Source organism: Lampetra planeri, chromosome 10 (genome assembly GCF_965212315.1).
Source record: "Lampetra planeri chromosome 10, kcLamPlan1.2.h2, whole genome shotgun sequence".
NCBI lineage: Eukaryota > Metazoa > Chordata > Hyperoartia > Petromyzontiformes > Petromyzontidae > Lampetra > Lampetra planeri.
The window spans coordinates 5,784,719-5,928,897 of NC_136116.1; the positions used below are offsets into that span (position 1 = coordinate 5,784,719).

Sequence of the window (144,179 nt, forward strand, 5' to 3'; positions counted from 1 at the left end):
AGCCGACATATAACTATTACACCATGCAAACCGAGGTTTGGCGATTATGCCACATGTCTCACACCGCCACTTCGAGAGCCCTTGAGGGCACTATTTCCTTGACGCAGGGCCTGTACAATATTGGTGCGAGTTTCTCATAATTGTTTTATCCATTCGATTGAAAACGATTTTTGATCGTTTGGTAAAACAGAACAGGGGTTTCATCGAAATTGACAGGCGTGTTTGTAATGCCATTTTGCATAAACTGCCTCCGTGAGCGATGGTGTCAGCGGTTTTCCGCTCGATGTGCGTACGCCCTTCAAGGCAGCTGGGAGCCGTTGTAATTACAGCCGGGCGGACGATAACGGCTCCCCCGTGGTCCACTTAAACAAGAGTCCACCCACGTAAGGCAGAAAGCTTTGCTTGCGTTAATGACCAGCCGTCGACATAGCCTGTGGTGATCCTGGTCTGCTGTCCTGCTGAGTGATTCTCGAGACTTGATGGCACAAGGGAGCGAGCAAGACAACATGCAGCCAGGCAAGGATTTTCGTGCTGTGTGCTCAACTTTTGTATTGTTGTTGATTTTTTTCCCCCGCACCCTTCGTTCCGCAGCACGCTCATTCAAAGACAAAGATCCCCCGTGTAGCCTTGACAGACTGTTGGGGCGAGTGCTGTTAGCGAGCACCTATGAAGGCTGAAACGGCACGTGAGTGGGTGGGCGGCCAACACAACGCCCGGCCGCATTTGTCTCCCGAGTGGCGATGTCATTTGAGGTTGAGTCGACCTAGGGGAGGCGCAGGACCCATTCAGATAATCATCACTGGTGTTGGCCGTGAGCGGGAATCGAACTCGGGTCGCCGGATTTGTAGCGCAGCGCACAAACCATTGCACAGCCGTTCCCCACTACACACATACACACACACACACGTATGCATTGTGACAGTATTTTAAAATAATGCCTGGCTACAGATCGAGGAAAAGAAGGTGCTTTTAATAATTTAAGCGGTCGGCGAGATAGCCGCGTGGTTTTATCAAAAACCGCACCGGGCGGTGAAAAGCCATCAATTGGGGACGTCTCTCTCTCTCTCTTTCTCTTCACAAGTCTCCCAGCCGCATGCCCGCTGCGCGCAACGCGCTACGCCGAGCCACATAACGAACTCCTCCTTCGAGTTGATTTCGTCGCACCGCCCTTTTCGACGCCCTCTTCCATTCCCGCAGAATGTCACGCATTCTTACGCTGTCTAGCTATTGATTTCGTGACAAGGCTTTGACTAAACAATGTTTTAAACACACTCACACACACGTTAGTTATTGCCAACTTCAGATGTCTCCCTGTCATTTGCAGTCAAACGTCCAGGTGAACTATTGTGCAGTGCTCTCCGTGATTATCTGAAGGCATTCATGAGCTTCGTTCCAAAGTAACCAGAGGGCTGATTCTCTTCTAAAACATATATCCATCCTCTGTGAAATCTTCAATTCCACCAGTATCTCATGTTTTGACAATCTGACAAAAACATGCCGGGCCTGTATAAGCAATGAGGCAAATATGCAGAGTATATTTACTGTTTACGTAATTTATTAAAAACTTCTTGCAGTAAAGGAGCGGGTTCATTGAAGCAATGAAGCATTATTTTTCCCTTGTAAGCATTTTTATCTATTTTGGGTACGCGTTAAAAAGATAACATCTCCATTACAAAATAACGGCACTCAATAACAGCCTCACAAAATGAGAATTTCTGTTCTGCCAAAGGTTATGTCCCTTTCGAGTCATCAACCGGATCCCAAGGTGATTATCTCCTCCCTTGTGACACAACATAACTCCGAGGCCAACGTTTATTTCAGAAATGCATCATGCTCCTGTGCTTACCACTCAGCACTTATATGAAAACAAGTTGCAGCGCCACTTTATCATCCTAATTACGACTCTCGAAACACCCCCACCCCCCCATATCGGTAGCCGTGGTACAAAAATCTCGTGCTCATCAGTTTTAGCTGTACCGTCTTGAGGATCCTGTGCGCACACGTTTCTCCTTGGCAAAGTGTGCAAGGCTGTTCTTGGCATGGAAAGATTACGGCTGGCCCTCACCGGCGTGCCTTTAAGTGGCCCACCGAGAGAGGGCTTGACCGCTGTGGGTCCTCTGCGGTCAGCATCAGCACTTTGTCGGAGCAATATTTATCCAGGTTCTCGTTAAACACCGGTCCCCGCTCTACGGGACCACTGTCGTCGGCGCTGTTGCGTCACGTGCATACAAACCACCCCTTTCACCTATAAGGGCGGCTTTGGTCAAACGCACTGATCACTTTATTGTGTGATTATGAGCCGCGCGGCTGCAGGCTGCCTTCTAAATCTCTGAACTAACATTAATTGGCTCACTGAGAATCAATCACGATTAAGATTGTTTTTGTTGAGCGGTTGTTAAAAGAGTTTTTGAAAAGTTTAGGACCCACGAAATGTTATTTATTTTCCCTCTGCTGAAGTCTTGACAATTCTTTTTTTGGAACATTACAAGTTGCGATAAACTCACAGAAATGCTGCATTTTTGGGCACGAGAACAACTGAACTGTAGCCGCCACAACACTGCCATTGCCGTAAAATACCAATGACGACAAAAGCACGTTTTCTGCCAACAACAAATTGCGCAAACCTTTTCTTAAAAAAAAATGCCAATCAGCATAATCTGCAGCATGCCTCTGCCGTTCGAAGAGAGGGCAGCCGAGTCACCCGCAAAGGGACGCGACCTGGAGAGGGAGCGGCGGCGGCAGCGGCAGCAGCAGCAGCGTGGGGGCGATGGAAGATTCGAACGGGAGGTGGACTCCCCGCCGGCACCTTCAGCGCCCCCGGCCGCGACAAGCGGCGGCGGCCGCTCGTTGTCAGACTTTGCCGGCGGTAGCACGCTGCACGGCGTGTCGCACGTGTTCGCGCCGGGCGAGCGGAGCGGGCTGACCGCACGGCGCACCCTCTGGGCCCTCGCCGTGATCGCCTCCATCGCCCTGCTGCTGCTGCAGTGCGTCGACCGCGTCGCTTACTACCTGCGGTACCCGCGCATCACCTCGCTGGACGAGACCTCCAACCCCAACGTGATCTTCCCGGCGGTCACCATTTGCAATTTCAACACCCTCCGCCGCTCGGCGCTCACGTACAACGACCTGTTTTGGACCGCCGAGCTCCTGGGTCTGCCCGAGGGCGTCATTGAAGCCGAAGTGGCCGGGGCCGATCTGGATGGCGAGCGTCCGAGCCTGGGCGCGTCGCTTGGGCTGCCCGGGGTGTCCACGGCGGACGCGCGGAGGCCGGGCCCCGGGAGGACGTTCAACATGTTGGAGCTGTATGCGAGGGCTGGCCACCGCATGGAGGACATGCTGCTGCAGTGCCGATATCGAGCCGTCGAATGCAAGCATGTCGACTTTGTCACAGTGAGTGCCGGTTCTGAGCCAAACCATTCGGGGACCATGGGGTTACTCGCAGGTGGATTGGCGTCTCGGCCGCACGTCCCGTTAGGCTGTCAGTTGTCGAGGTTTTGTTGTGGTTTTTGGGTTTTTTTAAATTGTTAAATATATTAATTGTGCTCCTTTCCAATGAAAGCAGAATAATACGAATTTTGGGGTTTTTTGATCTTCTAACCAGTCGTGAGTGCATCGTGGTGGGTTGGGGGTATGGTTTGAAATGACAGTTTTTGATTATTCTATAAACTTAAAGGTTTAAACTCTATTTTATATTGGTCCTTGGCGTGCAAATTAGCTCCAAAATGGCCTTTAAATAGTTTAATGTTTTTTTTCTGACAAGTCTAACCTCATTCAATCAGTAGATGCATAAGAGAACAAATGGATTTCCTTAATAAAATAAGCCAATCCCATTGTATTGAAGAATTTCATTGCACATTAAGTTGAAACATTGAGCTATTTTACTGCCTTTCGTGGCCCACAATTTTACTGCTTTGTTCAGTTAAACCATGGATGCTTAATGCCACGTTTTAATTGAGTTTGGTTACATTAAAACAAGTGAACCGTAACAGAGGTAACAACATAAATTTTGTAGAAAGCTAACAATAACAAATATCTACGAAAAATAAATGCATATTTGATCGAGCACAAATGACCTTGCGATGTGGCAGTAGCCTCCCCCATTGTGCACGTGGCCTGTTCGGAGAACGTATTGCTTCACAAAAGTGCATTGACAATTACCAGGGTAAATTTCGATTTAAAGATTTCGTGACTGCAGGGATTCATCTTCTTGGTTCTTTCGGTAAAGTCACGTAGAATGGAAATAATAAAATAATAAAAATAAAACATAATAAAATAATTCTCACGACGTTTCGGCCACAACGCAAGCAGCCGGCTTCAGATGGAGAACAGGTCTGTCGAGAAGACTCTGTCTTCTGTCTGCGTTGTGGCCGAAACGTCGTGAGAATTATTTTATTATTTTTATTTTTATTATTTCCATTCTACGTGACTTTACCGAAAGAACCAAGAAGATTAATTAGCAGGGTCTCTTTCATGAAGATATGCCGTGCATTTTACGACGTAATTTTTTGGGTTGTCCCGCGCGTAGCTATTAATAACAGCAGCAATGTGTTTGTAGCAACAATAAATGTGAAATCCCAGTACAAAATGAGAGTGAAACGTACCATTTTAATTGACTTGGCGGTGTGTCAATACAACGTGGATGCTTTTATTTGCTGTGCGCGTAAGTAAATTGAGGAATGCGCCACCACTTGCCATTATTTTTTTGCTCCTGAGCGACTCATTAGCGGCATTTCATTTGTCTACCGGGAACTGCAGGAAGGGCTGACTTGAGTCAGTCAGCTGTGAGCGCGCGAGTGCATTATTACCACAATTGTGCCAGTGGAGTGGGGAGAGATGTACTGACTATTGAAATTAAAGCGCTAGCTCTCGGCAGCTGTAATTATTGTGAAGCCGTTTAGGGGGGGGGGGGAGCTTCATGTTTCTGAAGCTGCAGTTGCAAAAGTATATTTATTTTCTCTTCCTTAATCAAGGCCGTGTCAACGTTTTCACACCCAACAATAATTTGGAGAGCTCGGTACCATTCTGTTCGTGTTTTTTTTACGCCTCGATCTTTCCCTGAAGCCTCTGATGAAATACTAGCGTGGATGGTGGGTTGGAGGAGGAGGTGTTGAAGGGTAGGCAATATTTGTTTACATTAAAAGTGAGCAGGGGCTAGTTTAGTTTGTCAAGTTTGCCTTACAATGACTTGCTCACAACACTGACGGTGAAAGGGCTTCCATTCAAGGGAGCTTTAACAAAAACCCATGTAACCTATATTATGAATAGTGGTTATTTTTCGATTTAAAGCTTTCGTGACTGCAGGGATTCATCTTCTTGGTTCTTTCGGTAAAGTCACGTAGAATGGAAATAATAAAATAATAAAACGAAACATTATAAAATAAATATTTTATCATAAAATAAATATGTTTTTATGTGTTATTTATTTTATTTTATTATTTCCATTCTACGTGACTTTACCGAAAGAATCAAGAAGATGAGTGGTTATTTTGTTCTATTTTTCCATGATGGCCAGACTTCTTGGAAGAGGTGTGAACACCCACACTTTACCCCACTAAACTTGTCGCACCCATCCACTGACTGTAATATGCCTGCTTATACGTGGGTGGGCAGAGAAGGGGCGATTTAAAATACTTGCCACATTTTTTCAACTGTGGTGCCAGGAAAATGAATTGAACCGTCGACCTCTGGATTGGTTAAGTTGGTCCCACCAAATATTAAGACACATGAATCCCTGACACTGTCCTATATCTTTATCATCAGCAGCAGCCATCATCAATCCACTGCTGGATGAAGAACGTCCCCAAGCCTCCACCATCTGTCATGGTCCTACAATGTTGCAATCAATCTTGCACTTTTGGGGCACATTTCATTCGTCTTTATAAATGGCCATCGCCACTTCTAGCGGCGTGTCCTGCCGAAGCCCACACACGTTTCAACATCTCCCTATTGTTTAATCCCATCACTATTTCTGCCATACAAAACAACAACCTGTTTTCTTGCTTTGATACTTCGCGTTTCAATCACAATGCAACAATAAGTTGATTTCCTTGCCAAGGTTACAGAAAGCTGTGTAGTTGCACACGAACTTAATGGCTCTTGAATGCAATTCGATGGATTTTTTACGTTGCTTTTTTATGTTAGTTGATACTATTTAAATGATTAAAGAGTCACTGCAACGTATTGGTGATTACCGTATAGCAAATTTGGCGTGTGTCACGGTTGATGGTTTATGATGTTTCGAGTGAAATTCGGAATATCTCATGGTTTACATAATTTATATTAAGTCACAAAATAATTTACTCGGGATAATTATGGACAATTAAGGGTTGCAATGCTGACTTTGGGAACATAAATCTGCAAGTGCAATTCCAAGTAATTACATTTTCTCTAAATCACTGATTTAGATTTGCTGATTATCTATTCATGATGCATTTTCTGCTCTAAATCTCCAAAATATTTTGCACTGTAAGTATGCATTTTAAAATGTAAACCTAGATAATTGTATTACAAAAATTAAACACATCTGTCCCACTTATATAATTTGTAGACTTCAACTGGCACAAGATATGCGAAGACATGCTGATTTTGATATGTTTATTCTGCAGCCAAGTGTGCTGTATCTGAATTGAAAGGCTGCTCTTTAGAAAGCACAAGTTTAATTTCTCAAAATGTATTTAATTTGCATACATTAATTAGAGATAATTGTATCCAGCCATTGTTTACATAGCAACCAAAGCCATGGCCTTGTATATGATTAAATAGCAGTATCAGTTAATACATTTTTTCCCCACAAATCTTAATATGCATATGCGTTAATAATTGTGTTGCCACGCTACTGATGCACGAAAACATATGTGTGTGTTTTCCACGTGCATATGTGTGCATGTGCCTTTTGTACCACGTGTATTTGTGTGTGTACGATGTGCACGTGTGTTGGAGGCTGTGTGGTGGGGAGCGGTAGTCTAGCGGTTAGCGCACTGCGCTACCAACCCGGCGTCCCGAGTTTGATTCACGCTCACGGCCAACACCAGCGACGATTATCTAAACCGGTCCTAGGTCTCCCCCTAGGTCGACTCGGCCTCAAATTAATACCTGGTGCGGTGTGTAAACATCGCTGCTGGGGAGACAAAGGCGGCCGGGCCTGGTGCTGGCTACCCACCCCCTAGTGTGCAGTGACTGCCTTAATATGTGCTCGCTAACAGCACTTGCCTCAACACTCTGTTAAGGCTATACGGGGGATCTTTGCATTTGTTGGAGGCAGTGGTCATTAGCAATCGGGAATGATGATCGCATAGACTATGGGTACAAATCCTTTAAAGCGTCTATCACCCTCAATCAGTGTTTGTTAATGGCCTCACTCTCAAACAACCGAAAACAAATAGCTTGTAAAGTGTGTTCTTGCAGACTCGAGAAACTGAGAATTAATGATGTGATCACTCCTTGTCTGACATGATGCCACACATCTACTGTATATATATTAAAACATGTTTGTGGGATATTATATCCATTTTTACATTAACCGAGTTGAATCTTCTCTACTTATAAAAAAAATTTACATACCTAAATTTGTCCGATTTTAGTCCAGTAAATCGATTTTCCATACGTCTAATTTATGACTGCATACAACATAATTACCTCTGTGTGGAGAGCTCCTTATTTCTTTGTGTTATTCAACAAGGTAGGCAATGCAATTACAGGACCAAAGAATGGCTTTTCCCGAGCACTTAAACTTCCCTTCTTTAGTACAAATTGTAAATGTACACAGTATGAAGCAGGAAAAAAAATCGACAAACATTATTCCAAGATAATGCATTGTTCGTAATTTTTTTTTTAAAATGAGTAACAGTTGCTAGAACACAAATTATGTATTAAAATTAATATTTTTATGTTGTCCATTTGCATAAACCTGCTAAACAATGTCCATGTAAATCTAGAAATTAAAATTGTATAACACATTGTGATGTCCAGTTCAGAGTTCATCCATCACAGCTCAGCTGCCCCTTACCGCAGAAGGCTACTCGAAGTTTATAGGTTCAGATGAGACAGTCACCATGGGCGGAGCAGTGTTGCGGTTCACGTTGTACACTCACATGCACCTCCCTCTTGATAATCAACTACTGGACAAGGGCCTTCCCAATGCCATGCACATCGTGGAGGTTATATGACCACACTTCACCACGTTGGACCGTGCAGGTTGATAAAGACGGGGAGCGATATGGACGTGGATGCGTTAAAGTAAAGTATTGTGTAGCATTCTCTTTGGTTCTTTCGGTAAAGTCACGTAGGTGAAAAAATAAAATAAAAAATATACTCACGACGTTTCAGGCGCAACACAAGCGCCCGTCATCAATGCATTTTGCTACACTGCCATCTGCTGCCCGCCACGACGGGACTGCAGCCCCTAACAATGATAAACCTCTTCTTGGTTCTTTCGGTAAAGTCACGTAGAAGGAAAATAATAAAATAATACAAATAAAACATTATTTTCCTTCTACGTGACTTTACCGAAAGAACCAAGAAGATGAATCCCTGCAGTCACGAAAGCTTTAAATCGAAAAATGATAAACCTCGTCAAGCCCGGCAGTGGCCCATGCAAGCATTAGCCAGTCTTAACCCGGCTTAGCTTCCGAGGTGTGACGAGGTGTGACGAGGTCGTGCGGATTCTGGGTGATTTGGTCAGAAACAGTTCACGTTGAGACGGAGGGGCACTTCAGCCGAATAGCGAAATTCACACTTCCCTCTTCCCCACCACAAGAGGGAGCCACGCTTCTTTGTTGTTGGAGCCGACAAGGGGCCGTGATGTCGTTCCCAGGAATGAACGCTGAGGGACGCTGTCCACTGCACGGGCAAGCAACGAGCCACCACCGTCAATTTAATCAGAGTTGTTCTATTTAGGTGAGTAGTCTTAAGTTTGCAGTCTGTGGATGGCATTTAGTCATTCTCTTAGTTAAGTCGACTAAAGTTGTAAAATGTATACTCTTAGTTCTTTCGGTAAAGTCACCATGTAGGTAAAAAATGAAATTAAAATTAATAAAAATAAAACAATAAAATCACGACGTTTCGGAGGCAACACAAGTCTCCGTCATCAGGTGGGACCTACGTGACTTTACCGAAAGAACTAAGAGTATGAATCCTTGCAGTCACGAAAGCTTCAAATCTAGAATTGGTAAAATGTAGTCCATTATTATTGTTGTCAGGCCAGTCTCTCAGTTGAACTAGGTAAAGTATAGCAAGCAATTGGCATTTTAGTCAATCTTCAGTGCACCGCTGTCTCTAATAATGCTACTAAATTTTATGTGTCTGTGTCTTCATTCAGACAAGTTAATTTTTATGTCATCATAGTCACGAGTCATGCGCTGGTCACGTCTGATAATTAATGTTTGTCAACCCGTCGTCATTGTTGATTAAATAAAATAAAACACATTTCTTTGCGAACATATTCGTCCCGAATTGAATGAAGGGAATGAACACTGCACACCTCACAAATGCAATTATGGTAAATTCTCACTGCACTTTGCTTATAATCCAGCTCAGTATAACGAATCGAACCAGGGTCCACATATTGGAGGGGCCTAGTGCTATGAAGAGGGGGGAGTGGAATTGGATAAAACACTCCATTTTTACTCCTTCCACGAGGGCGCAGGCCACGCTGTGCTGCTGATCCATTACTCTGTTGTCACAAAATTGCAGTTTAGTTTTTCTTTTATGATTTCGATGATTAACTTTCTCTTTTTGAAGATACCAAATGTTATCAAGGCATTGATAAGTCTGTTTCAGGCGCGTCGTGCGATTACGTTTCTTTTCCAATTTCACCAATCTGTTTTTTTTTTACCCCCGGTGCGTTTGACGGAATAGATGACGTCGTGTGTCAGCAACTAACAGAAATGTTCATTTGGCCACTGACAAATAGACAATCTTGCACTGACTGCGATGGCCCTTACACTGCACGTACAACGATTCTCGTCACGATACATTGCTCTTCACAAAGATTAATTGTAAAAAAAAAACTGCCCAATCGATACAAGCGCTCTTGTGAAGGCCATTCAGTACACGCTTCACAATCCAGCCAGAGCCTCACCAGCGTGTGGAGACAAAATACCTGCGACACTGCACGCGTTTTCCTTGTGAAATCCGCTCGTACACAGCCGTCGCCTTTAGGTGGGCACAGCTGGTCTCCCGCTTGCTCCATCAAACTGTCGGATGCAATTTGTCGCTTTGTGTTCGAGAAAATGTTTTCCTTCAAACCTCTCTTCAATCCCTTCTCTTAGCGGCCCTTGGTGCCAGAATATGGCGACTAATCACCTCCCTTTATGGTTCTCAGTTGTGCCCAGAAGTACCTTGCATTCAACATTGCAGAAACCACAACATGGGTTTTCTATTACATCCGCCTGCTGACCAAGCCTTCTTTCCAGAAATTCTGTATATCTCCAAGGGCTTTGTGGCATTTTTTTAGTATTCAAAAGAGCATTCACCTCCACAACTGTGAAATGCCAATCTTCATGAAAGAAACCCCATTTCAATAAACCCTTCTCGATGGTTTGAGCAAAATGTTAAATACGTGACTGTACTTTTTACAGGGAAACCTTTTACTACTGTAAATCAAATCTAATCGATTTTTACACAGACAATATGTGTTAGATGGATAAGAACATTAAAAGTCATTAACTTGAATCGAACTTCATGAGAGCAGGTTAGGTAGAAATAAACCCATGGAAATAAATCCATGGAATATTTGAAAGTTGGCCTCATACAATAGCAGATATGCATTTGAAATTATTGTCACAGAAGGAGTTAGAAATGCGGAATCGTAGTGTACGTTTGAAAAGTTGTTTGTTTTATAAAGGTTGGTATAAAAGATTATTTGGTTGCGTACAGACCACCTCCATGGACTATTATGAATAAAAGATCCCGTGGGAAGCCGGACTATGGGTGATGGATCCCCAGGGAGATGCATGTCTCGCGACACCTCCTCAGCATTGGAATTACCATCACAACAGCCGCACATTGTCCACCGAAGGACACATTCGCACAAACTGTGTTCATTACATAGGCTCCTTTATTTATTATTTTGGTACCACACTGTTAAAGTGCATGCTTTTTGCCCTTGGTTTAATTCTAAATTACAATCCATGACATAAATGCTGTGTATTGTATATATATTTTTTTACAATATGTAGATTCGTAGCATTTTTCAATTATAGAAGGAAAGTTTAATAATGCAATGTAGGAAAAAGCAACGTAATAAAATATATTCACGACTTAACAGCAGCTTGCTTAATGTGTTCAGGGCGATGCCGTGCCTACTGCTTATCTGTTAATCTGATTATGAGTAATAGCGTCCCCATTATTAATGCTCAAGCAGAAATTGCTTTCTGATTTAGGGTTCACGCGCTGATGGCGTTGGTTGGAGCATCGATTTTTTAATTATTATTTTTGAATTCATGCCGCTTTTCAGCTGCACTTGGTCACGTGACGTATTCCCAATTAAGACTAATAACATTCCTGCAGCTGGGAAATTAGTAAGGCAAGCGCCAAAGTGAAACAATTATGAACAAAATCTGCGGTAGATTGTCGTGATGTATTACATAAGGAGTTGATAAATGAAAAAAAACTAATCCACTGCATTGCTATCAGCGGGGAGAGAGAGTGTGACCTTCATTGTGTATTCCAGTAATATTTGCTGGCAATGCTAATTCAACATTACGAGGAACTTAATTTGCAACTCAGATTCACATGGAGCAATTCATCATTGATTAGCAAAATAAAAAAATGTTGGTCTGGGGGACTTATATATATAAAGGAATAATTTACCAGCGTTATTACAGTTGTAAAGAAAATCTGCAGGAATATCTAAATTCAATCAATCCAAAGGCAGTTAGGTCCAAATGAGGCTACGTGGCATTCGCGAGTGATTGATTTCCGTTAAATTAAATGTGCTCGCTTAGGTCCATGCAGAGTCAAGCTAACGTGCAATTAATAAACCCTTTTTGTACCAGCTGCACATTTCAAATTCTGGAATGCATTTTTCATGCAACGCGAGCCGCTCCAACTCACCTCCACAGCCCTACCCCCAACCATCCACATCCCCTGTCCCAACCGGCTTCCACTCCTTGCTTTCTATTCCCTGACCACACCCACCTGCACGAAGGCTGCAGACTGAATATTGCACGCTGCACCCGGAACCAAACCTACCCAGTCAGGACAATTCAGGGGACACAAATGTGTAGGGGACTTTAAGGAGGAGAAAAATGAGGGGCTCGGGTAGGGCACACATCTCCTGGCTGCTGTGGACATGACAGAAATGTCGGAATGATTACTCAGTCGCATGCGTGCATTAAAACAAAACAAAAATCCGAGTCAGAGTTGCAGCAACTGCACTGCTGGTGCTGTCAAAAGTTCCATGTGCTTGCATATTTGTTCAGTATTTTCCAAGAGTTCTGAGATGCCTCTGTTCGTGTTTGCTTGGACTCCTGCAGATACTGCCTTGAGGAGCCCCAGGGGCCCAGGGCATTCTGCATGGTTGCAGTGAACTCCCTCTGAATTTCACAACCGCTTGCCAAGCAACACCATGGCGGCCAGGCAGCCTCCCTGAGAATGGGCCACGTTCTCTGCTCTGCTTAGCATTCCGCACACATGTGAGCTCACCCAGTGGAATAGGCAGACTCACAAACAGCAGTGCTCATTTCCACGCTTGTGTATGGAAGGATTTTTCTACTCCATTAACCCTTTCAGCCACGACGTTGTGTTTATGTCCAGCCTGTTAAATTGAAATTCGCAAATGTGTTGGCGTGTGATTGGGTAGCTCCTGAGGTTTTGTTTCGCGGCCTGCGTGTTTGCGCTCAAAGTTTCACCGCGTTAGACGGCACGCTGTCGCACACCCCACAGGCCACTCATTTGTGGAAATATATCTATTTTTTTTTAAACTGAATTTTTTTTTTTGCATTACACCTGCAAATTGCCCGAGTGAGGGTTAACTCCATTAATGTGTTGGGTGATGCCTGGCGATCTGCCCTCGTGCAGCCAATGGATTCCTTGCTTTACATTCAAGTTTGGCTCAACTCATCCTGGAGGCAAAGCTGAATGCCAACACGTGACCTCTAGAGCTCAGGATGTGGAGGCTCCTACCAAAGTACTCTTTTTAACCGGTTATTTTTTTCTATGCCATATTGCTTATTTTGTTTTAATTCACATTGTCTACTCTTTAATCATTCAGTTCCCTTCAAGCTACTGTCTTGTCTTCTATTCATGAAGCATGTGCTGCTTGGTAGCACGAATAAATATTTACAGTACGGGTGCATTGCTGCAATTTCTTGCTTACGACACTGCCGACGGAAGGACCTTCGATAGACGGGCGCTATAAATGGAATTTGGCCTACTCTTCCATACTGGCTAGACTTTTTGGAAGAGATGGAAATACCACACTTTACCCCCACCACACGTGTCCTGCCGATTTACTGACTCCATTCACACTGCTGGGTAGACAGAGGCAGCAGGGGTTGGAGGGGGGGGCGATTTCAGAAATGCGCAGCATCATTGTTTCAACTTCCGTCCCGGGAGATCGAACCGACGACCTCCGGATTGCAAGTCCAGTGCGACAACCATAACACCGCGGCAGCATCCTGCCTGGTAGCATATTATTTTAATTACTGTCATCATTATATTCCTTTCCGTGATTTATAGCTACCTTTGTTCTGCTGAGGTGAAAAATATTCCTTAATTGCGAATCCCACCCCCCTCTACTATCATGAAATTAGGGTGCATCTTGAAATGATGGTGGCACGAGAGATGTTGAGTTGTATGGTTTGTGCTTGTAGCTGCGCACTTATAAATACCATTAAAGCCTAATCAATATCACAACTGTTATGAATAAATATTTGTTGCACCTCCAGGCCACACTGCTCAATAACGCAGACAAGCCGTCGCACTAATCCATATTTATTTAATTTCTATAGCCCCAAAATCACTGAGACAGGCATTGCAGTCCAGCCCGCCGAGGAGCTGTCTGCTGTCATACATAATGTTTGTAATAATCGTGTTCCTTTTTTCTCTCTCTCCTGTGTTCACGCACACACGCTTACGTAATTGTGTCTGTCGCCTTGGGATTCATCCTGTATTAAACATAAGGAATGCTGACAAGCAGACAACGGCCTGCGCTCGCTGTGTGCTTGTGTGGCAGACGTATTTTTGGTTAATTTTTTTATTTTAAGATAGTAATTTTCTGAAACTTAAATTGCCATATTTTCATCCACCCCCCCCCCCATCCCATCTCAACTCAACCCTTTGTATCATAGCCAAAAAGTAATTGGATTTATGTTTTTATTCTGTAGCCATGCTGTGTTTTACAATTCTCGCATTGCTCTCACTGTTGGGGTTTCAGGTGGTACAAATCGTATTTCAGATAACTACACGAGTGGAACACACGAACACGTGCTTACACACAGTGACATAGGCTCATACAAGACAAAGATGCCTTGTGTAGTCTTATGGACTGCGCTGTTAGCGGCACCTGTTAAGTCCGGGACGATGCACAAGGGCACAAGGGAGTGGTGTGGCCAGCATGGCCGCATTTGTCTCCAAAGAACTGATGTTTGCACACCACACCAGGTACTCATTTAAGGCTAAGTCGACCTAGGGGAGGCCCATAACAAGTTCTGATACCAGTTTCCATTAACGGATTGATGATGAATTTAAGTCCAGTTGTTGCCATGTTCATTGCGGAGTGTGCTAACTGCTGCAAAGTAGCTCCCCACAGGGTCATATACTCACTTACACAGTCACACGCACAAACGCGTACACATACAGATAAATAGGGACGCACACACAACGATTCGGTCGCTAAACGTCAAAAACAAAGCAGAGAAGTCATTAAAGTTTAACGGCTCCTTTACGTCAGCGGTGTAATAATGTCAGGAAAGAGAAAGGGCTTATCTCTAAAATTTATATCTGCATGGTTTATTTTTTGCGCGTCAATTTTTTTTCCCAAAAAAGACCTACGGGTGTGTGTGTGTGTCTTAATCAACACCAACTCAAGGCTCCCCGTAATGCTATAGCGGTGTTCACCGAAAGGGTTTTTCAAATGGCGAACGCAAGAAGGGAAAACACAGATTCGATCTCCTCACCTGCAATTCATCATTCTCTTTTTTTTTGGCAATGATCACGAATGTAGAGACTAATATGACTTGATGCTTGCGAGTTAAATTGAAAGCATCCGCCTTAACCAGCGCGCGGGGGGGGGCAACCCTCAAGGATGGATGAAGAGCTGCCATAAGAATTAATTTAATTCCATTGAAATATGACTCTTCGTATTTGTTACCGTGCACTACAATGTATTGCTTCATGTAAATACATTTGAGAGGCAGCGAACAGTGACTTCATTGTGTGTTTTACTTATATCCGATATGGGATGGGGGCTGCATTCTGTGTTTTCACAGAGTGGAGCACGTGACTGGGGTTCGTGTTTAATAGGACATCATGTGCTGTTTGCTCGTTTTGTCTAAATACTATGAAATATTCCATCCTCGATGCGGGCTGTCACAACTAAGCACAATAAGCGTTAGCGCAGGTGTGCCATTTTGTCTGACTCCCCCTTTAAAAGAAATTAGTTTTTTATTTGTATATATTTTTAGTGATTTGCTTACCTTTCCTATACTTTGCACTGCTATCGTGTTTTTGAATTGTTGTGGTAACGTTCTGACCCGCCCCTACTGGACATCTGGGGGGAAATTGATTTATAGCTCATCTAGAATTGAAGCTTTCGTGACTGCAGAAATTATACTCATTGTTTTTTTCGGTAAAGTCACGTATGTAGAAATTAAATACAATTTAAATAAATTAAATTAAATCACCACATTTCGAACGCAACACAAGCGCTCATCATCAGGTGAGTAGATTAATAGCTCGTCGGATTCCTCCAGTATAATTTTATATTCTGATTCATTAATGTGTGATGGTACTCTCTTCAAGTACGTTCGATTTTGTAAATGCTTTTCATCGTTTATAAATAGTGTATTTATTGATTTAAGCCTTGATTTCTGAGAGCGTGCATACATTTCGTGACGGATGGTGGCAGCTTGCAGAGGTCTTCATCCAGCAGCATTGACCATGGATGATGATGATGATGATAATAAACTGCTTGATGCAAGGATTATACTTATACGAATTGACTCAAGACACATGGAGTGGATTGCTTTGCTCCTGTGTTGCTGTGTAAAGTGTGGAGCATGTTTATATTTCAATCGATTGAGAGGATTCCCTAACTTTATTTGAAGACTAGAGAGATTTCAAAGATATAAAAAAAAAACAATATAAAGAAAATTAAAGAGCACTGCTATTATTATTACTCTGATCCTAAGACACAGTCTTTATACTTTACATTACAGTGATAGATGTATGTTGCAAGCGTCAAAAAAAGATACGTCTACACTTTTCCACCCAGCAAATAACGGGCCCATGTTTGCGTCGCATTAAATCAGAGCTAATTACGATTAAATGTCTTTTAAATGCCCTGAAGTGACTTAGCATGCTTCTATGCTTTGAGCAGCTGTGTTAGTGGGAAGTCACACTTGATTGTGTAGCACTGCAGCCAGGACACAAACAGGGGCACGAATTAGAAAATTAAGCTGTCGATCAGGCAGAATCCCAGCTGAATAAGCACGTTGTCACACTCTCTGCCAGTGAGTGTGTATTATATATGAAACATAAGGGGATATGAAGGGTTGTTTTTTCATCTCACTGCGTACTACGCTCAAGTGAAATCAAACGCCTCCTATGAGGGCGATGATGCTAATGCAGTCATATATTTCTTTAGTTGACAAGTTGCATTTTCAAGTGAGCTTGCGCATGAAATAGCAGGTTAGTTACAAAAATTGCTAGACCCACAATATGATATGTCCACACAATGAGAAAACGCTGTGCACTTCAGTTCGGCATAGGCAACCCAAGTATAATTTGTTTGCGATGTATTATCGATCCTGTTACAGTGTAGGTTTTCTGGAGATGGTTGAATCTTTGGGATGCCTTTATACTGCAGTGGATGGACCATGGCTGATGATGATTTTCTTACTGACTTCTACCATATACCTTCACATAGCAAGACTATTTAAGTATCTCTCTTGTGGAGTAAGATAAAAAATAAAGGTAAATGTATCTTCTTGGTTATTTCGGTAAAGTCACGTAGAATGGAAAGAATAAATAAATAATAATAAAAATTCTTTCCATTCTACGTGACTTTACCGAAAGAACCAAGAAGATGAATCCCTGCAGTCACGAAAGCTTTAAATCGAAATTTAAGGTAAATGTACTACTGATGGAGGGTATTCCACTAGAGGGAGCTCTAGAAATCCACTTTCGAGGCTATGTTGATCTACTCCCGTGTTCTTCATCGCAAGGCCCGCGGGTCACTAGCGGCCCCTGGTGGCCTTTAATGCGGCCCCTGACGTGCGGCCCCCAGACAATCCACAACACGTGACAACGCCCCTTGCAGGCGGTGTGGCAGCCCTCACACTGACGATGTCTTATCGGCGAAAGTGGGCCCCCTCTGAAAACGAATGAAGGACACTGGTCTTCTCTTTCATGCTTGCCGACGGCTTGTCAGAGGCGGGAGTACACCCACACGTTGCCCCATCACACGTGACCTGCCTTCAGCTAACTGTGGCGAACCCATTTATACTGCCGGGCTGACGAAGGCGCGCGGATTTAAGAAGCTTGCATCATAGCTTCAACTGCTGTTAACGTTGGGCGCAACACGCTTAAATACCCATCAACCACTGACACTTTCCTACATCATAATCCACTGTGATTAATCCACTGCTGGGTGCTAATCATTCTATCACAGCAGCGTCCCCTGATGTTCAAATTAATATAATTCTTATTTCTTAAGTAACTGGATATTCTAGGTCATTTTACTGTTGCAAACTTACTCTTATGGAATTATTGTCGTCTGCTGGTGAGTGCGGCGCGAGTTTCCTCTTTTCCAGTCCCTTTTGCAATTATCGCTGTCTCTTAGTGGCAGAGCGATAACTGGAAAATCACTTCAACTTAATTTGACTAAAGCTAATCTATTTTTATTTGAACACAGGAGCTAGATGCTGTGGCAGATGTAATTTGAGTTAATATATGCGGTTTAATATCATCCGTATAATTTTTCGCGATTGATTTCCAAATTGCTTAAATGTTGTTATTGTTTTAGTCTTTTATTTCATAAATGAAGCCGGTAGCTTGATGCATTCAAATTCAACCCTCTGATACGTGATGACTGATTAAAGCCAGTGTTCTGGCCGGTGCAGTCATTAACGCAGTAAATTGGCTGTTGGGCCAAGCAGCTACAATTTCATTGGCACAATCTACTCAAACCTTCGACTCGTGAAAGTCACATTGCGGCCCGATTGCCAGACATATGACTCCAGTGATGATCTTTCTCTTTTAAATTTGGCACAATCACGAATAAATATCAATACTAAAGGCTTCTATTTTTTTCTGCATTTTAAAATTCCCCCACCCCCATTTTATCTAAACATGATCGCAATGGCCCACACATTGTCAGAGAGGTAACACAAAATTACCATAATAAATAGTTTTCCTAGCAGAACAGTGTCAATGAAAATTCATGCAAGACTAAAAATGATGGGCATGAATTTAATTATTATCAAAGTATCATAATTAGTCTGTCACATGGACTGTACTGCACTTGTAGGTAACCAATATTCATTCATTTATTTGAGAGTCTACCTTGTAAATTCCTCCTCAAATGTAATCCATATTGGGGAGGAATTTTTTAAAAAATTGTGCACCGTTTCTCGAGTTTTTGGTTATTTTAAGTTAAGTAGTGCGATTGAATCCGCCCGTGTCAAAACGAAGGCTTCTCGTAATTTCCAAACGCCGTTTGTCATCTGCTCAATGCCCACGATGCTCTCATGCTGCACGATATCGCATGTTATACCGTTCGCTACGTGGCCCCATGTAACACGATCAGGTTCCAATCATGGAAGGCTGCAATCGAATTTTCATCTGTCTCACCGTCCACCTGGAGCCAAATTCCCGTTCCTCATTTTTCTCCAGTTGGCCTGTCATGTCGCGTTGCCTGTCCCTGTGGCTTTTTTGCCAGGTGAGAAGATGTACAATAAAGCATTTCCTCCAGCGCGAGAATCAATACCAAACTCAGGCCATCTCGATAGCATCTTGGATGGGAAACAAGTGGCGTGTCGTGTCAAAGACACACTCTGTGCACGTGACATTTTAAATCCCACATCAGCTCTGACACCATTGTGCCACCTCTGCAGTGCTCATAACCAGCCCTGCTAATTCCATAATGTTACAGAACTTTACGGACGATTTATTTATATATGTATTGGTCTTAAAATATCCTGAAAATAATCCATTTCCCAATTGCGTCATCAAGCATGGCTTTGCCTTGACAGCCTGAAATTGTTGTATTGCATATGAAATCATATCTTCAAAAGTATTCTGTTTTTGTTGACGCTTTCATGCAAAGCGTCTTTAAATGAATAGTGATTCGCATTCTATGCCCAATGGAGTGCAGGCTGGTAACATCACAGGCACTTAGAACAAATGTCTGGTCTGGGTTGAATATCATGGTAAACTACTTAAATAAATAAGCGACTAACTAAATAAATCACATCCCCATCACAAGGCTGCCCGAACATCTACATACACGTACTCACACTGATGGGATGCACGCCAATACCCTTTGATCCCTCGGATGTCGAAAACCTCATTGCATTCCGATTCATTGAAGTAAGAATGTAAGTAACCATTTCTGGTAACAAGTTATTTCGTGATTATTTTATAGAGTAAATATGAAGATGAGAGTACTCTGGGCACCTGCTAGTAATGCGATGATAAAATGCTTGTCAGAAAGTATCAAGATATTTAAACCCACGTGTTGTATCTATGCATTGTGAAGAAGAGCAGATGACTGAACAGGTCCTGACCACCTATTTCATAGAATTGCTTTTAAATAATACAAAATATATTTCTATTCGTGGTCAGAGTATCCCACCAAGGAAAGCAGATGTTGAAATAAACATACGTTTTATGAAAATGACATATTAGCCCTACGATATGATTTTGAGTTGTACCACGCATTGTACGAAGCTCCCGGCAAGTGGAGCGAAACGTCGAACCTCATGCTGATCAACACATGATGCGACCCCAAAAACACATCATCGCGAAAACCTATGCGGAATAAAGTGCTCGTGATTTAGCATGACAGTGTTTAACTCTACACATCCACACTTTATCGACAAAACTCAAACAGCATTGTGCAACATTAACTGTAAGTCTGTTTCGCTTGAGGGTAAATCGAGGTGCTCCTTAAAGGGCACGTGCGGGGCATTCTCCCTCAGTGGCAGATCCAGGCAAGGGCGGGGGTTGATTGACACAAACCCAATACCAGAGATGGCGTGTTGCAATGTTCTATTATCTCACGTCACGTGCTGCCAAAACGCTGTGATGTTGCACGCTGGGTATGGGGCGCTAGTGGATGTGTAACATTTCCTGGAGGAGTTGCCTCCATCCATCTCTCGCTGTGCTGTCGGCTTGAGTCCGCCGCGAACGGCTTGGAGGATGAAGTTTCCTTGAAAAATTGTGCTTTGATGGAAAACCCCGGCGGCATATCATCGGTGTGGATTCTGCGATTTGAATATGTGTCGCGCTGTGTTAAAATTTAGTGGAATAAAAAGTTTCTGACGAATGTATGTCAACAAAATATTACATTTTTATTTTATTTTAGTCAATACTGACGATGAATTGACAAAAATCACACATGACGATGACTACCACGAGAACTACCCACCAAAGACCAATGATTGACTGGCTATGATGAAACAAAATTTTACTTGTCTGAATGGAGACGCATTGGCTAATCTGATAATATTGGGGGGGGGGGATAGAATTGAAAGACTGTTTCTGCTATGTTCGACGGGTTTAAGAAAACAGCTAAATGAACTTCACAGACTAAGCCTCGACTACAATCTCAGAGGTTGTCATCAATTGGACTAAAACTAAATTTTAATGCTGAACAAATTACCACTGTGATGAGAGACAGAATGGGGCCCACACAAAGCACAGCTCATACATTCTTCTCACGGCGATGCAATGGAATAGCATTGCGTCGAGCTCTCCGATGTGTGTTTTCGGGTTGTACCATGCATGTTGTTTGGCACGATGTCCGACCATCATAGAGAAGTTCCCAGCGTATGGACGGAAACAATGGACATCATGCCAAACAACATGTGGTTGTGGTTGGTTCTATCTGAAAGACAAAAAAACGGAGAGCCGTACAGGGCAGTGGTGAAAACCCTTGCAAGTGCCAATGCGTCTCACCTGCGTAAAAAAACAATAACATTTCCTTCACAGTGACCGTTTAATGGGCAATTTTGATTCTTGATTTTTCGTCGCTATAAATGTAAGTGCTTTGGAACTATACCCTATAGAGCATAGATAAAATGTATCTTCCTGGATATGTAATTATATTTTAATAATCTGCACTGCTTTCTTATTTTATGGTTACAATCAAATGTTAATCATGTTTCATGACCAAGCAGCCTCTGGAAGACATTTAGCTGCTAAGTTCCCAGAAGGCAGCTTTGTACCCCTTTCAGAGCTCTGTTGGACAATCAGCAGCCATATCACCGCCTTTATCACATGCAGCATGCAGACTTTATCTGAATAACCAAGGCTTGTTAAATTGGAGACCAAATTGATGGGCATTAACTTGTATATACCGTCGTTGTTATCAGTGATACTTCTGAAGAGTGGCAACCTTTATTATCATAAAGGGAGAGTTTTCCATAACTTATGAAGGCGTGGGATTTTTAGCCACTCCAAAAACCATATCAAGTAATTGTGTTTATATTTTTAATTTTTTTTATGCGTGTGCTCCACGTATGTCCAAGTTCAATATAATATAACATACGATACAATTTGGATGTATCTACTGTCTGAATTCAACCACATCTCAAGACGCTGGTCTCAGTGGAGTCTCACCTTGGAATCAAAACAATCTTGAATCCTCAAATAATCGGTTTCTTGATGCAGACATGGAATGGATGTTTTGTTGAGCAGCCTTAATTGGCTATTCGATTCTTGCATCACGGGGGTGGTCAGTGTTAATGCACAAGACTTTACTCATTATCGTATAGCCTGTGTTCCTTGGCAGAGATAGCACACTTGGAATAATGGCGAAAGCTTCTTCAGAACAGCCTCACATGGTGCCTTGTGGTGTCTCATTCCACTTACGTTTGTGCTTTTGATTATTTCCCATGGTATGTTTATCCATTTGCTCAACACTCTAAGTCACAATCTATTACCTTTAGATATATGCACTGTTTATCTTTCTGTAAACTTTACCGCTGTTTATTATTGTTGTGTGTTTTTTATGCACCTAGATTTGTTTTGCAACGATTGGTCCTGGCTTTTAAACCTTTATTCTTTTGGACCAAATGCAAGTTTTCAGAAAGCAAATTGATTTGGTGTTTCGTTCATTTGTACATTTGTTTGCTCATAGGAGTAACAATACATTATACACCTGCACACGAGCTGATTGCATCACTACATGTGTAGAGTAGGGATGTACGCAGTGCACGCAGTCGAGAGGGTGCAATTGGGGACGAGCAGGTGTGCGCGTTGGGGCACGGGGTTGGCGCCGCAGAGGCGGGAGATGGGGGCGATCATTTGGGATTAGCGAGTGCGAGAGGCGCCGAGGAGACGACAGCTTAAGTGGGGGCACGTGAGGACTCGGAATGAGGAGAGGTATATAAGCAGGAGTGTGCATGAGTAAAGGAGAGAGTTGTTCGGGGACCAAGAGAGAAGACATCCCGCTGCTGCTGCTCAGGCCGTCAACGGGACCTCGCCTCTCACGCCGTTGCCCGGCAGGTGTTGGCGTGGGTACGAGGCAGCATGGGGAAGAGCAAGGGGGCAGCGGAGAGATAGGAGAGAGTCGGTGAGGTGCGTGGGTAGATGATAGCGGGTAGTAGGAGGACACAGAATGTGTGGTTACAATGAGAGGCAGTCATAGGTGTGCCTACAACTGATGCGAGAGTAGGATTAATAAAGAGTAAGCAGGTGACCTGTTACTCCATGTCAGTGTGAGTAAATGCAATACACTACATTTGGTGTCGGAATTGCTGAAGATCCTTCGCCGTCATGTCCAAGGCAGCGGTAAAGCGCAGAAATCCACCTGTTGTGCCGTCCGATGATGACGCCGAGCAAGACGTCGTTTCTCCGACAGCTCCGGATGCCGGGGCCCCGATCACCCGTTCCGACGACGCGCTGCCGTCTGCCCAAGAGTGCATGGTGACACTAGCCCAGCCGCCTCCTTTGCAAAGCTGGCTGGACATCGCCAGTCACCTTGGAAGATTGCTGTCATCTCTTTGAGCGAATGACAGCTGCAACTTCCACGGGATGCCAGGATGTGATTCCCGCTGATGATGCGGCCGAGGTGAGACGGGCGCTGGACCTTCCTGCCATTTCTGTGGCAGCAGCCGTGCTCTGCTCGTCCACCATTTCGAGTGATCTGCCCTTGCCGCAGCAGCCAGCCGCCATCTCCTCCCTGCAGCAGCAGCCGCCAATAGCTAAGGTTGAAGCCACCTCATCGCCCTTGCTGGGCGCTTCCAAGTCTCGGCGGCTGCCACCGGTTTGCCAGTTCACCGCTGCAGGAGGAGCTTGGATGGCTTTTCATCGTCGATTCGAGGCCCCCTACACCTCGGTGGGATGGACATCCCATGAGGTGCTCCAAGCTCTTCCCCCGGCCCTCGACGACGACTCGTAGGCCGCTTTTTTTGTCATTCCCAAGTCGGATAGAGCGACCCTCGAGCGCGCCTGCGCCGAGATGGCCGCTGTTTTTTTATCCACCGTTTAATGTTCAAAGAAGATTTATGCTGAGGTGATGGGGAGAGAATGAGACGCCGCTGGCTTATTGCAGTACACTCCTTGCCTTGGGGCACGCGGTCTACCCTCGCATGGACAGAGTCACACTGGATTCCCTCGCCATGGAGCGGCTTCTCTCCTTGGCTCGTGAGTTGAGGGTCGCCCTCTTTATGGCGGAAGTGGACGACCTAACCTCTCTGAGGGTGGCTTGCGGCATCCAAGCACACCTCAACCTCAAGGATTGGCCGTCCGGGGGCTGGAGGGAAGGAGCGCTGGGCTACGTCCACCATCACTGGAGTGGCACTCCAAGCTGGGCAAGCTGCCGTGGCGTTCTTCCCGGACCTGCTATAGGTGCAGCCGCCCGGGCCACATCGCTGTCAACTGCCGCTATGGGACTGGCAGTTTCTCATGGTCACCATCATCCTCCGGCTTCAACACCTCCTGTCCCCGCAGTATACAGGACCGGAGCGACTAACGTCCAACGACGGGGCAGCAGGGACTCCCGAGGTGGACCACCCCGGGGGTGGGCGTCCTGTTTCCCCAGCAGCGTGGAAGAGGCCTCGCTCTGCCGCACCGTCGGACCATCCTCAAACCCGGGCGACACCGGCTCTGCCTGCGGTGATGGACCTGCCGCACCCACTTGCTCTCGACGCATCACCTTTTGTTAACCCGAATGACTGTTCCCGCCATCACAGTACTGTCGTTACTGTATATTGTTGTTCTGATTGCCCCCCCCCCCTTCCGCGGTAACCGCTTATGATTACTTTACTAGTTTGTGGTGCGGTCACACACATGCACACACGCTCACATCAATTTGACGGCCGGGACGGCTGTGTTTTATTCGCGGTGCAATTGGGGAAGAGCAGGTGTGCGCGTTGGGGCATGGGGTTAGCGCCGCAGAGGTGGGAGATGGGGGCGATGATTAGGGATTAACGAGTGAGAGAGACGCCGTGGAGACGACAGCTTAAGTGGGGGCACGTGAGGACTCGGAATGAGGAGGGGTATATAAGCAGGAGTGTGCATGAGTAAAGGGGAGAGTTGTTCGGGGACCAAGAGAAAAGACGTCTCGTTGCTGTCGCTCGGGCTTTCAATGGGACCTCGCCTCTCACGCCGTTGCCGGGCGGGTGTTGGCTGAACCCCCCGCCCGGGACAGAGGGGTGAGTGGGTACGAGGGAGCATGGGTACGAGGCAGCGTGGGGAAAAGCAGGGGGCAGTGGCGAGATAGGAGAGAGTCGGTGAGGTGCGGGGTAGATGAGAGCGGATAGTAGGAGGAAGCAGTGTGTGTGGTGACAGTAAGAGGCAGACATCGGTGTGCCTACAACTGGTGCGAGAGTAGGATTAATAAAGTGTAAGCAGGTGGGTGACCTGTTACTCCGTGTCAGTGTGAGTAAATTCAATACACTGCACATGTATTTGTTTAAATTAACATATTTAAAATATCACTTTAAAATATTTAAATGAATTGATATGAAATTATTTATATCTATTACTACTGAAATGAAATTTACATTAAAAGCTGGTCCCTAGAGTAATAACTCACGATTTTGTCAGTTGCTGTGTTTCATCAAATCTTAGGGACTAAAAGGCATGTCCAAAGAAATAAATCATTGTGATCTGTTTCATTACATTTATCTGACTGTGGACTGGAATTCCAGCAATTCAAAGAAGTAGTGCATTATCTATTTGGACAAAAACGATCAACTCAAATTTTTGACGGGTGGAATGATCTTTCGTTGGTTTGCGGTGGTGCGCTATTAACCAGGCCATGGCTAACTTTGGTGGCGAGCGACATCCCAACTGGTCCTGGGCCCTCTGGTTTACCGACCTGCATTGACCAACATGGCTAAGTACAGTCAAATATCTCTCATGACCGAGACACGGCATGGGGAGGCCTTCAATGAATTGACTTACTAGATGAATATATATTTGGAATGCTCTACCTGAAGAAATGTGCTTGATTACTGATATTCTCCCATGGAGATATAAACTAAAAACATACTTATTTCCTATGACATGTTGGATAATCTCGAGATGTTATTTTTTTTCGAATACATTTTACTGAAGCCATTTGTTGGGTCTGCTCTACCTGATAACATTTTAAATAAAAACAACATTTCGAACATTAGTAACCTTCTACAAGGGCTGTATATTATTATAAAGTTCAGAATATGGTTGACAGAAGTGAATGAACACATTTTTTATAAATATATATACTGCCAAAAACATCAACGTGTAAAATATTTTCTGTGAATTTGGGATTTTTAAAAAACTACGGTTGTAGATGAAACTATAATCCCAGAACGCTACGCACAGCAAACTGCTTCACTTAGATGATCTCTGTTTTGAATTATGCTCTGTAGCAATACCCTCCTAGAGGGGCTCTCTAGAGCTTTCTTTAGCAGAGGCCCTTCTGCCAGCAGTGGCGTCAGCTAGAAATTTCAGGGCTGCAACCTTGCCTTTACCAAATGCGTTGTGCTATAAAGTGATGGAATAGAACATTGCAATTCTGACCATAGGTACGCACAATAAACGTCCAGGTGTATTGCATATCAATTGCACAACAAAGTACATTTTGTATGCTCCATTGCGTTATATTTTTCGACTGCAATGCAGCCTGTATTATTATGAGGGTGCCTGGAACATTTGTAATAAATACAGTGAGCTGACTTTGGTATTAAAAAAAAGATTGATTTATTTGACCAGCCAAATATTTGTATTCACAAAACGTTTTGTAGAAGGTTACTAATGTTAGAAAGAACCAAGAAGATGAATCCCTGCAGTCACGAAAGCTTTAAATCGAAAAATACATAGGGGTTGTTTCTTATTTGAGTGTCATTGTAACCTGGGCTATAACACTTGCTCTTGATGATTATGTGTCTAATGTGTCACACAATAGCAGGTGGCATACTTGGTTTGTACCCTTTTCCGATCATCAGATGGCTGCCTGAAATCAAGGATGAATTCCATGCAAACTGGATGAGTGGTGATTGTGCTGAGCACTAGGTTACTCTATAATAGAGGTTTCGTTCCTTATGTATAAGGAACGAAACAGACTTCTCCACAAATTTGGCTATCTGATGAAGCTAGTCGTAATTACTGGCGAAACGTCGTACTCGGATTGTAAATGTTGTGGCTTGGCTCTCCAACACACCGGCGTGCTGTACTAGTGACGAATTGGCACGTTCTGTTAACGTGACAACCCTTACTAGTTGGCTGTATCAGATGGTGGCGAGTTTTAACGACACATTTTTATATTTACGCGATCTACCCAGAAAAAAAACTTCTTATGGATGATATTGGTCACGAAAGCCTACGTGTTAAACTAGGTTACTCTGCTCAATCTTAGAATGGCAGGAAACTGGCCACATTACTGTTCAGATTCTAAGTTGGCGTTTGTCACTATTTTTCCAGTACTGTATGTAAGCAGTTCTAGTGTATAGTTATTTTTATATATAGTATATGTTAACATGCTCTCTTTCTCACACATACACACACATAGCAAAGACATACACAGCGAACACAACCGCATACATACAGAGCTCAAGAAGGTATCGGAGATTGTAAAAAAATATGAAAATGGTAGGTATTTACCTTGGCGCTTGGAAAGTCATTCCAAGCCGATAGCTGTCCGGGGCTTGGACAAACATCATAGAAGTGGAATTTACAAAGGTGAGAGCCAGCGTTAAGAGGACAATCAAAAGCAATGATAAGTGTGCGTGGCAATATATATTTGAAAAGATGACGACCATGGAGGGGACTATGCAAAGTAAGAATTTTATTTCCATTATGTATGCAGCCGTCTCGTCCATGATCTCACCGGTGCCACTTGAAAACGAGACGCTGTATGGATGCGATCGCACGCGGGATTGCCTCCTGCAATGCTCTGGCCAGGGCAACTGCTGTCGAAGCTCTCCATCTTGCTTACGCCTGCCTCACTGCTCACGGCCTGAGCCACGCCAACAGTTGAGACGACCGCAATAAGCTGGCTGCCAGGAAAATGCAGCGTCTACAAAATGCAGTGCAATGTTGAGGGCTCTGCTAGAGCCCAACAGTGGCGCGCATCAACACCGCAGCTCTTAAAACAATTTGTATTCATCGTTTGTGTATGGACGAACGCATGTATGAATGCGTGCAATCTCCTTTTTACTCTGTGAGCTCGTGTCGGCATATGTATATATGTTAAAATGTTTTGCTGAGTCTGGGATTTAAGTTAAATGAAAAAAATCAGGTACGTAAATATATTTTAATCTTCTTCTTGGTTCTTTCGGTAAAGTCACGTAGAAGGAAAGTAATAAAATAATAAAAATAAAACATAATAAAATAATTATCACGACGTTTCGGCTGCTTGCGTTGTAGCCGAAACGTCGTGAGAATTATTTTATTATGTTTTATTTTTATTATTGTATTACTTCCCTTCTACGTGACTTTACCGAAAGAACCAAGAAGATGAATCCCTGCAGTCACGAAAGCTTTAAATCGAAATATTTGAATCTATCAACCTGTAGGTCTTCTAGACAAAGGTTTTCCACTGTCATTACCAAATGTGAATTCACATTTTATATATCCGTATATATTTAAAATCCAGCAATTATGATTGTCAACCCCCTGTTAATCCATTACTGGATGAAGGCCTTCCCATGTCCTGTCAGTGATGGGGGTTGTTTGAACATATTTTTCATGCTGTTCAATGTGCATTGCTGAGGTTAGGATCCCAGGACCAGTTCAGATATCGCTCATCCAGTGATGTTAGCCACGACCAGAAATCAAGCTCCGATCCCTAGATTCTTACTGAGCAGAATGCGCTAACCGGTGCATCACCGCATCCACCGCGTTGTATAGCGCATAAAGGGATGCATGTATTGTCAAAGGCACATTTTCATGACTGCACATTAAAAAGCCCTTTCCACAGAACAAAGTATTGACGATAAATATATTAAAGGATTTTCCATCCCATTAAGGATGGTCATGTGAGAAGGAGAAGAAAGAGTGTCATGGCCTTTTGTTTTGTGGATAGATTGATCAAGATGCCTCTATGTAGCACAATTCTCATGCTATAAGTTTCATAATGGCATATGGTATATACGGTATGTGGGAAACATGATCTATAAGAGTGGAAAAAATTGTTACATTAAAATTATTTGTTCCTTTTGATCAAATGGATTAGATGTTCATAAGTGAAATGATTGAAAGCTGTTTGTTGAAGAAAAGGTCCTTTGAAAGGCACATGTAATGCTTATCCTAAATTCTCAGACCATTAATTTATTTTTGTGATTTTATAAACCGTTGGAAGAAGACAGAATTGTTAAATAATGGGCCATAAATTTTAACAATTTGCTTTTTTGTGCGGTGGATTACATCTTTATCTGGAATCTGTAATGAGCTTTGGAAAACAATTATATATTTTTCTCAAGCTAAATTGTTTTAGGCATCAATGCCTGGGTCTGTTTTCACTGTTTTATCGTTACATGTTCTGAAAAGCTTTTTTATTCACGATTGAAAATTACGAAAATGTCTCTTGCTTGTTCAGGCTTGTCAGCGGAATAAAAAAAGAGGTGGACTTAATTAGCAGTTTATTCAATCCTGACGTGTGCAAAGAAGAATGAAATTAACAGACTGTGCATGTGCTGCCTGCTGGTTCCTTTGTTCATCATTAAAATTGGCGGTTCGTGCAAACGGCCATGCCCAACTTACTATCCGTGTTCTATTTAGGAGGCAAATGCATTAAGGAATCCGAAGCCTATGATTAAGGCTACGATTAAGTGAAACCTAAGAGGTTAAATGTCACCAATGACATAGTTTGCGTGACGCTACTAGCTCTGTTTTGTCAAGTCGTGGATGAGATTGGCGTGTGCTGTAAACTACTATCAATGCAAACTTTTATTTCACTGTCATCACTCAATGCTGTCGAGCAGCCTTTAATTTCCAGATGGTCGAGTACGTCTATAAATGTTTAACTAAGTGAGAGACAAACGAGGCCTGTGAGGGAGTGCTGCGCTCTGGAGTAATGAGTGTGATGTGGAGTACAAAGTTTGACCTGGGTCATTAGGAATGGCTTCATATATAGATTATTTTGAGCATTCATGCCTTTTGTTCTCAATTGGAGTCGAGTCACGCATCGCTCACACATACATAATTATTAGATTTTTTTGTCGTTGTGGAAAAATTTGCACCCTTGAAAAATATTGCTCCTTTTCGGGAATTTGTGATTGAGATGAATTGTTAAATCATGCATTCATGCTTTTACCAGCGACAGAAACGGCACACGGCATTTCAAATAGTCTCAGCGGTTTTGGGAACGCTTTTATCCTAAAGACATATTCTCTTTCTGTTTTAGTGGATAAAATACAATTATATAAATCCGCATTTTCTCTGTTTGAACAGACGTGTGTCTGATACAAGAAGTCAGCCTCTGATATTCTGATATTCCCACAAAAAAAACATGCGAGGTCATACATTTCACCCTGGAAGAAACTTTGAGATGTCTCCAAGAGCTCTTTAAACAATCAGACCTTTCCCAGAAAATGCAACAGCAAGCACAATCTCTCCGTGCACTGGTGCTGAAGACAAATGGGACACTTTTTAAAGCCATTATTTTGCCCAAGAGTCAATATAGTTTTCATTTAGTTTTTTTTTGTTTTGTTTAACAGAGACAAATCATAACGTTTATGAAGCAATGTGTACATTCACGTAGCTGTGTGAGTTAATTAAAATTGGCAATGGTGATGTCTCATCTTATACATCATAATTCAATAGCTGTATGCCATAAACTGTTTTAGGTATATCAATATTTGACTTAAAATGTTTAAGAGCACTCAGAAATGTCTAGCAAGGCAGTAAAATAACCTGCGATTGGAATATTATATTCACCAGTGGAGTGTAAACATTGTGGGTGGCCTTTCATCCCATTTTGTCAGTAAAGCCCTTGAAGTGTTGATTAAAACATCAGATAGACGAGGTACCCAGGAAGCTCTAACGTGACACAATGTGTGTTCTACCCACAACAGAAGTAAGGATTGTTCAAGAAAGGGGAAAGTTTATCTCTATAAAACCCCTCCACCTCTGTCCACCCAGCATTGTCAATGGGTTTACCACAGTTAGTTGATCGGCAGGTCGTATGTTGTGGGTTAAAGTGTGGCTACTCCTACCTCTTTGAAAATGTCTCACCTGCATGGGAGGGTAGGCCAAAATGCCCTCTAGATTTGGTTCTCTGTAGCTCCGTCGAGTAGAGGCCCTTCCTCCAGCAGTGGAGTGAGCAAGCAAATTCAGGGTTGCACCTTAGAATTTTCCTTTTTAAAAATACAAATAAAAATTGGTTTGGATATTGTTTCATTTTTGCATACTGTATTCATGTTATTTTGGTGCACGATGTCACATCACAGAATCTGAAGGAGATATAATCAAACAATGGAATTATTCCGTTAACACAATTCTATGATGTATAACAACTAGTTTGTTGTATATTCTATATATATATTATTTTATACCTACGTGACTTTACCGAAAGAACCAAAGAGTATGGATTCCTGCAGTCACGAAAGCCTCAAATCACGAAATAAACAATTTACTAATAATAGGGTTTTTTCCCTTTTTTCTGGCAAACAAAACTGAAACCTTTTTACACGGATTCATGTCTGCATTAACCACAATACTTGCAGTCAAAATGCAAACAAAAAACACACTATGCCAAAAGGCGTCCTCTGGTCGAGTACCAATTGGGTCGAGGCTCAAAAGAAAGCCGTCCCTTGGTGTGGACGAATCAGTTTCAAAGACAATGCATATATTATCATTGTTTGCATTTTGACTGCAAGTATTGTGGTTAATGCAGACATGAATCCTCGCAAAAAGGTTTCAGTTTTGTTGCCAGAAAAAAGGGGAAAAGCTATATTATTATATTTGGGTACTGGCAAAGGAGGTCTAATGATGTAAACAATTTACTCTTACACGTATTTAAAAATGTTGTTGATTTATTACAATGTTGCTCCAGGTTGCAAGCAAATCTGGTGAGCCCTTTTAGAGACGACTTGAGGTCATGTTTTTTACTCGAAAATCCAATTTAAACTTGCTGTACCCGCCCTTACTGGACATGTGTGAAAAATAACTTCATAGCTCATCGGCTTCCTGCAGTCTAAATAAAGATTTTTATTCTGAAATAATTTTAAAGGGGCACTTTCTAGGCCAACGAAGTAGAAGAAAACCCGTTAGTATTCACGCCTGCGAACATGCAAACAGATGCCGATGTTTCATCATGAAATTAGAAAAAAAATCGAGCTGCCCGTTTTTTTAAATTTCTTTCATCTTTAATGGGCAGATTAAAGTTCATCATGGCGCACCGTTTGAATTCTCTTTTTTTTCTCAGCGTGGGTGGGTGTATCTGCGCGTGTCCCTGTGCACGTCCGCGATGTTAACTTGAGGGATCGTGATGAGCAGTGTTCCTTGGGTCGTGTGGAAAAGACGCTTCGTAGAGAGAACGTTGTCTGCATCCTCGCGCTGTCTGGAATAAGTAGCGGGAGGTCCACCAAACATTTGGCACCTGCTGTGGGAGAACAAATGACAAATTGTGGTTCCACACAAGACAGAGTGATTATCTCCACAGTCAGTCCCCTTAAAACCCCCAAAAGTCCTCATCAATTGTTTGCATTATGTATTTCCTTTTGTCACATTGTAAGCTGTATATTTGTGGCACTTAAAAAAATCTATTTCAACAGTATAGAAGCGTATTTTTATTTCCACTGCAAATTAATGCTTGATTTGGCTGCTAGTTAATGCACTTGTTCATAATGTCCTTGATTTAAGGATTTTAAATCATTATAATTGTAATAAATTATAAAACTAACCAATATTTGTTTTTCTCTCCTCCAAATGTCCAGTATGCTATGCGTGCCTTTTTTCTTTCTGATAACAGATGGCATGTTAAGCATTTAGTATTTATTTAAATTACGTACAAGACGAAATATGAAACGCGTGGAATGTCCCCGGTTTAATTTGCGCGCTTCATCTTCATTTCAAATTCAACAATCGTCCATGTGTATAATGGATGGGGGGAACCTTTCCAGGTCAGCTTATTGATTCTAGGTTTGGAGGAAACAGGCCAGCAGGGAGCCAAGAAAAGCAGATGGATAGAAGGGAGGCCTTTATAATAGTATTATACAAATATGTAAGCTTTGTGTATTATATACAGTAAATTCAGGCGCTAACTCAAAACAGATGTGTTTGGCAGGAATTCAATGAGGATGACAAAACTTACATGCCGTTTCTATTGAGCACACAGCACAGTTATAATGATGGCCCTTCACAGAGCCGTTGGAGTCACGTTGCAGGACCTTGTGTAAATAGTGTGCGGTCCTCTTTGTATTACCCGTAAGCGTGCGAAGACTGCCACACCATGAGGCAAAGTGACCGCAGTCTGCATCACAACGGCATTGCCTGTGATGCTTTTGAAGTATTGCTGTAAAGGGGCTAATACATGCACTGTGCTACGTTCTCGAGAAAAATGAGAAATCTCGTTCCAAACTCGTCGTCTGAAATGCACTGACGTCCATACAAGAACATGTGTTCATTTGCTGTCGGCTTTTTTTTTCAGAAATATAAGTAAATGACAGGGATACTTCGGTGGTGTGATGGTTAGCACACACTGAGCTCGATGCGGTGTCCTCGGCAAGATTCTCACTTCCCTCCCACCTCTGTCCATGCAGCAGTGCGTACATCGGGAACACCCTGGGTACACCGCAGTTTCGTCGAATGGCAGGTGCCGTTTGGTGGGGTAAAGTGTTGGCACTCCCACCTCTTCCGTGACATTCAAAGGCGTCTGCGTAGCTTTGAAGCAAAGTAAACACATTATTGAGCCGAAAGTATTTTCAAGGGCTGTGCAAAAAGTATAAAACAGCGTCAGTGGCGATCGGACGCATCGTTTGCATCGTGTACACGCACCGGCATTGATTCTGCTTAAAAGTGGCTCGTGGAGTCTTAGTTTTAAGCTGCTGGTTCTCTGGAAACAAAAACAATCATTTTAACAAGGCCACCTCTGCATTGGGACACTTCTGCAAGCTGCGTTGTGTCCACTCGGCTGCAAAATTGTGGGGGGAACTATTTATTCTCGTTATTTCTTAGCCTCTGGGATTTGCGAGTTGTCCGCTACGTATTGACCGCCGTGTGCATTCGCGTGGCTTATGAGCAGCAATTGAAGCGTGCTACATCCTGGGATTGACAAAAGGGTCGTGTGGGTGGGAGGTGCAGGAGACTGCACGGCTGCACATCTTTAAAGGTAGGCTGGGGGAGGAGGGATGGGGGCGTTTATAAAGCCAAGCGTTAACGCAGATGCCGGTGGAAGCATGGAAGGACGGTCCCACTATAAAGAAATGCACTGTGGGTTGTCAATAGATAGCAGCCATTAGTGCCCTTTGAGTGTCAAATTTCCGACAGGGGTCAGTGGACATGCTTAGAAGCACTCACCGTCATTAGCAAAGTTAATATTTGTTTTCGAATGTCATTGCAAAAGGACGGGCGAAACCATTTGTAAAAGCTGTTTAAATGTTCTGTGAAATTAACCGTGCCATAAGAGCACTGGTAGTAAATTACTAAAAATGTAGTTAACGCTAGCTTGACTCGATAAAGCCAGATGCTATTGCTGTCCAGATTTAGGGTAAACATTGATTCCAAATGCATTAGCTGCGAAGTGCTGAACAAACAGACTGAATGGTCGGGTGTGTGCCCCGGGTGAACTGCTCTCCACCCTCCTTGTGGCGTGTGTTCCACAGAGCCACTGAGTCACCCACGGTCCCGATGCTTTTAGCTGCAGTCGAGTGCGGTATTTAATTTATTTACATACTCATCTTCTTGGTTCTTTCGGTAAAGTCACGTAGAAGGGAAATAACAAAATTATAATAAAATAATTCTCACGACGTTTCGGCCACAACGCAAGCACCCGAGGACGGCTGCTTGCGTTGTGGCCGAAACGTCGTGAGAATTATTTTATTATGTTTTATTTTTTTAATTTTATTATTTCCCTTCTACGTGACTTTACCGAAAGAACCAAAAAGATGAATCCCTGCAGTCACGAAAGCTTTAAATCGAAATTATTTACAACTCTTTGTCAAGCCACTATTGTACTGTACGTAGGCATCCCCCACACCGTGGGGGTCATGGGGCGGCGCGTGGCGATGGGGGGGGGGGGTTGTCTGTCCATACTTCACCATTCCGGTCGGTGTGGTGGGTTGAAAGGGGTGCAGCTTACATGGTCGGTATTCTTCAGTCTTTTTCGATACGATACAATGCAACGTAGCTTGGTATTACATAGAGCGACTAAATGTGACCGCATATTTATTTTATAGAGGGAAAGAGGCAGTAGTCATGGGAAGAGTCAAAACGAAGGTGCTGAGCCTGTATCTAGGTCATAAAAAAAACCCCGCTGAGACTTTGGGCACATTCCAAACGTGAGATACAGTATGTGGAAAACTAGAATTTGAAGAAAGCAGAGTGGCGACAGACATTCCACACCAGTTGCGGAGAAGACTCTCATTCACGTAGACAGGTCAGAAAGGAGATTTTTTTTTGTATCTTTCTACAAGCTCTACACTGCCCCGTGGGTGAGTGTCTCACACGTTGCTTGTGAGAACCAGCGAATTATTTGCATTTGAACAATGTTGATACTCCTACTGATGCTCCTGCTGTTGTGGAGTGACTCATGCAGCCAGCTATGGCTACAGGGATTGGTGGTACATGTTGTTTATGTCGTTTATTGTGAAATTCCGGTCACAGTTCCTATGATCACTGTTACATTGCTTATGGCTTTATTTTGGTGATTTCGAAAAGTATTTTGGTTTGGCCATGTTTGTTTGTTGTGGTATGGAGTTAGAATGATGGCTTTAATCTAAGTTGTCTTGTGGTTGTTGTTGTTGTTGTTTGACTTGCATCCCACTGGGATTTTTGCACAGCGTTGATGTGCGGTGCTTTTTTTCTGGAAGACTTTGCAGTTTTTTCCTGGATTTTTCTGTTTGCGCATAGTCACTTTAAGATGTTTTCTTGTTCATGTTTTTTGTTTGTTGCAGTTGCACCCGATTCAAGAGCCGAATGGCTCACAGGGCTATACCAAATAAATGAAACTGAATTTCACATCTCTGCCAGAGCCACCAACCCCAAAACATTCGAATGCTCCTTTTTTAAATCCTCGTGGTCTCCGTGACCGTTGGGACACATCTGTTCCTTCTCAAAGTATTGCTGCCTCCAGGTTGTTCTATTTTGCACCTCTTCCCTGATCCGTAACCTTGAGAGATTACAATCGCATATAGCCCCCAGACTCAATCAGCTCTGTATCATTATGTTTATTCTTCAGTAGGGTGTATACAGAGGAAATAAATACACCCGATGGTGGTCTCCAAGATTTGAAAGACTTAGGGACAGGTCAAGGTTAGGTGTTGTGTTTGCTGACGTGTTGAACGTCGGGGCACGTGGCAGGGCAGGGTAATGAAGGGGGAGCCAGGTGGGAATTTAAAAGGTGAAGGCGCACTTTGATTGGTGGATTATCTGCAGTAACGGTGAACAAATATGCACACATGATGTGTGCCACCTTTACGCGATCTGGTTTTTTTTTGCCTATCTTTTTGTCACTCGTACGAACTGACAGCATCAAAGTGTTTATATTTTGAAGACAAAAACACGTATAAAATCTCAAGCGGATGTATTGTGTTGGCTACTGCATTTAAATCTGGAACCTCCATGGATATCTTTTCTCCCCTGAATTTGAGTTTTCCGTGCAAGGTTTGAAAATGTGGAGGAACGGTGGCAGCACTTTGAGCTCTCATTCATCCGTAACACAAAATCAATTTCAGCCCAATCCGTCCCATTTTGTTCTCTTTCTCTCCTCTTTCCAGTATCTGGACACGTGGTAAATCATCACCACAGGAAGCACTCTGGGGGGGACGGCGGGGGGGTTACCCGACTACTTTTAAACAAGGGGTGGAGCGGTGGTGCAGTGGTTGGCGCACAGCATTAAGAACCTGGCGACCCAGCTATGGCTAATATCAGTGGAGAGGTGATATCTGAACCTTTATTGGGTCCCTCCATTCGTAAAGCCGCACTGGCCAACGCGGTGAAGTATGGTCAAACCACACCCATGACTGACATGGCATGGTGAGGCCTTCACCTGGCAGTGGGCTTATAACGCTTTTAAAGAAACGTAAACAAAACCTAAATCTTTTTTTATAGTCCCTTTTTGTGTTCACACTTTTCCCGACATCGCATGTGTTGTTCACTGCTGCACACGATGCAGTGCTCTTTTGGAGAGAAAAAAAAATCAATTATCGTGGCATGTGGTTAGGCCACAGTGTATGACAAATATGAAGGCACATGTCTGCATAATACGACCTCACGTGGCTGTAATGACATGTCACGTGTGCTTTATTACATTTGAGCACCAACTTTATTATCCAGGAGGACTATTAATAAAATCGACAAAGTGACGCATTATATAAAAACTCAATCAAAGCGAAACATGGAAAAAAATGTCCACATTGATTTTAGTGTAACCATTACACTGGTAATTTTAAGCTCGCCTTAATAGCTTCGGATGATTTTCACGATTTAAACTGAGCTGTATATATGAATGCACATAGGCCGGCATTGAGCGAGAATAATCATTACAGCGCGATAGAGATCTCCAGCGTTCATTTTAATGTGACATTTAACATGTTTTAAAGATAAGAATAAATGTGCAGCCCACTCCTGGTGGAAGAGCCCCAGCTAGAGGGAGCACTATAATGTTACTCTAGAGAACAATTGGCCTACTTTTACACCTCACACGACCTCCCAATCCATAGTGTGTTATTTACCTATTTATGCTGCTGGGTGGACAGAAGCACGGGGGTTCAAAAACTTGCCCCATTGTTCAACTGCCGCACTGGGAGATCGAATAGAACCGACGACCTCTGAATTAATTAATTCAGTGTGCCAAGAATGACACCATGGCAGCGTCTGAGTTTAATCAATGAGACATTAAAGGCTCGTTTTTTGTAATCGACACAAGTTTCCTTAACCTCCCACCAGTGTTCGCTTGCACCATTTAAGGCAACACATTTTTGTTTAATTTGCTAGACTAAAAGCAAGTACAATTGGTTTTCTGTGGACAGAACATCTCGATTATTAGGATAAATTCTAGATTGCCTTGAGTTAATATGGTTAGTTCTTTGTCTGTTTTTCCAGAAATGCTTTATGTGTTTTGGATTTGGTTCCACCTCAATGAAGCAGATTTCGAAAGCAGCCTCTTTCATTGGCCAGGGATACATTACGTGCAAGTGTTTTACAGCTTTGTAAGCCAGCTGCATGCATGTGAATAGCCCTGTTATCATCAGACGCAAAAAAAAACTTAAGACGTCACGCAACGTTTTCAAAAGATGAAATGTTCGAGCTCAGTAAAATATAATAATATTTTTTCTATTCATAAAGTGCCTTTCATAAATGATTTCAAAGCACCGTACAAAACACAGCAGACACTAAGCATAAAAAATATAAAAATAACGAATTAATCTAAAAACTAAGAAACAACTAAATAATAAACTATATACTTAAATTCTAGATTTGAAGCTTTCGTGACTGCAAGGATTCATATTCTTAGGTTTTTTCGGTAAAGTCACGTAGGTAAAAAACATTAAAAAGTTAAATAAAATGATATAAAAATCACGACGTTTCGGAGGCAACACAAGCTTCCGTCTTCAGGTGGTACTTAAAGCCAAATGTCGTTTGCTATCGCTAGGTTAATGGTTATCAACGCATATCTCTGAAAAATGTAAAAATGAGCTTCACAGCCGACATTTGATGGTTCATTAGGCAAGAGGCAACTGCACCGCAGCTCGGATTTTTGGTCATGCATTATTTATAAAAAAAATAAAACATTTATTAATTATTTAAGCCATGCAAATCGCGACCCTTACTATGCGAACGTGACATCCTCAAGCGCACCTTGGTCATATTTATCCATAAAATAAGCGTATTATTAAATATTCATTATATGTGGCTCCCAATTTGAGAACAAATGTTACACAGTTGCAATGAAAAACAACACATTTCCTCATTAGACCGATGTGAGAAATATAATTTCTAAATTTCCAATCTTTAAGGCATTCTTGGTAGAAATCACATATTATTCATGTATGGATGTTGTAATAGGATGCTGTCTAATTTTTTTTGTTTAAATCGCAGCTGATCTGAGCCGCAAAGGGTTACAGAGAAACGACCTTTCAGATGATTGGCTAAGGCTCCCCCATGCCAGACTTTACCCGCGTGGAGATCCGTGCGAACGCCGGTACGCGCGCACACGCGATGTCACACGCGTGTGCCACACACGAAGCCACTCCGCTGGAGGCCGAGAGTGGGAGACGTGTCGAAAGCGGGGAGAGCGCACGAGAGCAAGATAAACAAAAAAAACACAGCGATGGGGCAGAGAACGTGTGGGATTGTGCCTCCTCGCTGTGCCTCTTCGTCGTCTGACTGTGGAGCAGCCTGCGTCTTCAACTGCGTCGCCGTTCGCCAAATATTTTGGCAGCTCTAAGTGTGTTTTTTTAGTGGCTGCTGAAAAGTCCTACGAATTCTAGAACGTCCCTTGCGTTCGGCCGACTGAATACATTTTTTTTCCCCAGAAGCAGTTTATATGAGTTCGGGCTAAAGCCTTTGAGTCGAGCGTGAACGAGAATTTTTTTATATTTTGCAGGCACCTCCCGTGGACTTTTGGAATATTATTCGCAACATTGTGTGGATGCCGGGCGCTGTGCATTCGCCCTACTCTTGAGGCTGAGTACTGTACTGCGATGTTTTTGTGAGACTTTTCCGATGTCATCCCAGATCGTAACTAGTCATTGCATGGTGACTAACCTGCGTGTATCGTCAATGTGAAGTGCATGTGTTATTTATTCAAGGATATATTAAACGTCGTCTGTTATGTTTTGCATCCAAATAGATTGTAAAGTCAATGTGGTTGTTAGGAATTGCTTCTCGTTGTAACGATATTTTTTTAACATATCTATTATTCATTATTTTAGTTTAGTCCAGCTATATTGAAGACAACATATTCTGCCTTTTAATAGTTGCTGCAGTCTTGTTTGGTTATGTAATGTAATAATTGTCTCATGAGAGGAAAAATCGGACACTGTTCAGAGAACAAGAGGCATGCATGCAAATTAAATCGGTGTTATTCAAACCTGTGAACGAGAGCATTCCGGCACTCTAAATCAGGCAGTTTTTATTTCGGACAAATACTCTACACCATATTTATATTTCAGTCAATGCGGTGTGCAGTAAATATAGCACGTAGGTTGGCAGTAAGTAGGGTGAGCGATTACATCATTTCTGTTTTTGCACGTCGTTGTGTCTCTGTGTTCATGCGCTCTTCTGCCTCTTGGGGAGCGGGAGATTGGATTGATGCAGCCCCGTGTGTGCCTCGTCCTTTCCCAGCAAAGACGGAGGTGGTGGTGGGAGGGGGTGGGTGGGTTGTTGCGTTAGTCTCTGAGCTCTCTTCTCTGCCTGTGGAGATGGAGGTGAATTCAATTCCTGCTCATGGGAAGAGTCTGAAAAAATGATCGACTGCGGTTGTTACACAGAAGCGCCGCATTGGCGCGCATGACCCGTTTTCACGAGAGCAACGTAATTTTCCACATTTGAAGCCAGAGTTTAATGAAAGAGGGGATGGAAAGATAGGGAAGGTGATAACGCTCTTAGGAAAGTCACTGCTAACAGTCACCGTTAAAGGCATAATGTGCCCTCAGCTATAACGTCTAAGGCAGTCACTTTGGATATGGATGGCTATCAATCCAATGGATGTCTTCACTTTGAGAAAACTGAATCGTGTGGTGATTTTTCTCTTCAGGGTTTCCATTTATCCTATTGCCTCTCGAGCGCGGCGGCCGTGTATTTCTCCAGGGCTCTTTGCATGTGTCGGTCTGGTGATGCACAGTTTGGGTGCGCCTCAGTCCTATTGATGTAGAGCTCCATAGACGTGGCAGAGCAGCCTTTTGGTGGTGTGTTTCAAATAATTTATACAAATCATGGCCTACTGCCATTATCATTTGTGTTCTTAAAAAGCCACTTCTCGTGTGTAAATGCTTTCCGGCAGTAGAAATGCGATTAAACGGAAGCTGGAGAAGTGACACTGCAGATAGAGGGTGCGAGTAGGCGATTGCAAAAGATATGATCTTTCTGGACAGATTCAGCGAGGGGGAAGCGGTCTTCGTTTGCTGCGGCCAGAGTTTTTTTGAAGCTGTCGTGCAGCTCTGAGTATGGCCTCTAGCCCCGCTGATAAACAGCCTCCGGACACCGAAGAGCTCCCCATAGTTCCCCCCACAAATCCCCCTGCCGAGTCCCCGGCCGACCCCGCTGATCCGGCCGATCCAGCCGATTCCAATAATGAAGCAAATGAGCAGAACAACCTGGTCGAAATTAGCCGAGAGCAGGATGGCAACAACACAGAAGCTGGTGAGACGGCGACGACGAAGACGACGACAAAAGCTGAATGCCCCGCCAGCGAATGGCTCCTCCGTCCGCCGCGTGGCCCAAAGGCTGCCCACGCCGCATTTGTCGGCCGCGCCAAGATCCACGGCGTTCGCCACTTCCTGTGGCCCCGGGACGCTGTCACCCGTCGGATCCTCTGGCTCCTGGCCTTCATGGCTGCCCTGGGCCTTCTCTTCGCCTGGTCGGCTGACCGCATCCAGCACCTACTGTCGAGGCCCGCGCACACCAGGGTGAGCACGTCTTGGGTGCGTGGCCTTCCCTTCCCGGCCGTCACCTTCTGCAACAACAACCCCGTTCGCTTTCCTCGGCTCACCAAATCGGACCTTTATGTGGCCGGCATGTGGCTGGGCCTGCTCACTCACGCCGAGTCTCAACAGCCGCAAGCAACCTTTGCGGCGACAGCCGCGAACCTCACGGCGAACCCGCACATGATGGCCGGTCTCTCAGAGCCGAGGCGGCAGTGGTTTCAGCGGATGTCTGACTTCTCGCGGTTTCTACCGCCCCGCGAGGCCCCGGGCATAAGCCAAGGCCTTCTGGACCGCCTGGGACATCCGCTCGATGAGATGGTGCTGTCGTGTCGCTTCTGCGGCCAGGATTGCAAACCGCAAGATTTCATCACCGTGAGTTCTGTTTGTTGGATTTTTTTCAAATGTCTCATGTGTCCTGACGTTAAGGTGGAACGAACTTGACTGCATTTTACAATTTGGGCATTTTGGTTTATTGCCCTGAATTAGATGATCAAATGTCAGCTGAAAATCAATTTTGGCAATTAGTCTTGATAGCTCTAGCTGAATAAATATATATTTGAAAATAATGTGCTGCTTTGTGCGCCCAATCAATCTGTTTTGCTAGTGAAAAACTGGCCAGCTATAATAAATTATTGATCATTTAATGGAAATTAATTAAGAGCCAGCACCCTCTCGATTATTCATTATCATTCACTTAAAGAGCTGTTGCATCATGCAACAAAAATTCAAAAGGAAAAATCATTTGACAGTAATTGCGTTATAATTGCTATTGATGAGAAATTGGTAAACAGTGATTTTAAGATATAATTTTGAATAAATGTTTGTCCAAATTTACCTGCTAACACTTAATTGTTAATCCCAAAAAAACATTTTTGGGGTCTATTAGTAAAGTCACGTAGATAGTTTTATTTGAACCTATCTACGTGACTTTACCGAAGGACCCAAAGTATATTAATTCCTGCAGTCACGAAAGCTTTAAGTCATATAAATAATTGCGTATAATTTTATCTGGATATGTCAATTAATATAAGCTCTACCCATATAGCTGGTAACAAATAGCACCTTTTTTCAGTGTGCATGTTCAACGTCTCTACGATTATCGCATTGCGCGAGTAATTATACAAATGAAGACATGCACAAGAAAGTATGCATAGGTTGAGGTAAAACAAAAATATCTCTACCAGACGAATAACACTGGTCAACACACTTTTTCTGGCATAAGGTATTCCAACGGTTTTGGTGTAATTTTGGGGTGCTGATTCCAAATCTGACATCAGTTTTTGTCTATCAAATCAGGTTTTTGAGATATCAAATATTGCATTTTCAATAAAAACTGCGGAAGAAAAATATTAAATAAATGTGGATATCTACATAAAATGTTATTATAAACACACTATCCTAAAAATACAGCACCATATTTTAACACTAAAGCAGTCACTGACTCGCAACAACTTGCAGTCATAAGTGACAGAGTTAATTTCGGGTAAAGTCAATGAAAATGGGGTATGCCGATAGCATAAAATGAGATGTGATAGAGCAAATCTGAGATCAGATTTGGAATCAGCACCCTCAAATTAGTATAAAACAGCTGCAAAAGACCAGGCCAGAATTTTTTTTTTGTTGTTGACCAGTGTAATCACTGCAATTTTGCTGCTATTTATTTGTTTGCACTGCTTCCCATTAGTGTGCTTTTCCAAGGAAACATGACATTTAAAGGGAAGTAGGAGTTCACTGCACAATTAGTTCGTTGGCTGATCTTCCTTATAATTGCAGAATATGGTGTCTTAAAATTATTTCTAAAATCTCTCTCCGGCTGGCATTTGCACAATGCTGTAATTTCAGCAGGGTTAACTCTTATTTAAGCATTTGGTATATATATATCTCTCTTGGAGGTCTTGATAATCCATTTTAAGCAGAATAGGTGAATTGGTAATAAGTCTTTGTAAAAAAAGAACGCCACCTGCATTACATGTTGCTGTGGCTGGCATCACTTGGCACCATGATCACCATCTGTGCACAATTACAGGGGGAGAGAGCACCAGATAATTTGAAGCCATGAGCTAAAATTCATCGTTAGCATTCGACCTTTTACGTTATATTGCTATTTCATTCATTGTGTCTAGGTGTTAAATATTTAGAGTCTCAATATTCAAGTAAAGCACTATCGTGCATTCAATACATCATTGTCATGAAAACGAGATCATGACTGATGACGACCACTGGCAGCTTGTGTCGTGGACATGAGATTGTTTTACCGACGTAAGTTGTGAAAATCATTAATTTCAAAAGAGTAAAGTGAGAAGCCTCGAAATTTGGCAGCTCTAAGCGTTATTTTAGAGCCGCGAAAATAACTGACCCAGTATAGAGAGGTCTTCATTCAGCAGTAGATTGACAATTAGCTGTTAAATGTTACGTTCAGTTATTATTAAACATATTATTGTACGTGTGTAAGAATAATTTAACAGCTAACTCATAACACAAGTTTCAAGTTTTTCAAGTTCATTTATTAGTTATAGCCCTGTGAGCCATTCGGCTCTTGAATCGGGTGCAACCGCAACAAACTAAAAACTAAAACATGAACAAAAAACATTATTATTTGTATTCTATTATTTAATTTAATTTATTATTTTATCTTTAGACGTGACTTAACCGAAAGAAACAAATAATAATTCCTGCAGTCACGAAAGTTCTAAAATTAAGAAAGAACAAAAAACATCTTAAAGTGAATATGTGACTATATATGACACCTGGAACATGCCCCATGACCTACGTCCTCCTCCCAGTGAGCCTTTGACACTTCACGTGGCCTCAAAGTGCATTTAGAAATATGCAAGTGCCCTGATGATGTCACCATCACTTTGTGTTGAATGGCAATCGCTGTAGTTGTTGATCGGAAACATTTAAGTGTGTTTTTGTGCATTTTCGCAAATGGTGGTAAATTTGTAAGTTTGTGTGTGTGTGTGCGCGTGTGCTTTACCCCTGAAATGCATTGCGTGTGAGATGTGCAGACCAATCACACCCATGGGGACAGATGAAGCTGTCAATGCTCGCCACGTGCCCCCTTTGCAGATCAATTGGCCATGTCTCCGGTCAGGACAACTACCCTTGGGCTTCTCGGCAGCACTCAATACTTTCATTTAAAACCTGCCTATGTTGGATCCAACTCATAAATAGCTTGTCAATGCGCAATAGGCGTTTCAGTATTGCACTTTGCACCTGCGTGTGCAAGTCGTGTTTGTGTATGCCTCTTGGGTAGTCGTGCAGTGTTGTGGTTACCGCACTGCGCGCTGCGATCCTGGCGACCTGGGTTACATATCCGGCAATGGCTAACATCATTGGTGATTATCTGAACAGGTCCTTGGAGGCCTCCCTGCTTCAGTCGACTGAGTCTTAAATGAGTACCTGGTGTAGTGTGTAAACATCAACGCTGACAAGATAAAGGCGGTCGGGCGTGGTGCTGGCCACACCACCCCAAAGTTGCTGTGTCGTCTTTCATAGGTGCTCGATAACAATATTTGCCCCAACATCCTCTGTGTGTCTCTACGAGGAATATCTGTCTTCATACGTATAGTTCAGCCTCTTGACAAGGAAGAGAGACTGTTTTTCTGCTTTGGTCTGGACACCGTTTTGCAGGGATAACTTTTACCTCGAATTAAGCATACTGTAACTTACCTAGTGAAATTATGAAAGCCATTTTTATTACATGAATACCTTTTCAAGACGTAACAATTATAATCTTGCTTTACAAACCACTGTGAATTCACTGCTGAATTGAAGGTCTTCCATGCCATCCCAGTCATGGAGGTCATTTGACCATACTTCACCACACTGCTCAGTGTGGGTTGGTGAAGGATGGAGTCCAAGGAAGATTTAACTTGTGGCCTAGATTAGCTGTGACTGGAATCTGAGTCGACCCTTCCCCCCTTATCTTCTGATATCCTTCATATTAGTCATCAACGGGTGATCTATTAAGGTGAGAGTTAGGATGTAATGACCAACGTTAGAAATAATACAATAATTTATCATCTAAATTATGTAGATTACTATATATGTGGTAGATCACCAATGACAAGAATACCTACATTGTGTGCCACCCTAGTACAGTGGCTAAGGCATCACCGGCAGGCTGCATGTGAGTGTGATCCCCTGAAGATGTGCACAAATACAATGCGTGAGTTTGTGAAAATACCTTTTGGTGGCTGCTTTACACGGACTGTCCCCCAACCTGTCATTAATCTCGCTCAGTAGACCGAGACCCATTCCTCTGGCCACCTCGCTCCATTTTACACGTACAAATATAATGCATGAATCTGTGGTGTCCTGGCTTTGCCTACTCCACACGCTGGTTGTCCCCAAGGCGTTATTAATCTCACGGCCAGCGCGCTGAGACTCAACAGCTTGACAGTCCGTCCTGTCGGCCACCTCTTTCCTGTCACCACTCCTATCACCCCCTGCGTGCGCTCGAATTCCAAGAGCCTGTGTCATCAGCACCCCCTTACCGTCCACCTCGTGACTCCACTGCCAACGGTGGCCGCAATCCATGTGGGGACGAAAATGTAAAACGCGCCCAATAGAATTGGCTTAGATCCATGGCCAATGATTAAATCGGGAGCTGCCTTCCCCGCCGCCCCTCCCCCAAGAGGGAGTCAAAATAGATAAGTATATGTTAGTAAAAAATATATAAACTACATTCTGTGTATGATGATAGTGGAAAACCAAGACAAATGTTTCTAGTGCATTAATTTATACTCCGTACTGCGTATATATTTGCGGTTGTGCTGGAGAGCTTCGTGATTCGTTATCACGAAGTTCGACGTTTCGCTGCACGAGCTGAGAGAAAAACATTGGACATGATACAGATCAGCACGCGGTGCAACCTGCAAACACACCGGAGAGCTGTCATTTGTGAAGATTATGGAAATGGATTTTAATTGCACTTAAGCTGCTTGCAAGTCCCGTTTTAAATATGAAATTTTCGTAACAATTTAATTGAGCATGATATTTCATGGGTATTTCTCTTGTTTTTCTTCATTTGAAAGTAAATTTCGACCTCTTTCTGCTGCCATCCACGTGAGCTGGCCGCTTGTGAGCGGATATAGGTTGTATAAGGCCCCAGAAATGTGCAGCAGATTTATGAGAACAGAATAAAGATTGAATGCAGCACGAGTGCCTTTTATACTCCTATACTCCCACATCCATTTAATTCTGCAGACCTCCCCTGCCATTATGGTAGAGAAAAATGCATGGCAGTGTGCGTGACGCATCACTGTTTATTTATTTGTTTAAAATCTTTGGATTGCCCAGAACAACATGGGCTCAATGAGCATGCCCTGGCACCGTCGTGACACTGCATGCACGGCGCTCGATGTTGAGAAACATCGCAACAAAATGAATGGAATGGGACTTGGTGGAATAGGGTGAGATGGTAAGGTTGATGAGTGTGTAGCTGACTGACTGACTGGCTGGGTGCTTGGGGGGGGTGGGTGGGTGCTTGGCTGGCTGGGTGGGTGGCTGGGTGACTGGGTGGGTTTACACTTGACATTTGCCCATCAAGACACCTGGCATTTATGCGACGTTGTTTGGCATGTGCTCTAGTTCATGGCTAACTTGCTCACCGGGCAAGTAATTGAACTTGCGTCCATCAGCAACTTGCTCAGCATTAAGCTGTGTGTACCCTTGAGCATTGCTCAAATTCGGCATCTCGGTATACATTGCATGGTTCTCCACGTTTCAGCAAAGCTGGGCTCTCTTACAGCAGCTTCTGCAGCTGCTGCCGCCTTTGCAATGCGCATGTTGATGAATATATTTATCTCACACTTGGCTGTGGCTGAATTCTCCACCTACATATATAATTGCGTTATTGCATTAACATGCATTGGCAGGTATTCTGTCCGTGGATGGCAGTGCTGCTTTGTCCCAGGTGACAGAGCTAGGTAGAACTCCGAGGGCTGATAAAGGCATCGCAGGACTCCTTTGCCGATACCCAATCGATGCTCTCTCTTGATTACATCCACTCTTCATAGTGTGGCCTTTTTGTTGGATCAACAAGCAATTTCCACCCATCCCTTCCAACTCTGGTACAAAGAATATACAGTATATTTTGGCTATTCTTTTTTCTTCCATGCAACCGTCAAAGGTTTTTGCAAGAGACCGTTAAGCAAAAAACTACTTTTGACCCTCCGACTGGCATCTGTGGTTTACTTTTTTCCATTTCTCTTTCTCTCCATTCTAGGTAGGAGTTGAACGCTGATAGGTGACCTTAAATCAAACCACACAGGCACTTCACATTTAAATCGGACATGATTACATTCAGAGAGCGTCCCTTTTTGTTAGGGGGATATGACTATACAGTACAAAAACTGAGGACTGAGGTATAGGCGGATGTGTGAAAATGTCAGATATGATGCGAAGGCATCGATAGAATTTGACCGTGAATATCGTGCACAGGAACTCTACTGGGTGTGGGCGGTTAACTGGGTGAAGGGCGGATGTGTGACAGTTAGATATGTGACGCTCTGTAAACACGCACACACACACACACATTTTTGAAGGTATTCCACTGCATATGTTACCCTAAAATCTATACATATCTGTGCACTGATATTGATAAGTTATGTGGTGGATGAGTGTTTATAATGATTGGTCAGGAATTGTGTAGTTTCTGTGGAAACCAGTGACGTATTCTTACACAGATGACTGTGGATGGATGCATGAAACTATTTCCCAGCCTAAGCAACACGTAGCCTGTTAGCTTCTATTAAAAATGAATGTTTTTTTCACCGATATTAAGATGTTATTTTTTTAATGCAGGTTAAACAATAATAATGCTCTGATCTCATTATATTTATTTTAAATTATGATGTAAATATAATGCTGGCCCTTCTGTCAGTTGTTTTTTTGCAATGGTATATAGAATGATGCCTTTGGAAAAAATAATAATAATATGAGAATTGTTGTTAGTCTCTTATCTGATTGTTTAATCGTAGCACTCTTTGAACACCACAAAAACCATTCAAGGCTGGCATCCCTTTCATCTGAAATTATTTTGCAGTCATTACCATTTCAGCTTTAGAAATGCAAAATCGGTCAATGTTAAGCTCATAATTTATCCCCTTACATGTAAAATAGAAAAAAATTAGCGCGAAGGATATTTGTTGAAAGTAGTATTAACATCTTTTGTGAGAACGTTTGGCCAATTTTCAAATGGTGAGAGCTGAAGACGACACAAAAACAAGTGCTAGGTCGTTTTATTTGTACATCAGCAAAATTGGCATTCGTGTTAAAACGAAGTGTGGTTCAGTGAGTACATGTCCTCACATCTTAGTGGGTATACGAGTGCAATAAAATATATGTACGAGTAATATGTATTATCTACGATCATATGTATAATATATGAAGAGCCATATATTGGTGCATGAATGAACATGACTTCACATATGTGTGCATGTATAAATGTTCGGGAAAAAACACATTAATGCATAATCTTAACAAAACAGAGGGGAAAACCCCCTACTAAAAACAGAGAGGCTGCTGCCATTGCAGCAGCAGGTGCAGCAGATCTCCGTGTTTGTTTGTGCGTGTGTGTGCGTGCGTGCGTTGTGTATGCGTGCATGTGTGTGTGTGGGGAGCGGTAGTGTAGCGGTTAGCGTGCTGCGCTACGAACCTGGCGACCCGGGTTCGATTCCCGCTCACGGCCAGCACCAGTGGCGATTATCTGAACGGGTCCTGGGCCTCCCCTAGGTCGACTCAGCCTCAAATGAGTACCTGGTGCGATATGTGACCATCGCCACTGGGGAGACAAAGGCGGCCGGGCATGGTGTTGGCCACCCACCCCCTCGTGTGCCGTGCTGGCCTTTCATAGGTGCTCGCTAACAGCAATTGCCCCTACAGTCTGTTAAGGCTACACGGGGGATCGTTGTGTGTGTGTGCGTGTGCGTACTCCATGCGTTTGCTCCCTGCACTGCCATAATAGCCCTGGGGCCTGTTTATTCCTTGATTAGACCTGACCTTGACATGGAGCACGCTTGCACGACTTTCAGAATTAATTTTGTAGAAACATTGTCTTAATGTCTGTGGACTTCAAGAATGTTTACTTGAGGGGCTCCAAATGAGATTTTGTTCACCCGCCATGCACACCTTATATTTTACAGAAAAATGTACGTTTTATTTGTTTTCAACTTTATTCTCAGAGTTTTTAACAAGTGTGGCCAAGCAACATAACAAAAACACTGATTGATTTGCAACCAACTTCAATTTAATAAACCATCCATCAGCACCCAACAAACCTTTACATGGTCCATTGGGCAATTGCATAAAGGGCTCCCTTTGATCTGTAATGTTCACCATTATCCATCCCACAAGAAAAATTTGGATTTTTTTTCGTGATGTTCAGCTGTCCGAGGATTTGCTTAATCTAATTTATGTGCAGCGCATCCTCTGTGGAGGCCACGTGCAGCACACTAGATTAACTGCGCTAGGGACACACTGGATAGACATTTATCTCGGCAGTTAAACATGTCATGCTTTTAATTTTGGCTTGCAGAATTTTTTCATTGATGTTTGCACAATACGGATAAAGTTAAGTCCCTTTACAGTGCTTTTATGCCCACATTTAATTAACAATAAGCACCGTTGTAGATGGAAACGAATCCCATGTTCCCCACCCATGAAAGCAAAGAGTTTGAAAATTAAACTCGGTGACTTACAAACCCCCACTGTAACTTAACCGAGTGCCTGCACAGCATTTGTTGTGACTACAATAAAAATTGGACAGGTTGTGTTGAGAGATATTGTGAGTCCAAGGTTGTACATATGGCAAATAATCCGAGTGGGTTGCTACATGGTTGGAACATCGATGCTTTGCTCCTCAGTACAAGATGCACCCCAGAGTAGTGAGGTGCACGACACACTCACCATTATGTGTTGCTTTAAATGCAATTATAACATGTACCATACTGTGTGTTTCGGTAAAGTGCAAATTCTAATCACATGTAAATGATATGCAGCATTTTAATTGGATCAAAGTTTAATGAGAGATTAATCATGCACACGTGCGGATGAAAAGACACAACCTCAAAGTTAATTTTAGGATACATTGTGGTATTAAAACGTTCAAATATTAATTTAAAAAATAACAGATGCTTATCAGTATATATTTCAAACAAATCACCATATTTTCAATTCGGCACAATAAAGTGCTTCTCACGTAAGACATGGGAAAGTTTACACTTTCAACCACTTCACTTTTCCACTTCAACAGTGGTACACTAGCTCCAAATTCATATCGATCGAGTCATTATGTATGCAATGCTTTCATTGATGGGCTTCAGAGTCTTGGCTGTCTGTGCTAGCTGAATGGACAGTGCATTGTAAGCAGCACTGCATTATGTGGCTATGGGTATATGTCGCTGTCCATGGCACTTGGAGTGGGTAGTAAGCAGCACTGCACTGTTCAGCTCCGGATAGATGTTCCTGCTGCGGTTTGTTATGCGAATCTGGGGCATCAGGAGCTGTCACAGAGGCACAGTGGCCCGCATGTCACTCGGCCAGTGAGCACACCTTTGACAATCCAAATCCTGCATTTAGCGCATGGTGCGCTGGGACATTTACGAAGCATGCCGTCTGCTATGAAGCGCTGCATGCCTTGCTGAAACCTTGTGATGTAATTTGCAAGAGCAGGCAATCGCGTGCCAAAGGCATGGCCCAAAGTTCCAAATTGGAAAATAATCTGCAATCATGAATTTGGTATGAAAACATATTCCCCTATGGGCACTTGTGCATTCCTGACAGTGATATGTGACATGTCAGCGGTGTTATCCAGCATAAATAATTTCTAAATAAAACAGAGCCTGCGGGGCAATGCAGGCAAGGTGAGGGTGGAATGGCAAGCGGTTGCAACTGGTGGGGTGCTTATCCTCACTGGGATTATTTGGCGTGACCAGCAAGACCATGAAACCTGGGACTACCTCAATACCATATCACGCAATCATCACAACCTGAAGTAAGGTCATGTGGAAGCCAACCACCCCAGCAATGCCACAAGACACATGAAATATTAATACATAATTAAATACATTTGGTATAAGCACAATTCTTAAAGCGCAAGGCGATCAAGAAGGCACTCTATGTTTTACAGGCGGTTATAGTTTTCCGGTAGAGATAAATGTTGCTTTGTGGTTTCACATAATTATTTGTGAGATTTTTGTTTTTGGGACACGATACCAACACAAATGGCCTTTTTTATGTTTAAATCATATAACAGGGTCTTTATCGTCCACTGTTCAGCTGACGGCGAGTTGATGCACCCACAGTATTAAGCAGGGTGGCCGCGTGCCTTGAACCGTGAACATCTGCAACAAGCAGCAAGCGCGACAGCACACAGCCTTTGCATTGCACTGGACAGGAAAGGTTGCTTTTTTCCGGGCCGGGTTGTGAGGTTACGGAAATAGAGAGTGTGGATGGTTTGTCTCAGCAGGAGATCAAGGGCGTGCTTATGGCTGCAAGCGCATTTCCCTTAGCCCGACATGAAGCTGCTCATCTGGGGCATCAAGGAGCTCTGAGAGCCTTTGGATTGTAAAGAGTAGTCAATGCGATCGAATGCTATCAAGAAATCAGCGACGCACGCGCGACGCCTCGAGTCGAGTCATCCTTCCGTGTGAGCATATTCCCCTTGCCACAGTTTGACATTAAGCATCCAATGTCACACTTGGCAAAAGATCCCGAAACATTGCTGGTGCATTGTCAAGCCGTTGCTAAGTTATGAGTGGCGCTATGAGTAAACGATTACAAATATCACAATACAAATAAAATTTATAATGTCAGCAGCATGGCAGGAATGCCTCGTGCATGCTGAGTGAGAAGTAATGGCATTGCCCTGCATGAAGTTTACCACAATTGCACGGGTAGCAGGATAGATGTGCTTTTGGCAAAGCAATGTGATTCTTGTGTTATTGTGTACACTTTGTTTTCACTTACTTATCACTTATTGCACAATTTTAAATTGTTAGGGGAAATATAACACTGTACACATATGGAGCCAGCAAGGCATTGTTACATGTGCATTGTGGGAATACATCTACAGAATGTACAGACCAAATTAACATATAAACTATTAGATTATATTTTATCCAGAAAGGTAATATACTTATATACTGTGAATCTATATCCTAATTTATTTTACAGGAATATTTCAGTTTTCTTGTCAATAATTAATGGGAAACCTTGAAAATATCCCATAGTTTGAAATACAAACATTACGTTAAGGTGGTTAAAGTTAAGCTTCTGCCAAAGCGTGCTTTAACCTTTTTAAGGCGCTCTTCCACCTCCAACCCAGCATATATATAAGCTCCTAGCTTGGTAGTGTCTCATTCTTCACCTGAAGACGGCTGCTTGCGTTGTAGCCGAAACGTCGTGATAATTATTTTATTTTATTATGTTTTATTTTTATTATTTTATTACTTCCCTTCTACGTGACTTTACCGAAAGAACCAAGAAGATGAATCCCTGCAGTCACGAAAGCTTTAAATCGAAACGTGCTTTAACCTATACAGTTTTTTTTCTTAGCAGTGTGTGTGTGTTATAGGCTGCAAGATGTGATGATAAATCAGCTGAGGATCTAAAGTGTTGTTCCACTGTTGGCACAGCGGTGCAGTTTAAGGCTGCAGATTGCCAGAGTGTCCCGCAATAAACGTCACTTGCACTTAATATATGTGAGCGGCAAGGGTGTGTGTGACTGCATGCCCAGCGACTTCCAATCAGTAGGTCATTACAGCCTTTACAACAAACACGTTGAGGAATTCAAAAGTCACATTTTGTGTGACTCCAGTTTAGCAGATTTTTTCGCTCCTGCAGCAAAACACGGCCTGCTGTAACGATTGCCTTGAGACAAACGTAATATTTTTAGCGTAACTTTTAGTACTTGACCAAAATCATGAATGCGCCTGGTTTGGAAGTGGGCATTTGTTTATTATTCTCTGTGCTTATACGGGAAATCGTAAAAGCGCTGACACTGCTCTCTCATTCAATCAAAAACGTTGCATTCTCCCCTGCTGCCCGCACAGTCTGGGCCTCCCTTCCCTCCAGCCGTCCGTGCTGATGATCCCCTGCCCCTCGGTCAATGGCCAGGCTCAAGAACGTCCTATTCTCCTCTGCCGACAACTGCTTACCACTTACTTTCCATAAAATAATTTTGCCTACTCTGTCTCTGCAGCGTCTTTGAGATGCGGTTGCATTAAGATGCTATATAAACCCAAATTATTTTGTATATTGTGTTGCATTAAATAAGTCCTTGATATGCCATGTTATTTATACTGTCCTTGATTCATCATAATACAAGCATTAGCGTACATAATGTTTACGAATTTTTAAAATTACTGTAAATACATTGTTGGTGCAAAAATGTATCATGTTCCTAGTTTGTATTCTATGCGCTTGAAACAGCATGTTTGTCATTGTGAGTGTAAGTGGCTGCTTGTGGTTTGGATGTACAAATAGATTGGGAGATGCGTAGGTGTGCTGATTGTGAATGTGTAGAATTGCAATCAGGGTGGAGTCTATGCGTAGGTGTGTTGGTTGAGAATGTGTACAAGTGCAGTCAGAGTGGAGTCGTTCATCAAAGGCCCTGCTTTTAAGTTTGGCAGAGACAGCCCCCAGCCAGTCAAGCAATTTACATCATGAAACTGTGCAAAGCCTCAATAATTACTCTTTAAGGAAATTCCACAGAGTGATGTTGACAAAAAAGCACCCTCATTGTGTTCCTGATTTGACTTGTGCCAGTTAATGATTGGCTTTTCCAAGTCAGAGTAGTTAAGAAACGCGTTTTTTTTGTGATCACAGTTGGTTGTTGCAATAATTGGAAACCTTTTTAAATAAAAGGCCCGAGTTACAACCGTATAAAAAAAATGGCTCAAGTAGCATTTCAAACTGGAAGCGAACGTTTAATAAATACATCAAATTTTGATTTAAAGCTTTCGTGACTGCAGGGATTCATATTCTTGGTTCTTTCGGTAAATGCACAGAGAAGGGAAACAATAAAATAAAATAAAAATCAAGTTTGCTTGAAATTAATTGCTTCTATACTGCTTTTCAATCATATTTTTTTCAACACATTATTTGAGATTTTCAACCTCCTTCGTTTATCATTTCACTCTTTTTGTTGAATGAAGCTGAATGTATTGCAGTTGGGCCATTCACAAACTCTCACCTTAGCCACGGACGAAGAAAATTAATCACGAGAATTTTATTTTTTAAACAAAAGTGTCTGAACGAAGGGATGCAATGAACTACATGCACATCCATCCAGCATATTTACCAAATTAAAGTATTAACACTTTTAAAATGTTTAAATGTCTTTCGTTGTCAGAAACACTACTATGTTGTGATATGTAAAGCACACCATTATCGTACAAAAAGGGCAGACGAGTACAGTGACACGCGGCATATAAAAAGTCATTTGTGAATGCGGTTAAAAGCTTGTGGGACATTGGGTCCTTTTCTCCCCCACCTCTTGTGCTGCCATGAGTGGTGCTTTTGGTCCAATACTTGAACCGTGTGCGAAGAGCTTGAGAGAACGGGGATGCACACGACATCAAGGCCTGATCCGATGTGACGTTTGTTTTGACCAACACCACTGAAAAGGTCCAACCCGCTGTTATTCCTCTGCCCTGGCTATACTCAGATTATTAAAGTATTAGATTGTGACTTACATTCATCATCTTCATCAGCAGCCATGATCTATGCGCTGCTAAATGAAGGCCTCACCAAGGCTCACACGAGCTGATTTCACTGCTCCATATCTGCAGTGCCTGCCCTCTATTATTTATGAATACATATGACTCTGAATTTTAGGGTTACATCAGGCATTGGAATCATTAAATAAATAATTTAATGGAACGTTAAAACAATGCAATTTCAGTAAAAATATCAGCCATTAAATGCCGACAGGATGTTTACCATCGAGGTCTCTGTGTAGTCGAATCAATGGACTTTATTGTTTTTTCTGAAATTACTTAGATACTCAAAGGAGAAATAAAAGCAAAAAACGGCTTAGCTAGAGCAATGGTGCAGATGTGTATGTCGAAACAATCCTGAAAGCATCAACAGTTCTGTGTCATTTAACAGAACACTGAGCAATTACCATGGCAAATCTTAATTTGAAAATGCTGGTTCAATAATTATTTGACAATATTTATCAAATGGGATCTTCATGAAGTGGAATATTGTTCTCGTTTTATGCTTAACGCAGTTCAATCTCCCCACTCCGGCAGTTGAAACAATGCGGGTAAGTTTTACAAATTCGCCTTGCCTCTGTCTACCCAGCCGTATGAATTTGTACACCACAGTTAGTTGATCAGCAGATCGCGTGCGGTGGTGGTGGCGTATATTGTGGGTGTTCACACTTCTTCCACGACGTCTGGCCAGCGTGGATAAAATAGGCCACATTTACCCTCCTAGAAGGGCTCTGGGGCTCTCCCTCTAGTGGAGGCCCTTTCGGCAGCAGCGACGTTTAGCATATAATTGCAGGGCTACACCTTTATCATCTATCTTTAAATTTCATTTAAATGTCCAAATGTTGTCTCGCAAGCAGTCACTATCTGCGGGATATTTGTACAGCGTAGATCTGTTAAGCTTCATTGTACAGCTTATTTCTGCAAATGTGTACCCTAACCCATAAAAAACCCCCATGGCTGAAGAGTTGCTCATTGATTTCATCTGCAACCAGCTCATTTTCTAGTTTGCAGTGTGTGAAGTCACTATATGTGATTTCACCGCTGGAAGTCATAGCATTGGTTCTCTAAGGCTCCTTTAATATGAGCCCTGAAAGCCTAAGACTGTCCTCAGTAGCCTTACAAAGCTGATCTATTTATTTCATTGAACTACTGTGAATGCATTGCCAGTACTGTGCGTCTGTTAGGTTGCATTTAACATCATAATTTGTTTTATTTGTCTTTGTGTGATTATTATAGGAATTCATTACCGGTAATGAAAATGCCTGTGACACTTATAGCGATCATCTCGCAGAGAATGTCGTAAAAAAAATACTGTGTGATTACATTCACCAGCTTTAGATCTGTTATCGCATCATCCACCGGTACATAAAATGGAAGGTTTCAAGCCGCCCTCAAAAGGTTAGAAAACGGCATGGTGCTTTTTGAAGGGCAGTATTAGCAAAATTGGTTTTTGGTCCACTAAGTAGTGGGTGCACTCCCTCAATTGCCTCTGTTCTCTCAGATAGCTATATAGTTATTATTTTAAGTTGGGCTGTAAAGCTTGCACAGCGTGTTGTTTTGCATGGTGTCCCAGGTATTACTGCACATTACTAAACTTAAACTCAACTATTTGTATTTTACCAGGTAAAGCCCACTGAGCTACGTAACTCTTTCGCAGAAGCGACCTGGTCACGAATGATAGCTCAACGCGCAGTGGCTTTTCACGTGGAAAGTTCTAGCAGCGACGTACTCTGAACGCATGTTTATACTGGTAGGAACCTCCTGGTTACACCAGCCCACAGGGGATTATTCTGTCCGTCCGTCCGTCGTGCATCCAAAAATGGGAGGGGTGGGGCTGGGTGGAGAGGGGAGGGTGGGGCTGGGTGGGGGGTGGGTGGGGCTGGGTGGGGTGGGGCTGAGTGGGGAGGGGCTGGTCACCCCGTGGTTCCCTTAAACGTTTAACCTACTCACGCTGGCTTGCACCCGTCCTCACAGTCGGGCATATTTGCGGAATACACCACGCCGCCGTTGACCCTGGCCATTGACCAAGCAACCCAACGTTCCTACCAGTTCCCTCCGCAGGAATGTGTTAATGTGGAGGGGAAAACCGGATGACCCGGAGAAAATCCACGTGGCCACGAGGAGAACATGCAGTCGTTAGGGTCGGGATCGAACCCACGACCTCCTGCATACCAGGCGAGAGAGATAACATCTCGCCACCGCGGCACTGGATCTGCATATAATTTAGGAACATAATGTAATTAGTTGGTTAATAATTATTTGTATTACCAAATTCAAGTAGCAATTGAAGAAAAAGCCAAGGGTAAATTGTTTGGAACTTTAACGTTTTGGTGTTGCATAACGCTAAGTCGATTTGCATTCTAATTGTGTATTATTATTCCGAGTAATACACATTGCAAAATGTACCAATTTGCACAGTGTTCTGTACAACAGTCTAAGCCACAAATTGGTGGCTGTAAAAATAACTATTAAGTGTTGTGTTTTGAGAAGGTAACTTTTTAAACAGAGCATTAAAGCATGTAAATTGCATGCAAAACGAACTGGCTCTTGCACCAGTATGCGTTTTACGGTAATTTCCCATTTGCAAGTTAAATTTGCGAGCTCTGAAAACATCACTAATGCTGCTACAATTTTCTGGACCTTCGAGAGCATAAACATCGAATTACTGAGAACCTTTTGTGCGGACGCTTTCGAACCCATATGCATCACGAGCCGTGACCCTCTGTCGATATCCAGTTTCCAGAGAGGGTGAGTGAGTACGATGGTGCCGTGGAGAGAGGGTGCCTCTGGCGAGACTGGTGCGTGGGCCTTGCTGTTTATCGGCACGCAATTGTCTGGGTGGTGGTGGTGCCTTCTGTTGAAAGAAACCAAATCTTGAATGCTATTGATTAGTTTTCACCTCTGGACATCATTTTGTGACCAAACCAATGGTCTCTTATGCTACGGTTTATTTTTCTCTTGAAAGCATTTCAAGACATAAAGGGCTGATAAATATTGTTTTAAATAACACTGCAGCTATTTGTAAAAAGAAAAGTGACTTGGATGGAAAAAAAGTTACGTATGGCATTCTAGCAAACAGCATTAGTCTGCTTTAATTTGCTGTAAGTTTGGTGTGTGGCACCACAAGTCAATTACTGTCAAAACTTTAAAAATTGTCTGTCACATGTTATTATGGCTTCATTTGTATTGTTATTTTTTTTTATTATATGCATACACAAGTAGGGATACTGTTGTGGTGAAATGATTAGTACGCTCGACTTGCAATCCAGCATTCACCAGGTTCAGTTTTCTGGCACTGCAGATTGAAGCGTGGTGCTTATATACCCTCAGCTCTGTCATTCCGGTAGGGGTGCGGTGGTGGCGAGTTAACTACATCGCCGAGTATCCAGGAGGCTGTAGTTTCAATGCAAACCCTGACGTCTGTATATTTGGAGTTTGCAAGTTCTCCCCGTGGTCTCGTGGATTTTTCTCCACGTCATCTGGCTTTGCGTTGAGAGTATTTGGCCGCTATATTTTTCCGCATGATTAAGCCACTTCGTTGAGCTATCATTTGTGGCCAGGTCACTTCTGAAAAAAGTGCCATATAGCTCTGTGGGACTTACCTGGTAAAGTTTAAAATATAGGTAGTTATAGTTAATAAATGGGTGCACCAGTTAGTCACTGGGTAGGTAATGTGTGGTGGGATAAAGTGTGGATACTCTGACCTCTTCGAATTTGTCTGCCCAGCGTAGAAGAGTAGGCCAAATACCCTCTGGAGTGGCTCTCTCGAGCGTCCTCTAGTAGAGGCCCTTCTGCTAACAGTGGAATGAACAAGTCACTGCAGGGCTTTTACACGAGTGTGTGGACATGAGCAGTCGTTACACATGTGTAGTGGCATAGAATAGTAATGTAGCAGCATAGCGCTGGCTGCTGGCAGGGAAAGGGGATCTGCGGCTTATAGCAGTCCTGACGTCAGCAGGCCACGTGATACACCAGGGGACGATCTAGGGGAAAGGTCACAGAAGGGGCACACCAAGAACCCGCTGGTAGGTTCTAGAAAGGGGGCGTGGCCAGGGGCGGAGCCAGGCCACGCTGAGAGTATTAAAGGAGCCCCTGTAGGGGACCTCGGGGCTGTTGACTGCAAGTGGGATTCCCGTCGTGCTGCTCAAGTCCATCGTCGTCTTCGTCACCATTCTTCTCTTGGTCGCCGCAGTCGTCGTCGCTTGATATTGCGCTGCTAGACGGTTGTTGGCTGTACCGGTCAGCGCCATCGGTGTTAGACGGCCAGCGTTGCGTATAGGCGAGGGTGTGTGTAGCCTCGGCGACTTTGGGGTGTGTGAAGGGAGATTGTGAGTATAGTAAAAGAAGTGCCTCCAAGAATTAGTGCCTCCGAGTTGAACACATGTATGCCACACGCAAAATGATGAAGTAGCGCACAAAGGGCCAGACTAAGGCATCGCTATTCTTACGATTTAATATTTTTTCACAAGGCTTAAAGTTGGACTAATTCTACCTTTTTAGGATTATTTTGGTCAAACTTTGATGCTCAAAACTCATGCAGACAATACCAAGAAAGGCAGAGCTTAGGTGAGCCACCTAATCGACTATATTTTTACAAAATTAACTTTGACAACATGAAGGTATTTGTTTTAGTGCATAACGCACACACGTACATTCAACTTGTACCTGTGCACCACTACATTTTTGCCGCACGGTTACCAATACGAACCCTTAATGTTTGTGTCTATTGACTAAGAGGTTGATTAGTTATTTTCAATACATTATAAATTGTATATATATTACATGCATTATATATGCTGTTTTATGTTGCGCACAGATGTTCTATAAATACTAATACTACACACTGTATTTTAACCGCAATGCTATGCAACACTAGACAATGAATGTTTGTGCACAGTACTATTATACAGGGAGCTCTAAAAACATTTTAACACTTCCGAGAATTTGCAACAGCACCACAAGAAATGTGCCTCAGGGCTCTGGAGACCACCTGGAGAAGATTCCAGGCACGTGTTGACAACGATGGCGAACAAGTGGAGATTCTTTGACTTTTGAAGCTATTAACATCCATTTGTTATGTTACAGTTTATTGTCCGTTCTTTTTTCCATTAAAAACGATAGTCCCATATAAGTGTTAACATTTCTTTGAAGCATCCTGTATTATGCGCCAATGGGCCACATATGTTAAATCGACCGCTGCTGCCTATATCATTTCGCAACATAATGGTAATGAAATAAGTAGAACAGCTGTGATGCTGCTGACGAGACCCAGAAGGTTGAAACTAGTCACGTTTTACTTTACATAAATTCAGTAAACAACTAAACATGGCAGAAGTACACAAGGCCTTTTGCCATCGGACAAAACACTAATTATTCAGAGAGAGAGATGAACGTGTGCATGTTTATTATTTATATTTAAACATATCCAACGTTATACACAGAGAGATGCAACTAAAATGTTTGTTTCCCGCAATATGGCCCGATCACCCTGAGGATACTAGATTCAAAATTAAGTGCATTTCAGTGGCAGCAGGAGCCTCTTCTTGTGTGCATCATAGTCCCAATGCTGCTTAGGGACGGGATGCTCAGGAATATTTCCGTTCAAGCACATCTTGGAATTAATTCGCCGATACAAACTAACAAGTGAAACTAATATGCATCGCTGCTGTTGTGGTGCAGAGATGTGGCAAAAGACTTTCCGCACAGAATGAGCGTTGACAATTAAATGTATAGTTCAGACTTTTAAAATCTCAGTCACCAAATTGATGCAGATTTTGCTTATAGCATAATCATCCACATACATAAGCGTGTTTAATATTTGAATGACACTTTATATTGTTGGCATATCAGCTTGAAATCAGTACTTAGCTGTTCGGCTTAAACCATTTCTAAGCTCTCTTAGCCTGCCCCTTAATGACCCAAAGTCCTGCGATTATCCTTCCTCTCTGTGCCGATCTTAACCCTGTTAATTCCTATTCTTAGCAGGCCATCTCCACGGGCCTGTGCATTTCACGGGAAAATTACGCTCTAATAAATTGCAAATATTCTCAGCTTTTTCTCGTTACCAATATCAGACTATCGAATTTAACTTGTGCATGACGGAATTTTAAATTGTTTTAACTTTACATCGAATTCAATACGTGAGAAAAACTGACGCGAATCAAATCTTAAGTGGATTTTATATTCAAATCACGTTTTGTATGCCCAGTATTCATGGCACTAATATGGTTCTATATTAGTGGTGTGGTGTTGAAATTGAATGTGGTGTTCCATCGTGCATCAACTGAGATTGGGAGCACATTTAATATTTTATTTCATGGGTTTTAGAAAAAAAAATTACAAGGCAGTCATCGCTGGAAATTTCATTTTTAAAAGAACAAAGCCTTAAGGAGTCAGAATTTCTTCAATGCAAGAATTGTGTAATCAATCCCAATGACACATTAAGCTTTAAATTGACTATTCGTTGGCTCACCAGCAGTAAGGCACAGGACTTACTGGAAATAAATTGGTCACGATCTTTTAGAAATGTATGGCTAACTACTAATTAAAAACTATATTTTAAATACATTACAGTGTCAAAATAATGTTTGCGTCTGACTTTTCTTGACACGATTATTGCTGGCATACCTCACCGTGACATGAAGGTGTTGTGATCAGATGTATTAAAATTCCGTGGGCAAGGACATTAATGATGTAGCAGGTCAGCAAAGTGTTGAAAGGCTAGGGCGTGTGGGCTGGGGGAACTGTGACACAGAGGCTGCAAGGGCACGCCTAAGTCAGCTTCCCGTTTCAGATTTTTATGGCAGTCTTTATTATTTGGGAATCTGTGCAGAATGATTTAATCCGACATTCGGCAAGTTATTTAGGGCTAATGTGCTCTGGAAAATGAAACCCAATCGATCGAGTGTTCAGCATAATTCTGTTGTGGACCTGTACCGCTCATACAGACATGGAATTGACTGGTGGATTATTCTGCCATTTTCTAAAAGAGCAGCGATGTAAATGGAGTGCAAAATTATTTGGCCCAGGAATCTAATGAGATGTACACACAATGTGGCCTTGCCATCTTAACATGTATTTTATATTCTTGGTTCTTTGGGTAAAGTCACGTAGAATGGAAATAATAAAATAATAAAAATAAAACATAAAAAATTCTTACGACGTTTCGGCCACAACGCAAGCAGCCGTCCTCAGGTGGAGAACAGGTCTGTCGAGAAGACAGAGTCTCCTCGACGTCACTTTACCGAAAGCTTTAAATCGAAATGTATTTTATAACTTGTCATTTTTCTTTTCAAAACATTGCAGTTGCCGTTTATTAACGTACCTCTTGGCTTCGTATGTGTTTTGTTTCAGTCATGTACTTGTTAACGCAGTTCGCTGGCATGCATCGGCGCTCTTCTTGATAGAAAGCTAACACGGTGCACCGCCTAGATATGAGTTTACATAAGAGATATTTTGTTTAGTTTTGCGTGAGTGCAATGCATAAATCAACATTTGTTCTTGTGTGCGGTCTTTTTGGACCGGTATTTTTTGTATTGGTTGGACCCACTATATTGAAGAGTGTATCATTACAATACTACCAACATGATACAGTTCAGTTTATTTAAGTGACATTTTAATTAATTGTTGATGTTTAATATGAATATTAAAACACTTACAATTAGATAGTTTGCAGAGTGCTCAGAGCTCTGAGCTGACACGAATGAGATTCTGGATTTGATTTCAGGCAAACATCTGCAATTAATTTAGGTGCTCGGGTATATTGATTGAGTTGATCGTCTCAGTCCGGTCACCAATTGCGACACGAATTAAAAAGCATCACGTGAAATTTGGTCATGCGACAAATATAAACCGGGTGGGAAAGTGCTCCCCTCTAACTTCGTCGAACTAGTGGTCACGTGATAGGACGTCATAGGTAGCGCTGTGAAATCTGCTTCTGTGGACAATTCTGATAAACGAATGGTTGCATCACTCTGCGAGAGATCCGGCTGGGTTCTTCGTCTCGTGACATTGACGGCGATTGCACAATAGGGATAACATTTTGAAAATTACACACGAAAAAAGTGCCACTCTCCGTAGAGTGTCCGCATTGTCCACGATTTCAGTGAGGTTCAAAACTGCCGGTGCAATGGCTCGGTGCATTTCAAAGGGATTTGGCAGGTGTACTTTATACACGGTGGACAAGTTAAAGGTGTGTACTTGAAAAAATATAAAGTGGTAAAGAAGGGCAGATTGGAAGGTGAACTAACCACCCGCTCGCCGTTGGGGAGGCATTGCGCAAGCGTCACCATGCAGCACCGCGTAATAATGATCTCCGCAGAGAGCAGCCGTCCAACCGCTGCCCGAATTACCAAACGGGTTTAGCCGCCGGTAATTACAGTACATTCAGGGATACTGAAACTTATCGGTCACACGGCAGGCAACCTTAATGATGAGCTGAGCCATTATCGACTGCTTTTATCATTTTAATGAGTCTTCCCTCTTTCTGCGGCTGTCGCTGCGTGGTCGCCTGCATTGTTAATGGCAGCACGCAGCCTGCAGGGACATGCAGAATTGGCTCACATAGTGTGTCCACTGGCCCTAATAACAGGGTCCTGAACTCCCTGCCTATCTGCCAGAGACGGTTAAAGTACATTTGCTTTTCATTTTAAATTCCTCCATTTCCTTTACTGCTCCCCATTTTGTGCCTCGTATATTTTTTTCTGCCTTTTTCAATTTTTATTTTACGTGCGTGTTCGTACCGGTGCATTTTTTTAATACTTTTTTTTGCAAACATTAGCGGACATACGCGTAAAAAAATAAATGTGCTCAACAACATGTCATCTTTTAATAGATGTCATTTATGTTTTTCAATTTAACAAAAAACATTAATGGAATTAACATACTGCTTTGTCCACATGGAAACATTGTGTTTTTATATATTTTTTGCTAAGGTTTATCTCTAACCAACCCTAGCAAGCCTCGGGCATAAGATAAATGAAATGAGTCATAATTTATCAGGGGAATTATTCTACATTATTAGTGTTCTGCGCTATCATTTATACATTTTTAAACAACATTTTCAGCACTTTCCTGGGAAATCTATTTTTTTCACAGTTAATGTTCCAAATAATTATAAAAGCAAATATCATGGAACATGGAACAAAATAACAAGCCACGCAGTAGTAAATAGTGCACACGTAACACCCGAGGCTGCCTGTTAGGGAATAGGGAGTGTGTGTGTTTGTATAGGTACACGTGAAAATATATATATGTATAAAAAGACCGTACACATATAAAAAATGCATGAGTGCTACATCTTAAGGCCCGGCAGAGAGTGTTGAGATGGTTATTACAAATGTGTGCCAGCAGACGATCGGAAGCCTCATTCAGGGGCAGCCCAGAGCACATTTTTATGCATAACTTCTCGAAAAATGTTGCTAAATATTTATGATTTCAATTTCAGCTCAATAAAAGTCAATAGATTTTTTTTAAAGGCTCTCCAAAATTATGTGACTTACATTCCTAATGCATTGGACACAGGTTTGTGTCCACCTTTAAATTTGGCCGTTTATCTCCGTTATTGTATTTCAAATCAATATCTGTTTGTTTCTATGCAGATGTAAAAAATTACAGGCTGATTTAATCATCCAACACAATGAGGAAATCACCATGACCCTTGACTATGTATGTAGCTGTGGCTGGCATATCTGATCGATATGACAACCTACCTCTTAATCACTTTAGGTAATGATATTTATAGAACTACCAGATATCATAATTGCATGTTCTTAATAAATTGGTTCTCCAAATTATGCCTACATAAACAACATATAAAATATATCCAACAATAAATAAATGTTCCATTACGATAAATAACTATAATATATAGTTGCTCAAATAAAATATTGGCCAACTTTTTTTTAATAAATTGGTTTCAAGCTTTTGCGAATTTCTGATAATAGGTAAATATTTAGCAAAATGTGATTCCATCAAATTCACGTGCACATTTTTTGGCCAGATTTTCTGTGCTGAATAAGGAAGCTTCATTTCACGCAACACCTCACGGCCAATCAGTAGGTGGGGGTACGATGACATCATCGTGCCTATCTTGCTAATGCACTGAGCTGACCAATCATGCAACATCTATCTCACACATCAATATACACACACGCACGTGCTAATTTGTGTGTGTGCGTGTGACACCCTCCACCGAGTTGGAGCATTCAGCCAGAGAAAGCTGAGCACAATGTGAAAACAATGACGATTGCGATAATGACGAATATGATGTTGCAGCAGCAATGATGAAGATGATAGTGATGCTTATGATGATTGGAATGATGATGGTAATGGATGAAAAGGACAATGACAATCGTGGTCGTGATTACAATAATTATGCTACAGTCGCTGATAATGATCCACCGACTCATATCCCGTGGTGATCCACCAATCCTTACCTTAATTCTAGATTTGAAGCTTTCGTGACTGCAATGATTCATATTCTTAGGTTTTTTCGGTAAAGTCACGTAGGTAAAAACATTAAAAAGTAAAATAAAATAAAAATCACGACGTTTCCGAGACGTCGTGATTTTTATTTTTATTTTATTTTACTTTTTCATGTTTTTACCTACGTGACTTTACCGAAAAAACCTAAGAATATCAATCCTTGCCTCTTGAGTGCTTGAATGCCGATGTGCACCTGCAACCTACGCACATAGCATAAGGCCGTGGCTATCGTCAGTAGTGATTTGTATGAAAAACCTGTTCTGATCATCTCCAAGGTTGGCTCACCCTTAAATTGGTTCCGGTGTGGTGTGTGCATGACGAATGCAACACATCAGTTTGCAGGCATGGGTTGGTGAATTATATGGGTATGTATTAAATTCCCAAACCCTCTCGCCAAGAGAAAACACTACACGTGGGTTCTTGAAACTCTTTGTATCGATATGTGAGCGTTATTCCCTCTAACGGTCGATTTCTCTGCATATTTTTCTGCATATTACTGCTGCATGCAAAACTCGTGAATTGAGTTTGTTATACTTGGCGAACCTTTCCAGGGAACAACAACTCTTCTGCATCATCATTCTTAACGTCATCAGCAGCAACAATATATCAGCACCCACAGCAAAAAGGGGCAACGTCTTCTTGGTTCTTTCGGTAAAGTCACGTAGAATGGAAATAATAAAATAAAAAATAAAACAAAATAAAATAATTCTCACGACGGTGAAGAACAGGTCTGTCGAGAAGACAGTCTGTCTTCTCGACAGACCTGTTCTTCACCTGAGGACGGCTGCTTGCGTTGTGGCCGAAACGTCGTGAGAATTATTTTATTATGTTTTAACAGACTGTTGGGGCAATCTCTCCTTTACTTGATACAGCTGTCGTGGCTGTGACGGTTCCACCTGAAGACGGAAGCTTGTGTTGCCTCCGAAACGTCGTGATTTTTTATTTTATTTTACTTTTATTAATTTTAATTTAAAAGTTTAACCTACGTGACTTTACCGAAAAAACCTAAGAATATGTTGGGGCAAGTGCTGTCAGCGAGCACCTTTGAAGGGCATCAGAGCACACGAGGGGTTGGGTGGGCAGCACTACGCCCAGCCGGCTTTGTCTCCTGAGTGGCGATGTTGACACACCGCACCAGGTGCTCCTTTGAGGCTGAGTCCACCGAGAGGAGACCCAGAACCGGTTCAGATAATCGTCAACGAGGTCGTCGAGTTATAGATTTGAAGCTTTCGTGACTGCAAGGATTCATACTCTTAGGGTTTTTTTCGGTAAAGTCACCTAGATAAAAAATAAAAAAATATTAATATATATTTTATTTCTATTATTTCTTATTATTAATTTTAATAATAATATAAATTGTATTTCTATTAATATTTTATTATTTATTTATACATACTTGACTTTACCGAAAAAACCTAAGAGTTGGTAGTGCAGCGGTTAGCACTGCCACTGTCCACGACCTCTTTGTCTTCATGGCTACCACCGTCCGACTGCTTCGTGTGCATACGTGACTGCAATCTGCCGCTTTCCGATAGGTTTACTAAAACTCTACCCGAAATATTTGCGGAGGAAACAAGCGTGCGTCACCGTGCAATCTCAGGACTCCCTGCGCGAAACCACGACCCCAAAGTGTGATCGACGTAACTCTGCATATCGGCAGAGGTGTTCGTGTAATGTTCGTAAACTTTTTCCATGGTTGGCTCCACGATAACCCCCGTCCACTTTGAGTAAATTTCGTAATAGCACATGAGCAGTGGCAAAATGGGTGCATTTTTAAATCCTTTATATTAAGTTTGCTTGCTTGCGTGCTTACGACTGTGCAAATCTTTCGGTCGTTTTTTAACACACTTCCCGTGATCCAATCGAGCTGACATTTTGCACACAGACTCGTTGTGCGTGACAATTAATTTTCGTGAAATTTTTTTTCCAAAATTTTACACTGTTTAGGGAATTTTTTTAAAATATTTAATTACCAATTACTTAATGCTGGCAGACAATCATCTGACCCATAGGTGGCAGCCATCTCAAGCCAGAGGACGAGAGGACTCTAGCCGCCCGTTTTAAAGACCAATGTGGGCTGGGTTGTGGCCCATTGAACACGCATATAAAGGATTTATAGTGAAAAACTTTGTTTTTACGGGTTATTTTTTTTTTTGCTTGGAATCGCTCGCAAAAAAAATTGCAAAGTGCAGAATTGGTATGATGCTGTGCGGAAACGGCCATGATTCCACCAGAAAGTGGTAAAACGATGGCTAGAATAGCTTCACAAAGCGTAGGCTTTGTGTGTGTTAGTGCCGCTGTGGATTGTGTGCACCACTGGCCACACATGCATGCGCACATATGCAAAGCACTAACTCATGTCTATTTAGAGATTCCATTTGCGTGCATCGAATTATTTTGATAATTTAATTATTATTTTTAAAGAAAGAGAAATGCTTCGTCAGGTTTTTTTTAGAGTTAGGCATTAAGTAGCACAGCTCATAATGTAGGACGTTTAATGGTAGATAGGAAGGCAGATGGAGACACATTTTTTCTGTCCTTTACAAGGCCATGGCAGAGAAGTGGGACCTATCACATCCATTTTTTACGCACCACCTGGTAAAAAAAAAATTTGCGCCGTGTCACAGCCAACCAGATGCTGCCTCGCCCAGAAATGGGACCGCCACCAAGGTTGGTTGGGGTATTCATTTTTATTACTGAATATATATCAAGTTAGTTACGATGCTCTTTTTATGAACTTCTGTTCGTCTTCCAAATGTCTCCCATGCATTTTTCATATTGCACGCTTCATTGACGTTTCGCACGTGTGCAATGACGGGGGCAGCAAAAAATATCGCTCCTTCCAAATCTATTGTTTTTGTTTGGAAACAGAGGCCACCTCTCCAGTTGTGAACAACCAGTTATTGCTCTCTCCACCTCTCCACTGCTGTTAAGTGTCCAACTATTCATTCCTTATGTCATGTTGCTGATGTATTTTTTGCCCGACGGATCAATCGATGCTGCTGCGACCTTCTGTGTGTGTATTGTTCTCTGTTATTAAGGGATCCAATCAGCTACTTACTGCTGTGCCTGCGAAAGATTACCGTGCGTCTTGCCATTCACCTGTCCATCCCATGATACTTCAAATGCTTCCACAGAAATACCACGAAACCACTGAACCAATTGCAAAGTAACCTACCACTCAGCGTTCCAATACCTATACAGATATTGGCATGGTGTTTGGCCAATATTGGTAACGAAATACTTTTGTAAAAATGTTTGTGTTGTTGAAATATGTAACAGTGTGATTGGGGTGCGTGCATTTGAACGTGTCAATGTGGGTGCGCGTTTGCACACCGATCGTAATTTTACATTCGTGTATTCGTTCGTGTTTATTATGGTTGTTTCTTTGTATAGGCGAATGCTTTGACAAAATATAGGCTCCTTCAATGGATTGTCCTGCCAGCTTGTGTTATTAATTGTGGTTCTACAGTTGGTAAATACTGGAACATTGTAAACGTTCCCATTATTACTTCATTATTTTCTAATGGAACATGGGGGGAAAAGAAAAACACCAAATTAATACTCTTTGGTTCTTTCGGTAAAGTCACGTAGGTAGAAAAATAATAAAAGAAAACTATTTTTATTTTATCATAGAGTATGGATTCCTGCAGTCACGAAAGCTTCAAACCAAATTCATACCTCTTAACATTAGAGTCTGCTCGTATTTACGGTAAACAAAATGTTTTGTACATCGTATATGATTGCAGTAACAGCAATCACCCTGAACAATGCATCCAGCGGTCTTCATAGGACAGTATGGTTGTTTCAAACAATTTGCGTAAAAGCACCCTCTAGGACAGCATGCAATAAAATTTGACTCTGGCGCTCATGGTTCGTCATTCGTTAATTGGATATGTTCAATGTGGAAAAATAAGCGAGCGTGAGATTGGCGAAGAATAGCACTATAAACAATAGTTCACTCCCTTAATCTAATTCTTTGCATATTTATCAAGGCCATGCTTTTTATAATTACTGCTGGCATTTCCATTTGCTTTTCGTGTGTTATTTTCCCTCGTAGAATTCGTATATCACCTGTGCACATGTACAATAGTGTTCATTGTGGTTTGGTGTATTTTAGGCCAGAACAATAAAATTCACATCCTATAATATACATAAAATGCATGCATATGGTAGTGTTATTTAAAATATTTATTTCCACGTGAATTCTGTTTAATGAGACTTTTTTCACGTGTGTCTGAGTGTGCAGACGATCCCTAATTTTTAAATAATTATTTTAATTTGAGAGTGTTTTGCATTTAAATTATATATCATTTTGTAGCTCGATCTTTGGGGACGATATTAAATTTATTTTGATTTAGCGAGCAGTCTGCCACTTTGTGAATTATTAAAAAGTGATTTTGCTTTGTGTTAATTATTTTAAAATTCAATTAAAGATTTTAATGTTAATTTTATTCATCTAATTTATATTTGCATTTATATTTCTGCCTCTATTTAATGATACTGCGATTGGTATCCAATAAAAAAAAACTGTATTTTTCTGACTTTTAGGGTACATATCCACCAACTTGAAAACATTTGTAGTTTTTATCTACACATGTTTTATATTTAGAGGGTTCAATCATAACAAATAATTTGAAAAGCTGCTAAAATAACACTTTTGGTATTTATCAAACAAACTTATAATGGCCTTCAATAGCATTAAATTCTAATGATTTTCACATTTATGTTGACTAGGTCACTATCGGAAATGAGTTGGAAGATGGCCACAATTAGTGTCATCTCCGTACCAAAGACAAAGATCCCCCGTATAGCCTTAACAGGCTGATGGAGCAAATGCTATTAGCTAGCAAATATGAAGGCCAGCACAGTACATGCTAGGGTGGGTGGCCAGTACCACATGTGACTGCATTTGTCTCCACAATAGCGATGTTTACACACCGCACCAGGTACTCATTTGAGACTGAGTAGACCTAGTGGATGCACAGGACCGGCTCAGATAATCGTCACTGGTGATGGTCGTGAGCGGGAATCAAACTCGGGTCGCCAGACTTGTAGCGTCCGAGTGTTAACCGCTGCGCCATCGCTCCCCATCTTCACACCCAACACATGGACACAAACAATCACACGCAGACGGAGGAGGGCCAAACAAATTTCTAGTCGCGTTGAATTTAAAATCGTTCACTGATAATATAACAGCCCACATGCAGCATCAGTCTTTAATATTCTGTAAATGCATTTCTGCTAGCTGTCTAAAATGTAACCGTCATCAACACACGTTCCTCAAAAATACAACACACGGAGACTAGTTTTGCGTGTATATAGAAAGGTTTTTTTTTTCTCTCCCTAATCAAAATTAAATAAATTGTGAACATGATCGAGCTGTTTTGCTGCATAATGGGGAATTTGCAGAGGTAATGTGTTTTTTGTTGTCAAGCTGCATGGCTGAGCTGCTCTTTAAAGATGTCCGCGTGTGTTTCTCGGCAGTGATTCATGTCTCCTCCGTTCGTGCTTGGCTTTCTTGCCCAAACTGCCCACTCCAGTTGAAAAGCGACAGGACGCAGGCGCGGTGTTTATGCTTCTCACAATAACGGTGCTGATCATTTACGGCAGCGTCGACAAGACCAGTTCCCATGTTGCGAGGGTGTTTAATTCTCCCATATGATCAACTTAATAGTGCTTTGAATTTGTTCTCCTGCCCACCATAACATCATTTCTGAACGGTAACATGACCATATATTTCGATTTAAAGCTTTCGTGACTGCAGGGATTCATCTTCTTGGTTCTTTTGGTAAAGTCACGTAGAAGGGAAGTAATAAAATAATAAAAATAAAACATGATAAAATAATTATCACGACGTTTCGGCCACAACGCAAGCAGCCGTCCTCAGGTGAAGAACAGGTCCGTCGGAAAGACAGCGTCTGAATGAACACCACCAGGCTTGGCAGCGTATATCTACCTGCGCTTCACCTGAGGACGGCTGCTTGCGTTGTGGCCGAAACGTCGTGAGAATTATTTTATTATGTTTTATTTTTATTATTTTATTATTTCCCTTCTACGTGACTTTACCGAAAGAACCAAGAAGATGACCACATATGTGAATGTGAAATATTGATTTTAAAAGTCATAACATTTACAGAGATGTTTACCTAATTTACTTTGTTTGCCCAAACTACGGTCATCTAATATCAAGTAATTTATTTTGTTGTGTGAGTAGTAAATAAAAGGGTGGTTTCACTTATATTGTAAATAGCAGGGTATGGTTCTGGTGCAATTGTACCTGATCAAGTGGTTTGGGCCAAGACTATGATCGGATTCCCAAATGAGTGGTTCCAATCATTGTTTTTGCAAATTTGATCTATATCGGTTCAGTTGATCCTATCTGAATAGATTTGGATCAGATTCTAATGATTAATTACAGCAATAATAATGACAATAATAATTTCAACTTATAACGTGCGCAGTATCCACTCTTGAAGAGAGAGAGAGCGATCGAGAGAGACGTGTGGAGGAACCACAGACAAAGCAGCAAGGCGGCCACGTGGTGAGAGCCTGCACCACGTGGTGAGAGCCTGCACCACGTGGTGAGAGCCTGCACCACGTGGTGAGAGCCTGCACCACGTGGTGAGAGCCTGCACCACGTGGTGAGAGCCTGCACCACGTGGTGAGAGCCTGCACCACGTGGTGAGCGTCTGCACCACGTGGTGAGCGCCAGCACCACGTGGTGAGCGCCTGCACCACGTGGTGAGAGCCTGCACCACGTGGTGAGAGCCTGCACCACGTGGTGAGCGCCTGCACCACGTGGTGAGCGCCTGCACCACGTGGTGAGCGCCTGCACCACGTGGTGAGCGCCTGCACCACGTGGTGAGAGCCTGCACCACGTGGTGAGAGCCTGCACCAACATTCGCTGGCTAGACAACAATCTAGCATAGGAGGGTTGATCAAAACGTACCAGGGCTACTTTAATTTCGACAAAAAGCTAAAGGACGACATGCCTAATCAAATGTATCTCCATCAAAGTCGTCTCCTCCCGATCGAACACGACAGTGATCCCAGCGGTCCTGACATTTGTCGAGGCATCCATGGTACTATTCTTTCGGGAAGCCTTTTAGGAGCCGAGTTGCATTTTGGATGATGGTATAATGAAACATCTTTACACCTTAAATAACCACGTAAAGGTTTTGAGTAATTTTTTGTTGTTATTTAAATAATAAAATGTTATTTATGTATTTACTCGTAAAAGCCTCACTGAGTGAACCTCAAGACTTCTACATTGAGATGTTTGGGTAAATTATTTTACCATTTTTAACGGTGCTTTGAATTGTGGGACAGAAGAGGGTTATCTGGAGAAAGTCCACATACACGAGGGGTTAAGAGTCAAGGGTCAATACATGCGGGTTCACCAACCTAACCTGTACGCTGTCAACTCATCACCTTACAGCCCAGCAGGCTTGTGGGTTTCACTAATCTGTGTGATCTACCAACCCTTGCCTTCAAAGCGACGAGTCACAAAAGCATCTGCTACCACTCAATAAGACATGAACAAAAAAATCAATTCAGAAATCTCGTATCTTGACCCCCCCCCCCAGCCTCTTGTATATTCTAAAAGCAAACAATAGCAAAAACAGAAGCCATTAGTGAGATAAATTGTTGCTTCCTACGGTGACCATAATAATTGACAACTTTTGTCAGTCCACTGCTGGATGAAGGCATCCCTATGCCGTTTCAGTCATAGGGGTTATTTGACTATACTTCATGCTGGTCTGTGCCAGTTATTACTGATGTTAGCCGTGACTGGGAATCCAACTCAGGTGAGCTAGGTTCATAGTGTTGAGTGTGAACCACTGCATCACCGCTCAACCTGGAGCTGATACATATTCTCAATATTCAGATTCTAATTCTAGAATCCAATCAACCGATCAAGCCTTGACCCAATTACCATCACAGTATAATCCACACTACGTCGATCCAATGCACAGAACTTGTTCTGCCTTTAGTGAAAAATGTGGATGAATCAAAATTCCGAGCTGACATGTGATGGTACACCCCAAGCAAAACACCCAGCCTATTATATTTGTTGTTGATAATTGTGATTGTCAAAGGTTCCTTTAAAAACTTTTCACATTAGATTGCTTTTGACATGTTTTATTGCCGTTCCTCGTTTAAAAAAAACAGATTACCCTTCACATGCGACACATCGCTTTTAAAAGTAAATGGTTTTGAATAAAAATTTCAAGACATGTGTGGTGTAAAAATAGCGTTTCATTATATATTTATCTGCACTCGCAGAAGGTATTTTAAAAAGTAACATTCAAAGTGAAATGGCTTCACTTTTTCGGATTGTTGGGGCTTCACCGAATACATTCGCAGTATATATTTGAATACATGGCCTCACACTCTCCCCTTACCCTGTCATTGCATCAAATGAAAATGTTTAATGCAGCAGTCGCGAAGACACACACGTGTGCCATTTCAGCAAATTCCTAAAATCATTCCAGTTCAAGTGTAGCGCTCTATACTTTTTCTACATTAGTGCGGCGTGCGAGGCGTGGCGAGTTTTGTTATTAATGCACCTTGATGGGAACTGGTACGCGACGCGTGAATTATGGGGACGCGCACACGAGACGGTGGCTGAGAAGCGCTCCTGAGCGGCATCGCTCCCGGCGCAAACGCACCGGCGTTCTCCTCCTACGAGCCGTGTTATCTCTCCAATGCACCTTCAAGCTGTACCGGGAGTCCTTCAGCATGATGCTCGACATCGCCCCCCACCCCCCGCCTGCTGGGAGCTTAACCAGGAACCTCATTGAGGAGCTGCATATGTCCTTCCTCGATTACTTAGCATCTGCCGGCCACTGCTGGTGTTGAATGCAGGCTAGACGACCTTGGTTTGTGTCCAGCAAGAACGAGAACAACCAAGTTTGCGTAGCTCAGCATCAAGTTGCTGCTGTTGCCATTTTAAGCCAATGTCAGTATTTTCATATTTATATCCAGAGACATAAACAGGGCGATGTGGCAATTCTACTGGTAGGAACCACCTGGTTCCACCAGCCCACAGGGGATTATTGCGTCCGTCCGTCGTCCATCCAAAAATGGGAGGGGGAGGGCTGGGTGGAGAGGGGAGGGTGGGGAGGGGCTGGGTGGGGATGGTGGGGAGGGGCTGGGTGGGGAGGGGCTGGGTGGGGTGGGGCTGGGTGGGGAGGGGAGGGGCTGGTCACCCCGTGGTGCCCTTATAAAACTCGACGTTTAACCTACTCACGCCGGCTTGTGCCCGCCCTCACAGTCGGCCATATTTGCGGAATACACCACGCCGCCGTTGACCCTGGCCATTGACCGAGCAACCCAACGTTCCTACCAGCTCCCTCCGCAGGAATGTGTTAACAAATCCAATGTTGGAAATTTCCCCCTCTGCTTACTCTCCCTCTCCTTATGTTTTATTGTGGCTGTTTTCCCAAGGAACCCATCCTATGGATAAAATGTCACTCATTGTGCAGCCACGCACCGAGGCTTTGAGTGCCGTCCTCCAACCTGAGTGTGACTTTTCATTTAATTAGAAAACAAAGATTGAAAGTGATTTTGGAAGCAATCTAGCGATGTCACTGTGGTGTGACTGACGTACATCTCAAGGCATCGTCACTGCAATGACATCTATACAGGCCTACCTACGAGTTACTCTAACGTAGGCGTATAGCAATGCATCAAATGACGATTATTTGAAATTATATACTAACGTTACATTTAGCCTAACAAAGCAAACGAAATTGTAAACGTGAGACTGTCAAAAAAAGAAACAATGGAAACGGCACAAGAGAAATCATGAAAATGAGACAAAATAATCTGTTCTGGAATCAAATTGTCTCAATTTATACAATTAAGGGAGGTGAATTAACACTGTCTCTATAAAATAAATATACTCACTATATCTCTACAGCATCTTGAGATATGATCACATTAATATACTACATACATCCAGATCGTATTGGAGTGTAAATTATTTTTCTCATGAGCAGACCTTCAAACTCATATTGGACAGCCCTAGAGACACAGGCTCGGTACAAATCTACAAGATCGAGATCAATGCTGTGTTTTTTCGGTTGCATCTATCTGAAAGACTGGGCCTTGCCCCAAAGTGCCCCTTAGCTTGTACATCATGGTGATGCTCGCTGCTCCGTGAGATAGTTTACATCTTGTGGGATAATGTTTAATTTAGCCGCAGTGCAGCACATGAAGGCCCACTCTCGCGAGGAGTGCCTTGTGATCTTTGCCATTCGCCAGCAAGCATATGGGAAAGCTGGGCTTAATATTGTTCTTTGAAGGATGCGGCTCTTAAGGCTGCACCAGACACAGAGCGAAGATGTTCGGTGGCCAGGGCGATGCCTCTAAGTGGTGGTGGCTCACAATTCGGAGCTGGTAGGGCCAGGGCCGCACAAGTGGCTGTGACGTGGCCCAGCGATGGTGCGCATTTGCTGCCTGTTAGAGAGGAACGTGATTCGAATCAGGCAGGCCGCCCTAGTTATTGTTGCGGGTGTGTTAATCGTAAAATGCTACGTGTCATCTGCTTCACAGTGGAGGTTAAAGATATACCATCGCGTGCAAGCGTCATGGTAAACATTTGCCATGCTTTGAAAATGATATGCAAATGACTCAATAGAAATTACGCAAAGCAATTTTTGCCGCCTGCTGTGAAACTAACGGCTTCTTAGAAACTATGTACGTCTGTGAAATAGAGCGCAATTGTGATAGTCTTATGCTATAATGATGGCGAGAATACCAAACGTACTAATCTATTATTACAGTACTCTTATTGTTAAGTGAAAATAGAAAAAGGAAAAAAACTGAAAATTTACCCACAAGGCCGCCACTACCTCTGAGACAGCCCTGCTGCTGTGTGCATGCTTCCATTCGCACCTACACTGTGAATTTGTCTGCAAGGTGAAACGGGTTGCATCCACAGTGTAGTCAATGAGTAAAATACTCTGTCCACACCTGAGGAAACACCAGCACAACGGGCTTGAGTGCAAATGAGCATCTCCAACGCTGATGACGCCTATCATCAGCGTAGGAGATTTTAAATATTTTCACAGTGGCATTAAAACATTAAAATGGTTTATTCTTTAAATTAATATTTTATTTATTATCATTATTAATACCTATTTTTCTTCTTCTTCAGATGGCATTTAAAAATTATGATTAAAAGTGACAAAAGACGAACGAGTTCAATTCGCTTTAATATACACTAAAGAAGAATCTGGAATTATAAAAAAAAAGTCCCAAATTCATTTCAAATGATAATTCATGCATCATGCATTCATGTTAATGGCAGTCAAGTTGAAACGTGTTCAAATAATTCAAATAATTCAAATAACCCAATATGATTGGTTAAAAAATATATAATAACTCTAAGTGTATTACCTTTGGGCCACCCTGTATACATTTATATCAAACAAAAGCAAGATCTCTCCTATAACCTTATCAGACTATTGGGGCAAGTGCTGTTAGCGAGCACCTATGAAGGCCTTTGTCTCCCCAGAGTGGCAATGTTTACACATCGCACCAGGTACTCGTTTTAGGCTGAGTCAACCTAGGGGAGGCCCAGGACCGATTTAGATAATCGTCACTAGTGTTGGCCGTGAGCGTGAATCAAACTCGGATTGCCGGGTTCGTGGTGCAGCGTGCTAACCTTTGCACTACTTGTTACAGATACATATATATATATACACTTCAACAAACAGGCCATTGCATAGGCTGTGTACACTTCTCTGAGTTGTATCGCGTGATGTTCGGCATGATGCCTGACGTTTCGCTCGACATTGCTGGCAGCTTTTTTTTAAGAGACCAAACGGAATTCTTTAGTTTTCTGAAACCATTCAGTTCCCGTAGTTCCAAGCACGTGCAGTGCAACATCAGACATCGTGTCAAACAACACACGATTATGACCTGCAACCACATCCCACGGTAAACCCACAAAAATCATGCGCAGTACCTATTTAAAGTTGCATACATTTTATAATGTCGATGTTATTGAAAGCACGCACTGTATAGCATTGTTGATGTGTTCCATCTTGAATGCTGAGCAGTTCATATTTAGTTATACGCTTCAGGGCAATAGAGTGTAAATATTTAAATGTATTTTACATGGAAAACGGCAGGAATGTTCACCGTTTATATGAATCATAATACTGAGGCAAATGTGTCCTGTCAGTATTGTTAGGTTTTAAGGCAAAATTCGTACATTTTTATAGTTTCTTCTTTGTAATGCACCTGGTAAATAACAAAAACCCAAGCGGAAACCATTTGATACCAATTGGGGAAAACACACAAGCCAAGGACCCAGTGCTGGATTTCCATAAACCATGGTAATGTTATAGTAATTACACAGGTCACACGTATGTTCATTTCTGGACAGCACAATAGTACATCTTTATCTTCTTGGTTCTTTCGGTAAAGTCACGTAGCAGGGAAGTAATAAAATAATAAAAAATAAAACATAATAAAACAATTCTCACGACGTTTCGGCTACAACGCAAGCGGCCGTCTTCAGGTGAAGAATGAGACACTGCCAAGCTTGGAGCTTATATATAAGCTGGGTTGGATGTGGAAGAAGAGCGCCTTAACAAAAGAATGTGCATACCTCTTGATATGCACATTCTACGTGACTTTACCGAAAGAAGCAAGAATATGAATCCCTGCAGTCACGAAAGCTTTAAATCGGAAGTACATCTTTACTCTCGCCGCGTGGGAAGTGGTGTCTTCAGGCCTCAGCCCAATGGCAGATCTTTGGCTGAATCTGCCTCCATCCTGTCCAGCCTTGAGCTTTCTTCTTCATCTCACTGCACGTTCCTCCCTCACCATCCCACCCTTCTGTCTTAACGTCACCAAGCAGCATCTTTCTTCCTCTTGACCTCTTTCCCAACATTGTGAGGTGTATTCCTTCGGCAAAATGTGACTCATTTGGAAGTTTAATCAAGATTGGAAGACCGCTCGCCAAACACTGCAGTGGGTTCGACTTAAGTGAAGCAATGTTAAAAAGTTATGGTTCCAAATTGCCTTCGTAGCTGTACTGATCAGCCAAAAAGTGTTGGCTGAAATGTAGTTAATTCAATTTGTTGTGTACATTAAGATCGCATTTTTTTACCGCTGTCAATTGATGCTTACTTAGCCTTGAAGGGACACACACACACATGTATTACCTGCATGTGGCAATTAAACGTTACTTGCATTAAGCACCTGTGATTAATTTGTGCACATCTATCAAAGAGCGTATTAGAATGCCTCTCGTTACCGTAATATATTTACAAAATGGTGCAGCTTTTAGCCTGCCACAATTTACAACAGCAAAATGCTTCGGTAAGGATTTTTTTTATATATATCGAACGGTACCAAATGAAATGTAATGGTTGTTGCCTGTGGTCAGTAATGATGGTTACACGTCAATTATATTTTATAGGGAAAGATATCTAAAATAAATTGATGTTGTTTATTCCCATGATGTTTACTGACACAATGAAAGCACAAAACATTGCCTGGTTATTGTAGTTATTTGGGCTCGAATGAGACTGAGAATGAGGAGGCTGGTATTATGTTGATATTATGAGAAGTATGACTAATATATTGCTTATTTATTTGTTTATTCACCCAATTTCATCCTGCATATGACAATATTTAATGTTAAGTGCAATTCCTTTCCAAAATTAGTATAACATATGAATAAAAAAATACTGTACAAGAATATGCAATCCCCCAACTTAAAATGAGTCTTGTTCTTCAAGAGCAGCCGAGTTTATTTTTACATTGAAAAGCGCATTCAATCACATTAAATAAACTACTGCAGTCCATGCTGTCAATCATAATACGCACATATTAAAATTACACAAATGTATTATTGCTTTACACATTATTACGATGTTTAATATGCAACAATAATTATGTTTTACATATGGTTTATGACATGATCTCATTCTTCGGTTCGTGTGAGAATAGAATATATTCATATTCCTTACGTCACCACAGGCAACTGGGCTTCATTTGTATTTAATATATAGAATTAGCTGCCTCGCCTTGTGATGGTTGTCTTTCCTCATTTTTTCTCGCACTGGGGCAGATGGTGTGTGTGTGTGTTATTTGATTAAGCTTTTTTGAATAAGACTCGATGATGCGCTTTCGCTCCACCAGGGAGAGTGTCACGGGGGCCCCGCTGATAATGAAGCGAGGCGTTGCTCTCGGTTTCATGCCTAGGTGCCAGAGGTCGCAAACGGGTTTTGATTCCTTACCCGTACCCGGCCGTACCAGGGTCACAAACCCGTACCCGTACCCGGCCGGGTACGGGTAACCGGGTATCGGGTAGGGTACGGGTATCGGGTACCCGATTGCGACCTCTGCTAGTCAGTGTAAAAGCCCTTTCCTTTCCTAATCTCTTCTACACCTCAACTGGTATTCTTACTTAACCTTTTCTACTGTGACTGCATTTAGCATGCCTTGATTTGTTACATCCTCAGGTCGTTTATCTCTCGAGTTCTCTTTATTTTGGGAGTTTTTGGAAATATGTCACGCGGCCGGGTACGGGTACCCGTTTCCTACCCGTACCCTACCCGAAATGAGTAACAAACGGTGACTCACCAGTGACTCACGGCCTACCCGTACCCGGCCGGGTACGGGTAGCCGGGTAGCGGGTAGGGTACGGGTATCGGGTACCCGGTTGCGACCTCTGCTAGGCGCCGAAACCTGGCTGCCTCCCTCAGCCTGGCGCTCTGCCTCCAGGCCTCCGCTGTGAAGTGACCCAGAGGGGGGACACCATCCGGTGCCTAAAAGAGCGGTCGGCCCTGCTGTGGCTACGATCACAGAGTGTAGGATTGAGATGTCCTGGGTGGTAATCTCTTTTTTATTTAATGTTATTTTTAGCACCACCCTTTTTCATGTTTAGCACCACCGTTTTAACTGGCCAGGTGTCGCAGTGGTAGAGGGCACAAGGTAGTAAGTTCATATCCTGGTCGGCGGTAAACTTAGGTCCTCATCCCTCTGCGGTTTATAAAATGAGTGCTGCTTTGTGGGGAATTCAGCGGTGTCTTGTGATATGGGGAGGCTAGCATTTCCCATCGTTGTGTAGTATATCTACCACTGGTTTAGAGCTGTAAACAAGTAAAAGCATTGCTCCATTTTCAATGGAGTGGGTAACCACGTTTATCTTCTTACTCTTTTAAATACGTGTAAATACATGAAGATATTTCAGGATTTTCACAACAGGGAGAATGTTGTTAAAAGCAAATGTATACCTGGTGGTTGTGAATCTTCTATTTGGGCAGGAATTAAGAGAACCATAATTAATTTGATCATTCTCTATAATTGTTTTTTATATACAGCAACTCTTGCATGAAATCCCATGCTGATTTTGTTTAATTTAATTTATTTGTATGGAAATATTTGTCACCGTAACATTTAAAATGCTTTCTGAAAACAGTGCTGCATTAATCATGGCTGTCAAATAGTGAAATTCACAAGAGCCTCAGGTTACAACTCAACAATGCATCTAGACATGACCAAAATTGCAGCTTAGGCAGCCAGAACAAGAAGACGTCTTGTATGAGTTGCAGTGGCCCAGTAAGACCATGACTTACAGTCACCCTTAGAATGATGTGTTGTTGATTGGCACATAAGCTGCTTTGCTCAGTGTCGGACACGCACATACTGGCAGATATAGGAATCTTTAAACACTCTAGCTGTCTTGATGACCATAGCAGTTACCCCTGCGTGTTCTCTAAAATCCATAAAGTACCATCCTCAAAGACACCCAAATGTCAAACTGCTTACCCTGGCCTTACGTATTTTACAGGATGATATTTTGCCTCCCAATGTCAATTGGCCTCTATTAGTTGTCGTTTTTCATTGGCGTACCTTGGGACCTTGCGGACCGCCCGCAGGCTGATTAGCTTTTCACGCAGCTGTAAGGGGGTCTACAATCACCGGGTTGTGAACCGCTGCCCGAGGACGACGTGACCGGAATTTAAATTCGGACGTGAGCGCTGCCCGGTGCTCCTGCACTCTGCTTAATTCAGGTCACATTTGAGGTATTGCACGCGTACACCAGACGATCTGTTCACAGAGCGAAATTCGGGCCCATTGCTCCAAGATTGCTCAATCTAAAAAGGACAAAGGCATCTGTCATGAGTGTCACTTTTACAATTATCCCTGAGCGCCGTGCGCTGCCGCAGTTGTGCCGCCTGACAACGGGAGCTCAGCGTCTATCAATGGGGGTATAACTTGCACAGATAGCCACGTGTGCAGCACGGCACGCTTATCTGGACAACAAGAGGGGATCAAATTTGATCCTATGCAACAGAAAAACAACAGGAGCTGATAATCTTCCTCGGACAGCACACACAACTTGTTTTCTGGGCCAGTTCATGTGTGGATTTTAAAATAAATGTTTGCGCAAGACACGGATGGAAAGTTGTTCAACTCACTCGGCTTGGCTCAAAGTTGCCCTTAGGCGCAAGTGACAGATGGGTTGGAAAGCCCACTGAGAATTTCATTTGAGAAAAAATCTGTAATTTCACACTTCATTCAGCACAAATGGTTATGTCTGAAGCAAGAACCCAAGAAGAGGGGGATTCATGTGCTGAATGAATCAAGGGGATTGTAAAGACATGGAATTGTTCCTTGAAGTCTCTTCACTTCTACAAATAGATTCATTCTAAAAGGTGCATTTATGTAATGTATTTTTACAGCTCACCGGTACATACAGTGAAGAGTGGAGCACTGCTTGGTCCATCTGCAGTCTTACTTAACTGGAAATTGTTATTACGGGAAACATTTTTTTTACAAGAAACAACATCAACCAAAGTTGATGCGCTTTTCCTGCACATTGCATAATACCTTCAAATCACTCAGACACTCCCAGGGGCCTTTTGCGGGCACAATGATACTTAGAAAGTCTTTGCATTGGCCAAGCTCACACAGTACAATGCAAATACTTCTGGGCAAAGTTATGAGGGGCTGTCATAAAGTTTTGCGGAAACGTGACATTAAAAGTATGCCTATTACTTCATTGCTCAATCTATCGTGGAAACTCTTCATGTCAGCAGAACTTCAAATGGGCTCACATTGAAGATATTTCAGCACCAACACTGCACTCTTCAAAAACATTTCACTGCACTTGAGAGCCGCGTTTCTCAACTCCCATCCTCGCAACCCCCCCTCACCCCCACGCCGCCCCATATTACCAGCCATCATGTGCATGCAATATGCATGTGTGTACACTACAGACCTTTGTCAATCCACTGCTGGATGAGGGCCTCTCCAAGCCTTGCTTATCGTGGGGGTTATTTAAGCAAACTTTGCCCTCTGCTGTCCATCATGCAGACCCGCAGTTTGTAGTCTCAGGTGATTGCCCATCTAAGAACTATCCATCCTCAACTCTGTTTAGCGTCCTAGATTTGACAAGATCAAGTGCATCCTGGTATGATTTGGTCATAGGCAGCGTGATTGAATTTAAGGATGGATGTTAAAAGATTGGTTGTCATGGTTGGTAGCGAAGACTGGAGTTGGGAAACGCTGTGTTAGAGTGCATTTCAGAGATGAATCTGTGTCAGTGTTCATGCTTAAAGGAGTACCCATCGACACCTATCGTGTGTCCGTTAGTTTTTCTTGCATATGGCTGCATGAATAACAAGTTATTAGTCTATGCCCAGTCTAGTCATCCAGAAAATGGCTTTGGTTGATGTGCGGTGGATGCTTCGATGGCTCCGTTGATATATTGGAAGTTTTCAGTGGATCACTGCTGTGTGGCCAATTGCATGCCGGGCTTCCATTGCATTTCCAACTTGTGAAGGTAGTCTGTGGATCTGCCATGGAAGGTGCAGATTCCAATTATATATGGTCCATTCTAGTTCAAATCCCAGAGATTCTTCCCTGGGAGCCATCAGTTGAGCAGCAGGGTGGTGCAGTGGTACAATTTGTGCTCCCGGGCAAAAAGGGCCTCGGTTCCATTCCAAAGAGATTGGAGTTTGCATGCTTTTTCTCCATGTCCTGCAGGTTTCCTCCCATAGCTTTAAAAAAGACCTTACAATGTAACTGGTATTGGCCAAACATCACAATGCTGAACATATGCCTGCAAAGTACTCAATTTGGATTAAATGTGGTATTGAAAAATCGGCAAAAATCGATGCACTTGAGCAATTTGTGCAGATATAGATTCTCTATTTGTATTCGTTTAGTCACTTGCTTAGCTTTCCTATACTTTGCACTCCTATCGGTTTTGTATTGTTTGTTGTTGTAACTTTCTGACCTGCCCCTTACCGGACAACTGTCAAAAATAGTTTCATAGCTACTCGGATTCTTGCAGTCTAAATAAAGATTTTGATTCTGAACATCGCTGCCTACTGCGAAAAACCTGGCATGACCCTGCTGAGGAAGAGTATTGAGGCCCGGTGAGGCTATCCTGGGTAAACAATGACAATAATCAGTGACAACAGCCATACCCACCATTGGGCCCTTACCTTCCACCATCACCACTGCCAGCCACATCCACCCCATGGGCCCTTACCTTGTACCATCACCACTGACAGCCACATCCACCCGTGCAATGCCCCGTTTTGTGGTGCGTGTGGTGCCCAGGTGTACACTCGCTATGGGAAGTGCTATACGTTCAACTCGGGCAAGGGCGGGCGGCCGCTGCTGACAACGGTGAAAGGCGGCATGGGGAACGGGCTGGAGATCATGCTGGACATCCAGCAGGAAGAATACCTTCCTGTGTGGGGCGAAAACGGTCAGTGCCAGCCACTGTTTTCACAACCGTCCCTCACGCACACGCATCCAACCAGGCTGACGCACCACATTTTTAGCACGGTTGGCTGTGTACGGTGTGAAAAAAGTTCATCATACATACGTTTATATCTGACACACTTTGACTGCAATAATGTTAGTACAAGACGGTAAATCAGTAGTGTAGATATCGAGTGTGCAGGCGGTGTAACTGCACCAGGGGCCCAGGCACTGAGCTACAAAGAGGGGTTCTCAATGTATTCCTTCTACCAGGTCTACGCCTAGAGTCTGACATTCCCTCACCAACTATCTGTCCCTGTTTAAGCTCGGGCTCAGGACCTTCTTCTTCTCCTGTGCCTATCCCTGGCCGTCTTTTCTCCATGACATTTTTTTCATAGCTTCTCATGTAGCGTATAGACATTCTCATCGACGTCTTTTCAGTAGTCCCCCAAGAATGAGCATGTGCCACAGATTTTGTAAGGCGTCTTGAGATGCAAATGCATTCATATAATTAACAAATCAAAATTTTATTGTGATTCATATTTATCTCCCCCTTTTAAACGAGAATGCATCTCCTCACTTATTCATTGTTTTCTCCATCACTACTGTCACGTCTATCAGAATTACTCCCCTCCACCCTCACCCCATACCTCTCTCGCTTCCTTTCGTCACATTCTGCCCTTCTCACTTCATTAACAAACACACATCGTGCAGACACACAGTGATCTTTGTATAGTCTTAAAGGCACACAAAGACAAATCTTCCTAACCTTATAGATTGTTAGAGCAAATGCTACAGTGCATGGAGAGGTAATGTAATGAGGACCAAACTTACCCACTTTTGTCTCACCATTGCTCATTGTTCACATTCTGTAGCAGGTACTTAGTTAAAGCTGAGTTGAATTAAAGGAGGTTTAGGACAGTTTCAGACACCACTTGTCACTTACATTAGCCACGACTGGGAATCAAGATTCAGGTGACCTGATGTGCAGCGCATTGCAGATATACCACTGCACCACCGATCCAAGCGCATACATTGGATATACACCTCACTGCTGTTATTTACAGACCTTTATCAATCCACTGTGACATACGTTACCATTCTGGTCAGTGTTAGTAGAGTGGGGGGTGGACAGGTTTAGCTATCACTCGTCACCACTACAGTTAGCCGTGTCCAGGGTTAAAAGGATATCTCAGTTCTTTCGATAAAGTAATGTAGAAGGGAAATAATAAAATAATAAAAATAAAACATTATAAAATAATTCTCACGACATTTCGGAGGCAACACAAGCTTCCGTCTTCAGGTGGAACCATCATAGCACGATTGCTGTATCAAGTAAACAGTCCTTGTATATATACTGGTTGACGGTGGGAGGAACCAAGGTAGGCCCTGGATATTATTATTGTGACACAATAATAATGTTAGTACAAGACGTTGTGGCACAATAATAATATCCAGGGCCTACCTTGGTTCCTCCCACCCTCAACCAGTATATATATACAAGGACTATTTAATTATGTTGTATTTTTATTATTTTATTATTTCCCTTCTACGTGACTTTACCGAAAGAACAAAGAAGACGAATCCCTGCAGTCACGAAAGCTTTAAATCGAAATTCAGGATATCTCAGGTTGACGGGTTGATAGTACAGTGCGATGTCTGCTATGCCACCACTCTGTTCACTGTTACAAGTACAAACTGGAAAATACCAAAACAATTATTATAAACTGCTATTTCCCCATGACATTTCAACACGAATGCTGACAGCGAAGTAAGGTTTCTTTTAATATCGCGAAATATTACTTGCATGGATTTTTTGCTGATGTCCACGACTTACCCTTTTCAAAGCATCTTAACAACACGAAACACCTAAAAGCCAGCATTTAATGGTATTACTGTGATGCTGCTAAATGTTCTCAATGCACACTTATTATTTTATTGTCGTGGTTTTGCATGCTTTTTGTCTGTCCACACGGTAATTACGCTCAGGCTAAGGCGAAAATTGGGACTTAAATGTAAATTAGGCATATCTCAGCCATGCCTGCTAAATAGACATTTGAAACGAGTCCAAAACTGAAAATTATATTCTTTTTTGTGCTGCACAATTCATTTAAAAGTAATATTTTATTATTCCAGTACAGATACAGGCATATTTATTTACGCTGTGTACATTGAGTTTCTGAACACATAATACGAAAATAAGCAACTGTGAAATGTAAATTAGTTTTGTGTGTGCACAGCCATCAAATTTTATTAAATTCTAGGCAAGATTTTTGAAGGAACTAAGCCCTGAGCAACAACCTCTGAATTTTTAAATCGCTCGTGGCATTTTGTGTCGCGATTAGGTGTGCGCATGGGGTGGCAAATGGCTTTGCCTCTCTCCGGAGATATAAGAAACACTCCCAGCACTCTGCAATCAATGCTTCCTCATGTCGCCACCACAACAGCAATTGCTGGTGCGGAATGTTCTTGCAATTAGCCGACGGTTATGCCACGCTTTGCAGCAGTAGGGGGGACAGATTTGTGGGTGCCTTGCACCAACGGCTCCCGCTTAGATTTTCTGTCGGAACAGTTGGTCCGCAGAACGATTAATTTGATCAGTAACAGCCCAAGGTTATTTCCGTTACTTGCTGAAGCATTTTGAGCTAAAAAAAAAGATTGCTCAGTTATAATACCTTTTATATTTTAATATTTCTATGTTTTTGTGCAGTTTCATGTGAATTTATATGAAGCCACGGGCTCTGTTAAAAGTGGAATGGGGCCCCTCACACTTGAAATTGGTGCGTGCTGGGTCACATACACGTGTTCAAGTTAACCCCCTTGTGATGGGAAACGCACCCAGTTTTCTCTCTTAGAAGAATTGCACCACTCAACATTTTTTTTGAAGAACTAAGAAACCACGAGGTCAAGGGTATTCACACAGCTCCACCAATAATCCCAGCTCAAGAACATAATACCGCAACACCGCCACATTATTTCTATTATAAATAGCTATTCATGTTCAATTTATATTTCATTGCCATGATTATTTTCGCGTTATTTTTGCAATCAGTGTATGGCGTTAAGTGTTTCTCAATTTTATGTATGTTTCGTGCTATTTCTCACATATATAAAAAAAAGATTTGTGAACATAAAGAGACCCGAAAGAACGGGTCTCTTTGTGTCATGCAGTCAACGACTCTTATTCCATGAGCTTCTAGAGAATGTAGCTCCAATGCGCTTCTTTTGTGGAGTATCTGCCTCGTCCAGTTCTTACGTCAGAGGCCAATCAGGGGGTTGCTTCAGACAACAGGGCACGTGCTTTTTTATTGCACGGTATAAATGCAATGTACAATTTGGATTTATATCGTGTCTAGATGCAAGCACATCTCACGGCACTGTACAGAACGAGCAGATTTATTTCTATTGACAGGAAGTTATAGTCATAGACAGAGGTTAAAAAAATAAAGGTCTTGAGCCTGGACTTGATACAGGGGCAAGGGGGTCAGCATGGACAGCTGGGAAAAAAATATTTCCAGACTCTGAAGGCAGCAAATGTTTATTCGGGGCTTCAACAACATAACCGTTTTGGTTGCTAGAGTAGAGAGTGCGTGCAGGAGTTTATAAAAGATCTCGAAGATGATGAGGTGAAGAGGCTTATTTAAGCGTCTCCAGAAATTCATGTTTTGCAACACTGTTTATTGTTTAACATAACATCAGCACCCAATGTCAACGTGCAGTTGTAGTTTTCGAAATAATTTCTCGTGAAAGGGCATTTCAGTGTTGACGAACGTACGTGCACAGCACAAAGCTTCACGGACAAAAGTTATCTTCTTGGTTCTTTCGGTAAAGTCACGTAGAAGGGAAGTAATAAACTGAAGTTTCAGACGCTGTCTCCCCGACAGACCTGGTCTTCACCTGAGGACGGCTGCTTGCGTTGTGGCCGAAACGTCGTGAGAATTATTTTATTATGTTTAATTTTTTGTTATTGTATTACTTCCCTTCTACGTGACTTTACCGAAAGAACCAAGAAGATGAATCTCTGCAGTCACTAAAGCTTTAAATCGAAAAGGACAAAAGTTATTTTACATGGTGCCTAAATCTCCCATAATTACTTCCATGAAGCCATGGAGACTCTAACATAGGTGTAAATATCACAAACAAACCAGCGTCAAGGACTTTGGATTGTACTCTCTTTTGGCACAAAGCTCACTGCCTGCAGCAATCACCTGGCGGTTCTCTGTGTGGCCCCGACTCAAGCCTGCTCATGGCCTCGCACCTTGAAAAGGTTCATCATCTTACCCTTGTGAAAACAACCACCAGTACTAGCACACCCATCTGTCCTGATCCCAGCAAGCAGCTACAGGCCTGAAGGGGGACACAATAACACACCATGGCTCATTGCATTTCTTAATTATACCCATACCAGCGCGATGGCCATGTCGTGCGGAGGAAAAGGGTCATAATGTTGTAAATGGCATTTCTGCAATAGAGTCAATGATTTATTTGGATTTTCATAGCAACGTTGGGCTAAAACATCTGATTAATGGGCCCAATTACCCTGGTCGCCTTGAAAAAAAATGCGCGCTCGTAAATCAGAGGCAATTTGTGAAGTAAAAAAAAATACATTAGAGTGTTTACATTGTTTTAATGTCTGAAATGACACATTAGTATAGGCGTTTAGTAAACACGTTTATGAAAGAGGCTAACTCACACTTGGTGGTATTTGTTTGATTTATACGTATCTTAATTTTTTTATGTAATTTACGTCTTTAGAGGTTTTACCAGGGCAGTCAGCCTGTAGGGTCTTAGAATGCAACCGTTTCCAATTGGGGTTTTCCCTGAATAAGTGAAATGGTTTTGCATTAATATGTTAAGTTTCCACGAGTCCTTAGTGATTAGTATATCTTTAGGCTAGCAGGGGAGAGCAGCTGCCAATCATACACACATGTGCCTGATTGTCCGAATATTCTAATTCGAATGCTTCGAGAGAGGTGATTTTTTTCTTTCACTGTAATAGTTTTTAGATATTTACCTCCAAACAATCTCACGTGCTTGCACATTATCAAGCTTTCGCATGTGTTCCTGACTGCAGCCCTTGCCCTTAGAGCCTTTGGTTTCTCTTTGAGAGAAAACTAGAACAGTCAAAACATATTTAGAAATGCTCTTTGGTTCTTTCGGTAGAGTCACGTAGGTGTAAGGTCAGCAGTTCTGCTGCTGTATCTGTTCCAACTGATGACAGTCGCTTGTGTTGCGATCGAAACGTCGTGATTTAATTTATTTTAGTTTCTACCTACGTGACTTTACCGAAAGAACCACAGAGTATGGATCCCTGCAGTCACGAAAACTTCAGATCCAGATATTGAGAAATATTAACCAAGTGACAAAAACATCAATGAAGGCTCTGTGTTCTTTACTGCTGTTCCTGGACTTGTGTCTATCAAGTAATCATCTATTTACACGGAAATACTGAGGGGAAATGTGCAGGCTAGGGCAAGGCACGTGAACTGAAAGGATGCTAGCCAGTGGTCGAGAATATTGAGAGTGGAAGTTCTAGGAGGAAACGCTGCTGAGAGGTCTTCTGCCTCGGAAATGTGGCAATGAAATCAACTCGTGTGCTGCTTTTGAGAGATGGCAACAGCTTAGAGAGGCCTTCAACCAGCAGTGGTTTATTCATGGCTTATTGAATCATTCCCCCCCCCCCCCCGAAAATCTTCTATCGGTATTTGAGTGTCTTGAACGAACTAATAATATTGTTAAAGTGAAATATTGAGGTAATATTAAGGTCATTTTGAGGTAGATATATTGGTCCGTGGTCTGTTTTGAGTGATATGCATGTATCAGGGTACATTAGAAAAAACATATTAGTCAAGCAACGACCTTAATTTCACATTTTCACCTCCTCTCTATTAACATGAATTTTATTAAATTTTGACTTAAAACTTTCGTGACTGCAGGAATTCATATTCTTTGGTTATTTCGGTAAAGTCACGTAGATAGAAGAAAATGTATACTAAAAAATAAAGTGAATACATTTTTTTTTTAAATAATCTAAACAAAAACAACACTAATGTAGACTTTAGTCTGGTTCTTAATCGGAGTGAGTGTACTGGCAATCGATAATGTAGACTGTAGCCTGATTATTAAGTTTGGTGAGTGTACTGGCAATCGATAATGTAGACTGTAGCCTGGTTATTACATTTGGTGAGTGTACTGGTAGTCTAGAATGTAGACTGTAGCTATGGTTATTAAGCTAGGTGAGTGTACTGGCAGTCTATAATGTAGACTGTAGCCTGGTTCTTAACCTGAGTGAGAGTACTGGCAGTTTATAACGTAGACTTTAGCCTGGTTCTTAACCTGAGTGAGCGTACTGGCAGTCTATAATATACTTATTATTGGTTCTTTCAGAAATACAAAATAAAATAAAAACAAAAACCCACGACGTTTCGATCGCAACACAAGCGGTCGTCATCAGGAATGGGCGTAGCCCAAACATGTCAGCAGAATGGGCGGGGCAGCTGATGTTAATGTGGCCCAAGTGTGTCAGCAGCATGGGCGGGGCAGCTGATGTTAATGTAGCCCACGTGTGTCAGCAGCATGGGCGGGGCAGCTGATGTTAATGTAGCCCACGTGTGTCAGCAGCGTGGGCGGGGCAGCTGATGTTAATGTAGACCACGTGTGTCAGCAGCATGGGCGGGGCAGCTGATGTTAATGTAGACCACGTGTGTCAGCAGCGTGGGCGGGGCAGCTGATGTTAATGTAGCCCACGTGTGTCAGCAGCATGGGCGGGGCAGCTGATGTTAATGTCGCCCAAGTGTGTCAGCATAATGGGCGGGGCAGCTTATGTTAATGTAGCCCACGTGTGTCAGCAGCGTGGGCGGGGCAGCTAATGTTAATGTAGCCCAAGTGTGTCAGCAGCGTGGGCGGGGCAGCTGATGTTAATGTAGCCTACGTGTGTCAGCAGGATGGGCTGGGCAGCTGATGTTAATGTAGCCCACGTGTGTCAGCAGCATGGGCGGGGCAGCTGATGTTAATGTCGCCCAAGTGTGTCAGCATAATGGGCGGGGCAGCTTATGTTAATGTAGCCCACGTGTGTCAGCAGCGTGGGCGGGGCAGCTAATGTTAATGTAGCCCAAGTGTGTCAGCAGCGTGGGCGGGGCAGCTGATGTTAATGTAGCCTACGTGTGTCAGCAGGATGGGCTGGGCAGCTGATGTTAATGTAGCCCACGTGTGTCAGCAGCATGGGCGGGGCAGCTTATGTTAATGTAGCCCAAGTGTGTCAGCAGCGTGGGCGGGGCAGCTGATGTTAATGTAGCCTACGTGTGTCAGCAGAATGGGCGGGGCAGCTGATGTTAATGTAGCCCACGTGTGTCAGCAGCATGGGCGGGGCAGCTGATGTTAATGTCGCCCAAGTGTGTCAGCATAATGGGCGGGGCAGCTTATGTTAATGTAGCCCACGTGTGTCAGCAGCGTGGGCGGGGCAGCTAATGTTAATGTAGCCCAAGTGTGTCAGCAGCGTGGGCGGGGCAGCTGATGTTAATGTAGCCTACGTGTGTCAGCAGGATGGGCTGGGCAGCTGATGTTAATGTAGCCCACGTGTGTCAGCAGCATGGGCGGGGCAGCTTATGTTAATGTAGCCCACGTGTGTCAGCAGCGTGGGCGGGGCAGCTAATGTTAATGTAGCCCAAGTGTGTCAGCAGCGTGGGCGGGGCAGCTGATGTTAATGTAGCCTACGTGTGTCAGCAGGATGGGCTGGGCAGCTGATGTTAATGTAGCCCACGTGTGTCAGCAGCATGGGCGGGGCAGCTAATGTTAATGTAGCCCACGTGTGTCAGCAGCATGGGCGGGGCAGCTGATGTTAATGTAGCCTACGTGTGTCAGCAGGATGGGCTGGGCAGCTGATGTTAATGTAGCCCACGTGTGTCAGCAGCATGGGCGGGGCAGCTAATGTTAATGTAGGAGAAAGCAACGCCAACGCAGTGGGTCTACACCAATCAACAGGGCCGCCAGGCAATCATTGCACCTCGCTTCACACACCCACGCTGCTGACGGTGGAGGTTGACAAGAAAACACAAATCAAGTCATGACCCAAAGTGGTTCATGACATCTTTCCAATGTTTGCTGAGCTTATAACCATCCTCTCGGTTGAAATTGTGTCTATGTCTGTATATATGGATGGCTTCATGAACGAATCTTTGTTGATAGCCAGTGGGCTTGCAAAGTACCATCGCCTTAGAGAAATTCATTTCGTGTGAGCCAGCCGCATTAAAATAATGATCAGCCACGGAAGAAGAATTGGTCCTACCGTGTTTCAAATCTGCCTTATGCTCACGAACAAGACATGTCGTTTAGTTTCCCCAATGTAACTGCTGCCGCAGATACAGCTTAGATTGTAGAGGCCGGGATATTGCATGTCAGGAATCTTGTCCTTCACAGATGGGATCAGATCACGAATTTTATGTACTGTGTTAAATCGGACCTGGATCTTGTGTTTGTTCATGATTATGGAAATATTTTTGGTTACTCCTGCTATGTATGGCAGGGTGATGGTTTTGATTGCATCCTCAGATGGCTCCTTACTCACGGTTGGGTTGATGGCTTTGCGGATTGTGTAGTCAGAATATCCATTCGCCTTGAGAGCTTGGTGTACGTGTTTGAGTTCACTGGTTAGGTGTTCATGGTCGAAGATACATTGAAATAAATGTAGCTCTGTGGTGTAGCGTTTTGATGAGATAATTCTTCTTTGATGGATGGTGGTGGGAATCAGGTTTTAGGTAGGCGTCAGTTTGGGTTATTGATTTTATTATTTTTATTGTATCTTTATTATTTTTATTCACTTTCGTTTTCATTATTAATTTTCTATCTACGTGACTTTACCGAAAGAACCAAAGAATATGACTTTAATTCTATTCTATTTCGGATTTATATTCTATTCTATTTCCAATCTCGTGCTGCAGAGAGAAATGCGCAGAAATATGTTCGACCATTTTAATAAGCGCTTTCATGGAGCCCGGCGATGGGGCTGTTCATCTTTAAGACTACCTATTAACGCACACCCTTTGATGTGTAGATTGCATTTGAATTGGTGTTTTAAGCTTAAAGTTGTTATTTTATCCCAGGTGAAAGAATTTTTTCAAAGTCAATTCAGGAAACTTCACGTGGTTTAATTTGAGTATATGTAAGAAATGATACCTATCAACAAGTGTCATTTGCATGGAATGACACGATATCAGTAGATCATTATCTGATGTGCTGTCGGGTTGTACCTTGTATTTTGGCGGCGTGATGTCTGACGTTTTGCTCCTTCTGGAACTGAACTGAGTTTTGGTGCAAGTGCTGGGAGTTCAGGAAACTGAATTTAGTTTCCTGAAGAAAGCTCCCATCATGTGGAGCGAAACACGAACATGGTGCCAAACAACACACGGTAGAAACCAGAAAACACATCAGGGAGCTGTACAACACAACTGCAGAAACCCACGCAGCTGTGATTACCAGTAGATTCCAACATTGCCTTTGGAGAGCAGTATTCTCACATACACCCCGAGTCTCTTGATACCCTGGCAGGGCCATATTGCTGTGTTATGCATTGTGTTATTAAGCCATCGGGGACTTTTGACATGTTCTGTTGCTGCAGACGAGACTTCGTTTGAGGCCGGGATTAAGGTGCAGATCCACAGCCAGGACGAGCCTCCGCTCATCGACCAACTGGGCTTTGGCGTCTCGCCAGGCTTCCAGACGTTCGTGTCGTGCCAGGAACAGCGGGTGAGTTCGGTGCGACGGCAACCAGTGCCAGGAATGCAAAAGCCCCCCCGATTGAACGCATCGGCACACAACCCGGGCACACGCTCAACATATGTGCGCACAAATCGTGCCGAGAGCTATGCGTGCGCACACATTGCGCCATGCTTACGCAACTCACGATCACAAACCCACACACACACACGCTCGCCTACACAAGCACACGGCAATGTACGCTCACAACAACGCGCGCGCGCTCTCACTCACACGTGCTCACAGCCGCAATCCAATACATATCCTGTAATGTTTTTTTTTACACACAGCACGTGACCTGTGTGTGTGTGTTCTGCAAACATTACCGTGGTGATGCGACTGACACGTAAGCCTCAGAGGTCTTTCTGCAGGGAACTCTTGCTTAGACGCCCTGTGTGTGTAACTAAGGGAAGGGAGAAGTAATAAAATAGCCACTCCAGGGGCTACTCATGTAATCCAGGCAGAGGTGCCTTCACGTGGATATAATGCGGCCCAACGTCATTCATTGCAGTATTCGACGAAGCAGGGGCTGAATAAAGAGAAGGTAGAGCCACATGGATCAGGAACCCCTGCTGGGCCACATCCTTCTTGATACACTCTTTAGGATCTGCCAATTGCAGCACAGTCCTCAGACACAAACACTGGGGTATTGTCTGAGAATAACTCTAGCCTCCTCGTGGCCACTTAGAATTGGCACGTGAACATGCTCAATATGGGTGTAACGTGGCATTGATTAAAATTGATTATCTATTCTTAATACTACTACGACTACAGTAAGTAGGCATTCTTGCTTTGCGATGTTTAGCTGTCTGAAACGTTATGGGGGTTTGAAGTACATGACATGAAACCACATCAGAGAGATGTCGAATTTTAAGCTCTCCATACTTGCTTCAAATTGAGTGTTTTTTGTATTCGTTTATGTTGTTTGTAATAGACCTACATGACCCATTACAATTAACCACATCCTGAAAAAAAAATGTTTGATTCTTTAATCAAGACAATTAATTGATGAACGAGGTGGTTTAATTGCTATACCCTGCCACGCTTACATTAACAATACTGAACTGGAACTATTTTGATGATGCAGAAATTGTTATGATGTTTACTTGCTGCCAGTACTCTGGCAAATATTTGTTGGCTCAGAAGAGCAGTGGATTATTTATATTGTTTCAGGCACAGACCCCACTTCATATAGATGTCTTCATTGGGCATCAACTTTACCATGTGTGTGTAAGTCGGACATTAAGCCAGGGAAATACTAATCAGCCACAATATCCAAATGTTAAGGTTACTGTATATTGTTATGAGTGTCCTGATTGTATTAAAATCACCATTCAATTCACTGATGATGTACAGTAATGCCATGTGATGATGATAATATATCACAATAGTATATTATTATAACGTGTCAATCCACTGCTGTATCAGTGCCTCCTCACGCCATATCGGCCATGAGGGTTGGTTGACCAAACTTCACCGCACTGGTCAGGACGTGCTGGAGAAGGGGAGAGAGGGCCAGGAATTGTTCAGACATCACATGACATCGATGTTAGCCTTGGCTGAGAATTTAATTCATGTTCGTAGGACTCAAAGAGCTGTAGCAACACTGCGCCACAATATTAGTACAGGGACTCCACTTATGAACATTCGACTTCCGAACTTTCAGAGATAGAAACAAACTTGTCCGTATGTCCAGTTGCCCGTTCGGACTGAGAGTTATACGTTTAACCGCTGCGCAATCATTGGCGGTGTGGAATCTACATCTGCAGAACATGAAAAGCCAATGACATCTATATCTACAGGAGATTATACATTTTAAAGCCATTCCCTGTGTTTAGTGTACATGCCCTACAACGTTTGGAATTGACAGTGAGTAAAGTTGGACTTACGAACAAATCGACTTACGAACAGACTTCTGGAACATAACTCGTTCGTAAGTGGAGGAGTCCCTGTAACTGAAATTAAAAGTATGCAATACTTAGGAGCATGAATTAGCTTTGAATGTCTGATTTTCCAAAAAATGTTGCCACTTATTCACCATCCTCAGAATCTGTTGATTGGAAGACAATTTAAATACAGTTCTTATGACCAAGTGCCTTACCCACCAAGGATGAAAACCCATTACACACGTGTTAATGCAGAGAAACTGTGTTTAACATTCCGTTAATTGTATATTAATCGATTTAGCGTATAATCAACACCTATTTAAATATAGGCTGAGGTTAAATTAATTGAAACATGATTAATCTTGGGTGTTTTTTCCAACCCTGGCGGTGAAGCGAACGGCCACTGCTGCCCGATTTCCACCAGCGAGTCTCAGCACCGCTTACGTGGCTGTAATCTTTTAACAAATGGAAAATTTCCATGCAAATTAAACAATTATTTATGGCCGTGTCCGGGTATATCTGGTAGTATGAGATATACAAGCGCACACACACACAAGGTTAGTAAACAGGCCTCGTCTGTTCAAAGGAAAAGTCTGAGAGACGGCACCTCGGGCAACTGTGAAATAGATATTTAAGTACGACCTGCAAGTTTAAGCGAGTTCGCACAAATATATCACTTTTAGATGAGTAAAATGAAACAAATCGCCGATTGTTAATTATTCTTCCTCGGGTTATGCATCACATCCTCGAGTGTCGATGTGCTCTATTTTCAGATCAGCTACGTGACTTATCAGTGTAGAACAAATAAAGCAACAAACATATCTAAATTTCTGTCAGCATTTGCAGATACAATTCCAGCAGGCCACTCAACAGAAATGGGCTGTTGGTTCTATTGATCGTCAGGAAAATGGGTGATAATTATACGTCATAGTTTGTTTTCACATTATTTTCTCCCTAGTCCCCGTATAACCTTCCCCCTCCCGCCACCGATCCTGTATTCGCACACCCCCCCCCCCATTCACCCCCTCCATCACTTCACTCACCATCCCGACAAATTGTATCCCATTTCATTCGTCGTAATTCCCACGTCCACAACAACAACAACAACGTGCCCTTTTCTCTGCCTTCCTGACCCTTCCCCCCCTCGCAGCTGATTTATCTTCCGCCACCGTGGGGCGACTGTAAGAGCACGCCCATCTCCTCGGACTTCTTCGAGACGTACAGCATCACAGCGTGTCGCATCGACTGCGAGACGCGATACCTGGTCGAAAATTGCAATTGTCGTATGGTGCACATGCCCGGTGAGCCATGTGTCCGTGCGTCCAGGCCTACAGAGATGTTAACTACCTCACCTGGTATACAGGAGGTCGTGGGTTCGATCCCGAGCCTGACGCCTGCTGTTGTATATTTGGAGTTTGCATGTTCTCTTCCCACGATTGCATGGATTTTTCTGCAGTCACGAAAATTTCAAATCTAGATTTTCTCCAGGTCCTCTGGGGTTTCCCTACACTTTTAGAAACATTCTAGATTTGAAGCTTTCGTGACTGCAAGGATTCATACTCTTATGTTTTTTCGGTAAAGTCACGTAGGTAAAAAAAATTTAAATTAATAAAAGTAAAATAAAACAAATTAAAAAAATTCACGTTGCTTCCGAAACGTCGTGAATTTTTTACATTTGTTTTATTTTACTTTTATTAATTAAATTTTTTTTAGAAACATGCGTTGAGAGTATTTGACTGATATAAATGTACACATGAGCTACCGTTTGTGGCCAGGTCGCTTCTGTAAAAGAGCTAGAAAGCTTAGTGGGCATTACCCGGTGAATAAAAATAAGTAAAGAAAAATAGTACAGAAAGACAGAGCCGAGGTCACCACAAATGGCGCACATGGATCGATGGATGAAATGCGCCTTACAAGTGTAAATTATCATTGTTCTTTACCATTGCCCTACTCCCCTAATGCTCTGTTGTAACCCTGTCCCAAGGCATCCTCCCTGCCCCACCTCTATCCACTCAACAGCATGGATTTGGTGCGCCTCAGTTTAGTCGCTTGGCAGATTACACGTGGTGGGGTAAAGTGTGGCTACTCACACCTCTTCCAAGACGTCTGGCCAGTGTGGAAGAGTAGACCAATGTCCCCGAGATGTGCTCTCTCGAGCTGCCTTTAGTGGAGGCCCATCCACCAGCAGTAGTGTGAGCGAGCAATTGCAGAGTTGCACCTTGAACTTAACAACTTGACCTTCTTCACACCTGAGCTTTGTGTGCAGAGCTGACCCAGGTAGGTGCTTGCTGACGTCCCACAGGATGCCCGAGCCAAACAGGTTGAACTGTGCGCATCAAATGAACAGATGCTAAACAAACAGTGTGATACTGGTAGGAACCTCCTGGTTACACCAGCCCACAGGGGATTATTGTGTCCGTCCGTCCGTCGTGCATCAAAAAATGGGAGGTGTGGGGCTGGGTTGAGTGGGGAGGGTTGGGAGGGGCTGGGTGGGGAGGGTGGGGAGGGGCTGGGTGGGGAGGGGAGGGTGGGGAGGGGCTGGGTGGGGAGGATGGGGCTGGGTGCCGGGTGGGAGGGGTGGGGCTGGGTGGGGAGGGGCTGGTCACCCCGTGGTGCCCTTATAAAACTCAACGTTTAACCTACTCACGCCGGCTTGTGCCCGCCCTCACAGTCGGCTATATTTGCGGAATACACCACGCCGCCGTTGACCCTGGCCATTGACCGAGCAACCCAACGTTCCTACCAGCTCCCACCGCAGGAATGTGTTGTGAATTTCTTTGTGTAGGCCCCAGAGCTGCACGTAATATATCGCCCTTACTCGCACGCCTTCCCGCTCAGCGTTGCTGCCGTGTGACATGTGTTCAGATGTGCCATCGCATAATTCCCTTCAATTTAGGACTCTCTCAGAGTCCCCCCACTCTTTGCTCACACAGGGACCAAAATGATGATTGATATATACGCACTCGCACACACACACACACTCCACTAGCATTACTCAGCCCGCCTCACAATGGAGAGAAGACGTCTCATCGGCATGCGTTGCAGTGGCGAGCGGTGGGCGAATAATATTGGTGGGGGTCATAAACCCGTGGGCGTGGGGGGAGCGGGGGGAGCGGCGGATGGAGGGGCAGTGAGCTGGCCGTACGTAGTTTAAAAGGTTTAAAACGAGCGGGCAAGTTTGTTCACGTTTTTTTTTCTTGTATTTATTCACTCGTGAGTCCCAACCCCACCGATCCCCCTGTAGACAAAGCTACCGCTGCGTGGGTCGATTTCCCTGTTGTTGACTCCCCCCCCCCCTCTGTCACCCGTACTCCAGTGGTAAGCCATTCAACCTACTAGAGCTCACTTGTGAAATGTATACCATTTTCAATCAAATTGACAAGTTGCCAGGAAACTCATCACCCAGCAGTCATCGTGGCGATTCGCAATGCTTCTCACTCGCAGCATAATCATGAGCGAAGGCATGGGGAGCACCATCTTTTTCACCATCAAATACGGCGAACAGACTGCAACTTACACTAAGAAACTGTTTAGCTGCGTGAAACAAATAACATTTTTACTTATTCATGCACTGGTCATGCATAAACCATGCAACTTTTTATGAATTATTCATGAACGGTTGTAATATTTCAGTCGTGAGAGCCCTTTTTCGTCACAGTTGGGTTTGTGTGGGTCATTCACACCTGCAGTTGCTTTCATTTGTGGCCATAGACAGATCAAGTGAGGGGGGGTGGGGGTAAAATCGGCTGTCCTACTGGTCGTTTTCTCGACTGTTAACACCCACACTTATGCTGCTTCCTCCATTAAAGGCCATCAAGGTATGTGCCGGTGCAAATTCATTTTGCTTCCATCGAATGTTTGTACCCCCAGGGAAACGAATATTCGTTCCCACCAGCGAATATTGTTTGTGGCTAGGTTTAGGGTCACTGTTACAGAAAATGAAGCAAGCACAAACTTTCGGAAGGGAAACTAAATATGTATTCCTCGGCGGCACATATATTCGTTTTTAGGGGGAACATGTATTTTTTACAGAGGAAATTCTCTTGAAGACCTCAGATTACTCTACTAATGCCACCCCCTTCATTAATCCCTCGATCCCCAACTCTAAAGGCAGTCTTAGATTAAATAAATGGTAAGACTTTATTTTTGAAGTAGTGTATCCATTTTACATGCTCATAGTCATGCCAACTCCAGTTTCGTGAAATCCGACTCGCATAGTAAGTCGAGAGCTGTTTGTGAGCACTCAAACTGCAGAACGCTCAAGTGCCACGCTTCCGGCGTGACACTCACATACTTCGGTGCTTTCTCACAAGCTCATGGTGATGCAGACAAATCTCGCGTATTTCTGGTTTGGGGTAAAATTGCTCTGTAATACCAAAGCATCATATTAGCCACAAATCTTTTTTTTTTAATTGGAGTCCACAAACACAGTGGCAATCCCCACATCTTCTACTGCACCCCTCCGCTACTGGCATTTCTTTTATGATTTTCAGCAACAGTACAAAAACAAAAACAGAGAATCAGATGGAGCACACAGTTATCAAGTGACCAATGCACATCTATAATACCATCTTCATCCCCAGATGGGATCTAGAAGGATAGACCCAAGTACCGTTGCACTAATAATATGGGAACCTCATTTGTCAGTAAAAATATGATAATTGTTTTTTTTACCCTTCTATCTGGCAAGAAAACTGACACCTTTTTACAAAGAGTCATGTTTGCATAGACCGCAATACCTGCAGTCATAATGAAAACAAAAGACATAACTCTGATAATGTGCATTGTCCTTGAAGTTGATTGGTCCACACCCGAGACAGCTTTCCTTAGAGCCTAGTCTCACATGGGTTGGACCAGATGACGCCAAAAGGCGCACAACTCAAAGACAATGCACCATCAGAGTATGAGAGCTCGGGGCAAGCATCTACAATATGGGAACCTCATTTGCCAGTAAAAATATGATAATTGTTTTTTTTACCCTTCTATCTGGCAAGAAAACTGACACCTTTTTACAAGGAGTCATGTTTGCATAGACCGCAATACCTGCAGTCATAATGCAAACAAAAGACATAACTCTGATAATGTGCACTGTCCTTGAAGTTGATTGGTCCACACCCGAGACAGCTTTCCTTAGAGCCTAGTCTCACATGGGTTGGACCAGATGACGCCAAAAGGCGCACAACTCAAAGACAATGTACCATCAGAGTATGAGAGCTCGGGGCAAGCATCTACAATATGGGAACCTCATTTGCCAGTAAAAATATGATAATTGACAGTGCATTTTATCAGAGTTATGTCTTTTGTTTGCATTATGACTGCAGGTATTGCGGTCTATGCAAACATGACTCCTTGTAAAAAGGTGTCAGTTTTCTTGCCAGATAGAAGGGTAAAAAAACTATTACCGTTGCACTGTCTGTATACTCGATAAATATGCCACTATCCAGTCCACCATACCAGCAAAAGAAACACTTTCCCAACTTTAGAAAGCTGCACTCTGTGCTGTTCAGTACAGTGAACGTATTGAGATGGCTCCTCTTGGATGAGGTGGCCAGTAGCGCTGCTGTGTGGGCCACCATGAAAGGGATATTACCACGGAGAGCCAACGTGGGTGGCCGTCCAAAGGGACATTTGGTGGTGCAGGGCTCAGCCCATCAGCCTCCTAGCGCTGTCCCTGGTACTGAGCCTGCTAAGGCGAGGCCTCGGTCAATCTGAGCCCATTAATCTCAGGGCGGAGTGCGTGTTCATCAAAGACTGTATACACTGACACACACTGACGCACGCTGCACATGACATTGGCAATGCTCAGTCGATACGCTCTGTAATGCCTGTGAAAAAGATGGCAGGTAGCGCAGCGCCATTAACAGCTGCAGTCGATACGCACGGTTCCCGTGGGCCTCGGTAATACCCGCGGAAACAAAATGGGGCCTTCTTGTAAACAAGCTTCATTTCGCTTAATAGAGCTGACCCGCACAGAGAGATAAATGTGTGCTTTGGTGCATAAACAAAGCGTGGCAACAGTGAGCGGCTGATGCATTGATAAATATATTTTAAGTAAAATAAATAAATTATCGTGTTATATTATGTAAACATTGAAGTGCATTGTCTATGTGCATAAATAAATATAACTCAAAATAATAAATCCATCACAGTACTTCATTATGAGAGTTAACAAGCAATTTGAACCACATAGCTGAAAATGCACTGCATTTAATCAGGCAAATATGGGTTAGAATTATATCCAGTGTCATCCTGACCTGCATTGCTTCAATAAAAGCAATGTACACGCGCACACTACACACACGGTGTGTGATTTTAAATAATTAATATTTCCATTTACATTTTAACCCCTTTTCAGTCCCCATTAATTACTTTCACAATTGCTCTTTTTATATGAATAATTATGGACCTTTAGACTATCTGTCCATGGGTTTTCTTTGCAATTTTCACCATAAGGTATCTGGATATAATATACACAACAATGTTTTCACACATGAAAGCTTCAGAGATTTTAAAAAACCCATAGGTCTCATTTTTTTTTCAATGACTGCTGTTCAACTTAGGAGTCACAATTTCCATCTCCGTTCTGCATGTGCCAGCTCGTGTTTCCGTAAATATTTATTTCTACTTTTTTTTGCAGCACATTGAAAATTGTGTCCACGTCAACCTTCACGGGGCTTAGAACAAAAATAGACAGGTGGTCCCACGGCTTAATTTCTCACCGAATATTTTCAGATCGTTGATAGGCTGGAGGTGTCACGTGACTGTGAACCACAGCCATAGCAAGAGGAACACCTCAGCCAAGTGGCGATATGTATGTACATTGAACTTCTTCCACACCATATCTTTCAGCTCGCTGACCCAGACAGATCTGGCTAAAATCAGCCCAAGGTGGTCTTCTCTTGTAAGGTAGAATCACATTCCTCCAACAACCTTGAGAAAATTCACTCCTCAATTTCACCTCCGATGGACTCTTGAAGAAGATAGGCAAAATGACATCTGTCATGAAATTCCCTCACTTTTCATCAGACCTGTTCAAATTCTCCGAGGAACAATATGGGACTGTGTCAGTATCCAGCCGCCTTTTGGCTTTGAGAATAATTGTTATCTTACTGGAATGTGGAGACTCATTGCTATTGCCTGAGAGTTTGATCTCAGATGCTGGGCATAACACTGCTGGAACAGAAACAGTGTGTGCGCTGTTTAACTGGCGTACATGAATCCTAGTTCAAACTGTAAAGACATTATTTTTCGAAGAAATCCAGTGCTCTTTTGTGAACGCTTGACTAAGCATATCTCACAGTTATATCAGTCGGGCGGGTGTTGAATCATAGTAAGGGTTTTAGTTTTTTTCAGACGTATGGTTTTCTTTGACACATGCACACAATATCATAGAACTACAACGATGCCTTTAAGGGAGCCTTGTGCAGATACATTGCAGGAAGAAATAAAATACTACGATTGTGTGCCAGCATTTCAGCGTCATTGTTGTATAATCACCAAGTGTGCCCAAATCTTGTACTTGTCTGAGATATCGACCTGGCCCAGTCCACACAATTGAAGCAACAGAGCTCTAAGCGATTGCTCCAGAGTTTCCCCGGGTTTTTATTGTCAGACAACCTTGAAGGGTGATGCAATAATATACACTTACATGGCGCTGTTGCTACCAGATCGTAATAGCCGTGGCACAAACAGAAAGCCCAGAGGCCCGTTGCCAACATTCATGATTGTTTCCCAAACACCGCCACTGCTCATTCAGCGGCAGTGGAATTCATTATCTTGGAGAGGTTCGACTCTGGTGGGAGGTTATATATAGCAGCGGACCTTGTCCTCCAGCTATGCCGCTGGCAATATGTGCCCTGATCCGTGCGGCAGACGAGCTGGGAATGTAACCAATGTGTGTGTCTAATTGCACGCGTCTCCATACTGAAACAGACGTGCGAAGCATTGAATGAGCAGGGGTGGGGGGGGAATTATAATTTGTGTGGGGGGGGGGGGGAGAGTCCTGGACATTTTGTTGGGGTTTGCGGAGTGCTGCATAATGCGGTTCAGCACTTATGAAGCTGATGGCCCCGCGTCCATGGGAGATTGTGGCATGAATTGACAGTCACTATCTCTTTTAAAATATGCAAATGTGCAACGGCAGATTATAGCTCTTCAGAGGATGTGTGACAGCTCTATTCTGGCTGTGCACATCTCTTTAGCTTATTGTCCACAGTGTTTAATCTGAAATACTTTTAAGTTTGAATGGTGATGGCCATCAAGGTCATTGACTTAATTTTCACATGTGAGAGCACCCGAACACAAAGAAGCAATGAAATTGCAAGAACATCCGGTATAATTATGCATTCATCACTTTGCACGGTCATGGAAATGTACATTGCAGGTATCACCAACAGAACACCCGTAATTGTTGCCACTCAGAATAAAATGGATTGTGTACGTAATAGGTATGTGGAAAATGTATTGTCCCTCCGTAAGATTATCATCACTGTTTGGAATGGAAAGTAACCGGTTATTGTCGGATTGAACGACTAGCCACTATCAAAGAAATGTAGAATTTCCACGATGGGGCCAATAATCTCAATGGAGATGAATGCTGAAGTCAGGAAGCAGGTCCGAAATTCTTGTAAGTGGTGAAACCACATTGATCGCTCGATCTGTGTGCCCAGCTCTTGAGCCTGGTGAACCTTTCACTTTCAAACATTTGACCTCAATAAAACAATTAATTTCTTCGCAGAAAAGTTCAACAGTTGCACCACAACTCCCATGATAAATGCCCTACCCGATGCGTGCACATTCACATTTGCGAAGGCAATTATGTATTATCTCGGTGGAGCAGAAAACATAATTCTATTGCAAAAAAAACATTCCAGCAAAGTATTCAAAGCTCTGGCGAGATCGCCTATAAGTCATTAAACGACAACAAAAAAACGAAGTTTAAATTGTTTTGATTAAGCCCGTCGTCGTTATGCTTGAAGAATGCCAGCAATTTATAATGACTACCAAAAATGTTGCCTTGGTATAATGTTTAGTCCACTGGACTTTCTATCCAGCGATTGCTAGTACGATCTTCTGGCGTGGCTGTTGAAACAATGGGCTAGTTTATTAAATCCCCCTGCCTCCATCCACCCACTAGTACAAATGTGTACACCACTGTTATTCCATCGGCAATTAGTGTGTGTGTGCTGGGATAACATGTGGGAACGCCAACCTCTTTCATAACATCTGTCCAGCGTGGAAGAGTAGGCCAACATTCCCTCTAGAGGGGCTCTCTGGAGCTGAACACTCGTGGAGGCCCTTCCACCAGTAGTATCATGGGCAAGATATTTCAGGGCTGCACCTTTGCCATCACCATGTGAGGAAGAACTCGCTGACCTCAACGGTATGGGACCACAAGCCGCTACGACACGCTGTGACTGATCCCCAGAGCGACTCATTTCTGTCAAAGATGAGCAGTAGTTTTATGAGAAAACACCTTTCATAACAGAAGTTTATATAACTGGAATGAGGTGTGAAATAAGTCATCAAAGAAGATGATTAGTTACGAGATTCATCTGTTTTTATTTATAGGACAAAATGTAAGAAAAACGATAGAGGCAAGGAAATGGCTTATATTGATCACAATTCTCCTCTGTGGACACCAACATAATCCCTTTTTTCTGTTGAGTTACAGCTACGGTGTGTTTTTGCCGATTGGAGAAGTGAAGTTTGCAAATAAATAATTTAATAGCTTCACTGAACAGCCTCATAAAGCGAGCTGTAAAACATTATAAAGGTGCTTCGCCAATCGATAAACTATATAAATTCTAACAATAATGAAAATAAAACAAGCTTTACGAAAACAAACAAAAGTAAAAGTAATAAAGAGTGTAAACTGGAAGACGCAATTTAATTTACAAGGAAGACATCTCTTAAACGTAATGCTGGTCATTTTTACTTGCCATAAATACCGCGCAGCTACGTGTGGTCCGGCGAGGACTGCCTGAAGGGGGAGCTGATCTCCTTTCATTATAATAATATCACAACTTCTACTTCTGCCGCACACGGTATTCATTCACTCTTGTAGAGAGAGAACGACTCAGAGGCGAGGAGAGGAACCACAGACAAGTAAGAAGATGATGAGCAGGCAGCCAACAATGTCCCAAGCTCTCTCTATATATGAAGGTGTTATCGGCCCATTAATGAGTATTTGCATGGGGAGGAAACCGGAGCACCCGAAGAAAACCCATTACATGCGAGGGGGAAACACGGTATACCATGCAATCCGTGCAGGTTGGAATCCACATGTTTGTTGTACTGCCTTCTCGTGGCGAGCCGGGGTTATGACACCTCGACGCCCAGTGGAAGTGAGTTTCAAAACATTTGTTTACGATCCACCAATCCTCGCCGTCTGAAATTCTGGATTACAGGCTTGTCACGCCACTGCTGCCAACGCAGAAAGACTGCTTTGGTTCATCATTTTGGGTGGCCACAGACATCATGTGCTGGACATTTATGTAACTAATTACAATTAAAGCAATTTTTCTTCTTGGTTCTTTCGGTAAAGTCACGTAGAATGGAAATAATAAAATAATAAAAATAAAACATAATAAAATAATTCTCACGACGTTTCGGCCACAACGCAAGCAGCCGTCCTCAGGTGAAGACCAGGTCTGTCGGGGAGACATCGTCTATTATTATTATGTTTTATTTGTATTATTTTTATTATTTTATTTAATATTATTTTATTATTATTTCCATTCTACGTGACTTTACCGAAAGAACCAAGAAGATGAATCCCTGCAGTCACGAAAGCTTTAAATCGAAATTTAAAGCAATTTTGATAGTGTTATGTATGCATGGAAAATGTATGTTGAAATTCCTTCGCACCGCAACATTGCCAGCTGTGCTAATCAGAGGTGTTATTAGAATGATGAGCTTTTATTTTTACTAGGATCTCAAAGCCAGCGTATTTTTGGTACACTTGTGGTTTTTTTTATGAAACAGGAGCCCTTTGAGGTTCTTGCAGCCCTAAGCTCTTGCTTAGATTTCTTGTGCCTAATGCCACCACCGCTAATGTCCACCTGATGAGCTGTGCATTGCTTTGTCCAATGCTAACGTTTTCTCAGGTTTAAATTTAACATTGACAAAAAAAATCTAAAAACTGCCTTAAAATGTAAGTGATTTTTTGTAGCACAGCATATTCATATTTTATTTAGGTGAGTTAAATTTTTAATGCGCAAAGCTTCGGCCGTTAAAAGATCTGGCATAGTTGTAGCATTAAATAAGTGAACAAGGCACGCGCGTGAACCCACAAAGTGGACGTATCCCACGCTTCAGTGGCGATTGCAGGAGACAAATGTGCAGCGTGGCACGTTGTGTTTGTGTCACTGTCAGATGTGGACAATCGATTAATTGAAGGCGAAAGGTTTTGTTGAATTGTATTGCAACCTGGATTCACTTCCACACCTTGTGTGTACCTGTGACCAAATCACCGTGATGAATGTGCCTGATCTCGTTAGATCTCAGCAACTAAGCAGAGTTGCGGCTAATCAGTCTGGTATGGAAGACTGCATGGGAATTAGTAGGTGTTGTAGGCTTAGGCTGCGAGGTAGCCAAGACATGGCAGCAGAGCAATGAATGTGTGAGATATCTGTGTGTGGAGTGGTATCCTTCTCATGTGCATTGGTTTTCTCCGCATAAACCCAGTTTCATCCTACATTTCAAATTCTCATCTATGCAATTTATCTTCTTGGTTCTTTCGGTAAAGTCACGTAGAAGGGAAATAATAAAATAATAAAAATAAAACATAATAAAAAAATTCTCACGACGTTTCGACCACAACGCAAGCAGCCGTCCTCAGGTGAAGAACAGTCATTCAGACTCTGTCTTCTCGACAGACCTGTTCTTCACCTGAAGACGGCTGCTTGCGTTTTGGCCGAAACGTCGTGAGAATTATTTTATTCTGTTTTATTTTAATTATTTTATTATTTCCATTCTACGTGACTTTACCGAAAGAACCAAGAAGATGAATCCCTGCAGTCACGAAAGCTTTAAATCGAAATTCAATGCAATTTAGTTAAACATGACAGTACAGGACCCTCCTTAAGAAATAGTCTTGAGACCCATTGAGCTATTCCTGGAAAAACAAACAACTGATATCATCATTTGAGTGGGAATAGTGGTATAGTGTACACTGCTGGATGAACCTGGAAACCTGACTTTGAATCCTGGCCACGGCTCATAGTTGTGGAGAGTGGGACATGAACTTGTGCTGGGCGCCATGGTGGCGAGATGTTAACTACTCTTGCCTGGTATACAGGAGGTCGTGGGTTCGATCCCTGTATATTTGGAGTTTCCATGTTCTCTCTCCCCACGGTCGCGTGATTTTTTTCTCAGGGTTTTTTTCCTCCACATTTTAGAAACGTGTGTTTTGAGTATTAAGCTGCTATAAATTTCCACGGGATTAAATCACTTCGTTGAGTAATCATTTACAATAGCCAAGTCGCTTCTGACAGGGAGCTGCTTAGCTCAGTTGGCCTTACCTCGTAAAATAAAAAGAAAATAGTTTAGTTTTATACTCTTAGTTTTTTCGGTAAAGTCACGTAGGTAAAACATTGAAATACAAATAAATTAAAATAATATAATAATAAATCACGACGTTTCGGAGGCAACACAAGTCTCCGTCATCAGGTGGGACCGTCACAGCCAGATTTGCTGTATCAATACATTTTTATTAATTTTAATTTCAATGTTTTACCTAAGTGACTTTACCGAAAAAACTAAGAGTATGAATCCTTGCAGTCACGAAAGCTTCAAATCTAGTTTAGTTTTAGTTTCATCCTCGACCCCTGTCCACCACCTGACACTGACCAGGAGGTTGAGATACGGTCATGCGACCCCCACACCCGACTGGCAGTGGGTTGCCGAAGGGCTGTAAATTATTTTTTATTGTAGAAAAAAACACGTATAATAAATGCTTTAATCTTGACTTGAAGCTTTCGTGACTGCAGGAATCCATACTCTCTGGTTCTTTCGGTAAAGTCACGTGGGTAGAAAAAAGAATCAAATAAAACACGACGTATTCTTAGGTTTTTTCGGTAAACACAAGCGGCCGTCTTCAGGTGAGAAAAAAAATGATCTGCTGTTGTGGCTTTATATAGAAATTTACACCTACTAAAGACGATCTAATTCTGTGCACAATTAGGTTAACTTTAAATCTAGTTAACTAGCCTTTTGCCCGTCCAAGGACGGGTGTATTTCAGTAAATCTAAAACTTGCAAGCGAAAATCAGACCACGACGTGATATATTCATTGCATCCAAGCGTGTGCAATTTGTCAGGGTGCGGTGACACAGACTTATTTCATTTAAAGGTTATGATCCCATGTTCATCATGACGTCTTTTTTACTTTGATGTCTCAATAGCGTTACGGAGAACACGTGACGTGGGGTTCTGCCTTTGTAGTGAGGGTTGTGAGTTGACGCCGAGGAGGGGGGAGGAGGCGCCTCGCCCCCCATGTGGAGTGACGTCACCCGCTAATTATTATGAATAGGGGGAGGGGGGTGTCCATTTGGAGGACGTCACCTGTTCATGAATATTAATGAGGGGGCTGGTCGATGTGGAGCCCCGTCACGCGCGTTAAGGACAGACATTCCTCGGTGATTATAGTCGTTATAACGAGGATGTGGTGACAACATTAAATGTGATTGGCACAGTACTGTCACATTCTCTGTAGATTATAAATTATAAATGTCACTTTATTGTATAGCAATACTGAGCAATGCGTTGACGGAGCTTCGAAGATAAAATCATAATATGCTTAAACGAATTATATTTTTGATATCCAAAGGGTAAACACAATCAAGAATGTTTCACATCCAGACAGCACAGATAAGAGAAGAAAATACCAAGAAAATGATCTCTCATGCAAACATGCGCACAGTGATTGTGATCTAATGGGTAACTTAATTTGTCAAACTCTAATCTCAGTGCTGCGAGGCTGCACTGCATGTGTTTGGCATACATTTAAATCCTGGAGCATATTTTGGAATTAAATGCCTGGGTGATTGCTCACAGAGCTTTGTTAATCGTATCGAGTGTAATGCAGCTGATTCCGTTGGCGTCAGCTAGGTGGAATACGCAAATTGGCGTCGGACCTAGGGTGCTCGTAAAATTAAACATTATTGATGGCATGCGACTGGCATGCACCACACTGTTTGCAGCATACCCCAGCACATGCGCAACTCCAAAAGGCCATTAACATTCACGCATCACGAGCGTTTGCTTGTTATATATAGAAAAAAAAATTAACCGTTAAACTGCTGGCGTTTAAGTGTGAATTTTAATTGCGGAGCACGTGCTAATGTCTGCATTATAATCTTGTAATCCAGGTTAAGTCCACATCACCACGCGTGCTTTGTGTGAACAACGTGGTACTTTAAAGACGTCTGCTGATTTCAATTGCAAAACTCTGCATTAGTACAATGGCTTCAAACTGGCTGGAGTTTAGATATGGAAATGGTTGCTGTTTCGTGAAGACTCAGATGTTGAATGAATCATTTATATTCAATCGTCTTTTCAGCCTCAAGAAATTTGGCAGTCAAAACAGGCCATTTAATTATGTAGTTTGTTGTCGAAATTTCCTTTTGTTGCTTCTTTTATACAAGGCAATTTAATTTACAGAACTCAGACCGACAAAATGCAGCAAATGTTAAATGTAATTTATAGTTGTGAGTTGAAATGTTCATCTTGACCTAAAAAACACGATGGATTGAATTTCAAACAAATTTTGTATTGGAAGCTAGATATTACAAACGATTTGCATACAGCAGTTGAATCCAGCCGCGATATAAATAAAATCTGACCATGCATGCCAACACTGAGCAAGCAATAGTTATTCCTTATTTAACCAGATGATAAGCCATTTCAGACTTTTTAATCTCTTGCATGGGAGACTTCCGTAACCTCACTGGCGAATCATAACCGGAACAGTGAAACCGACGCCAATCCTCTGACCACCAAATAGACATGCGAACACTGCGAGGGAGTTAACGTGTTTACTTGTCAGTTACAACCTTCCCATCAACCAAGACCTCAACAATGTACATTGACCGTGGACCAAAGTCACGATTTCCCTCCTGGAATTTCCATTGCTGTCACCATTCTAGAATCTCACCCAGATGTGGAAGAACGCTGGGAAACAGAGTGGAACAATGCAGACATCCAGAATAAACACCTAATTCGGGACTTAAACATCGGCACATCTTGGCTTTAAGACTCCTCCTTAAAGACATTGGTGTAACCATCAACCGCATCAGAACATCAACAGGCCCATGTGCACATTTCCTTCATAAATGGAAAATTTAAAACAAGCTGCAGTGCGATTGTGGCCAACCAACCCAAACTATGGACCACAGAGTAAACCACTGTAGTCTGTATTCTTTCAACGGAAGAACAGCAAAACTACCCAAACTCACTCCTGAAGCCCTCACTGTGCTACGAGACCTGGACACTATGAGATCTCTTTTACCAGTGGCAAAATATAGTAGTAGGTTTTTACCCTTTTAAACCGGTACATAACTGACACCTTTATACAAGGCATCATGTTTGCAATTACCACAACACAAGTAGTCAAAAAAAGCAAACAAAAAGAAGCAACTCTGATAATGATAATAATATGCACTCTAAAGAAAGCCGTCTCGGGTGTGGACCAATCAACTTCAAGGACAGTGCATATTATTATCATTATCAGAGTTGCTTCTTTTTGTTTGCTTTTTTTGACTACTTGTGTTGTGGTTATTCCAAACATGATGCCTTGAATAAAGGTGTCAATTTTGTACCAGTTTAAAAGGGTAAAAACCTACTACTACGAGACCTGGACATTTGCATTTAGCTCCTCAACATATTTCCATACGAAGAATAGAACTAGCGAATCACATTCATGGGACAGACTGGTGTTTTTTTGTGTATGTGTATATGAATACTGATCACGAACAACCCTTGTAGCGATCTATTTTTTACAGAAAGACCCAGTACGTCGGTGCGTGCCCACATAGCAGAAGTCGCAACCGGGTACCCGATACCCGTACCCTACCCGATACCCGGCTACCCGTACCCGGCCGGGTATGGGTACGGGTACCCGTTTGCGACCCTGGTGCGGCCGGGTACGGGTACGGGTAGGCCGTGAGTGACTGGTGAGTAACCGTTTGTCACTCATTTCCCAACGTCTTGTCTTTTCTCACAATTTAAGTTCCTAGAATCAACCCACCCGCGCCTGCAACATGGCTTCATCCCAGAGGTCGCAATCGGGTACCCGTCCCCGTACCCTATCTGATACCCGGCCGGGTACGGGTAGCCGGGTATCGGGTAGGGTACGGGTACGGGTACCCGTTTGCGAACCTGGTGCGGCCGGGTACGGGTACGGGTAAGGAATCAAAACCCGTTTGCGACCTCTGCCACTTAGTCCTGTATTTGTAACTGCCACGTGCAGTGGTGGAGTGAGAAACCCACCGAGGAGGACAACATCTCCTCCATCTCATCTCAGCAAGCAATGAGGTCGTGTGCCCTGTGTGTCCGTGACAGGCAGAGGGACACCAGCAGCCGCTGTAAACACAGAGAACCTCCCTGACCTCTCCACTCTTATCTTTGCTGCAGGAGATGCCCCCTACTGTACCCCGGAGCAGTACACGGAATGTGCCCGCCCTGTACTCGGTACGTACAACACAGGCACCTTGTGCCACCTAATGATGAACACATAATCCCATGTAACACTCACATGTCTTGTATTGGCTTTTGTGGATAAGGGTTTCTCTCCGTTTTTTTTTACTTTGTGGGACTATGTTTTTATTCGCATTTTCATTCGAACTGTTCTCATCGGGATCGTGTCAGGAGATGAAATGTCCTTTCGGAGCACTTCCAGAGTGATGCATCACCATGCAATGAACAAAAAGCGCCCACTGAGGATATACCACAGAAATTCATCTGACATCTCTTCAAGTGACCTTTTTATATGCACACTATGGGGCATACTTTCCAATTTTCTCTTTGACAGAGCAATGTTCAACACACGTAATTCAACCTAATAAAAAAAATAATTGTCAAAGCGATGGTTTATCCGCATCAAACAAAATACCAAATTTAACATGAAGGGTTTTTACTGCAGTCATTGGTGATTCTTCTTATATCTTCTTCATTTAATAACCTGGTTTAATCACAGATATTTGTCCAGATTTGAACCCAGAATCTCAAAAATGTTGGCTCAGTTCAATGACCTCTAAGCCGCCCAGCCACTTCACGGAAAATATATTTTAAAAATAAAGTTTTGCCAAAACAATATTGAGTACATGTAATGATCCATGACAGCTTATAATGAGTTTGTGTACGATATTGCTTTTACGTTGAATGGGTTTCATAGATTATATATGGTTTATATTGTGTCCTTGCCCATAACATATGCTAAACCAGCAGCATTTGTTTAACAAACCTGATTACTGCTGATGAAACCAAAAATGTTGAAATCGGTCCAGAATTTGTTTGCTTAAATAAATTGTGTTCTTGAAAGACAATGGGCTGATGAACTTAAACATATTTGTACCGATATGTGGACACAGAGAGTGGAGTGGTTCTGCTAATGTTTGTTTCCTTGAGGACCACATTGCAGCTGCAGCTATAATTCTTTGCCAGACGACCAGAGTGAACCACTATCCCCTTGTCTGTCACAGACGTCTTGGTGAAGAGGGACAATGACTTCTGTTTATGCGAGACGCCGTGCAACATGACACGCTACGGGAAGGAACTCTCCATGGTCAAGATTCCAAGCAAGGCCTCGGCCAAATACCTGGCCAAGAAGTACAACAAGACAGAGGCGTACATCGCGTGCGTGCACTTTCTGTCCCGATTGCGATGTAACTGGTGGCTTTTGGCTAATATCTACACACACACGAAGTCTGTGCCCACGACTGTGAATTCGTGAGAATCATCTGAAACGTTGTGTTGATATTGGTGTACCCCAATCTCACAAGAACATCACATAAACGTTCCTGTGTTTTTGACATTTTCAGCAAGACGAGGGGCTGCCATTGTCACAACGGGATGCATGACATCTGAAATGTGTTCTCCTTTTCATAGGGAAAATGTGTTGGTGCTGGATATCTTCTTCGAAGCCTTGAACTATGAGACGATTGAGCAGAAAAAGGCTTATGAGGTGGCTGGACTGCTCGGTCAGTGTTTAAGCACCTTCATACACGCATATTGCTCACCTTCATACACCTAACCCAGTGGTTCTCAACCTGGGTTCGATCGAACCCCAGGGGCTCGGTGAGTCAGTCTCAGGGGTTCGGCGGAGGTTAAGACACACACCCAACTCATATTATTGTGCACCAGTAAAACATATACCTATGTTTTGAATTTGAAAAAATCATATTTTATTTTTCCAATTAAGAAGGGTTCGGTGAATGCGCATATGAAACTGGTGGGGTTCGGTACCTCCAAAAAGGTTAAGAACCACTGGCCTAACCTGTCCTGGTTTTCCCAGGAGCGTCTTCTTTTTGAGGTAGCTTCCGGGAAATATTTTAGTCTTTCCCCAGGACATTAAGTCCTGATTTTTTTGTTGTTGTGAATTGTGTAACAGTATACCACTCACAACAATGCATCCACGTGTCGTTCTCCCCTATCCTGGTAAGTTTTTCACGGCATGTCCCATCTTCTTGTACCTCGAATGTTGCCACCTTACCTACTTGTACCCTTTGATGGGAAGCCAAGGCAGTGTTCCCACACTCCCTGTGGTATGGCCATTACATGCATCAGTTTGATTATTATGCACACAGCGCTCACCCTAAACAATGTGTGCCGGGGATGACATCTATTCGCCTCTGGAGCTCCACACGCAGGGAAATACCCATAATTCCTCGGCGGTGACTTTTGACAGTGAGGAAAGTGGAATAGAAACACTTAATCTACTCGCTTTTGCAGACTGAAACAAGAGAAAGAGTTTTACGGCTTGAATGGCGCACCTTTCTACCGTATGTTACACGAAGCGATTTCAACGTATTTAGCGGCGTGGTGCCCCAATGTACAAGTAAATCAGCAGATAGCAAAGCGTGTGCCAAATTGTCTCCCTTTGTTTACGCCGGAACAAACAGTAACTCGTAAGGTGGTGTTTATTTTTTTTTATCAGAGATGATGTTTTAAGTCCACACACTTTAATTATGTTTTTTTAAATATATAACTAGCTTTACTACCCTGCTTCGCCCGGCCGCCTTTGTCTTCCCATTGGCGATGTTCACACACCACACGAGTTACTCGTTTGAGGCTGAGTCGCTGGGTTCATAGCGCAGCGCGCTAACCACTACACTACCGCTCCCCACACACACACACGCGTGCGTGCGTCCATAGGTACACACACACGCGCTTGCTGCAGATACACAACTTTCAGGGTGCGTACGGCAGTAAACGACTGAAATAATAAAGCAATGCTGCGCGAAGAACGCCTGAGACCTGCAACACATTTGTATGGCACTTTACCCGCGATCACACGGGTCACATGCCAGATGTGACGTCACAGCTCACTTGCCGTGCACAATATATGCATAATTGCGCCCCCCCCCCCCCCCCAAAAAAAAATATACAAAAGTCTATTTTTATAAAGTTTTCATGCTGTCCAGTCTGGAAAGTACCCACATGGCAAATTTCAAGTTTGTTGCATGTCGGGAAGTACGCTAAACATTTTGAACAGATACACATATTCACAAATTTCCCTTTTATAAATATAGAAGATTGTATCATACCCACTGAGAACTAAATGATTGTTTCATTTGCATTCATTGGCTTCTAATAGCGTTTTGCAGTTGCAGTTTACAACTATTCATGCGTAATTTTCTTCTCCAGTTACTATGTAATTATGCGGTAATTACAGTTTTGTTTTACAGTCTTTTATAATATATTGCTAATTATTTGAAGTAGTTCAGACTGTAAACTACTGTCTGTAATATTCTTATGTTCTGCTAAGAATAAAAGTGTGTTACCCTCATTAACCTCGCAATGCTTGTTCTGCCAGAGATTTGATTATAGGGTTGACATTCAGCCAGTCATCACAGGAGGGGGACGGGGCGTGAGGGGTGGGGCAATAGCGCATTTGCTCCCAGAACGATAAACACCTTGGGATACAAATATATATATAAAAGCTGCTGGACCGCCTGACTGCAGACAATAAATTAACCACCTGTGGTGGCGGTCTGTCAGTTGAGTGTTAAGGAAATCTTGGAATGGAAGATAAGCTGGGTTGGAGAAAATTGGAGAAAAAAAAATATAACGGGAATGCCAGAGATGTCTTCTGAGAGGTGGTCCACTCAAAATGACCCGGGCGGTGTTGAATGAGCCACGACCGCTGTAGACTTCACTTTTCGTCATCGACAGATCTGTGAGTGTATCAGACTGCCTGTGGCATTCCACGGATTTTTATTTTTACATTTGTTTTGACCACATCATCAGTGGCATGCTTTCTAGTTTACAGTATTGGGCGGTGATATTCTGCAAAACAGTGTGCGCCAAAAGGAGGAAATTACTGCAACGCTGCATTTTTTTTTAATTGAGGCCATTACTTTGAGCAAATGTCTCATGGCGGGTGTCCATGCTGGACGCTGTGAGCCTTGCTGTGCAGGTCCGTCGCTGCCACTGCTCACTTTACTCTGCTGTCATTATTTACATTTTTATTATTTATACGTGAGCTACATGGCCAGCCGCTTCGTGCAGTAAGAAGCCACCCGTCGCATCGCAAGCATCGTCTTATAATAATTACACTGCCTGGCAGTCAGTGCAGCCAGCGGCCCAGCCCATAACAACGCCACATGGCTCCCGGTGAAAAAAATAAAACGGCCATTTGGTGAAGCCCAACCGATTGACGGCGTTCCCTTGGAGATTGCCTCGGGTTATTTTTTTTTAATTAAGATTAACATAAGCTGAAAAAGTCAATCCCTGAAAATGTAAGTCGGTTCATAAAGGGTATCAGATTATGGGAGATGGAGTAAATAGGTGTGACCGAGTGAGAGAAAAATAACTGATCTCACACCCTTCTCGCATTCTTACACAAACAGGGGACATTGGAGGACAGATGGGCCTGTTTATTGGGGCCAGCATTCTGACCATCCTGGAGATATTTGATTACGTGTATGAGGTAAGCAATGCTCAGTCGTTCATGCATGTGCAGCCAAGACTTTTCCCTGATGATACACAGAATGCTGTAAATCACAATGTTGGATTTGTTGAAATGTGTTGGAAATGTCCAATATAGAATTTGCCATATATGACTCACATTTATATTAAATGTCTTGGCTCTGCTTTATTTGCTGAACCCACTGTATTATTAAATGTACAGTAACGTTGACTTTAAACATTCATATAAGCAATACTGTGATAGCAATTTTTACTTCAACATTTTTGTAAAAAGCAAAGCATATTTAAAGAAGTACTGTCAATCATTAACGTACACACATGCACAGATCTTGGTGCGTGAAAACATTGTATATTTGTAAGATCATGTTTTATTTATGAATACCTTTAAGTTCTCACCCTGCATTATTTCCATATTCACATATATCATTTGTCTTCCATTTCAGTTGATCAGAGACAAAATCCTCTTCTACTTTCGAGCCAAGAAGAAGCAAAAGACCGAAAGCAAAGACACCTCCCTGCCCATGACGGTCAATCTCCTTCTCTCCTCTCCTTGCAGTTACCTTTGACTCCATGGTCTGCTATGCAGTCCTCAATGAGCTGTTCATCTTGGTATTGTGCTATATAGTGCCGACTTTCAGACCATTCTAGTTCTCGCTACCGACCAGACTAATGCCTGTTTGCAGGCCAGATGCCGAGTCATCTTGTGCCCACAGGGACAGCTGCCACTTGGGAGTGCGCTTGCAAATGTTTAAGATGAGATGTGAGATGTAAAGTGCTCTGAGATGCCCCGGTGCGATATCAAACACATTGCGTTCTCATACATGTCAACCCATATTCATACGTAATTTTTCTTCCGATTCAGTTGATCTGAGACAAAATCCTCTTCTACTTTGATGTCAACCCAAAGGAGTTGTGTTGACATGTATGCGTGAAACCCCCGCTGAAAAACCTGGGTGGAGGGAGGAAAATGTATTATTATTTTTAACACAAACCAAAATAATATAAAAAAGAAAAAGAAAACTCTACATGCAAGTAAACGCGAAGTGCTACCCAAATGAACATTATCACAGCACGGTCAAAATTGTCACTACGTCATTTTTGTCCTGAAGTGCTGCACCGTCAGATCTTCGTACACCCCTGATGCCACCAGTCATGCTAATGTCCCATCTACAAACCGTGCGGAAAGCAGCTAATCGTTTTCCTAGTTGTTGATGCCAGGACGCCGTCAAACTCGAGTTGTCCACCGTGGCAAACATTGCGAGGAATAGATCTCGTGTCACTTTTAGGTGGCTCCGTGTTTTGCTCTCAAGCGCCGACTCTCTGAGTAATCCGTGCAAAGAAACATTTAACTGTCACGCAGCAGGCAAGGGCGAATCTACTTTTAGAGAAAAGAGCGGTGGTGCTGAGCCTTACACAAGACCTGAATCATCGGCAACAGCTGCACTGCAATAAACAGGGCTGAATGTATTATTCCAGGTAACCGAACAAATAACATTGCGATCCATTGCATGGCCGTGAAACACTCAAAATTGTGGGTATCGAGGGTAGTCCTTGAGACATGACATATATGCCTTCGACACGTGCTCGATGATTGGTGAACATGCCCCAGGTGATGTGCAGTGATGATTCAAAGAAGATACAGATCTTGTGTGTGTATGTGTATTTCATGGCCTCAACGTGCACATGGCCTGGCACAAGCAACGTGGTCACCTCACCGCCACTTAGTGGCGAATGGCGGTTGTTATTGTATTCCATGTGTTTACCAAGTGTGTGCAGCATGCAGGAACCTGATTTAAATTGGAGAGAAAATTGGTAAATGTGGAAAAAATTACTGTGGTGGGCCGTGGTGAGCGGAGTTTAGGAAGCTCTGCTGCAGAGCATTGCTAGACACTAGGTGAAAATTAACTTAATTAACTACAATAATAAGTATGGCTGCTTTTGAAGTGTTATGCATCATATCTATAATGAGACGCACTGAATGACAATGCAAACTTAGCCTTTTGAAAAGGTGTCTCTATTCGAATTTCTGATTTCCTCAACGTTTCAACAATAGCTACAGTTTCTACCCAGACATCTCTTACCAATTAGGGCACTTTGAAGATGGTGTAAAAAAACGGGGCCCACAGGCTGGAGGGGTACTGGCACCAGGCTATGAAGAGGGCTATGAAGAGGGGGCTGGGCACCCATCTCATTCCTTGCACTAGAAGCCCAAGCCCACACGCCGCTGTCCCCTAAACCACAAGTGAGTGAGCCGAGATTACGTGTAACGCCACCGGATTCGCTGCCGAGCTCCTGGGCACTCCACTCTACATTGTGCCAAGCGACCCGTGAGAATGAATGTCCCTATTAGCTCTCACTGCGTGTTTTTTTTCATATCGTGCCGCAGGATATTTGTCAATGATGTCAAACGTTATGCTCTGCAGGTTCGGAGCGTCTTCATGAACTGATGGAAATGATAGTTCCTGCAGTCTTAAAAAAAAGCACATTCTGACAAAGAATTGCATGAGGATCGAAATATAGAACTCAGCTCCCGAAGGAGCTCCAAGCACGTGGAATGAAACGTCAGACATCATGCCGGACAACACTCGGCACAGCCCGAAAGCACAGCGGCGACACCCTACGAAGTGGTAACGTCGTCCCCCCTGTGCCACCCACCCCTTTGCCACCCACCCGTGTCCGCACAGGGCCCATGCGAGGCGCTGCGTGGCCACAGTGAGAGTGCCGGTTACGCGGCCAGCATGCTGCCCCCCCCGCACCACCACCACCAGCACCACGCCTTGCACCACCACGCGGGCGGCCGGCCCGGCTACGAGGACTTCACCTGCTAGGCGTGGGCCTCGCTCTCTCGCTCCGACGCCCGCTCCACTCCGCCTCGCCCCACCTGAGCGTGGCTGACACAGCTCCTGGTGGGGCGTGGGGGGTAAATGCACCTGGAGGGGAGAGTGGCTGCGAGGTGTTGGCGGCGCCTGAAGACCCCGGGGGAAGCGAGGGAGGTGGAGCACAGGCGGCGCGGTGGAACGGGCTGCCCGCAAGTCGCTTAAATGAATGGCTGCCAACAGGCTTTATAAGTTCACAATGTGGCCATGTTGAGCGGTGGCTGCTGGGAATGTAGGGCAGAGTGGTTGGGGAGTGTGGAGGTGGGGGGGACATATTCTGTGTAAAAATATAATTGACGTTAGCCCAATTGTAACCACGTAAACCATCACTGTTCCACGTGCCATGTCGGGAAGCTACCTCTGCAGAGGATACCCCTGTACCTCTACTCGTGGTGATAAAGGTTTATTTTTTTTCTTCACATTTGGTTACAATCCACTAATTCTGTATGGAGTAGCACAAACGTGCTGCATTATTGTTAAGTGCGCAATTAGCGTTAAAGGGACGTATGTCGTTTTCTACTCCAACAGACTCCAACTCTGCTCATAGCTTCCGAGGATCAAACAACCACGGTGGCTCTGTACAAAATCTAACATGGCACTGCGCATGATGTCCCCATCACTCCGACCCCCGCCCTCCCCGCGTGCTGAATTAGCCAAGGACAATCCTTTGTCAACAACACCTCATATTGTCTTCTCTCAAGTCTCGCTCGTGCGTAGGGAGTGAGTAATCTCCATGCGTCATCTGTCATCTCACTGAACCGCAGGGACTTTGCTGGTTAGACTTGACAATGAACAAAAAATACAATGTATTGAAGTTCTCACCAAGGTAATCCTCTTATATTTTTTGTATCTTATCACAAGCATAAGATTGCAAAGCTGATTAGATTACATTTTAAGTGGTACCTCTTGCAAATCTTGCAACTTGTGAAAAGAAAATGGTACTCGTGTGCCATTTGCTTTTTTAATTTTTTTGCAATGCTTATAGTTTTAATTTTTTAAGGAAAAACATGTTAATAACAGTCGCATACTTCTAATTTTACTTGCACACGTATCACTTTTTCTCAATTGTTGTGCGTAACGTTATGTAAATTTTCTGCGACACCGTTGGGTCAAAAAGCATCGTAACCACTGCTTCACAAATGTACGTTTCTGCGGTGCATTTCACAGTGAAACCAAACACTAAATGTCTTCGTGGAACGGGCGTGCAGCCAGTGATGCGTTCGTATCCTTAATTACAACAACATCTCTGAACGAGCCAGCGGCATGGCCATGGAGAGTAGCTCCCCTACGCCAATGTACACGTGTCAAGGGGGGTGACGAGAGTTGCCACCTGTAAGGTACAAAAACCGCGATATATCAACGAAAAGAATAATATCTCAACACCAGAACGAGGGGAGAACTATATTACTACGCTACGGACAAATTACAGGCATATTCGCGTCCTGATTTTTCTGGACGGCAAAATGATATTCCTGGGTAAACCAGGAAAGGTGGCAACCCTCGGGGTGGCTCTTGCGGGCCATGCGGCTGTATCCGTGCGCATCCCAGATGGTTCGCCGCTGCATGGTTCATGTTTTGGGGTGCCAAGAGAGAGCCGCCGCCGGCCTGAATCGCGATGGAATTGTCGCATCGGCCCTGGTTTACTCAAGTCTGCCTTGCATTTCGTTAGATGTGTGTGCGCCATGATTTGAGCCGTGCAGTGTACAGCGAAACAACTTGCAGAGAAAAAACCCCGATGAACCCATCTTGCCGCGAAGTAAAATGCCTCACCTTTATTTTGAAGAAGGCTGTGAAAATGTCCCGTGAAACTTGTTTCTAACTGTATGATATTTTGTTATATAGTAACCATTTAGTTGCGATGAACTAGATTACGCAAAGTATGCAGCGCATTCAAAAGTGTGAGAGAGCAGAGTGATGTTTTTTGCATGAAAGATTGCTGTTGTTTGAAGAGATACCATTGAGATTTACTCTGAAAAGTTCACAAACTACACATTCTCAAGCTAAAATTGCACAATTAGTCTCCACTGAAGCATGTAAAGTATTTTTTGTTTAAATTACTAAAATATATGGAGGGAAAAGATTTGTAGATTTAGAATGATGCAAAGAACCGGCTGCTGTAAAATATCATACTGAAATGTTTCCCACTTAAATCCACCATTATAAGTGCACATTAATGACTGTAATTACATGAGGCTGGGAAACCAGGAGTATAATATCAGAACATATTACTCCTGTAGCTGAAATCTGGGCCGTATTCATTTTTTTAAATCTTCAACACAGCTCATTTATTCCAAAGAAGTAGCAGCAAAAATATAAGTCTATTGTCACGGGAAACGAGAAAGTAACACTGTGAGAGTAATCATGCTGATGAAACACAGCATACCATTTGTCACCACACCTCCCTTTCCTCGCTTCCATAGTTCGCTATTTATGTAAGCGCACAAGTCGTTGAACTTGTAGGTAAATTGTCTATTACATGTGATTCTCTGTGTACTGCTTAAATAGTGTTTGCCATTTCTGACAAATACAATTGTTAAGTACAGTATTAGCAACATACTTAATAATGCTTTATTAACGTGTTTTTTTGGCTACCAAAATTGATATGTCAAGAACTGACGTGGCTTAATTTAAGCATGTTTTGTACAGTGTATACATATTATGCAGTGCGCTGTGTAGCATTGTGGTCACAAAAAACTAAAGTGGCCATATTGGACTAATTTGTATCATTAAGTCAATTAAAATGTCATTTATGCATGGGGAATTAAATATAAAATGTGAATCTTATTTGCAGGTGCATCAATTACGAGCAAAATTTTAATGAAAATCAGTTACATTTGAGCCAACATTTGCAAATGTTTAAGCTGGAACTATTCAACATTTCTAGGTGGACTTTTAACACAGCATTACACTTTTGAAGAGGCTTTTCATCGAGGTTTTAGCTCAAATCTTTCTTTTTTTAACAAATAAAGCAGGCTCATGTTACGTTGGTCACATTTATGGTGACCGCATGAAGTTCTCCTGAAGCCTCGCTTCTATTGCCAGCAGGAGTGCTGCGCTCGGATCTGCCACGTAGCACCCTACACGGTGCGGCGACGTTATTTTAAAGAACATGTGGAGCTGACTGCTCTGATTTACTGTTAACGTGGAGGGCACCAGGGTTATTCCACTGTAAAATAAAATGAAAATGTCCATCTTCGCCAGGTTTTGCCAATGTAACTTTACAGCCTGAGCTGTATTCATCGCGGACTGACATTGGGCCCGGCCGAGTATGCTCACGAAATATTTCAGGTGTAAATAATGCAGAAAAACTATAGCACCGCATGAGAAACAAAACATTTCATTTCTCATAGATATTTTTCATACAGACAGTTAAATACCTTGATATTGAGATGCAGTTTCTCAAGAGCTGATTTTCCACCACCTAAATAAAAACTATAAACTAAACTATTTTTTTTATTTTACCAGGTTTGGCCCATTGAACGAAATAGCTATTTTTTCGAAGCATCCTGGCCGCAAATGATAGCTCAACGAAGTGACTTATCGTGTGGAAATGTATTGCAGCCAAATACTCTTAAAGCACGTTTCTAAATTTGGAGGGAAAAACCAGAGGACCAGAAAAAAATTCCACACGACCACGGAAAGAACATGCAAACTCCAAATATACAGGCGTCGGGCCCTGGGTTGAACCCACGACCGCTTGCATAACAGGCGAGGTAGTTAACAATCTCACCACCGTGGCACCACCTCTATAGGTTCAACAAATGTGACACCATTACCTAACGTTTATTAGAACGTGGGGTCGGGGGGGGGGTCGAAGGTGGACAATGTCCATATGCGTATTTATCCGAGAGATTCCCTCTCCAGCGTATGCTCTCTTTGTGTGTTGTCTCTTGAGAGCTGCTAGGGATACCAATGTTTTCAGCATGTTCATTTTTGCCAGTACAATCAGGGCAGTGTTGAGTCTTCATCGTGTGAAAGGGGCCCAGTCAAACCATGCCTCCCTCATTGTTTCCAACAGCAACGTGTGTTTTTTATCGCGGAGATAGTGCTTTGTTTGCTAAGGAACCATTCCAGCCACTTGCTAAATTAAAAATTACATGTGTTCATATATACAAACGTCATTCTCGATCTAATGGGGTGAAGCTACGCATTGTTTTCAGTATGCTCTGATTTGCATGGTGAAATGAGGAGTATCGAAAGAAGTTTGTAATGGCTCATATCACTTTATGTTAGAAATTATATTAAATATTCCAGTATTATCATGCTAATTTTATTTTATAGTAATACTGCAAACATAACATTATATTTATAGCATGCCATACAGTCAGTAAAATTAAATCATAAATATTCCGCTGTAAGTCATATATATGCATATTTGTATATTACATACAATAAAGGAAATGCCTATTTATTTCAAATATATTAGCATCACTGCGCCCGAGTGCAGTACTAATGAACAACTGGCAGCCCGTTTAGACTGAGGTTGGATTCTGTATATATGAGTGGATTATTATTTTTAATTGAATGTTGAACCAAGACGTCGGGCGTTGTGTCAAGCTCAAGGATGGGCCCTCACCATGGGTGAGATTGACGCGGTCTTTGTGGTGGATTTCACAAACTGGCCAGCGGAGTAACTATTTCGACTGTGAAGTTATTTTCACGTCGATACCAACTGCGCACCTGTAAATAGAAACTCTACTGCGGTGACATTTACGCGGCTCGTAATCATTGACATCCTTGTGAACATTGACATCTTCGCCGTAAAACGACAGAGCCCCCCGCGAGATGAAGGTAAAGAAACTAAAACTGGCGAACTGTTGGTGGATGTGCTATTATAACATTTCGGGGGCAGATCTTTCGTCTCCCCCGTTTTTGAAACATTTTTGCTCGTTGGATTGTTAACTGAAGAAAAAGTGGACATTTTAGTTTGCGTAGCCAAAATGTAGCTTCGTTGTTACTTGTGTGCAGATGGAAGGTTTGCGTCTGAGATAGGGGTGTTTTTTGTTGGTTATATAACAATCTGCTTCGGACACCACCCCCTGTACACGTATAATTTATACGTTCTTATCTGCTGTACCCCTGCCACCCGTGTTGTTGTGATGCTCTCACGCTGTTCTCTGGCTCAATAAAATGAACAATCAGTGAGCCCTGTTCTCTGCTGTCGCCTTTCGAGTGAGCCGACCGTCCCCAGTAGAGACCCCCCCGCCGCCCTCAGCCCACCCCTCGGGGAGGAGCACACGTGCCATTGACAGCACTCCCATCCTGAAGAGCACAACAAACACAACTGTAGTGGGTGCTGCAATTCAAAGTGATCAATTATTCTGATTCAATTTGATGGGTTTAAAAAAAACGGGTATTAATGTAGCACAAATAAATGTCTGCCAAGGGTGATGGTGAACCCACAATTGCTTGCTCACGCCAATGCAGGCAGGCGGCAGGAGGTCTCTCGACAGAGCTCTAAGAGGCCCACGTGACACAATATTTGGCTTACTCTTCCACGAGGGCCAGACATATTTATAGAAGTGTGATTACTCACACTTTAGCCCACCGCACGCGACCTGTCGTTCGACCAACTGCGCTGTACGTATTTATACTGCAGGGTGGATAGAGGTGGGGATTGAAGAGACGTGCACAATTGCTCAACTGCCACGACGGGAGATCGAACCGGGAAGTTGAAGTCCAATGTGCTAACCATTGCACCGGGAGCAGCATTAGGTATGGTGAATGTAGCGGCAGCTAATGGCTGCAACATATTAATCTAAATACATGGATTCTTTCACACATACACGTTGATCTAATTAATTATCCAGAGCAAAATAATATAGAATGCATGCATTGTTACATCTATAAAAACAAAAACGTCCTCCACACAGTGACCGGTAAGTTGACGAACAGAATAAGCGCCTGTTAAAATATTTAATTGCTATTTGCTTCAAGAAATTATACTCTAAATACGAGTGTTTTAAAGTATTCATTTATCAAACGTAGCTTTTAACTAAGGCCGACTGAGATAAGTCTTAGCCCACACATTTGTACAGAAGAGGGTTTCCACCTCTGAGCTACATAAAAAAAAAATTACTGGAAACATCATGGATAGCAGAATATCTCACAAAAATTGAAGAGGGGGAGAACTAAATGAAACTTCGAAAAAAATATATGGACTTATAAATGTTTCATTCTCCAGGAAGAGTGGCAGACTTACTTGTCAGGACAGCTACTACTGGTAGGAACCTCCTGGTTACACCAGCCCACAGGGGATTATTGTGTCCGTCTGTCGTGCAGGGAGGGGCTGGGTGGGGAGGGTGGGGCTGGGTGGGGAGGGTGGGGAGGGTGGGGAGGGGCTGGGAGGGGAGGATGGGGAGGGGCTGGGTGGGGAGGGTGGGGCTGGGTGGGGGGGAGGGGTGGGGCTGGGTGGGGAGGGGCTGGTCACCCCGTGGTGCCCTTATAAAACTCAACGTTTAACCTACTCACGCCGGCTTTTGCCCACCTTCACAGTCGGGCATATTTGCGGAATACACCGCCGTTGATCCTGGCGATTGACCGAGCAACCCAACGTTCCTACCAGCTCCCTCCGCAGGAATGTGTTAAAAAGATTATGGGAAAATCCAGGATATGTGGCAACCCTAGTTATGAGCTCTGTAAGCATATTAATTGACTGAACAGACGATGGCGTCTGATTGAGAATTCACTGCTGGTTCCACCGAAGCACTTCACATCCAGTGCAGATCAGAGCAACGGTAGCATTATTTGTTTTACCAACAGATGTGTTCAATGGGGAGGATGATGCCCTCCTGTGGACACTGTTGTCCAAGGTTTTCTGTGAGTAATCGACTGGCCCACCGCAACTATTAAAAGGTGTCTTGTGTGACACTCCAACAGGAGTCCCTAAAAAGCGTGTCTGTGTTTCACAAGCAGCGGCAAAATGTAACACTCTAACCCTCGCTTCGTAAATTCGAAGATGGAGTGAAAATGTTCCCTGCGTGTGTTTGACAGGTGTGGGTTTTTTCTCATCGGCATATATTCTATAATAGCTTTACCACCCGGGACTTGGATTCACCACGCCCGGCCGCCTTTGTCTCCCCCTCCCTGTGGCGATGTTCACACACCACCACGAGTTACTCGTTTGAGGCTGAGTCGACCTAGGGGAGGCCCAGGACCGGTTCATATAATCGTCACCGGTGGTGGCCGTGAGCAGGAATCGAACTGGGGTCGCCGGGTTTGTAGCGCTGCGCGCGATTCGCTACACAGTCGCTGCCCCCCCCCCACACACAGGATAAAGACAAAGATCCCCCGTGTAGCCTTTGAGACTGTACGGGGCAAGTGCTATTAGCGAGCACCTATGAAGGCCGGCACGGCACACGAGGGGGTGGGTGGCCAGCACCACGCCCAGCCGCCTTTGTCCCCCCAGTGGCGATGTTCACACCACACCAGTTACTCGTTTGAGGCTGAGTTGACCTAGGGGAGGCCCAGGAGCGGTTAAAATAATCGTCACCGGTGGTGGCGAAGAACGCCTTAGACCTGCAACACATTTGTATGGCACTTTACTCGCGGAGGGTTGGGGGGGGGTGATTGACGTCAGCAGGCACACTGCGTGACGCTTCCGCATGCGGGTGACATGACAGAGGTGACGTCACAGCTCACTTGCCGTGCAAAATATATGCATTATTGCCCCCCCCCCAAAAATATACAAAAGTCTATTTTTATAATTTTAGCATGGTGTGCAGTCTGGAAAGTACCCACATGGCAAATTTCAAATTTGTTGCATGTCGGGAAGTACGCTAAACATTTTGAACAGACACACATTCACAAATTTCCCTTATAAATATAGATTCCCTTTTATATATATATGACACGGACACGAGCTGTAATTAAAGCCAGAAGGGAGCCCACTCGACCGCCTGTGACGGTGGCTTCCAACAGAAGGAGATGACATCTGCCAGAGATTCCCAGCTGATAAGAGAAACCCCCCCCATGGGTAACAATGGCAACCTTTCTTAGGATGACGTGGTCCTGTTTGCATTAACCACCGTCGGCAAGTAAAATATTGAACGTAGAAAAAAATCCAAAGCTGACTCCTGCAGTCTGGACATTATAGGAGTTGTCAAGCAAATCCAAGTTGAACAGAAACTCCCACCCACGTGACCCACCGCCCACGTCCCACCGCTTGGTTGTTTAAAATTTGTGGGTCAGATTTACACGCGTTTCTTCTAACAATGGGGGGTGGGGTGGCACGTGCCCCCCCCCCCACCCCCCAATGATCCGATCGAAATCCCTAATTTAGATCGGGTCATTGGGGTTTATTCGTAATAAATCGGCATTTTGCGACCCCCACTGCCACTGTGTAGCATATTATGACGTGCCAGGACTCTATGAGATGATAGGACAATAGTCTGCGTCCATAATTGGCAACAAGTAAAGGCAAAGCGGTTATAAGTGACTCAGAATGGTGTGCAGTTGCGTATTCAGTCCACGACTTCTATGAAGGAATTCACCTTCAGCGAGCGCGATGCCGATCACACAACGCGGTTCGAATTCGACCCTCGATCGATGGCTGCACCATCGCCGCACACGCGTCGAATAAAAAGCAAGGGACAAGTCCTTACTTAACAACTCCTCTATCATTTTTCATTGCTGGAAGGGTTCCCCCCCTACCTGAAAATCTTGGCTCCGCCATTCATAATTTACCCATCGCCAGCAACGTTTCCACACAGGTGCGTCGATTAGCGAATTGAAACTGTTAATTGCTACCAGTGTGATTAATTTACATTCCACAAAAATATCACCGACGGCAGACTCGTGTGGTGTGTGTGTGTATTTGGTGTTCCGCGTCATTTCATTTCCCTTCCATTTTCCTTCCCAGAGACTCCAACGCACTCTGGCATGTTGAGTGCACCGCATTTAGCTGCAGGTTAAAAAAAAAAACCTCACAGGGTTTTTTTTCTCCGTTTTGCCTGTGTTTTGATGAAGTTTCTGCCATGTCGGCGTTCTATATTTATTTCTTTTTCAAACCCCACCATCAGGCAGCTTGACCTTCAAGCGTTGCCACACACCGCAAGCGCAGCAGCGGTGCAAGAGCAGATGGAATCAGCAGAGTCGCACCCAATCCCTCTCTAATTAACTGAAGCCTCCCACGCCATCGACGAGCTGCTGCTGCTGATGATGATGACAGCAGCGGCAGCAGCCGTGTGGCACAGGGACACAAGCCCTGAAACGTCGCGCAGCAGTGGACTTTTCATTTCGGCGGCCCCCCATTGCAGCTCGCAGTTTCTGACGGAGTAAATAATTCACTGGGCCATTAATTTCCATATAGACGCACGCATTAGCCGATAGCTTAACAGTTTGGACTCAAAGTTCTTTTACTCTTTTCAGCATCGCGTGTCGTTAAACGTGACCTTTAGCTCTTTTTATTGCTTTAGCATATGAGTATGTATGTACGTATATCTGATGGACTTGCGATTTGTGGTTGTCAGTATCAGGTCTTAGCAGAGCATGTTTAATGGGACCATTATCTAAAAGGCCACCGGAGGATATGGGCTCACACTGTTTATTATCAGCCCTTCGAGTTGCATGAATTGTTAATTAATGCACGCATGCGCATGTGGTCCCGTGCTGATTGCTGCACGAAGTAGGTTGTGATTGATAGTAGCGTTAACATTTTTTTCCCTATTAATTTTGGAGAGCTGCATCATTTCTGAAGGCTCACTCTCTGCAAATTAGCACGGAATCAGTGACTGCATTGTCACCATAATTGGAGAACAGTGTGTCAAAAGTCTTTAATTATCAATTGCGCCGTTCTTCCTAATGAGCTCACATGCTCTCCTGCTGTCAGCTGCCATCTAGTGAGGGGGACCCCCTGCAGCGATGAGCCACGACCAGGCTTCACAATGCTCACTTCAACACCCTTGGCACTGGAGGGAGATAACGCGTGCAAGGCGATGTCAAAGTCAACATCGCCGCGTCCTGTCGAGGCGGTGAAATGTCAGGGTCTGAGCGCGGGGTGCTGCAATTGTGCAATCGAAGGGGCTTGGGAAGCATGTTTAATTCACTTTCGGTGACATGCCACGCATATTGACCCACGCGTCGATGGCCTTTGGAACAACGTGCCTTTTTCACCTGTTCTCTCCAGTGCATCGACGTCGCAATGCATCACCCAACCAGATATACGCAGCCTTTCTCTCCCGCTCCATGCATTTAGTTCGGCTGGAATCCGAGCCCTTCTGATCCCCGTGTGACTATATACAACAGCCTGCTCGAGCTGCAGAGCAATTGGGATCCTGTTTTTGGTTCAGACATGAGTGTATCACGACAGTAAGACACATTGAATCGCTTTAGATTATGTCACTGTTAGACTGCTCGAGCGCTTGCTAGTTTTATGATCTGCCATGTATGTACTGACATATAACATTTATATTGGAACATATACGTTGTTAACTTTGATCATTACAAAACTGTAATACGATCGCCATCTCTAATCTTGGTAGGCGACTGGTATATTTCCAATTCGAACAATATGAGTTAATCTGCCAAAATGAACGCTACGTTTTTCTGCTTCCTTCCCAAGGGCTGCAGACAAAAAAACATTTTCTAAAGCAAAGGAACTACAAATATACGTATAGAATTCTAGATTTGAAGCTTTCGTGACTGCAAGGATTCATATTCTTAGGTTTTTCGGTAAAGTCACGTAGGTAAAAAATTTAAATTAATTTTAATTTCAATTTTTCTAATCTTGGTAGGCGACTGGTATATTTCCAATTCGAACAAGTCACGTAGGTAAAAAATTGAAGTTAATTTTCTTTTCAATTTTTTACCTACGTGACTTTACCGAAAAACCCTAAGCACAAATTGAAATTAAAATTAATTTCAAATTAATTTCTATTTTTTACCTACGTGACTTTACCGAAAAAACCTAAGAATATAGGTATGGAAATATGTTTTACTTGCAGGTACACAAACCAAAAATAGCTCAAGGAGGAAACGTGGTGTGCTTTGGCAAAGTATAATTGAGCACGCCAAGAAGATGATGAATATAATGGTGACAGTTTAGTTTTGTGCTGGAGGGATATTAAATGGGAGTATTGTTTGGCATGCTGTGAATACTTTTTATCTGACAAATCTGCACCAATTACATCTTGAGAATGGGCCCAGTCATCTTGAAAAGTTCACATTCTTTCTCTTCTGATGCCCAATGTTTTTTTGGAAGAGTGAGCCGACTCAAATGTTGTCTGTGCCCCTATATAAATGGTGTTTTGTACGGCACGGAAAAGTCCATTGGGTTATTCTAAAATAAGTGTGGAGTGTTGAAGAGAGAGGGCATACACCCAACCCAAAACACAAAGGAATATTAAAAGACACAGGATAACTTTTCAATTGGATTGCTTTTTCATGTTCATCCCCTCTCTAAATGTCTCAGTGGAGGTATCACCGCAGCAGTCTCTCAACAATTGCTCTCACCGTGACTTCTTTATGGCGAGTGCCCCAACTTAGGGAATGTTGGAGGGGTATAAGACACATCTCTGATGATCAATCAGCACTGGAGAAGAGGGAGAGGTGTGGAGTTACAGTTCTAGATGTCTCCACCAGGATCACCTTGAAACAAGAGAGCAAACTGAGCACAGCAAACACAGACATGTGCCGTTCATCCTGCCTGCTAATGCATACAGTTGCAGGGTGTTTTACCTCTGCCACACTTTCAGAAGTTTCTCACATTTTAATGCTGCCTTCTTTATTTTAATTTAACTGAATACCCTTTACTCTGTACTAGATGAAAACCCCATTTCCAAAGAAGACTTGGGGTGTGTGTATGCACGTAAAGATAGGGCTGTGTGTACTTTTAGAAATTTTGCAGGGCAATATACTTTTGTGAACGATGTAGCAGCTCTTCACTTTTCACTTTACATGACGTGAAGTTTGTGAGCAACAATGAGCCTTGTGCACACTAACTCAGCAGTCACCACGAGCTGTTCACTATGTTGTAATTTAAAAAAAAACTGAACTGCCCATATTAATGCACCATCATTACAATTATTTACGGAAATAAAATAAAAGATTTGATCTTATTGAAGGAGGAATGTAATTTAATGTAAATCCCACTGAGGTAGGAGTGAAATTATAGCATTAAATTGGGTCCATCATGGAATGGTAAGGCAGGGGACAGCGTGGGTTTAATTTCTACAATTTCACATTCTTAAAATGTTACCAGTCTCTTCGTGTTAGCAAGTCGGAAACACTATTTTATAATGAGATTAATATTTGATCTATTATACAATCAATACAAATGAGGCGTTAAACTCCAATAACAATATCAATGAGGACTAACATTTGGTTTGTAAAAGAAAGGACGTTATTCATACATTTAACACGTAGCCGTTCACCTACGTGTCGTGTGGAAGTGGGTGTACGACACATTTACATTTATGCGATTTAACCCAAAACTTTATCATGGACATATATATTTTAAATCAAATATGGAACAATGCAAACTGGTTATGTGCACGATCAACTTTTCCTCTAAATCCAATATTTTTTAAAAGTGTCACATGAAGCACAATGCTGTTAATGTTGCTCGGGTAAAAAAGTTGTCTCCAGTTATGTTTTCCCGTGACAAGATAGAAAAAAAAAAAGAAATATCCACCTAGATTTCAGGAAAAGAATGCATTACAAATGCTGTTTACGTAGAGAAGCCATACATGAATGCCAAGTGAGTATGGTAATATGATCTGAAAATTCATTCAGCGAAGCAAAAAGAAACGTTACCTGTCTACCGAGGTGATTTATTTAAGATCGGAGAGGAAAAAAGGTATTCAGCACATGCTCCCTACACGATAGTAGATCATTTTGTGTAAACAAGGCTATGACAAATTGCTTAGAGAATTGCTTTTTGTAATTTAGTGATGGATATCAGTGCTATGCTCCTCTCGCAAGGAATACTGTAACAGCAGCCACTTGCTGATGGTTGTATATTATTTCCTGCAATGTTCATTCATCAGCCCTGACGTTTTGCCCTGGCCAGCATTCTGCCAAAGCACAGCGGATGGGTAGCTTTTTTTCTAACATTTGCTCTGAATGTTACTTGATGGTGATCTCTGTGATTTATTTATTCATTCACTTGGCTCTGGGAGATGTGTGGGCTTGCTCAGCAGCATAGATATAACATGTCCATTAGACACAAAATACAAAAGCCTTGTAAATGTAATGAAAATGAAGGTTCAAACTTTTAAAAGATTATGTGAGTATGCGTATTTAAATAATAGAATGTACAACATTATATAACGTAAATTATGTTTGTATTTTGGATTACTTTTATGCGAATTATCAAGCACTGCGAAGTAATTGGTTTTTTAAATATAAAGTTTAATGCCAGAATATTTCACTTTCAGTTATTAATTAAATCTTTTGTAAAATACATCCATCTAGGCTGTCATTTCCTCATACGTACATGCATTCAAATTACGTGTTTATAAGTCATCACAAGCAGAAGAAACATGGGGGAAATTATCCGACAGATCAGTATCACGGTGACACAAGGCACTTGCAATCAAGATTGCCTTGGGGGAGGCTGTGTATGGTGTGGAACGATCCAGGCAGCAAAGAAGAGAATGAGCACAGTAATGGATAACATTTTCAATACGGAGGAGGGGCTGAAACTGGCTCCCTATAATGGTCAAATCATCAACCGCATACGCCACCAGGAAGTGCCACTGACAACTTCCCGTTAGTCACAGAGGGTGGTGACAAACCACAAGTGGATGTGCCTCATCGTCTGTAGAACGAGTTTTGCCAGAAGGGTTTTGTCAGGTTCACCGTCCAAGGATTTTGAAAGATTAAGGGAAATTATTGCCACTAGGGTTCCACTGCAGAGAGCGTTTTATGGCTCATTGGGTTCACTTTGTGGAGCACCATAAGTTCTGCTCTTAGTGCCAAAGACAGAAAAATTGCTAAGACAAAAGAATGATTTAATCCAAAGTGGCTGAATACTACTCATTCCCAAAACTTTTTTTATGGCCTGGAGGAAAATTATAGAGTAATCTGATTTTAAATATTTTTGTTCCATTGAAAATATGAAAAGAAAATGGCAATCAAATATTCACTTTGAGTCCGGTAATCATGTTCGCTTTGGACAATAGCAAGAGAGCTGAAATAATAACTGAGCTTGAAAAAGTCATTTATTTTCTTTCGCCAAGATAACATTTAGTCAGTGTCACTACCTAAGTGCATAACTAAATGTATAATTACGAGTGTGGTGTCCACGCTCATGCTGTGGTGAGATAACACAATATATTCACACTAATATGGGTAAATAAAAATTCGATAAAAAAATAATGTTCTGGAGATATTGCAAATGTGTGAGTTTTTCAGATATCTGTGTTATATAAAGTAAGCAAAGATAGGAATATTTTGAAAATTTAAAAACACACTTCAATCGTGATATTATGAAATGAATTATTCAATAAACTTTGTTTTGGAAAGTTTATTAGATTATGCCAAAAACATTCCATTACAGTTTTTAGTTTTTTTTCAAAAAGAGAATGTAGATTATATGTGCCTTGTTTTATGCATTTAATAAAAAATGCATGTGTGCACAAATTAACACATTGATTCAAAAGTCAACCAAATGATTTAGACATTTTATTTCAATGTACCGCAAAAGAAGTTCGTTTTCATGAAAAAATTTAAATCTATACTTTTGGTCTAAAATTACAAGCATATATTCCCTTTTTCTATCAATATAAATCATTGTATCCAAAAGAAACTAATATTTGGAACATTTTCATGAAAAATAATATGCAATTTTTTAAGTTAACATTAGCCCCAAAAACATTTTCAGGCCAAAATAAGAAATGGTGCACATTTATTTTTAGTTGTAAGAAAGTCGCTTAAACTTTTTGATGATTTTTTCAAAGGAAATCTTTCATTAGTTTTAGCTGAAAACACAATCCTTAAAAGCAAATATCGTCCAAAGGACTAGCGTGTCGTTTAATTAGTGGCTGAATTCCATGAATGTGGCCGGGGTTTGCTTGATATTTCTCATTGTTCGATGAGTACATACGTTTTTCATATTTCTAGACACCACCGATTGGTCGCCACAAGACGGCAGTGCTCCGCTAGAGGAGAGCGTCAATGTTTTTTTGGTTATATATTTACGCGATCTGACCTAAAAAAAAACTGTATTATTGGTGACATTGGTCGCGAAAGCCTTACTACGTGTTAAGGTGCCGTCCATAAATGACGTCACGCGATTTTGGACGATTTTTGACCCACCCCCCCCCTACGTCACACGACGTCACAAAAAGTCAGACCCCCCCTCAAATATGACGTCACAAAGCTCTGCCCCCCCCCCCCAAAAAAAATAAACATGCTTCAAATCGCTTTAAACTATTGTCATCGTAGTGCGTATTTAATGTGGCACTGCACTCTGATGTTGTAGGAGAAAACATTTATTAAAAAGTATATTTAATTAAGTAGAACGTGTTGTTTATATTTATTTAAAGTTGCGCATTTTGATGTGACGTCACATTTCTCAACCCCCCCCCCCCCTCGTCACACATCGTCACAAATGTCTGAACTCCCCCTATAGGTGCGTGACGTCATTTATGGACGGCCCCTAAACTGTTTTGGTCACACTTGAACTTTGTATCACCTCCAACAAGGCACAATTCTTCCTGCCTCTGTTTCCTCAAATAATACGGTTACAATTTCCAATCTGTTGCGTTGGTGGTTTCACGCAAAACTGTGTGGATTATGCCTGCAGTGTGGTGCTGCCACGTACCAAGGCATGACGGGAAGACCGATCCTTTGGTCACCATCATCCCTTTTGCCGTCTAGAAATCACATTTTGTGTCGTACGGTTTACATAAACATCTATACATACACACCAATTTTGGTGTCAAACCAAGTGGGCATACAATACTGTAGTATATATACAGTGATATAAATTTATAGATAACCCACTAAAATAATGAGACATCGTAGGAGAAACACAATTTTTATTCAAAGTCTCAATATGTCTCGCACCTGTCTCATTGCATTTAGTAAGTCATTTTGAGACTTTCGTGTTAGATGCGGGACACTTTTAGATGTGGAGCCATCACTTACAAAATAAACATCTGTTGAGAAGGGTCATTGTACAAAAATCTCTAGATATGTATTTTTTTCTGCCAACTCAGAATCACAAAATATGTGTTTAATGTTGACAAGCAAGTAAGATAATGGGGTATCTATAAATGGATCGTCATGTATTTAAAATGTTTATGTTGTTCCATCTGCCTATTTTACTGTAACCACTACGCAGTCACGAAACCATTTGCGTGTTCTATCAGTAAGGGTCTGATGTAATTTCTTGATAAAAAATAATTGAGGACTGATAGGGGCTCCCCAAGCCTGCTAGTTGTGGTAACAATATGATAAAATTATCAATCATCGACCATCATCAGTCATGGTGCATCATCAGTAATCTACATCATCATCAGCAGCGGCAACAATCATTCTCATCATAATTCATCATCCATCAATCATCATAATCACAATAAATCAGGCATCGGCATCATAAGCAATCATTATTAAAACTATTTATAAAACTAAACTATATATTTTTTATTTTACAAGGAAAGACCCACTGAGCTATCTAGCTCTTATTCAGGAGGGACCTGGGCACAAATGATCGGTCCACGAAGTGGCTTATCATATGGAAATGTATAGCAGGCAAATACTCTACACGCGTGTTTCTAAATGTGGAGGGGAAACCCGGAGGACCCAGAGAAAAATCCACGTGACCACAGGTGTCAGGGTCGGCATGGAACCCATGACCTCCTGCATACCAGGCGAGGGACTTAACATCGCTCATCATACTGGTAGGAACCTCCTGGTTCCACCAGCCCACAGGGAATGATTGTGTCCGTCCGTCGTGCATCCAAAAATAGGAGGGGTGGGGCTGGGTGGAGAGGGGAGGGTGGGGAGGGGCTGGGTGGGGAGGGAGGGGCTGGGTGAGGAGGGTGGGGAGGGGCTGGGTGGGGAGGATGGGGTGGGGAGGGGAGGGTGGGGCTGGGTGGGGGTAGGAAGGGTGGGGCTGGATGGGGAGGGGCTGGTCACCCCGTGTTGCCCTTATAAAACTCAACGTTTAACCTACTCACGCCGGCTTGTGCCCGCCCTCACAGTCGGGCATATTTGCGGAATACACCACGCCGCCGTTGACCCTGGCCATTGACCGAGCAACCCAACGTTCCTACCAGCTCCCTCCGCAGGAATGTGTTTAAATTGCTTCAATGGTTAACGCAAGCAGGGGGACAAAGCCTGTGAAGCCACGTTACACCGAGCACCCTGGTGAGCTTGGCTTTGTGCTGTGCCCAGTGGGTGGTCCAGGATGGCCGTGGTGTCACTTTCAAGCGAGCTTCCACTGCCATGTGATGGAAGCGTGTGCCTCCTCACAGCGCCATCGTGTGGAGTTTTTACGCCATCCTAGCAGGAGCTCTTGATAAAGCCCTCGTAATACTGTCACGTCACAGTTATTTTTTTTCTCGTGATATTAAATGGTAAATATTTTTTGCGACTTAAAAATTGTATTTAGAAAGTATTAATTCATTATTTGAAGTATGACACCCCCCCCCCCCCGCTACGCACAAATGGAAAGCCCCCCCCCCCCAGGTTCGTCCGGTGTTGAGATTTTTGAAGCATAAACTTCCTTTTTTTAATTCACGAGAAAGCCTCACTGAGTCTTCTACTTTTTCCAGGAGGGTCCTGATTTTGGATGTTCAGAAAAGTCAATGAATGAGGGTTTGGCATGTGTGGGGTGGGGTGGGGGGGAACCCCATGCATAGAGGGAGTAACACTCCAACATCCCTACAGATGGATTCAATCGGGCATTGGTGTACTGCCATTGCATGGATGCACTACAGCCCACGCCCAGGAAGCCTAATTTACCGAGGCAGTCTCCCATTAAAGTAATAACGAGGTTCAAGCATGCATAGCGTCAGAGATCTGAAGAGTTTGGGTACATTCACAATGATTTGGTCACAGTCGTTGACCATGCCTTAGTTTATTCACAATCTCTTGCAAAGCGAACAATGGGGTCAGGGGCTCAATACAATTAGTCTAAGGGAAAGTCATGGGATATTTCAAGATCGATAATATCTATCTCTGGAACATTTCTGTTAAAAACTATAATGTTCTCTCACCTCAGAAATATATTTTGACAATAAACTTAAGTCAACATTTTAAATGAACTCTTTATTTTTATTGTTCATAAATAATACTGCCTTATTTTCTGTTTTACTTTGAAGCTATAGCTATTGACAAAGTTAGATGATTTTGTACTGGTAGGAACCTCATGGTTACACCAGCCTACAGGGGATTATTGTGTCCGTCCGTCCGTCGTGAATCCAAAAATGGGAGGGGTGGGGCTGGGTGGAGAGGAGAGGGTGGGGAGAGGCTGGGTGGGGAGGGGAGGGTGTGCAGGGGCTGGGTGGGGAGGGTGGGGCTGGGTGGGGGGTGGGAGGGGTGGGGCTGGGTGGGGAGGGGCTGGTAACCCCGTGGTGCCCTTATAAAACTCAACGTTTAACCTACTCACGCCGGCTTGTGCCCGCCCTCACAATCGGGCATATTTGCGGAATACACCACGCCGCCGTTGACCCTGGCCATTGACCGAGCAACCCAACGTTCCAACCAGCTCCCTCCGCAGGAATGTGTTTATTTGTGTTTTTACACCACTGCCAACGCAGTATCACCATATAATGCCTTTATTTAGATGCATCTTTTGCATTGCAATACATTTGTGTGTAATTCGTGCTTAGAGAAATATACTAAAACAATATTCTATATTGTCAGTTTAACACGTAGGCTTTCGCGAACAATATTATTGTATGACAGCAATGTAATAAAATAACCACTTGTTTCACAGACAATTAACACGTAGAAAATAAAATCAAATAAAAATAGAATACGACGTTTCAGTTGCAACACAAGCAGCCATTATCAGGTAGAATGAATGAGACACGGTGTGTCTCTGCGTGTGTCTGCCTATGTTGTTTCCGTGTCTGTGTTTTATCATTCATTCTTACCTGATGATGGCTGCTTGTGTTGCAACCAAAACGTCGTATTCTATTATTATTTGATTACATTTTCTACGTGACTTTACCGAAAAAACCAAAGATAAATTCCTGCAGTCACGAAAGCTTCGGATCTAGTTTAGACAATTAACACTCGGTTACATTTACAAACTAAGAAATCTAACACACGTTTGACATTTTGGCACAGTGATATTTACAATATAATGTGGACTATTCAATGCTACAGTCATAGGAGAACGAGTACCATTATAATCCATTATTTATACCACGTCTTCATGCAGTGCATCTCGAGCCACTAGGACTAAGGAGTATTTGAAATCGTTACTTAGCAAGGATGTTTTTGACGACCAAATACGATGTTCAAAACAAGACAGTGTAGACAATGCACACAACCAGAACAAGCTACATTTTCAAATTCTAAACCATCTTTGTATACGTCAGGACCGTGGGTAATCACATGGGTCTCAAAATTATCCACAACAGAATATCGCCCCCTTTCACCTCACGCCGATGCACGTGCCGGCTATAACTCATTGTCTCTAAGCAAGAGGGGCATCATAACTCTCCAAAATGTGTCTTTTCCCAAAGTCAAGCCAACCCATGTAATCGCGGTCCATTATCTGGTGCTCCCTGCCCCGCAGGGACTGTGTTCTCACACGTCTACTTCTGGGCACACCTGCAGAACAACAACAAAAATCACAAAACATGTGATGATTAAACGTTGTAATTACATCTTGAATTAATCATGTTAATCATTGAGCGATGCGGTGGAATGGATTTTAATACAAAGAAATACACGTCTATGTTGGGAAATAACTCATTTGTATTGCAAATTAGTCACATTGTTATATGCTGATGGTGGGTTGGTAAGGGCTACCATTATATATTTAATGGATAGGCCGTATGAGGACTATCAGTGACAGGGAGTGAGTGCTTGTATGAATGTGAAGAATGGGGAATGAGAATCGCTGTATTAACCCGTGTGCAATTTCTTCAATATTGTGGCAAATCTGCAGTAACCAGCATGGTGAAGTATGGTAAAAAATAACTCCCAAGATATGCACAACATGGGCATGCCCTCATTCATCATCATCATCCATTCAGCAGTGGACTAACAAAAATTAAGTACGTGTAATTTAAACGATTGATGATGCAGTAAAATTAATAACTACATTGCAAATCACCTGTATGTGCCTGATCTCCTCAGAGGCTAAGCAGTTTGAGCCTGGTCAATACTTGGATGAATACCAGGTGCTGTAACTTTGGGCTGAAAGGTGATCAGAATATGATTCCATCTATCTGTTGAGCACTTCGAGAGATGCCTCCCCATATGCATTGCTTTTCTGTGTTTTCTGCAGTTTGCCCCGAGATGACACTCATGAATGGATTTGGCCAATCATCCCAATGCAGGATGCTTCTTTCGACTCGGTTAGAGACCATTGTTAATGGCGAGCGGTGGCAGTGGTTACTGAACTGTGCTCTGAAACCACTGACAATAGTTTAAGTTCCAGCCACTGACATGCACTGACCAGGGTAGTTAATTCTAGATTTGAACCTTTCGTGACTGCAAGGATTCATACTCTTAGTTCTTTCGGTAAAGTCACGTAGGTAAAAAATGAAATTAAAATTAATAAAAATAAAACAATAAAAATCACGACGTTTCGGAGACTTGTGTTGCCTCCGAAACGTCGTGATTTTTATTGTTTTATTTTTATTAATTTTAATTTCATCTTTTACCTACGTGACTTTACCGAAAGAACTAAGAGTACAGGGTAGTTAATTATGGTGAAACAATCCCGTGACGGACACTGAATGATTATCATTCATTATCATTGTGATTGTCAAGGCAGTTCGATTCACAAGTAGGCGCCTCCAAGTCCTGCGACGTGTGTGAGCTGTATACCTGCCGTGGTGAAGGTGTGTGTGCCCAGCGCTGGTGGGTGGAGGGCAGTCGCCAGGAAGGTGGAAGAGCGTGGCACTGCCCAGCTCCTCTCGACATTGACCACAACGGGTCCTGGGCCGGCCAGCGGGCGGCACTGACAGACGTTGACCAGCAGCGGCACCAAACAAATGCTGGTGCAGAGAGGCACGTTCACCATGGCTGCTGACACTGAGTGAGAGCACATCGTCATCAATCATCATCACCACCATCGTTGTCATATTTATCAGTCATCATCATCATCATCGTTTCCACTACAACCGCCATTACTGAAACCATAGCTTTCACCAAATGCCTTTCCACTACATTTCTCAAAGTGCTGTGCCACACATTTCAGACTTTATAATGAATCACGCTTTTCATATATGCATTTTTTTTAACTATGCACATTCACTGATCAGGACACAAAGCATGCTCTACATTGATCAATGTATATACACATATACAAGTTATATGTTTTCTTTAATATGCAATTTCACATTTTTGTTATATTTTTATTTAGTTTTCCCTATCTCTCTTTCTCCCCGTAGCTTTCTATTGTACTAGCATAGCCATGACAACATTGCCATGATTTGTTTAAATATTATCACATTTCTTCTTCATATGCACATTATTTTTGTTAAGGCGCTCTGCCACCTCCAACCCAGCTTATATATAAGCTCCTAGCTTGGTAGCTTGGTAGTGTCTCATTCTTCACCTGAAGACGGCTGCTTGCATTGTAGCCGAAACGTCGTGAGAATTATTTTATTTTATTATGTTTTATTTTTATTATTTTATTACTTCCCTTCTACGTGACTTTACCGAAAGAACCAAGAAGACACATTTCTTTTGTTTAATATTTACACATCATATCTATGCATGCTAAAATTGCTCCGATACTGCGATTCACTCGCCAATCATGACACATTACACTCCAAACGTTTGAAGTCACCGTGCACACACGTGTCAAAGAAATTTAGCAATAAGAAAACGTGTGTAAATGAGCAACATTGAAATGGTTAAGATTCTGCAGTGGATTTTGATATTACCATATTAAGTACGAAATTATATGAAATGTAACCAATTTCCATAAAAAAAAGTATTTACACAGTGTACCGTAATGTTTTCACTGAGCAGCCCTGCATCAACATAATCCAGAGAAGCAGTCGAAAACATGGACATTAGGTTCGCTGAATGCATGCAAACTCACACAAAACGTGTATTAAATATATAGCCACCCTTAAGAATTACAAAATGGACTTTAAGATGGGTGTGAATTTTAAAATGTATACGCTCAACGTTGATATTGCACACCAAACATGTACCATTTAAGCATAAAAATGCTACATTGGCGCCTATTGCACAACTGTGCTCATCATCACTGCTGGTGGAAGACCTCCCACGTCATCACCAAACCCCTTTATGGTCTTGCAATGCCACAATCCTTTTTGCTCAGACACATCAGCTGATCTCAGAATCAGAATATTTACATATATTGGAGGGATTAGAGGAGCTGTAAACTTGTTTTTCACGGATGTCTCGATCTCAACACTCCATCTCTGCGATGCTTATTCCTTGAGCGTGTTCCCATTCTGTCACTAGTCTCGTCCATCTGCCATCATCTCTTCTCGTGATGTGGCCTGCCCAAGCCCGCTTACTTTGCTTAACAATCAATGTGAGTTCTTTAATTTGCGTTTATTTTTTTTATTTATCCACGTAGTTCTGTGATTTAACTGTTTTTTCGTGAAATTTCCAGCATACATCTCTCCATTATTCTTCATGTAATTTTCATCTTTTGTTCCATTTTATTTTTCATAGTCCATGTTCCTGATCCATAAGTCATAACTGGTAATGTTAACTGTTTAAATTATTCCTCTTGGTAAGTGGCATTTCGGAATAAAATGTTCCAAAAAGTCGGCTCTCACTTGTATTTTTTATTTATAATTTTGTTTCCTGTCCACTCTTAATAATTGACGGCGATGTGCATACTTTGTTGTGTTTTCCAGTTATTTTCAGTTGTGGCCAATACATGAGTACAAAATCAACGTGTTGCTGCCTTCATGATCATTTACACGTTTCCCATTCAATCGTTAAATACATCCATTATGTTGGTGAGGTTCCCTGTTATAGATTTGAAACATATCACATTTGGCTTGCAGTTTCAGTTTCGTTTATTTGGTATAGCCCTGTGAGCCATGCGGCTCTTGAATCGGGTGCAACCGCAACAAACAAAAAACAAAAACATGAACAAGAAAACATCTTAAAGTGACTATGTGACTTTGTGCAAACAGAAAATCCAAAAAAATACAGAAAAATATTGCAGAAAAAGCACCGTACACCAACGCTGTGTGCAAAAATATCAGCTATCATACACTGTAACGTGTTTACATTTACATTGATATAATTGGGATAAGTCAATTCAACTGTTTGAACATTCAAGCGGCACAAAAATCTAAACTCCATTGGCAACGACGGATGCCACCTGTCCTTGTCTTCCCAGGATTGTTCTATTTTTGACGTAGCCACCCTGGTAAACTTATACGTCTTCCCGGGACATGAAAAGTCCTGTTTTTTTATCATTTGTGTATCCGTACACCACTCAACACAACGCCCGCGCTCCCGACTGTGGGAATGCGGCATTAGTCTTTGTCCTCTTACCTCGTCTCCGTGTGTCTCTCTCGCTCTTTCTCAGTAAACTCGAGTTTCTTCCCCCGTGCATGAGCAACTGGAGCAGGGCGAGGAGGCGAATCTGCATGGCGAGGACCGTGATGAATTTAAAAAAAAACACAACGCATTTAAATATACATCTCCCCTCCTCTGGTATTTGTGTGATATTCATCCCACACTGTGTCCCAGTTTATTGTACCGCAGAGGTAGCAGCAACCCTATTGGCAACCAAAGAGCATCAGTTCGCACTTCGTTCTACCACAATCATGAGCGCACATCTGTCGTG

The 144,179-nt window shown here is 42.8% G+C and overlaps 1 protein-coding gene across 1 annotated transcript; it reads left to right on the forward strand.

Moving 5' to 3' along the window:
• The first annotated feature begins 2,664 nt into the window (after positions 1 to 2,664).
• On the forward strand, positions 2,665 to 120,521 carry LOC144721133 (acid-sensing ion channel 1-like). The gene is made up of 10 exons (XM_078598528.1): positions 2,665 to 3,390; positions 84,443 to 84,593; positions 94,203 to 94,330; positions 97,376 to 97,526; positions 112,860 to 112,916; positions 113,927 to 114,080; positions 114,333 to 114,424; positions 117,296 to 117,375; positions 117,818 to 117,901; positions 120,059 to 120,521. The coding sequence occupies exons 1-10, from the start codon at positions 2,665 to 2,667 to the stop codon at positions 120,200 to 120,202; spliced, it is 1,767 nt and encodes a 588-aa protein (XP_078454654.1). The 3' UTR covers positions 120,203 to 120,521.
• The last annotated feature ends 23,658 nt before the right edge of the window (positions 120,522 to 144,179 follow it).

Excerpts from the sequence above, each read along its gene's own strand:
- LOC144721133 (XM_078598528.1), top strand. The coding sequence starts at position 2,665 with ATGCCTCTGCCGTTCGAAGAGAGGGCAGCCGAGTCACCCGCAAAGGGA. Across the intron at positions 3,391-84,442 it reads AGCATGTCGACTTTGTCACA|GTGTACACTCGCTATGGGAA; the intron begins GTGAGTGCCGGT and ends TGTGGTGCCCAG. Across the intron at positions 114,425-117,295 it reads TGAGGTGGCTGGACTGCTCG|GGGACATTGGAGGACAGATG; the intron begins GTCAGTGTTTAA and ends TTACACAAACAG.